General features: G+C 41.0%; 1 protein-coding gene across 2 annotated transcripts; it reads left to right on the plus strand.

Annotated features, from left to right (window-relative positions):
* The first annotated feature begins 17,712 nt into the window (after nucleotides 1-17,712).
* On the plus strand, nucleotides 17,713-98,201 carry MCOLN2 (mucolipin TRP cation channel 2). Of its 2 annotated transcripts, XM_003805288.7 has the most exons (14): nucleotides 17,713-18,030; nucleotides 50,667-50,826; nucleotides 60,234-60,407; nucleotides 62,360-62,513; nucleotides 69,774-69,858; nucleotides 69,965-70,061; nucleotides 75,174-75,273; nucleotides 81,301-81,413; nucleotides 82,590-82,739; nucleotides 84,211-84,312; nucleotides 84,416-84,538; nucleotides 90,722-90,928; nucleotides 92,615-92,736; nucleotides 95,576-98,201. In XM_003805288.7, exons 1-14 carry the CDS (start codon nucleotides 17,954-17,956, stop codon nucleotides 95,610-95,612), a joined length of 1,701 nt encoding a protein of 566 aa, XP_003805336.1. In that variant the 5' UTR covers nucleotides 17,713-17,953; the 3' UTR covers nucleotides 95,613-98,201. The 2 variants fall into 2 exon arrangements, with proteins under 2 accessions (XP_003805336.1, XP_054972637.1); XM_055116662.2 differs by lacking the exon at nucleotides 82,590-82,739 and having other exon boundaries at nucleotides 17,720-18,030.
* The last annotated feature ends 8,636 nt before the right edge of the window (nucleotides 98,202-106,837 follow it).

Raw genomic sequence — 106,837 nt, forward strand, 5'->3', positions numbered from 1 at the left:
ACTGGGCCCAGATGGTTTTACTGGTGAATTCTACTAAACATTTAAGGAACAAATACCAATTCTGTATAATTTATTCCAGAAGACAGAATTAGAATACATTCTAATCATTCTGTGAGACCAGCATTAACTTAATATCAAAACCAGAGAGAGATTATAAGAAAAGAAAATTAAAGACCAACATCTCTTATGAACATAGATGCAAAAATCCTCAACAAAAATATTAGCAAATCAAATTCAACAATGTATGAAAAAAATTATATACTACAAGCAAGTGGGATTTATTCTAGGTAGCAAGGCTGATTCAACATTCAAGCCTGAATTAATGTAATCCATCACATCAACAGGCTGAAGAAAAAATATCACATGATCATGTCAATACATACACAAAAAGCATTTTAAAAAAATCTAACATCCATTCATGAAAAAGCCCTCAGCAAACTAGGAAAAAGGGGGAACATCTTCAACTTCATAAAGAACATCTACAAAAAAAACCTAGAGTTAACATCACACTTGATGAGAAACTTAGAAGTTTTTATGCTAAGATCAGCGACAAGGCAAGGATGTCCCCTCTTAACACTCCTTTTCAACATCATTCTAGAAGTTCTAGCTAATGCAATAAAATACAAAAAGGAAATAAAAGGTATTCAGGTTGGGAAAGAAGAAATAAAACTGTCTTTGAGATGACATGATTGTCTATGTAGGAAATCTGAGAGAATTAAAAAAAAAAACTCCTGGAACTAATAAGTATAACAAGATTATAGGATACAAGGTTAATACACAAAAGTCAATCATTTTCTTGTATATCAGCAATGAACAATTATAATTTGAAATTAAAAACACAATACCATTTGTAGAAATATCCCCCAAAATGAAACACTTGGCTGTAAATCTAACATTATGTAGAAATTCTATATGAAGAAAACTGTAAAACTCTGACGAAAGAAATCAAAGAACTAAATAGGTGGAGAGATATTTCATGTTTATGAATAAGAAGGCTCAATATTGTCAAGATGTCAGTTCTTCCAAACTTGATCTATAAATCAACACGACCCCAATGAAGACCCAAGGGAGTTATTCTGTGGATATAAAAAAACTGATTTTAAAGTTTCTATGGAGAGTCAAAAGACCAGAATAGACAACACAATTTTGAAGGAGAGGAACAAAACAAAAAACAAACAAAAAACCAAAAAAACACTGCCTGATGTGAAGACTTACTATAAAACTACAGTAATCGGCTGGGCACAGTGGCTCACGCCTGTAATCCCAGGACTTTGGGAGGCTGAGGTGGGTGGATCACCTGAGGTCAGGAGTTCGAGACCAACCTGGCCAACATGGTGAAACCCATAACCCATTTTATCTCTACTAAAAATACAAAAAAATTAGCTGGGCATGGTGGCAGGTGCTTATAATCCCAGCTACTCGGGAGGCTGAGACAGGAGAATCACTTGAACCTGGGAGGCAGAGGTTGCAGTGAGCTGAGATCGTGCCATTGCTCTCCAGTCTAGGCGACAAGAGCGAAACTCCATCTCAAACAAACAAACAAACAAACAAAAAACTACACTGGTGAAAGAATAGATAAGAAGATCAGTGCAACAGAATAGAGAACCCAGGGGCCGGCGCAGTGGCCCATGCCTGTAATCCCAACACTTTGGGATGCCAAGGTGGGCGGATTGCTTTGAGCCCAGGAATTTGAGACCAGTCTGGGCAACATGGCAAAACCTCGTCTCTATAAAAAATACAAAAATTAGCCGGGTGTGGTGGTGTGTGCTTGTAGTCCCAGCTACTTGAGAGGTTGAGGTGGGAGGGTTGCTTGAGCCCAGGAGATCCAGGCTGCAGTGAGTTGAGGTCATGCCACTGCACTCCAGCCTCCAGCCTCCAGCCTGGGCATCAGAGTGAGATCCTGTTTTTAAAACAAGAATAGAGAGCCCAGAAATATACCCACAATATAGTCAACTGATCTTTGACAAAGGAGTAAAGAGAATACAATGGAGAAGAGAGTCTGTTTAACAAACAGTATGGTAATAACTGGACATCCACACGTAAAAACACGAACCTAGACACAGACCTTTCACTCTTTACAAATATTAAGTCAAAATAAATCATAGATGTAAATGAAAGTTGGAAAGTAAAAACTCCTAGATAATAACACAGGAGGAAATCCATATGACCTTGGGTTTGGCAATTACCTTTTTTTTCTTTTTCTTTTTTTTTGAGACGGAGTCTTGCTCTGTCACCCAGGCTGGAGTGCAGTGGCGCTATCTCGGCTCACTGCAAGCTCTGCCTCACGGATTCACGCCATTCTCCTGCCTCAGCCTCCCGAGTAGCTGGGACTACAGGTGCCTGTCACCACGCCCGGCTAATTTTTTTTGTATTTTTAGTAGAGACAGGGTTTCACCGTGTTAGCCAGGATGGTCTTGATCTCCTGACCTCGTGATCTGTCTGCCTTGGCCTCCCAAAGTGCTGGGATTACAGGCATGAGCCACCGCGCCCAGCCCTCGCCCCCCTTTTTTTTTCTTAAAAACAGTTTATTCAAGCCACTATTTGAATATTTCTTTTTTTTCACCTTGTAATATTTCAGTAGGCTTTTGGGGAACAGATAGTGTTTGGTTACATGGATAATTTCTTTAGTGGTGATTTCTGAGATTGGGTGCACCCACCACTCGAGCAGTGTACACTGTACCCAATGTGTAGTCTTTCATCCCTCACCACCTCCCACCCTTTCTCCTGAGTCCCCAAACCCATTGTATCATTCTTATGCCTTTGTGCCCTCATAGCTTAGCTCCCACTTATAAGAGAGAACATACAACGTTCTGTTTTCCATTCCTGAGTTACTTCACTTAGAATAATGGTCTCCAACTCCATCCAGGTTGCTGCAAATGCCATTATTTCTTTCCTTTTTATGGCTGAGTAGTATTCTATTGTATATATATCACATTTTTTTATCCACTCGTTGATTGATGGGCATTTGAGCTGGTTCCATATTTTTGCAATTGCGAATTGTTCTGCTATAAACATGCATGTACAAGTGCCTTTTTCGTATAATGACTTCTTTTCCTCTGGTTAGATACCCAGTAATGGGATTGCTGAATCAAATGGTAGATCTACTTTTAGTTCTTTAAGGAATTCAGACTGGGCGCAGTGACTCACACACTTTGGGAGGCTGAGGTGGGTGGATCACTTGAGGTCAGGAGTTCAAGACCAGCCTGGTCAAAATGGCAGAACCCCATCTCTACTAAAAATACAAAAAAAAAAAAAAAAAAAATAGCGGGGCATGGTGGCATGTGCTGTAATTCCAGCTACTTGGGAGGCTGAGGTGGAAGAATAGCTTGAAACCGGGAAGCAGAGGTTGCAGTGAGCTATCACACTACTGCATTGCAGCCTGGGTGGCAGAGCAAGACCCTGTCTCAGAAAAGAAAAAAAAAAAAAAAAAAAAGGAATCCCCATACTGTTTTTCCATAGTGGTTATACTAGTTTACATTCCCACCAGCAGTGTAAAAGTGTTCCCTTTTCACCAAATCCACGCCAACATCTATTATTTTTTTTATTATGGCCATTTTTGCAGGAGTAAGGTGGTATTGCATTGTGGTTTTGATTTGTATTTCCCTAATCATTCGTGATGTTCAGCATTTTTTCATATGTTTGTTGGCCATTTGTATATCTTCTTTTGAGAATTGTCTGTTCATGTCCTTAGCCCAATTTTTGATAGGATTATTTGTTTTCTTCTTGCTGATCTGTTTGAGTTTCTTGTAGAGTCTGGGTATTAGTCCTTTGTCAGATGCACAGACTGCAAAGATTTTCTCCCACTCTGTGGGTTGTCTGTTTGCTCTGCTGATTGTTTCTTTCACTGTGCAGAAACTTTTTAGTTTAATTAAGTCCCATCTATTTATCTTTGTTTTTGTTGCTTTTGTTTTGGGTTCTTGGTCATGAAGTCTTTGCCTAAGCCAATGTCTAGAAGCATTTTTCCAATGTTATCTTCTGTAATTTTTATGGTTTCAAGTCTTAGATTTAAGCCTTTCATCCACCTTGAGTTGATTTTTGTATAAGGTGAGAGATGAGAATCCAGTTTCATTCTTTTACATGTGGCTTGCCAATTATCCCAGCACTATTTGTTGAGTAGAGTATTCTTTCCTCACTTTATGGTTTTGTTTGCTTTGTTGAAGATCAGCTGGTTATAACTATTTGGATTTATTTCTGGGTTCTCTATTCTGTTCCATTAGTCTATGTACCTATTTTTATATCAGTACCATGTTGTTTTGGTGACTATAGCCCTATAGTATAGTTTGAAGTCGGGTAATAAGATGCTTCCAGATTTGTTCTTTTTGCTTAGTCTTGCTTTGGCTATGTAGGATCTTTTTTGGTTCCATATTAATTTTAGGAATTTTTTTCTAGTTCTGTGAAGAATGATGCTGGTATTTTGACGGGAATAACATTGAATCTGTAGATTGCTTTTGGCAGTATGGTCATTTTCACAATATTGATTCTACCCATCCATGAGCATGGGATGTGGTTCCATTTGTTTGTGTCATCTATGATTTCTTTCAGCAGTGTTTTGTAGTTTTCCTTGTAGAGGTCTCTCACCTCCTTGGTTAAGTATATTCCTAATTTTTAAAAATTTTTTGCAGCTATTGTAAAAGGGGTTGAGTTCTTGATTTGATTCTCAGCATGGTCACTGTTGTATAGCAGTGCTACTGATTTGTGTACATTGATTTTGTACCCTGAAACTTTACTGAATTCATTTATTAGATCTTGGAGCTTTTTGGATGAGTCTTTAGGGTTTTCTAAGTATATGATCATATCATCAGTGAACAGTGACAGTTTGACTTCCTCTTTACCGATTTGGATGCCCTTTATTTCTTTCTCTTGTCTGATTGCTCTGGCCAGGAATTCCAGAACTATGTTGAATAGAAGTGGTGAAAGTGGGCATCCTTGTATTGCTCCAGTTCTGTCAACTTTCCCCATTCAGTATAATGTTGGCTGTGGGTTTGTCATACATGGTTTTTATAACCTTAAGGTTTGTCCCTTCTATGCTGATTCTGCTGAGGGTTTTAATCCTAAAGGGATGCTGGATTTTGTCAAATGCTTTTTCTTTATCTATTGAGATGATCATTTGATTTTTGTTTTTAATTCTGTTTATGTGGTGTATCACATTTATTGACTTGCATATGTTAAACCATCCCTGCATCCCTGGTATGAAACCCACTTGATGATGGTGGATTATTTTTTGATATGCTATTTGATATGGTTTAACTGTGTCCCCAACCAAATCTCATCTTGAATTCCCACGTGTTGTGGGAGGGACCTGGTTGGGGGTAGTTGAATCATGGGGGCAGGTCTTTCCCATGCTGTTCTGGTGACAGTAAATAAGTCTCATGAGGTCGGATACATTTATAAGGGGAAGTTTCCCTGCACAAGCTGTCTCTGTGCCTGGTGCCATCCATGTAAGATGGGACTTGCTTCTCCTTGCCTTCTGCCATGATTGTAAGGCTTCCCCAGCCACGTGGAACTGTAAGTCCATTAAACCTCTTTTTTTTTTTTTTTTTTTTTTTTGAGACAGAGTTTCGCTCTTGTCACTCAGGCTGGAATGCAGTGATCTTGGCTCACCACAATCTCTGCCTCCTGGGTTCGAGTGATTCTCCTGCTTCAGCCTCCCAGGTAGCTGGGGTTACAGGCACCCACCACTATGCCTGGCTAATTTTTTGTATTTTTTCTTTATAGTAGAGATGGGGTTTCACCATGTTGGCCAGGCTGGTCTAAAACTCCTAACCTCAGGTGATCCACCTGCCTTGGCCTCCAAAAGTGTTGGAATTACAGGCGTGAGCCACTATGTCTGGCCCATTAAACCTCTTCCTTTTGTAAATTGCCCAGTCTCAGTAATGTCTTTGTCAGCAGCATGAAAACAGACTAATACAGTAAATTGGTACCAGTAGAGTGGGACACCAATGAACAGATACAAGAAAATGTGGAAGCAACTTTGGAACTGGATAACAGGCAGAGGCTAGAACAGTTTGGAGGGCTAAGAAGAAGACAAGAAAATATGAGAAAGTTTGGAACTCCCTAGAGACTTGTTGAATGGTTTTGACCAAAATGCTGATAATGATATGAACAATGAAATCCAGGCTGAGGTGATCTCAGAGGGAGATGAGGAACTTGTTGGGAACTGGAGCAAAGGTGACTCTTGTTATGTTTTAGCAAAGAGACTGGTGGCATTTTGCCCCGCACTAGAGGTTTGTGAAACTTTGAACTTGAGAGAGATGATTTAGGGTATCTAGTGGAAGGAATTTCTAAGCAGCAAAGCATTCAAGAGGTGACCTGGCTGCTGTTAAAGGCATTCAGTTTTTATAGGGAAACAGAGCATAAAAGTTTGGAAAATGTGCAGCCTGACAATGCGATAGAAAAGAAAATCCCATTTTCTGAGGAGAAATTCAATCTGGCTGCAGAAATTTGCGTAAGTAACAAGGAGCCAAATGTCAATCCCCAAGACAATGGGGAAAATGTCTCCAGGGCAAGTCAGAGGCCTTTGAGGCAGCCCCTCCCATCACAGGCCCGGAGACCTAGGAGGAAAAAGTGGTTTCGTGGGCTGGGCCCAGGGTTCCTCTGCTGTGTGCAGTCTAGGGACTTGGTGTCCTGCATCCCAGCTGCTCTAGCATGGTTTAAAGGGGCCAAGAAACAGCTCGGGCTGTTGCTTCACAGGGTGGAAGCCCCAAGTCTTGGCAGCTTCCACATGATATTCAGCCTGCGGGTGCACAGAAGTTAAGAATTGAGGCTTGGGAAACTCCGTCTAGATTTCAGAGGATGTATGGAAATGCCTGGATGCCAGGCAGAAGTTTGCTGCCAGGATGGGGCCCTCATGGAGAATCTCTGTGAGGGCAGTGTGGAAGGGAAGTGTGGTGTCGGAAATCCCACACAGAGTCCCTACTGGGGCACCTCCTAATGGAGCTGTGAGAAGAGGGCCATCATCCTCCAGACCCCAGAATGGTAGATCCACTGACAGCTTGCAGCGTGTACCTGGAAAAGCCACAGACACTCAACGCCAGCCTGTGAAAGCAGCTGGGAGGGAGGCTGTACCCTGCAAAGCCACAGGGGCAGAGCTGCCCAAGACCATGGGAACCCACCTCTTGCATCAGTGTGACCTGGATGTGAGACATGGAGTCAGAGGAGATCATTTTTGAGCTTTAAGATTTGACTGCCCACTGGACTTGAATGGGGCCTGTAGCCCCTTTGTTTTGGCCAATCTCTCCCATTTGGAATGGCTGTATTTACCCAATGCCTGTACCCCCACCATATCTAGGAAATATCTACTTTGTCTTTGATTTTACAGGCTCATAGACGAAAGGGACTTGCGTTGTCTCAGATGAGACTTTGGACTATGGACTTTTGAGTAAATGCTGAAATGAGTTAAGACTTTAGGGGACTGTTGGGAAGGCATGACTGGTTTTGAAATGTGAGGACATGAGATTTGTGAGGGACCAGGGGTGGAATGATATGGTTTGGCTGTGTCCCCACCCAAATCTCATCTTGAATTCCCAGGTGTTGTGGGAGGGTCCCAGTGGGGGACAGTTGAATCATGGGGCAGGTCTTTCCCATGTTCTTCTCATGATAGTGAATAAGTCTCACTAGATCTGATGGTTTTATAATGGAGAGTTTCCCTGCAGAAGCTCTCTCTTTTCCTGCTGCCATCCATGTAAGATATGACCTGTTCCTCCTTGCCTTCTGCCACGATTGTGAGGCTTCCCCAGCCACATGGAATTGTAAGCGCACTGAACCTTGTTCTTTTGTAAATTGCCCAGTCTCGGTTATGTCTTTATCAGCAGTGTGAAAATGGACTAATACACTGCTAGATTCAGTTAGTATTTTGAGGATTTTTACATCTATGTTCATCAGGGATGCTGGTCTGTAGTTTCCTTTTTTTGCTATGTCCTTTCTTGGTTTTGGTATTAGGATGATACTGGCTTCATAGAATAATTAGGGAGGATTTCCTCTCTCTATTTTTTGAAATAGTTTAAATAAGATTGATATAAATTCTTCGAATATCTGATAGAATTCAGCTGTGAATCCATTTGGTCCTTGACTTTTTTTTGTTGGCAATTTTAAAATTACCATTTCAATCTCGCTGTCTGTATTGATCTTTTCAGTTTCTATTTCTTCCTGGTTTAATCTAGGATGGTTTTGTATGTGTGTATATGTGTATATATGTGTGTGTGTGTATATATATGTATATGTACATATGCACACATATACGTACATATACATACACATACATATACATATATGTATGTATATGTACATATGCATATACACACACACATATATAAAATATATATATTATATATATATATCTATTTTTTTTTTTCTTTGAGGCAGAGTCTCACTCTGTTGCCCAGGCTGGAGTGCGGTGGCATGATCTTGGTTCACTGCAACCTCTGCCTCCCGGATTCAAGCGATTCTCCTGCCTCAGCCTCCTGAGTAGCTAGGATTACAGGTGCACACCAAGATGCCCAGCTAATTTTTGTATTTTTAGTAGAGATGAGATTTCACCATGTTGGTTATGCTGGTCTTGAACTCCTGACCTCAAGGGATCCACCCGCATTAGCCTCTCAAAGTGCAGGGATTACAGGCATAAGCCACTGTGCCTGGCCCTTCTAGGAGGGTTGTATACTTCCAGGAATTTATCCATCTCCTCTAGGTTTTCTAGTTTGTGCCTTGAATGTTCTTTTGTACTTCTGTGGTATCAGTTGTAATATCTTCCATTTCATTTCTAATTGAGCTTATTTGAATCTTCTCTCTTCTTTTCTTGGTTAATCTCACTAATGGTCTATCAATTTTATCTTTTGAAAGAATCAGCTTTTTGTTTCATTTACCTTTTGTATTTTTTGTTTCAGTTTCATTTAGTTCTGCTCTGATCTTTGTTATTTCCTTTCCTCTGCTGGGTTTGGGTTTGGTTTGTTCTTGTTTCTCTACTTCCTTGAGGTGAGACCTTAGATTGTCTGTGCTTTTTCAGACTTCTTGATTTAGACATTTAATGCTATGAACTTTCCTCTTAGCACTGCTTTTGCTGTATCCCAGAGGTTTTGATAGGTTGTGTCACCATTATTGCTCAGTTCAAATAATTTTTTAATTTCCACCTTGATTTCAACTCAACAATCATTTAGGCACAGATTATATAATTTCCATGTATTTGCATGGTTTTGTGAGTTCCTTTTGGAGTTGATTTCCAATTTTATTCCAATGTGGTCTGAGAGGTTACTTGATATAATTTTGATTTTCTTAAATTTATTGAGACTTGTTTTGTGGTCTATCATATGGTCTATCTTGGAGAATGTTCCATATGCTGATGAAAATGTATATTCTGCAATTGTTGGGTAGAATGTTTTGTAATATCTGTTAAGTCCATTTGTTCTAGGGTATAGTTTACATCCATTTTTTCTTTGTTGGCTTTCTGTCTTAATGATCTGTCTAGTGCTGTCAGTGGAGTATTGAAGTCCCCCACTATTATTGTGTTGCTGTCTATCTCATTTCTTAGGTCCAGTAGTAATTGTTTTATAAATTTGGGAGCTCCAGCATTAGGTGCATACATATTTAGGATTGTGACATTTTCCTGTTGGACTAGACCTTTTATCATTATATAATATCCCTCTTTTTTAAGTGTTGTTGCTTTAAAGTCTGTTTTGTCTGATATAAGAATAACTAGTCCTGCTTACTTTTGGTTTCCATTTGCATGATATATCTTTTTCTACCCCTGTACCTTAAGTTTATGTGAGTCCTTATGTGTTAGGTGAATCTCTTGAAGACAGCAGATACTTGGTTGGTGAATTCTTATCCATTCAGCCATTCTGTATCTTTTAAGTGGAGTGGTTAGGCCATTTACAGTCAACGTTATTGAAATGTGAGGTACTATTCTATTCATCGTGCTAGTTGTTGCCTAAATACCTTTTCTTTTCATTGTGTTATTGTTTTATAGGACTTTTGAGATTTATGCTTTAAGGAGATTCTATTTTGGTGTATTCTGAGGTTTTGTTTCAAGATTTAGAACTTCTTTTAGCAGTTCTTGTAGTGCTGACTTGGTAGTGGTTAATTCTCTCAGCGATTGTTTGTCTGACAAAGACTTTATGTTTCCTTCATTTATGAAGCTTAGTTTTGCTGGATACAAAATTCTTGGCTGATAATTGTTTTGTTTGAGGAGGCTAAAGATAGGACCCCAATCCCTTCTAACTTGTAGGGTTTCTGCTAAGAAATCTGGGGTTAATCTAATAGGTTTTCCTTTATATGTTACTTGATGCTTTTGCCTCATAGCTCTTAAGATTCCTTCATTCATCCTGACTTTCAATAACCTGATGACTATGTGCCTAGTTGATGATCTTTTTGCGATGAATTTCTCGGGTGTTCTTTGAGCTTCTTGTATTTGGATGTCTAGATCTCTAGCAAGGCCAGGAAAGTTTCCCTTAATTATTGCCTCGAATAAGTTTTCCAAACTTTTAGATTTCTCTTCTTTCTCAGAAACACCAATTATTCTTAGGTTTGGTTGTTTAACATAATCCCAAACTTCTTGGAGGCTTTGTTCATTTTTAAATTCTCTTTTCTTTGTCTTTGTCAGATTGGGTTAATTCAAAAGCCTTGTTTTCAAGCTCTGAAGTTCTTTCTTCTATGTATTTGATTCTATTTTTGAAACTTTCCAGGTAGCTTGCATTTCTCTAAGTCTGTCTTTCATTTCCAGAAGTTGATTGTATTTTATTTGTGTTATTTTTCTGGAGATTTTTTGTCCATATCCTGTATGATTGTTTAAATTTCTTTAGATTGGTTTTCACCTTTTTCTGGTGCCTCCTTGAGTAGCTTAACAATTGACCTTCTGAATTCTTTCTTTGGAAATTCAGAGATTTCTTCTTGGTTTGGATCCATTGCTGGTGAGCTAGTGTGATCTTTTGAGAGTGTTGAAGAACCTTGCTTTGTCATGTTACCAGAATTGTTTTTCTGGTTCCTTCTCATTTGGGTAGACTATGTCAGAAGAAAGATCTGGGGCTCAAGGGCTGCTCTTCAGATTATTTTGTGCCACGGGGTGATCCCTTGATGTGGTACTCTCACCCTTCCTCTAGGGATGGGGCTTCCTGAGAGCTGGACAGTGATTGTTATTGCTGTTGTGGGTCTAGCCACCTAATGGAGCTTGGGCTCCGGGCTGGTACTGGGGAGTGTCTGCAAAGAGTCCTGTGATGTGATCTGTCTTCAGGTCTCTCAGCCATGGATACCAGCACCTGCTCCAGTAGAGGTAGCATATGAGTGAAGTGGACTCTGTGAGGGTCCTTGGTTGTAGTTTTGTTTAGTACACTGGTTTTCTCAAATGCTTTCTCTTGTCTTTTCTTATATGGGTGCTAGGGCACTAATTGCCCCAGGCTACAAGCCTCCCCACTGAAAAAGCCAGCAGGGCTTTCAGGCCCTACCTCTCCCAGCTTGCCACTGCTTCTGTGGTCCTATCTGCACTTCCCGTCCATCTCCCACCCCTGGATTCTGCCTAGGAAAATTCACACTTGGTCAAAATTATTACAAAGCTCAACTGGAAGTTTCCTTCTCCCTATGGTCCTTCCCCAATTCCATTGGCAGCCCTCCCCAAGGACCCCAGTGAGATAAAGTCAGAAATGGCTTCCCTGGTGACTGGGAGCACCTAGAGGGCTCTTCCCAGTGCTGCTTCTACTTTTATATTTTTCTCAGCTCTCTAAATTCATTTCAGCTCTAGGTAAGGTTAAATCCTTCTCCCGTGATCTGGATTTTCAGGTTCCCCAGTGAGGATGTGTGTTCGGAGGTAGGCTTTCCCCCTTCACACTTTGGGCACTCACAATTTTTCAGCTGTCTCACAGAGTTTGCAGCCACAAGCCACTTTTTCAAAGAGTCTGATCCTTTCAGTGTTCCTGGTATGTTCCTGTGGTAGTTCTTGGAGCAAAAGCTCATGATGTCAGTCTCCACATGCTGTTCTATTCATCTGAGTGGGAGCTGCAAGTTAGTCCTGCCTCCTATCTGCCATTTTTTTTTTTCCTGGAGGCTGACTTTTTAAATACAACACTGAAAGCATGATCCATGAAATAAATAACTGATAAATTAGTCTTTATTATAATTAAAAACTTCTACTCTATGAAAGATATCATCAAGAGAAAGAGAAGACAAGCTGCAGACTAGGAGAAAAATACTTGCAAGAGACTTATCTGAAAAAAGTATTGTTATTCAAAGATATAAAAAATTCATATATTTTTCTTTTTGAGATGAGGTTTTGTTCTATTGCTCAGGCTGGACTGCAGCCTTGAACTCCTAGGTTCAAGCAATCCTCCTGCCTCAGCCTCCCGAGTAGCTAGGACCACAGGTGCATACCACCAAACCCAGCTAATTAAAAAAAAATTTCTTTCATAGAGACGGGATCTCTCTTTGTTGCCCAGGCTGGTGTTGAACTCCTGGCCTCAAGCAATCCTCCCACCTCAGCCTCCCAAACTGTTGAGATTACCGGCATGAGCCACTGTGCCCAGCCTAAAGAACTCTTAAAACTCAACAACAGGAAAATAAACAATCCCATTAAAAAATAAGCAAAAGACCTGAAGAGATACCTCAGTAAAGAAGACATACAGATGAAAAATAAGTATATGAAAACGTACTCAACATCATACGTCATTAGGGAATTGCAAATTAAAACAAGATACCACTATACACCTATTAGAATGGCCAAAACACTGAAAATTCCGAATACTGGCAAGTATGTGGAGCAATAGGAACTCTCATTCATTGCTGGTGCAAATGTAAAATAATACAGCCACTTTGGAAGATAGGCAGTTTCTTACAAAGCTATGCTTTTACCATACAATCCAGCTATTGTACTCCTTGGTATTTAAAAAAAGGAATTGAAAACTTGTGTTCATAAAAACCTGCACACAGATGTTGATAACAGCTTTATCTGTAATTGCCAAAACTTGGAAAAAAACAAAATGTCCTTTAGTAGGTGAATGAACCAATATACTGTGATGTATTAATTCAATGGAACATTATTCAGTGCTAAAAAGAATTGAGCTATCAAGCCATGTGAAGACAAAGAAGAAGCTTAAATGCAAAAATGCTAAATGCTTAAATGAAAAAAGCCAATCTGAAAAGGCTAATACCATATGATTCCAACTATCTGAAAAGGAAAAACTATTGTGAAAGTAAAAAGATGAGTGGTTGCCAGGGGTTGGAGGGAGGGATGAATAGAAGGAGCACAGAGGATTATTAGGGTAGTGTTTTCATCAGTTTGTGCTGCTATTACAGAATACTACAGACCGGGTGGCTTAAACAACAGAAATTGATTTCTCATAGTTCTAGAGGCCACAGAATCCAAGATCAAGGTGCTAGCACACCTGGTGTCTGCTGAGGGTGCTCTTCCTGGTTTGCAGACAGCCATCATCTTGTTATATCCTCCTATGGTGGAGAGAGAGATGTATCTCTCTCCTGTTTTTTCTTATATGGTTACTAGGGCACTAATTGCATTCACGAGGGTTCAACCCTCAAGACCTAATACCTCCCAAATGCCCCGTCTCCAAATGTCATCACATTGGGGATTTAGGTTGCAACATATAAATTTTGGTGGGGGAGGGGGATTGGTAAAGTGGGGACAAACATTCAGTCCACAGCAGGCAGTGAAACTATTCTGTATGATACTATAGTGGTAGATACATGTCATTATACATTTGTCAAAACTTACAGCCTGCACACAAGTGAACCCTAAAGTATGGACTTTGAGTGATAATTTGTCAATGTATATTCATTGATTATAACAAATGTACCACTCCGATGTAGGATGTTAATAGTGTGGGAGAGGCTATGCGTATGTGGGAGCAGGGAATATATAGGAACTTTGTACTTTCTGTTAAATTTTGCAATAAAGCTAAAACTGCTCTAAAAAGAGTCTATTTTTAAAAAATTAAAGAATAAATATTTTGTAATACATGGAACACAGCCACTCTCTCCTTTACATATTGTGTATGATTATCTTTACACTAGATAGTTAAATATTTGTAAAGGAGAAAGTACAATCCGCAAAGCCTACATATTTATATCTGACCTTTTACAGAAAAAAAATTAGCCAACCCTGAATTATAAGATAGCTTGCTGGAAACTGGCTTACTTGATGTCGAAAAATCGAGGTGCATTAATATCTCCCACCACATGCAAAGTTGAAGTACAATGGAATTTGATATGAAGGATAAAACTATTACAGAAAATACAGAAGAATGGTGAATTAAGGGTAGAGAACAACTTCTTTAAAAAGATCATAAAAGCACAAATTATAAGGATTAGTATCCTTAATTTTGATTTCCTATACCAAAATTAAAGACTTTCATCCAAGGAAGAACACCATGGACAAAAAGATAGATGATGACTGGAAGAAAATACTTACAATGTTTAGAACTGGCAAGGAATTAATATCTACAATATACAGAACACTACTTGCACATCAAAAAATTTTTGAAAGAATGTGAAAGTAAATAAAGAGCATCGTTTTTCTCTTATTTTATTCTATTCTCCCTCCCCATATTCTTCACAATAAATATTTTTTGTCTGCCCAACCTAGAAAATTTAAATTGTTGCATTTCTACTAGCCTGACTCACATTTTCTTTTCTTTTCTTTTTTTCTTTTCCTTTTCTTAGACTGGGTCTCTGTTGCCCAGGCTGGAGTGCAGTGGCGCAATCTTGGCTCACTGCAACCTCGACCTCCCAGGCTCAGGCAAGCCTTCCACCTCAGCCTCCCAAGCAGCTGGAACCACAGGCGTGGGCCACTATGTCCAGCTAATTTTTGTATTTTTGGTAGAGACAGGGTTTCGCTATGTTGCCCATGCTATTCTTGCACTCCTGGGCTCCAGCAATCCACCCTCCTTGGCCTCCCAAAGTGCTGGGATTACAGGTGCAAGCCACTGTGTCCGGCCTATCTCACGTTTTTTAGACTACTTTCTAAAATTTCCCTTTTAACACTAAATCAGTGAAACTTCCACATGAAGACAAACTGCTAGAGAAATTTAAGAACTTTAGGTTGTAAAATTAAAATGTCATATTATAAAACACTGTTGAGCAAAAGATTCTTGTGTTATTTGGTTATTGGTCATTACAAATTTGAGTCAGGACACAAAGCTTTTTGTGCTATGATATTCAGAACAGAACATAAATGCCTGAAAGGATTAACATAGCACAAAACAATGTCTATTACTACCCACTGAAAAATGAGCCATGATCTTTACCACAAACAAGTGACTTTTTGAAAGTTAAAAACTTAATGCCTACTGAGAATTAAATTTACTAATTGAGAATGATTAGATTCAATGGCTGAAAACTTTAGTATGTGTTATATTTATAATAAATCCTTCAGCCATCTGACTCCAGTAATTTTCCACTCTTACTCTTCTCCCCCCTCAATTCCCGCACACACTCAGATTAAATATTTCTTAGAACCTTGCTACTTACAGAGTGGGACCAGCAGCAGCAGCAGCAGCAGCAGCAGCAGCAGCAGCAGCAGCAGCAGCAGCAGCATCTTCTTGCTAGAAATGCAAAACCTCAGGTCCTACTGAATCAGTCTGCTTCAATAAAAACTCTGGTGACTCATGTGCACATTAATGTTTGAGATCCTCAGATCTCCCTTTTGAAACTATTTCTCCGTCTGCAGGGGTCCCCAAACCCCGGGCTCCAGACTGGTACAGGTCTGTGGCCTGTTAAGAACCAAGCCGCACTGCAGGAGGTGAACATTGAGCAAGAGAGCAGCGGTTCCATTCGATTCTCATAGGGGCAGAAGCCCTACTGTGAACAGCGCATGCGATGGATCTAAGTTGCAGGTTGTGTGCTCCTTATAAGACTCTAATGCCTACTGATCTGAGGTGCAACAGTTTCATCCCGAAAACATCCTCCCCTCATCCCCCCACCTGTCCGTGGAAAATATCATCTTCCATGGAACCAGTCCCTGGTGCCAAAAGGTTGGGGTCTTACTATGTTGCCCAGGCTGGAGTGCAGTTGCTATTCACAAAGCTGGATGATTGCGCACCTCCGATGAAAGGGGCTCAAAACCAAGGCATTTCTGCCTAATAACCCCTTGGAAGTGCCTTAAAAGAGGGTCAATTATGTGTGCTTTTATATACATCGTCTGTCCAACTGCTTCTGCCTGGACACGCATATTAAAATAATTACCTGGCAGAATATTCTTTGCCTGAGCTAAACCCGGAGATCTTTTAAACGCTTGCAGACTCACAGAGCCTGGCACTGCGGACTTTGCTGCTGCTACCTCGTGAAAAGGAGGGGTACGAGCTCTAGGAGGCTGTCGGCCACGTCCAAACTACCAAGCTAACATCACTAGGAGCCGAACACGGCTTTTGATCATGTACTGACGACTCTCATCTCTAAGATTCACGAACGGCGACCGATTGTCTGTTCGGTTTCCCACAGGCGTCTTCCTTTCGTGCACCAAGAGGGAAGAGCAACGGCGGCTGCAGCAGGGCGCTGGGGTTAGGAGTCCAGCCCTGGGGCCGTGCGCCCTCCCTCCGCGCCCGCCGGGCCACGCTGACGCTCCCTCCCAGCTCCCTCCCTTTCATCCCGACGCGGGCGCAGGGCAACTCGCTTTTCCTATTCCTTGCGCGCCGGTCGCACTTTCTAACATCTCAGAAATATGGCCCTTGTCACAGACTTTCATGATCGTGCACTTTAGAGAAAAGCCAGAATGAATGAACTTGTCAGTTTAATGTGACGTCCTCAAGGGAAAGGACCATGTCTTTGTTATCCCAGAGACCACAGTACCCAACGGTCGGCTTGGCTCTCAGTGAGTGTTTCCCTAAGCATCAAAACAGGAATGACCAAAGCAACGGACAAATGAATGCATGTGGAAACAAGAAATGAATGAATGCGAGAGTGAAGAAAAGAAGGGGCCAGGCACAGCGGCTTACACCTGTAATCCTAGCACTTTGGGAGGCGGAGGCAGGAGAATCGCTTGGGTCCAGGAGTTCAAGACTGCAGTAAGCAGTGATCGCAGCTCGGGCGACAGAGTGAGACCCGGTCTCACCACCACCCCCCCGAAAAAGGCAGGAACCCCAGAGGGCCGGGAGTGCCAGGTGCGGCCGCCCGGGAGCGGTGTGGAGGGTGCGTGGGCCACTTTGCCGCAGGGCCCACCGCCCGGGTCCCTCTGTAAGGCGCTTCTCCGGCAGACACCCCGAGCCAAAGCGGGCCGCACCGCAGCGTTGGGCACTTGGGTGGAGAGGGCAAGGGCGGCGGGCCTGCGCCCAGACAGGTGTAGCCGTCCCACGCTAGGTGTCCTCCTGCCGCTCCTGGGCCGCGCCATGCCTCGAGGCATGGAGGTGCTGGACCTGCCGGTGTGGAACCGCGCCTCGGGCCTGTCCTGGGGGCCGCACCACAGGTCAGTGCCCCCACGGCGCCCTTGGCGCGCCCCACGCCTCCCTGGGGGCCCCACCGCCGCCCCCTTTTGGGACTGCTTACTTCCTCGGCTCTTCTCGCGCGCGCCTCGGTTCCATCCCCTACGGCCCCCACCCCGCCTCCGCGTCGCCGACCCCCTTCTCCGGGAGCGCGGGGAGGCTGGTCCGCTGAAGCGTGGAATAAGTCCCCTAGGACCCCAAGTGGGGAAGCTCCGGTCCCGGGTAGGAGGCGGCGGGGCGGGGCGGGGCGGGGCAGCCCCTTGGGGGCGGGGCGGGAGCGCCTGGCCACGCGCCGCATCCTGCAGGGTGCACACAGAGCCGCCTTTCAGCCGCCCGAGAACGGCCCGCTGCACTCCGCGACTGCGGCGCCTGCTCTCGGGCCGGGGTCTGCGCGCACCACGCGGCCGTCAGGAAGGGTAAGAGAAGGGAACCCCGCTTTGCAGGGCTCCAACTTCGGCGGACGCGTTACGGCGAGGGCGAAATGAGTCGGCCGTGAATGGTGTTTCCTGTTCCGAATCCCGAGAGCCCTGGAAAGTTTTGAAGGAAGAGGCATGGCCCGGCAGCCTTATCGTTTTCCCCAGGCAAGGATTCCGGAGAGAGGATCAGGTGTTTTCGGGTTAACCGTCAGGTGAGGAGTCTGGGCTTCATCTTTCAGGATGCTGGACTGGAGAAATCTTCCTAAAGTCGATGGCTTTACTTTCGTAGACTAGAGCTTGCTTGCTGCCTTGGGAATGCTTATATTAACTGCTTGCAGTTAGTTAAATAAGGCTAGGCTGTGCCTTCCAGAACAAACAGGCCTTTCCCTCAGGTGGGAGGGTTGTAGTGTGGCTAACCCCAGTTCCTCGGCCTTTATGAAAAGGCGCACAGTTCAGCCGGTTGGCGCTGCCCGCGGGCCCCTCCTCCGTGGTCAAAGCTCCAGCCACCCAAGCACAGTTGAGCCAAAGTTGTGAGTACAAACAGACCTTGGCTCCCCCGTTTCCTGCTCTCCAAACATATATATATATATGAAATACATACGTATGTGTAAGTGTGTGTGTCTCTGGTTGTACGGTACTTGTGGGAAACAAAATTGTGTGTCATTGTAAACTGAGAATGGAAGAAAAGGTTAGTAAGAGAAAGGTGGAAGAGGTTTCTTATGGGTGTCAGGATGTAGACTCTGATATTTTATGTAGAGGGAACCAACTACGTAGTTCTCCCCAGAAATGGGATGTGGGTTTCACTCTCAGGAGCTGCTCATCACCTTTGTGATGTGCTAACCAAAATCGCACAACTTTTGGGAAATTTGATAGCTTTCCCCTATTGAGTCAGAAGTTTCTTGAGACTTTAGCCTGTCTTCCTCTTCATACCTTAAGAGGAGTCAAACTCCCGTTGCCGTGAACTTTCCACAGGCACACCCTTCTCCTTTAGAAAACCGTTCATAGGTCAGTTTCTGTGGCCGGAACTCTAAAAACGACACATTTTCCATACAGAGGCCATCATAATACCAATTTTATTTAACCTCCTGTAATAAAAAATGAGTGAATCCTAATAAAGTGTTTGAGGTAGCCACATTCTTTTCTGTGAAGGAGGAACATATCAAAAGTGTTTTTTTTTAAAAAAAAAAAGAGTAATAGATATAAAATATTTTAATGAAGCAAGTGAGAAGAACTGAGAGACATAGTTTGAGCAAAGGGGCACGAAATACAGAACTGAAAGTCAAGAATGATCATATTCACAAGCTGATCTCTTTGGCTATGTCTCTGTCAGTGAAGTGAAACCTAGAACAAGACAATTTTAAAACCGGCGGAAAAAGAGATGGCTTCTTGTGACTATAGCTTTCAAAGTAAAAATAGTGGCCAAAGAAAACTCTTCTGGCTGTAAGAGTAAAAGTGGACTTTCCTGAAGCTGGGCTGTTTTCCTTAAGGCCTAGGGTCTAAGTTCCGTGTGTCAGTTCTGAAGAATTAAATCACTCTTTAGTGAGCTCTTGTGTCACATGTTAAGGGGTTCATAGAAAAAAGTGCAGGCATAGCTTGTTTTATTGTTCTTTGCTTTATTGCACTTTGTAGATACTGCATTTTATTTAATTTTACAAATTGAAGGTTTGTGGCAACGCTGTGTCCAGCAAGTCTATTGGTGCCATTTTTCCAACAGCATGTGCTCACTTTGTGTCTCTGTGTCACATTTTGGCAATTCTCTCAATATTTCAAACTTTTTCATCATTATTATTATATCTGTTCTGGTGATCTGTGACCACTGATCTTTGATGTGACTACTGTGTTTTGGGGTGCCATGAACTGTGCCCATATAAGACAGGGAACTCAATTAATAAATGTTGTATGTGTTCTGACTACTCCACCGACCAGCCATTCTTCTATCTCTTTTCCTCTCCCCAACCCTCTCTATTCCCTGAGACACCACAGTATTGAAATTAGCCCAACTAATAACCCTACAGTGGTCTCTAAGTGTTTGAGTGCAAGGGACAATCACAGGTCTCTTACTTTAAAGGTAGGAGTGATTAAGCTTTGTGAGGAAGGTATGTTGAAAGCTGAGACAGACCAAAAGCTAGGCATTTTGTGCCATTTAGCCAAGTTTTGAATGCATATGAGATGTTCTTGAAGGAAATTATAAGTGCTACTCCAGTGAAAATACAAATGATAAGGAAGCAAAACAGCCTTATTGCTGTTATGGAGAAAGTTTTTGTGGTCTGGATAGAAGATCAAACCAGCACCAACATTCACTAAAGCTAAAGCATAATCTAGAGCAGGCCCAAACTCTCTTCAATTCTGTGAAGGCTGAGAGAGGTAATGAAGCTGCAGAAGAAAAGTTTCAAGCTAGCAGAGGTTGGTTCATGAGCTTTAAGAAAGGAAGCCATCTCTATAACATGTAAGTGCAAGGCGAAGCAGAAAGTGCTGATATAGAAGCTGCAGCAAGTTAGTTGGAAGATCTAGCTAAGATCATTGATGAAGGAGGCTACTCTAAACAACAGATTTTCAATGTAGACAAAACAGCCTTCTATTGGCAGGAGATGCCATCTAGGACTTTCCTAGTAGAGAGGACAAGCCAGCATCTGATTTCAAAGGTGTAAAGGACAGGATGACTCTCTAGTTAGGAACTAGTACAACTGGTGACTTTTAAGTTGAAGCCAGTGCTCATTTACCATTCCAAAAATCCTAGGGCACTTAAGAATTATGTTAATCTACTCTGCCTCTGCTTTGTAAATGGAACAACAAAGCCTAGATGACAGTACACTTGTTTACAGCATGATTTACTGAATATTTTAAGCTCATGGTTGAGACCTACTGCTCAGAAAAAAAGATTTCTTTCAAAATATTACTGCTCATTGATAATACCTCTGATCATCGAAAAGTTCTGATGGAGATGTACAAGGAGATGAATGTTGTTTTCATATATGTTAACACAACATCCATTCTGCAGCCCATGGATCAAGGAGTAATTTCAACTTTCAAGACTTATTATTTAAGAACTACATTTTGTAACATTATAGGTTGCCATCGAAAATTATTCCTCTGATGAATCTGGACAAAGTAAACCCTTCTGGAAAGGATTCATCATTATGGATTCCATTAAGAATATTCATGATTCATGGGAATAGGTCAAAATATTAACATTAACAGGAGTTTGGAAGAAGTTGATTTTATCCCTCATGGATGACTTTGAAGGGGTCCAGATTTCAGTAGAGGAAGTATTAGGTCAGTGAAAAAGTAATTGTGGGTTTTGTCCTTACTTTTAATGGCAAAAAAACACAATTACTTTTGCAGCGATCTGCTAACCACAGATGTGGTGGAAATACCCAGAGAACTAGAAGAGAAGCCTGAAGATGTGACTGAATTGCTGCAATCTCATGATCAAACTAGAATGGATGAGGAGTTGTTTGTTATGGATGAGCAAAGAAAGTGGTTTCTTGAGATGGAATCTACTCTTGGTGAAGATGCTATGAACATTGTTGAAATGACAACACATAATTTAGCATATTCCGTAAACATAGTTGATAAAACAGCAGCAAGGTTTGAGAGGACTGACTCCAATTTTGAAAGAAGTTCTACTGTGGGTAAAATGCAATCAAACAGCGTTGCATGCAACAGAGAAATATTTTGTGACAGGAAGAGTTAATTGATATATCAGACTTCATTGTTGTCTTCTTTTAAGAAATTGCCCTAACCACCCCAGCCTTCAGCAACCACCACCCTGATCAGTCAGCAGCCATCAACAAGGAGGCAAGACCCTCCACCAGCAAAAAGATTACAGCTTGCTGAAGGTTCAGATGATTGTTAGCATTTTTTAGTATGAAGTACTTTTAAATTAAGGTGGTTTTTTTAAGACATAATGCTATTGCAGACTTAATAGACTATGGTATAGTGTAAACATAACTTTTATATGCACTGGAAAACCAAAAAATTTGTGTGACTTGCTTTACTGCAGTATTTGCTTTATTGTGGTGATCTGGAACCAAACTTGCAATATCTCTGAGGTGTGCCTGTAATTTTATTTCCAGACTTCATCTTATCAAACTACAATGTTCTGTTCAGTATTAAATGTTTACAGCCATGTTTTTGGTTTGTTTATTTGTTTGCTTTGGCAATCATCTGAATTTTTTTTTCTTCCCACTCTTCTCAGCCTGCCTATAGCTGAGCTTTCTACTCTGTTTTGAGCTTGGGCCTCAGCCCCTTTTTTCCTGGTATGAGAGACTGTGTCCAGCGAATGTTGTCCATATTCCTTTTCCCTCAGCTGGGTGGGCTGTTTCCTTTCTTCTCTTTTGAAGGTTGTGTTATGTTTTCTCCCCTTGAATACATCTCTGTAATTTCAGCCTAAAACATCTGCCAGGCAATAATTGATAACTCATGAGGCAGAAGATTCTTGAAAATAGTCTTTGGTGTAATTCTAGAAGACCCACAATTTAAATGGTGGCCTTAAAAAATCGTACTACTTATGCCAACGACAGGGATTTTCTAGAGATAGCTAGAATATAGGGATTCACCAACATGACACTGAGTTGGGCTTGTCCAAAATTAAGGTAACCTCAATGCTTTGAGGAAAAAATGATTATTTCTTTATAATTTCTTTTCCTTAGGGAGAGTCATCAGCATGACTCTATTAAGTTGGGCTCTTACTGAAAATATTGGAGAAAGAAAAATGTTAGGAAATGTCATAATTCCAGTCATCTTCCTCAGTTTTAACTGCATGTGGAATCCTTTATTGCTGAGAAATGGAGTTTCCCTTTCTTTATCTCTTCCTCAGAGAACTGTTTCTTCTAGTTTCCAAAGGAGTGTGGCTTGTTTAGAAGAAGCACTTTAAAAGTATGCAGCCCTAGTTCTGCTTTCCTGGTGTTCAGAGGCAGCAAAGTGGTGATCAGAGGTGATTTTTAGGAACTTGGTGGCACGGTTGTCTGTAGGGAAACTCCTGAAGGGTTAGCATGTCCATCTTTCATGAGTGGCTCTAGTGGAAAATGAAAAGCCCCTATGGCCTTTCTTCAGGGGGCTTCTTAGGGTTAGAATGACCATGTCATTTATGTTCTGAGAGCTGTGCTGAGAAGGGAACCAAAGTTTTCTTCTTTGCCTTTTTTCCCCTCAACTTCACTTAATTGACATCTGCCTGCCCTACTCAGCTACCTCAAAACCTCAGTTGGCCAGATATTTTTCTTTCTTCCTCTCTTGTGAGACTAGCAGATCACAAGAAAATTTGTTCATTGTAGGAATTGGAGTGAAAAAATGACGTGCGAGTTGTTAGGAATGGTCTAAAGCATTTTATCTGTTGAACTGCCCCTGGTATTATCCTGGGGCCAACACAGTCATTACTGTAGAAACATTGAATTTTAGTCTCCGTATCTATCACTTCTTCCACCCTCTACCCCAAACCAGTCATGCACAAACTAAGGCAGGGAAATACCTGACTAGCTGATACATACCAGACTCTTTCTTTTTGAAATGGCCCATTTTAACTCATAATAATAACTCAAGAATTCACACGTTAACCACCAAAAATGAAAAAAATATGGAAAACTTAATGAAGAAAATTAAGATTACCTATAATACTACTTCACAGAGATTATAAAAATATGGAGGCTTTTTTGGCTGGCTCACATGCTTCTAGACTTTAAAATGTCTATATACACATATAAATGCTAGCTTTTTTTTTTCCAGCCTGGGTCGTGTTCTGTCACCCAGGCTGGAGTGCAGTGACACAATGACAGCTTACTGCAGCCTCAAACTTCAAGGCTCAAGCGATCCTCCTGCCTCAGCCCCCCAAGTAATTGGGACTACAGGTGCCTGCCACCACTCCTGGCTAGCTTATTATTATTAATTATTATTATTATTTCTAGAGATGGGGGTCTCCCTATGTTGCTCAGACTGGTCTCAAACTCCTGGGCCCAAGGGATCCTCCTGCCTCAGCTTCCCAAAGCTCTGGGATTACAGGCCTAAGCCACCATGCCCAGCTTATGCTGACATTTTTTGAAAAATGAGATCTCACTATATCTATTCTGTAACTTTAAAAAAATTACAATATGTTATAGACATCTTCAAGTCAGTGCAAAGGTACAAATAGGGCTGCAATTAACATTTCTATAACTAACTCATTATTTTAAAATTTGTATTATAAATCCATAGAAGTTTGATTCTTTTTTTAAATTATTATTATACTTTAAGTTTTAGGGTACATGTGCACAATGTGCAAGTTAGTTACATATGTATACATGTGCCATGCTGGTGTGCTGCACCCATTAACTCGTCATTTAGCATTAGGTTTTTTTTTTTTTTTTTTTTTTTTGAGATGGAGTCTCATTCTGTTGCCCAGGCTGGAGTGCAGTGGCGCAATCTCAGCTCACTGCAACCTCTGCCTCCCAGGTTCAAGCGATTCTCCTGCCTCAGCCTCCCAAGCAGCTGGGATTACAGGAGCACACCACCATGCCCGGCTAATTTTTTTTGTGTTTTTAGTAGAGATGGGGTTTCACTATGTTGGCCAGACTTGCCTCAAACTCCTGACCTCGTGATCCGCCTGCCTTGGCCTCCCAAAGTGCTGGGATTACAGGTGTGAGCCACCGTGCCCGGCCCAGAAGTTTGATTCTTAAGTCACTTTTATAGATACTGCCCAAGTGCCAATCCAAATTTACATTTCTTTTAATAGTTTGAAAATCATTCCTCATAAATAAAAATTAAGATAGGTTTTTACCAACCTGATTGTTAGTAAATTTTTATTGTTCAATGTTCACTGGCTTGTTCAGATTCATTGCCTATTATGTTGGATTGTCTTTTTCTTAATAGTCTGGAGCTCTTTACAGATCACAATAGATAGTTAACTTTTGCCTGTGTAAATATATTGCACATTTTTCTCCAAATCTCTTTGTCTTTTAACTTTTTGAAGTCTTAAATTTTTATGTTAAGATCTGTCAGTCATTTTTACATCTTCTAAATTTTTTTGTACTTAAAAAGGCATGTTAAATTATTTTAAAAATCCTATATCTTATACTACTATCAATTTTGTTTTAAAAATATGTCTAAATTTTATTTTTGTACTCAGTTTGAGAGAATACTCTTTCTCTTTCCCAAATGGATAGCAAATTATTTTAATAACAACTCATTGAATAATTTATTCTTTGGAAAGACTAGGAATAATGAGTAAAACAAAGTAGGGTTTCTATCATCAGCAAACCAGGCAACTAAATTACCTACAACTTGCTAATGTATCTTGACTAAGTAAGACTTATTTTAAATATATTTTTAATTCACTTTTTAATACTAATATTTTAGACTTTCTATTATTTTTATCATGTTATTAATATTGTTATTATTATTTGATCACAAAAGATATTAACCAAGGAAAAGTTCGTGTAGTCAAGATTGATGTCTCATTATTGATTCATTTCTTTTTTCCAACAGGTTTTCACTGAACACCTATTATGTGTTAGATACTATGCTGTATGCTGGGCTATATGGTTATAAACAAGACCCACCCTTCATGAAGTCCATTGTAGGGGAGACCAATAAAGATTGTGATTGCAATTACGAAGGAAATAAAGTGATGATAGAGGCAGTGGGGAAGGCCACATTAATAGAGTGGCCAGAGAGCCCTCTCTACCGAGGTGTCATTTGTGCTGAGAGATGAAGGGTGACAGGAAGAAACCAGACACACAAAGAGCTGGGGGAACAGCAGTAGGGTGGATGAAATGGTGAGTGAAATGTGCAGAGAGGGGACTGTCCACACCCAGGAAGGAAGTCATTGTGTAGTGAGGAAGGGGAAGAGGGTATGGGAGGAGTGGGCAGGAGTCTTTTAGCAGTTGTAGGAGGTTTGGATTTTACTCTGAGAGAAGGGGAAAGCCCCTAAAGGGTTTTAAACAAAGAAGTGATATCTGACTTATGCTTTTAAAATTACCCCTCTGGCCACTATGTGAAGAATTGGGAGGCTATTGCAGTTGGGTAAGAGATGACAGTGCTTGGACCAGGGAGGCTGCAGTGCATAGACAGAGATGGGGACCACTCCCCGTGGTTTTGAAGGAAAACTTGATAAATTGAATGTGAGAATTGAATACAAAGGGAACTCAAAGTATACTTTAGAGCAGTATACTTTAGAGCAAAGTATACTTTGCTACACATTAGAATCACCTGAGTAACTTATAAAAATCTTGATGCCCAGTTCACTCATTCTACTAATTAAATCAGAATGTCTTGGGGCTGAGAGGCAAGCGCTGAAATATTTTAAAAATCCTCAGGTGGGCTGGACACAGTGGCTCACACCTGTAATCACAGCACTTTGGGAGGCCGAGGTGGGAGGATTGCTTGAGTCCAAGAGTTCAAGACCAGCCTGTGCAACATAGCAAAACCTGTCTCCATTTTAAAAAGCAAAAATTAAAATAAAAAAAAATCCTCAGATGATTCTGCTGTGCACGCAAGATGGAGAATGGACTAAGGATTGCAGCTGGGCCACTGATTGCACTAAGGATTCCAACTGAAGCATTTTTTAAAAATACTAATAGCAATGCATTTCTTTTAAAAATATTATTTCAGTAGTTTTTAGGGAACAGGTGGCATTTGGTTACATGAATAAGTTCTTTAGTGGTGATTTCTGAGATTTTTGTGCACCCATCACCCAAGCAGTGTACACTGTACCCAATCTGTATTCTTTTATCTTTTACGCCATTCCAACCCTTTCCCGAGTCACCAAAGTCCATTGTATCATTCTTATGCCTTTGCATCCTCACAGCTTAGCTCACACCTATACGTGAGAATATATGATGTTGGTTTTTCCATTCCTGAGTTACTTCACTTAGAATAATGGTCTCCAGATCCATCCAGGTTGCTGCGAATGCCATTATTTTGTTCCTTTTTATAGCTGGGTAGCATTCAATGGTGTATATATACATCTCTCTCTATATATGGTATATATATACATCTATATATCTATATCTATATACATATATACATCTATATATCTATATATCTATATACATATATACATATGTATGTATATATTTCTATACACATATATACATATGTATGTATATATAGATATACATCTATATACATATGTATATACCTATATATACATATATATGTGTATATACACATATATATGTATATACCTATATATACATATATGTATATATACATACATATGTATATATATACATATATGTATATATCTATGTATGTATATCTATATACATATATACATATGTATATATCTATGTATGTATATCTATATACATATATACATATGTATATATCTATGTATGTATATCTATATACATATATACATATGTATATATCTATATATGTATATCTATATACATATATACATATGTATATATCTATATATGTATATCTATATACATATATACATATGTATATATCTATATATGTATATCTATATACATATATACATATGTATATATCTATATATGTATATCTATATACATATATACATATGTATATATCTATATATGTATATATATCTATATATGTATATAGATATCTACATATGTATATATGTATATAGATATCTACATATGTATATATGTATATAGATATCTACATATGTATATATGTATATAGATATCTACATATGTATATATGTATATAGATATCTACATATGTATATATGTATATAGATATCTACATATGTATATATGTATATAGATATCTACATATGTATATATGTATATAGATATCTACATATGTATATATGTATATAGATATCTACATATGTATATATGTATATATATCTATATATGTATATAGATATCTACATATGTATATATATCTACATATGTATATAGATATCTACATATGTATATATGTATATATATCTATATATGTATATAGATATCTACATATGTATATATGTATATATATCTATATATGTATATAGATATCTACATATGTATATATGTATATATATCTATATATGTATATAGATATCTACATATGTATATATGTATATATATCTATATATGTATATAGATATCTACATATGTATATATATCTATATATGTATATAGATATCTACATATGTATATATGTATATATATCTATATATGTATATAGATATCTACATATGTATATATGTATATATATCTATATATGTATATAGATATCTACATATGTATATATGTATATATATCTATATATGTATATAGATATCTACATATGTATATATGTATATATATCTATATATGTATATAGATATCTACATATCTATATATATAGATATATACATATCTATATATAGATATATACATATCTATATATATAGATATATACATATCTATATATATAGATATATACATATCTATATATATAGATATATACATATCTATATATATAGATATATACATATCTATATATATAGATATATACATATCTATATATATAGATATATACATATCTATATATATAGATATATACATATCTATATATATAGATATATACATATCTATATATATAGATATATACATATCTATATATAGATATATACATATCTATATATAGATATATACATATCTATATATAGATATATATATCTATATATATAGATATATACATATCTATATATATAGATATATACATATCTATATATATAGATATATACATATCTATATATATAGATATATACATATCTATATATATAGATATATACATATCTATATATAGATATATACATATATATATAGATATATCTATATATATAGATATATACATATCTATATATATAGATATGTACATATCTATATATAGATATATACATATCTATATATAGATATATACATATATAGATATATACATATCTATATATGTACATAGATATATACATATCTATATATGTACATAGATATATACATATCTATATATGTACATAGATATATACATATCTATATATGTACATATGTATATATCCATATCTGTATATGTACATACATGTATATATCCATATATCTATATGTACATACATGTATATATGTATATAGCTATATGTACATACATGTATGTATGTATAGACATGTATATATGTATATATCTATACATACATACATGTATATATGTATATATCTATACATACATACATGTATATATGTATATATCTATACATACATACATGTATATACATATGTAAATATATCTATATACATATATGGATATATATCTACATATATCTATATACATATATCTATATATCTATATACATATAGATGTATATATCTACATGGCATATGTATATAGATATATATAGATATATATACATCTATATGTATATCTATATACATATCTATATAGCTGTATATATATGCCATATATAGATAGATAGATATGCCTATATATATCACCTTTTCTTTATCCATTCATTGATTGATGAGCATCTGGGCTGGTTTTATATTTTTGCAGTTACAAATTGTGCTGCTATAAACATGCGTGTACAAGTATCTTTTTCATATAACGACTTCTTTTCTTCTGGGTAGATACCCAGTAGTGGGCTTGCTGGATCAAATAGTAGTTCTACTTTTAGTCCTTTAAGGAATCTCCACATTGTTTTCAGTGGTTGTATGAGTTTACATTCCCATCAGCAGTTTAAAAGTGTTGCCTTTTCACCCCATCCCCGCCAACATCTATTTTTTGATTTTTTGATTATGGTTATTCTTGCAGGAGTGAGGTGGTATCACATTGTGGTTTTGATTTGCATTTCCCTCATCATTAGTGATGTTGAGCATTTTTTCGTATGTCTGTTGGCTATTTGTATATCTTCTTTTGAGAATTGTCTATTCATGTCTTTAGCCCACGTTTTGATGGGATTATTTTTTTTTCTTGCTGATTTGAGTTCCTTGTAGATTCTGGATATTAGTCCTTTGTCAGATGTATAGATTGTGAGATTTTCTCTCACTCATTGGGTTGTCTATTTATTCTGCTGATTGTTTCTTTTGCTGTGCAGAAGCTTTTTTTTTTTTTTTTTTTTTGAGATGGAGTTTTGATCTTGTTACCCAGGCTGGAGCGCAATGGCACTATCTTGGCTCTTTGCAACCTCTGTCTCCTGGGTTCAAGTGATTCTCCTGCCTCAGCCTCCCTAGTAGCTGGGATTATAGGCATGCGCCACCACCATGCCTGGCTAATTTTGTATTTTTAGTAAAGACAGGGTTTCTCCATGTTGGTCAGGCTGGTCTCGAACTCCCAACCTTAGGTGATCTGCCCACCTCGGTCTCCCAAAATGATGGGATTATAGGCGTGAACTACCACGCCCGGCCCAGTTTTATTCTTCTACATGTGGCCTGCCAATTATTCCAGCACCATTTGTTGAATAGGGTATCCTTTCCCCACTTTATGGTTTTGTTTGCTTTGTCGAAGATTAGTTGGCTGTAAGTATTTGGCTTTATTTCTGGGTTCTCTATTCTGTTCCATTGGTTTGTATGCCTGTTTTTATATTAGTACCATGCTGTTTTGGTGACTGTGGCCTTAGAGTATAGTTTGAAGTCAGGTAATGTGATGCCTCCAGATTTGTTCTTTTTGCTTAGTCTTGCTTCAGCTATGCAGGCTCTTTTTTGGTTCCATATGAATTTTAGGATTTTTTTTCCTAGTTCTGTGAAGAACGGTGGTGGTATTTTGATGGGAATTGCATTGGACTTGTAGATTGCTTTTGGCAGTATGGTCATTTTCACAATATTGATTCTACCCATCCATGAGCGTGGGATGTGTTTCCATTTGTTTGTGTCATCTATGATTTCTTTTAGCAGTGTTTGGTAGGTTTCCTTGTAGAGGTCTTTCACCTCCTTGGTTAAGTGTATTCCTAATTTTAAATTTTGGGTTTTTTTGCAGCTGTTGTGAAAGGGGTTGAGTTCTTTATTTGATTCTCAGCTTGGTCAGCAGCTGAAGCATTTGAATGAGTGTGTACAGATCACTGCTTTGAGCAGATGGGTGGAGGAGCAGGTGGAGGGCAGGTTTGAGAGACCAATTAGACCTGTGGGTGGAGTTTCATAAAAAGGGTTGGATAAGGAAGTCTGCTCAAGAGAGAGATTTGCTGGAGATGCAAATATGGAAACCCACATCATGTAGAGAGTATTTAAAGTCATAGGATTGGACAAGCTGTTTTAGAACAGAGGATAGAGACTAGAAGAACCCATACTGTGCCCCAAGGCACTCTGACATCAAGAGGAGGGGGGTGTCCTGGAAACTGACAGAAGAGGTTGTCCCAAGGAAGTAGTGGTCAGCTGTATCAAATGCTGCTGAGCCAATAAGCCTGAAAAGTGTTTGTTAGAATCTATAGCAAGAGATGGTTTACCCTGAGCATTTTAATGGAGTAATAGAAATGGGAACCCAGTGTTTGTTCTAGAGAATCTGTACCACAAAGTCAGCTTGAGGAGGTAAATGCTGGGTTCGTTCCATCAGATGGCTTTACTTTTTTTTTTTTCCTCATTTTGATAATATGACCATGTAGAAGTTACTTGAATGTATGGACTAGGATGGCTGTTTGCCAAAATGTCACACATTTTTAATTTTATTTCAATTTTTCTTTGAGACAGGGTCTTGCTCTGTTGCAGACTGTAGTACACTGGTGTGATCACGGCTCACTGCAGCCTCAACCTCCCTGGACTTGAGCAATCCTCCCACCTCAGCCTCCCAAGTAGCTGGGACTACAGGCACGAGCCAGCATGCCCAGCAAACTTTTTGTATTTTTAGTACAGACGGGTTTTGCCATGTTGCCCAGGCTGTTTTCAAACTCCTGAGCTCAAGTGATCCACCGCCTTGGCCTCCCAAAGTGCTAGGATTACAGGCAAGAACCACCACATTTGGCCATATTGAGTTATTTTATCCTTTGGTATTAATATATTGCTTGCTTTCAACAAAACAGGAAGAGAGGAATGGATACTGGGCAGGCAACTAGTAGTGTCTGTCACAGGAAGTCTTAACAATTTACTTTTCAGGCTTCCTTTCCCAGGAAGGGATTGAAGAATATTCTCCACAAAATGAGAGAGTAAAGAAAGAAGCAGACATGGGATCCAAGAGATGGGGATTCCAATTTAGGAAGGTGGTGAAGGAGTTCCCAAAGTTATGGCCTTGAAAAGTGATTAGAAAGCAACCAGGTAGATTTGAGCAAAAGGATTGTGCAAAAGCATTGATGTCTCTCTGTGGAAGAAAGGAATTGACAGGGTACCTGGCTTGTGTGTATTTAAGGGTGCTGTCAGATTCAGCCAGAGTTTGGTGATAAAGTTATAGTTGGTATGCAGAAAACTAAACAAATGGGGAAAAGGGCAGTTAATTCTAGGAAAATAGTTCGAATGAAGAATATAACATTACAGTATGTTAATAGCTCAACTCTGAAGAATTTTTACATATTCACTTCATAAAATCTAATGTTAATTTATCCAAAATTTGCATTAAAACTTGGTTGGGATGAGTAGGGAAGTGAAATGTATGTTGGGGAGCAGATATAAGCGCTAAATCCATATTTTCCAAGGGAGGATTCAAATTGATAATACCTAAAATGAGAAAATAGTGGCATAAGTATTATTTAGAAATTTTAAAGTAGGGCTGGGCGCAGTGGCTCACGCCTGTAATCCCAGCACTTTGGGAGGCCGAGGTGGGTGGACATAAGGTCAGGAGATCGAGACCAGCTTGGCCAACATGGTGAAACCCTGTCTCTACTAAAAATACAAAAATTAGCTGAGCGTGGAGGCGTGCGCCTGTAATCCCAGCTACTCGGGAGGCTGAGGCAGGAGAACTGCTTGAACCCGGGAGGCGGAGGTTGCAGTGAGCCGAGATCGAACCATTGCACTCCAGCCTGGGTGACAGGGCAAGACTCTGTCTCAAAAAAAAAAAAAAAAGAAATTTTAAAGTAAATGACTTTTAAAAAGACAGATAAAAGTAGTTGCACCTAAGGAACAGAAATCGGAGGTGGGGTTTATTAATAATTCATTTAAAATTATGTACAGGCCAGGCGCAGTGTCTCACACCTGTAATCCCAGCACTTTGGGAGGCCAGGGGGAAGGATCATCTGCATCCAGGAGTTTGAGACCAGTCTGGGCAACGTGGCAAGACCCTATCTCTACAAAAAAATAAAAAATAAGCTGGGCATGGCAGCATACACCTATGGTCCCAGCTACTCTGGAAGTGAGGCAGAAGGATTGCTTGAGCTCAGGATGTTAAGGCTGCAATGAGCCATGATTGCATCACTGCACTCCCACCTGGGTGACAGAGTGAGATCCTATCTCAAAAAAAGAAAAAGAAAAGAAAAACAAAAATACAGTTATGTACATTATTAAATTTGGGGGAAATAAAGGTGTTGGGGAGTTAGGTGAGACCAGATTGTGCAGAGCCACACAGATTTGGGTTGCTGGTGTGGAGACCTGGGAGGCTGGCTTACCACTCACTGTGATGAGGATAAAAATGAAGGATAGATTTGGGAAGTGATTTGCCCTGCCTACCCTGCCCCATCCCCTAAGACTGGTAAGATATACTTGTGAATTAAAAAAAAAAAATTCTTCTGGACTCAGTGGCTCACCCCTGTAATCCCAACACTTTGGGAGGCCAGGGTGGGTGGATCACCTGAAGTCAGGAGTTCGAGACCAGCCTGGCCAACGCAGTGAAACCCTGTCACTACTAAAAATAAAAAAAAAATAATAATAAAAAATTAGCTGGGCATGGTAGCAGGTGCCTGTAGTCCCAGCTACTCTGGAGGCTGAGGCAGGATAATTGCTTGAACCTGCAAGGTAGAGGTTGCAGTGAGTCAAGATCGCACCACTGTACTCCATTTTCTGTATTTTCTGTTTGTTTGTTGGGGTCAGGGGAACAAACATAAATTTCTTTAAAGCTAACAAGTTTATAATAGCAGCTGGGACAACAAAGAACAACCACAGCTAAGGGGTGGTTGGAGCTCTGAAACAATAAGGAAGTAGTTCCAAATATTTTTTATAACTTGTTCCCAACAGTTGAAAGAACATTTACCCTCTCTAAATACGTATTCATTTACATATCATATGCTGAACCATATGTATATTATGAAACAGATAAAATAAACATTTTAAGGCATGGGATAGATGAGGATATTAAAAATGAATTGCCAGGCTGGACATGGTGGCTCATTGCCTGTAATCCTAGCATTTTGGGAGGCCAAGGCCAGAGGCTTGCTTGAGGCCAGGAGTTCAAGACCAACCTGGCCAACATAGTGAGACCCCATCTCTATTTTTTTATTTAAAAAAATTAAAATAAAAAAATGAATTGCCAAATGCAGCAACTTTATATTATGACCTCATAGTGTCATTAGCAAATATCTTATGGTACTATATATTTACAGCCATGCACCTCATTTAGCAGTAGTAGATTTAACCCATATTTTAAATAGTTGTCTTGATAAATCTGCTTCCCCCCACCCCAGCTTCTTTTCAAATCAGATACACTTTTCATCTTTTTTTTTTTTTTAAACCCATGGCTAACAACATTTAGAGTGTTAGCTCTCCTATTTTTTATATTAATTTAAGCTTACATTAGTTTTACAATAAACGTAATTTTTTGCAAGAATTTTTTATCTTTTATTTTTAATTTTGTGGGTACATTGTAGATGTAATATTTATGGGATACATCAGATGTTTTGATACAGGCATGTAATGCATTATAATCACATCATGGAAAATGGGGTATTCATTCCCTCAAGCATTTATCCTTTGTGTTACAGACAGTCCAATTATACTCTTTAATTATTTTTAAATGTACAATTATTATTCACTGTAGTCACCTTGGAGTGCTATCAAATACTAGGTCTTATTCATTCTTTCTCTTTGTACCCATTAACCCATCCCTACTGCCCCTTTATCCCCCACCTCTCTGCCACACTATTCTTCCCAGCCTCTGGTAACCATCCTTCTACTCTCTCTGTCCATGAATTTAATTGTTTTGATTTTTAGATCACACAAATAAGTGAGAACATACAGTATTTGCCTTTCTGTGCCTGGCTTATTTTACTTAACATAATGATCGCCAGTTCCATCCATGTTGTTGCAAATGACAGGATCTCATTTTTTATGGCTGAATAGTACTCCATTGTGTGTATGTACCACATTTTCTTTATCCATTCTTCTGCTGATGGACATATAGATTGCTTCCAAATCTTAGCTATTGTGATCTGGTCTGCAACAAACATGAGAGTGCAGATATCTCTTCGATATTACTGATTTCCTTTATTTTTGGCATATACCCAGCAGTGGTATTGCTAGATCATATGGTAGCTCTATTTTTAGTTTTTTGAGGAACCTCCAAACTGTTCTCCATAGTGGTTGTACTAATTTACAGTCCCACCAACAGTGTACGAGGGTTCCCTTTTCTCAACATCCTCACCAGTGTTTGTTATTGCCTGTCTTTTGGATAAAAGCCATTTTAACTGGGGTGAGATGATATCTCATTGTAGTTTTGATTTGCGTTTCTCTAGTGATCAGTGATGTTGAGCACCTTTTCATATCCCTGTTTGTGATTTGTATGTCTTCTTTTGAGACATAACGAGTCTATTCAAGTCTTTTGCCCATTTTGCCATAACCAGATTATTAGGTTATTTTTTATAGAATTGTTTGAACTCCTTATATGTTCTGGCTGTTAATCTCCAGTTTGCAAATATCTTCTCCCTTTCTATGGGTTGTCTTTTCACTTTGTTGATTGTTTCCTTTGCTGTGCAGAAGCTTTTAAACTTGATTTGGTCCCATTCGTTCATGTTTGCTTTGGATCTGTGCTTGTGGGGTATTGCTCAGTAAATTTTTGTCCTAGAGATTTTCCCCAGTGTTTTTTTGTAGTAGTTTCATAGTTTGAGGTCTTAAAGTCTTTAATCCATTTTGATTTGATTTTTGTATATGGTGATAGATAGGGGTTTAGTTTCATTCTTTTGCATATGGATATCCAGTTTCCCCAACACCATTTATTTAAGAGACTGTCTTTTCCCCAGTTTATGTTCTTGTCACCTTTGTCAAAAATGAGTTCACTGTAGGTGTGTGGATTTGTTTCTGGGTTCTCTATTCCATTCCATTGGTCTGTGTATCTGTTTTTGTGTTTTGTATCTGTGTAATACCATGCTGTTTTGGTTAGTAAAGCTATGTGGTATATTTTGAAGTCAGATAATGTGATTCCTCCAGTTGTGTTCCTTTTGCTGAGGATAGCTTTGACTATTCTGGGTTCTTTGTGGTTCCATATCAATTTTAGGATTTTTTTTTCTATTTCTATGAAGAATGTCGTGGATATTTTGATAGGGATTGCGTTGAGTCTGTAGATTGCTTTGGAGTGTGGACGTTTTAACAATATTGATTCTTCCAATTTGTGAACATGAAATATCTCCATTTTTGGTGTCCTCTTCAATTTCTTTCATCAGTGTTTTATAGTTTTCATTATAGAGATCTTTCACTTCTTTGGATGAGTTAATTTCTAGGTATTTTATTTGTGGCTATTGTAAATGGGATTACTTTTTAATTTTCTTTTTCAGATTGTTTACTCTTGCACATAGAAATGCTACTGATTTTTGTATGTTGATATTGTGTCCTGCAACTTTACTAAAATTGTTTATCAGTTCTAACTGTTTTTTAGTGGAGTCTTTAGTTTTTTTCCAAATATAAGATCATCTCATCTACAAACAAGGATAATATGACTTCTTCCTTTCCAATTTGGATACCCTTTATATCTTTCTCTTATCTGATTGCTCTAGCTAGAACTTCCAGTACTATGTTGAATAACAGTGGTGACAGTAGGCATCTTTGTTGTGTTCCAGATCTGAGAGGAAAGCCTTCAGTTTTTCCCCATTCAGTATGATACTAGCTGTGGGTATGTTGTATATGGTTCTTATTATGTTGAGGTATATTCCATCTATATCCAGTTTATTAAGGGTTTTTATCATGAAGCAATGTTGAATTTTATCAAATGCTTTTTCAGCATCAATTGAAATGATCATATTGTTTTTATTTTTCATTCTGTTAATATGATGCATCACATTGATTGATTTGCATATGTTGAACCATCCTTGTATCCCAGGGATAAATCCCACTTGGTCATGATGAATGATCTTTCTAATGTGTTGTTGAATTTGGTTTGCTAGTATTTTAGTTGAGGAGTTTTGCATTAATATTCATTCGAGATATTGGCCTGTAATTTTTTTTATGTGTCTTTGTCTGGTTTTGATATCAGGGTAATACTGGCCTCATAGGATGAGTTTGGAAGCATTGTTTCCTCTTCTATTTTTCAGAAAAGTTTGAGTAGGATTGGTATTAGTTCTTCTTTAAACATTTGGTAGAATTCAGCAGTGAAGCTGTGATGGTTAATTTGAGTGTCAACTTGATTGGATTGAAGGATACAAAGTATTGATCCTGGGTGTGTCTGTGAGGGTGTTAAGGAGATTAACATTTAAGTCAGTGGGCTGGGAAAGGCAGACCCACCCTTATTCTGGGTGGACACAATCTAATCAGCTGCCAGCTTGGCTAGAATAAGCAGGCAGGAAAATGTGAAAAGACAGACTGGCCTAGTCTTCCACCCTATGTCTTTCTCCCATGCTGGATGCTTCCAGCCCTCAAACATCAGACTCCAAGTTCTTCAGTTTTAGAACTCGGACTGGCTCTCCTTGCTCCTCAACCTGCAGATGGCTTATTGTGGGACCTTGCGATCATGTGAGTTAATACTTAATATATGTATTATATATGTATATATGTATATGTGTGTGTGTGTGTATATATATTTATACACATATACATTCCATTAGTTCTGTCCCTCTAGAGAACCTGACTAATACAGAAACCATCAGGTCCTGGGCTTTTCTTTGCTGGGAGACTTCCTGTTACAGCTTCAATCTCATTACTTGTTATTGGTCTATTCAGGTTTTGGATTTCATCCTGGTTCAATCTTGGTAGGTTGTGTGTGTCCATTTCTTCTATATTTTCCAATTTATTGGTATATAGTTGCTCATAGTATCCAATAATGATGTGAATTTCTGTAGTATCAGTTGTAATGTCTCCTTTTTCATTTCTGATTTTATTTATTGGATCTTCTCTCTGGCTAAAGTTTTGTCAATTTTTTTTAGCTTTTTGAAAAACCAACTTTTTCATTGATTTTTTGTATTATTTTCTTTATTTCAGTTTCATTTATTTCTGCTCTGATCTTTATTTATGTTTCTACTAATTTTGGGTTTCATTTGCTCTTGCTTTTCTAGTTCTATAAGATGTATCATTAGATTGTTTATTTGAAGTTTTCCCTTTTTTTGAAGTAGGCAGTTAAAGCTATAAAATTCTCTTTTAGTACTGCTTTTGCTGTATCTCATAGATTTTGGTAGGTTGTGTTTCCATTATCATTTGTTTCAAGAAATTTTTAAATTTCTTTCTTAATTTCTTTATTGACCCACTGGTCATTCAGGAGCATTTTATTTAATTTCCATTCATTTGTATAGTTTCCAAAATTCCTTTTGTTATTTGTAGTTTTATTCTGTTGTGGTTAGAAAAGATACTTGATATTATTTCAATTTTGTTAATGTTTTAAGACTTGTCTTGTGACTTAATATATGGTCTTTCCTTGAGAATGATCCATGTGCTGAGGAAAAGAATGTGTATTCTGTAGCCACTGGATGAAGTGTCCTGTAAATATGTATTAGATCCATGCGGTCTATAGTGCAGATTAAGTCCAATGTTTCTTTGTTGATTTTCTGTCTGGAAGATCTATCTAATGCTGAAAGTGGGGTGTTTAAGTCTCCAGCTGTTATTTTATTGGGGCCTATCTCTCTTATTAGCTCTAATAATATTTGCTTTATATATCTGGGTGCTCCAATGTTGGGTACATATATATTTAAAATTCTTATATCCTCTTGCTGAATTGACCCCTTTATCATTATATAGTGAACTTTTTTATCTCTTCTTATAGTTGTTGTCTTAAAATCTGCTTTGTCTGATAAAAGCATAGCTGCTCCTGCTCTTTTTTGGTTTCCATTGGCATGGAATTTCTTTCTCCATCCCTTTATTTTCAGTCTATGTGTGTCTTTATAGGTGAAGTGTATTTTTTGTAGGCAACAGATCAGTGGGTTTTTTTTTTCATCCATTTAGCCAGTCTATGTCTTTTGATTGGAGAGTTTAGTCCATTTACATCAATGTTATTATTGATAATTAAGGACCTACTCCTGCCACTTTGTTATTTATTTTCTGATTGTTTTGTGGTCTTCTTTCTCTCCTTCTTTCTTGTCTTCCTTTAATGAAGGTGATTTTCTCTGGTGATATGATTTAGTTTCTTGCTCTACTTTTTGTGTATCTGTTGTATATTTTTTGGTTTGAGGTTACCATGAGGCTTGCAAATACTATCTTATAAACCATTATTTTGAGCTGATAACAACCCTGTTTGCATAAACAAACAAGCAAAAAAAAAAAAAAATAACTAACAAAAACTCTATGCCTTAACATCGTCTCCCCAACTATTAAACTTTTTGTTGTTTATATCTTATTGTACTATGTCTTGAAAAGTTGTTGTAGTTATTATTTTTTATTGGTTTGCCATTTAATTTTTCTACTTAGGATAAGAGTAGTTTACACAAGCAGTTACAGGGTTATAATATTTTTTGTTTTTCTGTGTACTTTCTGATACCAGTGAGTTTTGTACCTTCGGGTGATTACTTATTGCTCATTAATGTCCTTTTCTTTCTGATTGAAGTACTCTCTTCAGCATTTTTTGTAGGACAGGTCTGGTGTTGATGAAATCCCTCAGCTTTTGTTTGTCTGGGAAAATCTTTTTTTTGAGATGGAGTCTTGGTCTGTCTCACCCAGGCTGGAGTGCAGTGGCACGATCTCTGCTCACTGCAACCTCCGCCTCCTGAGTTCAAGCAATTCTCCTGCCTCAGCCTCCCCAGTAGCTGGGATTACAGGCCTGTGCCACCATGCCTGGCTAATTTTTATATTTTTAGTTGAGACGGGGTTTCATCATGTTGGTCCGACTGGTCTCGAACTCCTGACATCGTGATCCACCCACCTCGGTCTCCCAAAATGCTGGGATTACAGGTGTGAGCCACTGCACCCGACCTTGTCTGGGAAAATCTTTATTTCTCTTTCATGTTTGAAGAATGTTTTCACCAGACATACTATTCTAGAATAAAAGTTTTTCTCCTTCAGCACTTTGAATATGTCATGCCCCTCACTCTTGGCCTTTAAGGTTTCCACTGAAAAGTCTACTGCCAGATGTATTGATGCTTCATTGTATGTTATTTTTTTTTTTTATCTTGCTGCTTTTAGGATCCATTCTTTAACCTTGATCTTTAGGAGTTTGATTATTAAATGCCTTGAGGTAGTCTTTGGATTAAATCTGCTTGGTGTCCTATATAACCTTCTTGTATTTGGATATTGATATCTTTCTCTAAGCTTGGGAAGTTCTTTGTTATTTCCCTTTGAATAACTTTCTACTCCTATCTCTTTTTCTTCCTCCTTCTTAAGGCAAATTACTCTTAAATTTGCCATTTTGAGGCTATTTCCTGGATCCTGTAGGCATGCTTCATTGTTTTTTATTCTTTATTCTTTTGTCTTCTCTGACTGTGTATTTTTAAATAGCCTGTCTTGGAGCTCACTAATTCTTTCTTCTGCTTGATCATTTCTGCCATTAAGAGACTCTGATACATTCTTCCTTATGCCAATTGCATTTTTCAGCTCCAGAATTTCTTTTTGATTCTTTTTAATTATGTCAATCTCTGTTAAATTTATCTGATAGAATTTTGAATTTTCTGTCTTATCTTGAATTTCTTTGAGTTTCCTTAAAAGAGCTATTTTGAATTATCTGTCTGAAAGGTCACCTGTCTCTGTTTCTCCAAGATTGGGTCCCTAGTGCCTTATTAATTCATTTGGTGAGGCCATGTTTTCCTGGATTATCTTGATACTTGTAGATGTTCATCTGTGTCTGGGCATTGAAAAGTTAGGAATTTATTGTAGTCTTCACTGTCTGGGCTTTTATTATCTGTCCTTCTTCAGAAGGCTTTCCAGATATTTGAAAGGACTTGGGCATTGTGATCTAAGTTCTATCTGCTTTGGAGGGCACCCCAAGCCTAGTAATGCTGTGGTTCTTATAGACTCATGGAGTTACCACCTTGAACAAGATCTAGGAGAATTCTTTGGATTACCAGGCAGAGACTCTTGTTCTCTACCCTTTTTATCTCCCTAACAAATGGAGTCTCTCTCTCAGTCCTGAGCCATCTAAAGCTAGGGTTGGAGTGACACAAGCACCCCTGTGGCTACTACCTCTGTGACTACACTGGGTCAGACCTGAAGTCAGCACAGCACTGGGTCTTGCCCAAGGCCAGCTGTAACTACTCCCTGGCTACTTCCTGTGTCCGCTTATGGCTCTGGGGCTCTATAGTTAGCAGGCGGCAAAGCCAACCAGGCCTGTGTTCTTCCCTCCAGGATGGTGAGTTCCCCCAGGACCCTCCTGGGTCCAGAGGTGCTGTCCAGGAGTCAGGGACTACAATAAAAAACCTTAGAAGTCTACCTAGTGTTCTATTGTATCGTGCCTGAGCTGGCACTCAAATTACAAGATGCAGTTCTTCCCACTCTTCCCTCCCCTCCTCCAAAAGCAGAGGAGACCTTCACCATGGTCATCACCACCAGAAGCCCATGGGCAGTACTGCCAGACTACCACTATGTTCTCTTAAGGCCCAAGGTCTCTTAAGTCAGCTTGTCATGAAGGTTGTCTGGCCTGAGACTCATCCTTCAGGGCAGTGGGCTCCCTTCTGGCCCACGGAAGGTCCAGAAATGCCATCCAAGAGTCAGCTCTTAGAACTGGGGACTCCAGGAGCCCACTTGTTGCTCTACCCCCCAATAGCTGAGATGAACCTGAAGCCAGCAAGTCTCAGAGGCTCACCCAAGGCCCTAGATGTAGTACCTGGGTATCGCTGCTGATTATTCAGTGCCCAAGGGCTCTTCAGTTAGCAGGTGATGAATGCTGCCAGGAATGGGTTCTTCCCTTCAAGGCAGTAGGTTCCCTTCTGGCCCAGGGTGTGCCTAGAAGTGTTGCCCAGGAGCTAGGGCCTGGAACAGAGGCATTATGACTCTGACCCTATCATGCTGTGGCTGAGCCGGTATCCAAGATGCAAGACAAAGTCCTCCCCACTCTTCTTTCTCCTCTCCTCAAGCAGAAGGAAGGGATCTTTTTTGGAGCCACTAGTTGTGCAGCCTGGGGTTAGGGGAGAGGTGATGTCATCACTCCTTTAGCCACTCTGGTAGTTTGGTAGATTGCATGCCCCTCTAGTCCACTGTTTCTGGGCCCAGTTCAGCACTAGGACTCTCCTAGAGTTGCAGTCCTTGTGGCCTAAATTGCCTTTCAAATTCACTTAGACACCCAGAGCACTTTAGCCTGCAGTGGTGAAGTTTGTGGGAACTCAAGTTGCAACCACAAGGACCTGTGATTCCCCTCTGGCTAGGGCTGGTTTAAATGTTCCCTCCGTGGGTGGGCATCAGCTGAATTTGGTCCAGTTTTCCTTTCTGCTCTAACCGGGCAGAACCGTTTACTGCCTCACAATTGCTGTGCTCTCCCTCCCTCAGCATGCAGAGGCACTCTGCGCACCAGGTGGCCACTGTTGGGGCTGGGGGAAGGGTGGTATCAGTGCTTCAGGACTGTTTTTTCTACCTCTTCAGTGCCTCTTTTAGCAATACAAAGTTAAAAGCAGGTAGTGCGAGTGCTCACCTGATTTTTGGTTCTTATGAAAGTGCTTTGCTTACATAGATAGTTGTTAAATTGATGTCCTCTTGTGAGGGGATGATCAGTGGAGGCTTCTCTTCTGCCATCTTGCTCCACCTTCTGGGCTTTTGCAAGAATCTTTATGTCCTTTGCCTATTTCGCAAGGGTTATTTCCACGGAAACTAGATGATACATTCTAGAAATGCTTAAGTGGGCCCACATAAACCATAACTGGTGGGAATATGCTGAAAATCAATGGGGGTACCACCATGAACCCCCTAATTTGGGAAACTTGACAATTTCCCCAGGATGTCTCACATACCTAAGTGAAACACAGGCACCTGATGTTTTGTTTTGTTTTATTTACTTGAGACAGGATCTCTTTCTGTTGTCCAGGCTGGAGTGCAGTGGCAAAATCATAGCTCACTGCAGCCTTGAACTCCTATGCTTAAGCGAATCTACTACCTCTGCCTCCCGAGTAGCTGGGACTATAGGCATCCACCACCACACTGGGCTGATTTTTAAAAGTTTTTGTGGAGACAGAGTCTCACTATATTGTCCAGGCTGGTCTTGAACTCTTGGCCTCAAGTGATCCTCCTGCCTCAGTCTCCCAAAGTGTTGAGATTACAGACATGAGCCACTGTGTCAGTCCCATCAGATGTTACTGACCAAGTGAGGGCACCTTAGGTGTGATAGGTAACAATTCATATATTAAATCTTGGGAATTCTTTACTTCTCTATTTTCTAAATTAACACAATTAGAAGCCCTAATAGTTTCTTCTCACATACCAGTGAATGGTCTTGCATACGTCCTTGTGCACAAGGACCCCACTTTGGAGACCAGTGCAGCAGGGGATAAAAACAACTTTCAGGCCCCTTGTCAAGTAGGGGGGATCACGTAAGCCAAAGGCAATAGCAGCCTGGGCTGGTTAGCTTATTTGCTGACAAAATACCATCACTGAAACTGGTGTATTCATTTTCCTGGGGCAAAGGTCAAGAGCCTTTTACTGTTCTCATAGGGGTTTATAACCCCAGTAAGGTTAAGAATCACTGATATCTTGTTTTGTTTTAAAACTTCAGGCTTCCGTTAGACTCTTAGTCATTGTTTTGATAAAGCTGAAATTGCCCTGATCACGTGATAGCCTTAAACTTAGCCAATGTCACACAGTCCTGATTATTTGTGGAGAGAGTAGGTTTTCTTAATGCCAACCTCATAGTCCTGATTATCTGTGGAGACAGTAGGTTTTCTTAATACCTGACAGTAGCTTTGTTGTGCCTTCCTCCTGTTTTCTTACCACAGTACCAGTCTCAGCCTTCTTGTCTTTCATTTTCTATTCCAGCATCTCTGGCTTTTATTTAACCCACTGTATGGGTGGCTTTCTATTCTATTTCAGATCTTATTTTTATGCCTTCAAACACTATGCTTTTTTTCTTTGATATTTTGTTCTTTAGTGTGCCATTATTAAACTTATAAAAATCCAGATCATGCATTTCCTATGGGTTAATGAAACATAAATAATTCATAAGAGCTGTGATTGCTCTTATTTATTTCATGTGATTTCAATTGCATGACAGCCCTGTAGCTGATGGGTCTGTGTAATTTACATCTTCATTGATTTCTGTTCCTTAAGTGGTTTTACGGTACAGTTACTTTCATTCTCCTGACTTATGTTACCACAAGTTAGCAGCTCTATGCTTTTCTTAAACTGTTGGTGATTTTCATTTGTGATGGAAGTTGCAGTATTTCTGCCGTCTGCTGACTTAATTTTTTTGTTTGTTTGTTTTTGTTGTTGTTTGTTTTTGTCCCCCAGGTTGGAGTCCAGTGGCACATTCTCAGCTCACTGCAACCTCTGCCTCCTGGGTTCCAAGTGATTCTTGTGCCTCAGCCTCCCGAGTAGCTGGGGTTACAGGTTTGTGCTACCATGCCCAGCTAATTTTGTATTTTTGGTAAAGACAGGGTTTCGCCATGTTGGCCAGGCTGGTCTTGAACTCCTGTCCTCAAGTGATCTGCCTGCCCTGGCCTCAGAAAGTGCTGGGATTACGGGCATGAGCCACCATGCCCAGCCTCTGCTGACCTAATTCTTGGTTATGAAGCCTGGTTGTAATTTAAGACTCCTGTAAAACACCCAGCCAGGTGTTCAGCATTGCAAGGTATATAGGGTAAATATGTGTTAAATAAAAGAGTGTTTTATTTCTATGATATTGTGTTGTCTCTCTCTTTCTCTGTTTTAAAATTTTTTTCTCTCTTTACTTTGCACCATTTTTATACCATTTTATTTTTGTTATAGCAATAAGATATCGTGTGTGTGTGTGTGTGTGTGTGTGTGTGTGTGTGTGTGTGTGTGTATGTCTGTTTAATACCCTTCATCTACCAGGACAAACCTACAAATGGGGAAGAGGGAGGCAATAAAGAGCCCTCAGAAAAGTAAAGTTTAGAAAGTTTATACATTTACATTTTCCTTGAAATATCAGAATTTTTAAATTTTTAAATTTTTAAATTTCATTATCTTTTCCTCCCAAATGTACATATTATTTTAAAACTTAGGTTTATTAAAAAACAGCTATCTCATCATGCACCTTTATTATTCATTATCAACTTTTTCCCCCTACATGTCTATCATTTTTTCATCAGTTGACTAGTACTAGCTTGTATTTCACTAGTTGGCTCATGTACTCTTGAGGGAAATGTTTTTCCTGCTAGTTTTTTCATTTTTCATCTTTCATATTGCTAAAAGTATTACAACTGCTCTGTAAATACCCAAATGAAACAATTATGGAAGGATAGATAGTATAAATAGTGTAACACAATGAGTGATCTCACAGTCATTATCTGCTACTTTGACCTTTTTCTTTTCTTTTTGCCTGAGACTTCTTAATAAAGTTTCTTAGGGCAATGCTAACATCAGTTATCATTTCTTGAACACTTAATGGCCACTCAGTCAAAGGAACCCAGCAGTCAGAAGAATTATTTGAAGCCTCTTGAAGCAATTGGGCTGCATCAAGCACTCTCTGTTTCCAGGGCACTCAGTGAATATTTCCAGTATAACTCTTAACTCATTGTATCATACTTTTATCTATTCACATTTGCTCCTGGAAGGCAGGAAAATGTCTCCAGCAGAGCATGGCTCACAAGGTATTCTTTTATTTATATTTATTTATTTATGAGACTGAGTCTTGCTCTGTTGCCCAGGCTGAAGTGCAGTGGTGCAATCTTGGCTCACTGCAACCTCTGCCTCCTGAGCTCAAGCTATTCTCGTGTCTCAGCTGCCTGAGTAGTTGGGATTGCAGGCATGTGCCACCACACATGCCTGTAATTTTTTTTTTTTTTGTATTTTTAGTAGAGATGGGGTTTCACCGTGTTGTCCAGGCTGATCTCAAACTCCTGGCCTCAAGTGATCCACCCACCTCGCCCTCCCAAAGTACTGGGATTACAGGCATGAGCCACCATGCCTGGCCAGTATTCTTTAAGTATTTGATTAAATGCCTTGTTTTGCACCACTGTTTCGAGAAAACAACTTCTTCGTCCTTCAGTTCAGTGTTTCTCACCCAGAGGCTGTGTGTGTGTGTGTGTTGGGGGGTGGTGGGAGTTGGGGGGTAGTTTCTATGGCTTTATTCTCAAGGGCCTGAGAATTCAGTGTACACCATTTCATATACTCTTTTTATTAAATGAAAAAGCATATTTTGAGTCATCAGGAGGGATGCTTTAGCAACACTGATCCACTACAGTGATAGCAGTTAACACTAAATTCAGTATTGCTGAAACATGCCCACAGGGGCTTCTTACAGGCATGTTCTCAGGAGATCTGAAAGTTCATGTTTGAGGATGTTGCTCTCAGGCACAGTTAAGATGCACCTTTTTCTTGGAAATGCCTCCCTCAATGCGCCCAGTCACATGCCCCCGTAGCACTTACCACATCGTCTATTATGACTCTTATGGGCTTTCCCACCAGCTCTCCCACCCCTCTCTCCAGAGTCAGAACTCTGCTTCCGCAATATTTACTTATTTTACAGCATTCACGGAACTCTTTAATAACTATGCATTGACAAGTCTTTCTCTCCTACTGGACACTAAGCATGTGCAGTTCAGGGTTATTCAGCCTTGTGTACCCAGCACAGTGCTTCCTCTGTGGACTAAGTGCTCATTAAGTTGGTCAAGTTGAGTCAAGAGGTGAGTGTGTCAGGCTCAGGACAAACACATGTTTAAGGCCTTCACATTCTTTTGAAATGAGACTCATTGTGGTGATTGCTTTTTCATTTCTTTTTTTTTTTCTTTTTTTTTTTTTTTTTTTGAGGCAGAGTCTTACTCTGTCGTCCAGGCTGGAGTGCAGTGGTGCCATATTGGCTTACTGCAACCTCTGTCTCCCAGGTTCAAACAATTCTCTTGCCTCAGCCTCCGAAGTAGCTGGGATTACAGGCATGTGCCACCACACCTAGCTAATTTTTGTATTTTTAATAGAAATGGGGTTTCACTGTGTTGGTCAGGCTGGTCTCAAACTCCTGACCTCAGGTGATCCACCCGCCTCTGCCTCCCAAAGTGCTGGGATTATAGGCGTGAGCCACCGTGTCCAGCCACCTCTGGAACTTCTGACTGTCCAACTTCAAGTTAGGGTTCCCATGACTCCCTCTTTGGGTTTGAATGATTTGCTAGGGAGGCTCACAGAACTCAGGGAAACACATTTACTGGTTTATTGTAAAGGATGTTACAAGGGATACAGTGAAGAATACATGAGGTAAGCTATGGGGAAGGAGTGTAGAGCTTCCGTGCCCTCCCCGGGTACAACACCCTCCAGGAACTGCCATGTGTTCCGGAAGCTCTCCCAACCCTGTCCTCTTGGGCCTTTTATGGAGACTTTATTGGATAGGTATGATTGACAACCATGTAGAAATGTGACTGGACAAAAAGGGTATGAACAAACACTAATAGACTGAGTGAGGGAAACCCAGCAAGGCCTGTCTGTTCAGATCCTTCTGGCCTCTCTGTGCAGCCTTCCTTCTTCCAGGGTTTGGGGCAGGACCCCTTCTGAAATGGGAGTCTTGTGACCTACAATCAGACAGGGTAGGTCAGAGAATTTTTTTATGGCTGGCTCCTACACAGCAAGGTGGGGAAGATGCCTGTCTTTGGGACAAGAAGGAGCAGGTTAAAGGAGATCAGGAGAAGGTCAGAGAGATTATGTTTTCTGAGGCCTGCTCATGAGGCCTTAAGGCACCTCAACATTATAACAAAAGCTATGGGAGTTATGAGCTAGGAGCTGCGGGCAAAAACCAACATGTATGTATGCCATAATATCACAGATGGTAAGCATGGTTATTTTCTAATGTGTCTAATTTCCAGTATACTTAGTCCTGTTTCTGTTTTTAGTCTGTTTTATGTCACTTGGTTTCCTCATGTGCTTAGTTATATTTAACTACCTGTTTGTCATTGTGTTTTATAAGTTATTTGTTAGAGTGCCAAGTCTTAGGATGAACCTAAGACACAGAGTTCTGTGGGTGTTTCCGGGGATATGAAGAACAGTTCCACTCTGGGTCCTCCAGAACCAAGCAGGCCCACAGTTTGAAGTTCCCTGGCTCACCCAGGTGTAAGGCTCAAAGGTTTATGAGCCTTATTTCATCATGGCCTGGTTTATGGGCATTCTTTATCAGGATGGGTCTATTTTTAAATTTCCTTTTTCTTTTCTTTGATTTGGAACCACTCTGGCCTTCTCTGTAGTCCTATAAATTTGAGGACAGGCAGTTTTGATGCCTTTGGGCCTAGAATCTTGGCTCTCTTGTTCCCCTTTCCTGAGGCCACAGAACGGAAGCTGAGTGTACTTGAATGGTGGCAACTGGCTGTTACTCGTGTAGGTATCCCCCAAGATTGACCCAGGAGTTCTTGCTCTCCTTAACTCTTCAATCTTTTAAAGGTACTTCTTCACCCTCCTCAAGAAGAATGTATTGTATCTAGGATTTTTCTTTTCCTTCCTTCCCTCCCTCCCTCTCTCCTTCTCTCCCTTCTTCCTTCCTTCCCTCCCTCTCTCCCTTCTTCCTTCCCTCCCTCCACTACTTTCTCTCTCCTCCCTCCCTCTCTCCTTTTTCTCCTTCCCTCCCTCCCTCTCTCCTTTTTCTCCTTCCCTCCCTCCTTCCCTCTCTCCTTCCCTCCTTCCTTCCCTTCTCTTCTTCTCTCCCTCTTTCCTTGCTTTCTCTCTTTCTTTCCTCTTTTCCTTCCTTTCCAGCAGGATAGTTCTGAATAACTTAGCCCACTAATCCTACAAACAGGAGATTTAAAAATCTATTTAGAAATAGTAAATTATTAACAACTGACAATAAGCCTTAAAATGGGCATCCCCTTTTAGGATTCTTTTAGATTTGTCAGTCAAGGCAGATAACATAGATCATCAGTCAGTATAAAAATACGTCACTTACATATTTCCAGTAAACAGATCCTTAAAAAATGACCCACAAGTATAAAACCTTTCCAAGAAATGAGTAACTTGAATGATTAGCCTAACTTACTAGAATTTATTCTTTACCCTTACCATCAAGATACTTCCTAAGGCAAGAAGTCAAACTCAAACTGGCTTAAGCCACGAAGGGTATTTGTTGACTCAAATGGAAAGACTTGGGATGGATTACTTCAGGAATAGCTGGATCCAGGAATTCAAATATTGTCATTAGGCATAGTGTCTGTCTACCTGATCTTCAGTCTCTGACAAGCTCTCCTTTGGTGGTGAGATGGATTTTAGGAACTCCGGTCTCACAGTCTATGCTTGAAGTCAATGATCTCCAAACTTTGTTGATTATGTACCCAACAGTAAAAGTTGAGCATAATAGTCCCAATGTGTATATATTTCTTTATATATGATATGCTAGTGGATACTACTTTTATGTGTTATATAATGTATATTCTTTGTTATGGTGTACATATGCTGTAAGTTATATTGCTGTGTTGTATGTATATTCTATGTTGTACTAATTATGGAGTTCAATTTTTAGTTTTTAATATAAATAATAAAATAGAAATACTAATATTTTTTATACTCCCAATGGATTGTTTTCTGCACCCCACTTTGGGGACTACAATAACAGTCCTGTGAACCATGTCTCATTGGTTCTTTTTGGCCTACCTTGAGTCATGTGCCCATTCCTGAGTCCAGAGTCCTTGAAATAGTAAAAGCAAAATTTTATTAATATAAAGTGACAGATATCTGAGTAGGCTTAAATAGAGAGATGCTATTTATCTTTTTGAAGCTATTTATATTCTGGAATCATATAATCACTGATATTTTATCCAAAAAAGGAGTCATAGTCCTTCTCTCAGTACAGAGTTACAGAACAAAGATTCTCTTCTTCCATAACAATCTAATTCCGTTTGTTTATACTAATTTTCTGTAATGTCGTACCTGGAGTATCATGAAAATGTCCTGTCTGGTTTTTGTTCATATACTCACTCACTTAACAATTCATACACACACACTCACACAAACATAAACATACATACTTTCTGTAGTGACAGATGAATGCTCTATGTTAAGATGTAGGAATTGATGAGTCTTGTAAGTAAAATCCAATTTTTATAATTCTTGAGATTGACCATTTTTTTTTGTTGTTTTTAAATTTTAATTTTTTTGAGAGGGAGTCTCGCTTTGTCACCCAGGCTGGAGTACAGTGGCGTGACCTTGGCTCACTGCAACCTCCACCTCCTGGGTTCAAGCGATTCTCCTGTCTCAGCCTCCCGAGTAACTGAGATTACAGGTGCCCGCCACCACACCCAGCTAATTTTTGTATTTTAGTAGAGATGGGGTTTCACCATGTTGGTCAGTCTGGTCTCGAACTCATGACCTCAAATGATCCGCCTGCCTCGGTCTCCCAAAGTGCTGGGATTACAGGTGTGAGCCACCATGTCTGGCCAAGATTGGCCATTTTGAACAAGATGGGTGGCTGTGTGGAAAGGTAGGAGGTAGAAGGTCTGGAATAATTTTTCATGTAGTTTTAGAAATGGGAGAACCTCCCTGCCATAACTAGAGTTGCTTTTTTATTTTGTGTTCATAAAGAGGCTTTTCAGTATATGACATGCCATATGTACCAACTCAAGTTTGGGGAAAGCAAGTTACTTCAAAAGGAACTGAGGGAGAGGCTTTCCTGGATATTTAAAATTAACCTTCTGTGGCAGAAATGCAATGGCACATCGTGATTCTGAGATGAAAGAAGAATGTCTAAGGGAAGACCTGAAGTTTTACTTCATGAGCCCTTGTGAAAAATACCGAGCCAGACGCCAGATTCCGTGGAAACTGGGTTTGCAGATTTTGAAGATAGTCATGGTCACCACACAGGTAACTTATCTTATTATTTCATTTGGTTTTTCCCTTACCACAAGACAAAACTCTTTTCATGTGTTCTGTACTTGACTTTTGTTCTGAAAAGCCCACACTCAAGTTCATAAAACTAAAATTATATTGACTCTGGAGAGCAGAGGGTAGGTTGAAGTTCTGTTTAGAAGACAACCTTGTCTTAGTAAGAGATCCTGAGGGCCTCTCTGTACAGATTCTATAAATGCTGAATAAATGTAGATCTGTGGGGAGGGGTTTCTATATCTGAGTGACACACATTTGTGTTCTGGAACTCTCTATTAAACACAGCTTATTCAAATATACTTCCAAAATCTGCATTTTTTGTCTTCAGACTTATAGAATCCTAAGTTTTCCTTTTATCATACCAGTGTGCTCTATCTAAGTAAATACTGATCCCAGGTGCTATCAGGATTATACAAAAGCTACATTTAGACCTTTTGTTCAAGTTCATATTATTGAGCTCTTTATTACCAGTATCAAAACAGCCATCAGAGTTTTCCTCTAGTTTTGGGGCCTGTATTGCTGAACCAGTATTGGGGAGGCTTCTCTGTAGGTCAGGGGTCCCTAATCCCCACCATGGACCTGTTAGGAACCAGGCTGCACAACAGGAGGTGAGTGGTAGACAAGGGAGCAAAGCTTTATCTGTTTTTTTAGCTGCTCCCCATGGCTTGCAGTACTGCCTGAGCTCTGCCTCCTGTCTGATCAGTGGTGGCATTAGATTCTCATAGGAACGCAAACCCAATTGTTAACTGCACATGCGAAGGATCTAGGTGCGGCTCCTTATGAGAATCTAATGCCTGATGATCTGTCACTGTCTCCCACCACCCCTAGATGGGACCTTCTAGTTGCAGGAAAACAAGCTCAGGGCCCCCACTAATTCTACATTATGGTGAGTTGTATAATTGTTTCATTATATATTATAATGTGGTAATAATAGAAATAAAATGCACAACTAGTGTAATGCACTTGAATCATCCTGAAACCATTACCCACCCCCCGCCACTCCTGCCCCACTCCAGTCCCTGGAAAAATTGTCTTCCACAAAACCAGTCCCTGGTGCCAACAAGGTTGGGGATCATTGCTGTAGTTAACCATATTTGAAACACACGCCCTTTTAAACTGATTGGGGATATTTGGCTCTATTGGCAAATAATCATTCTGTTATCAGTGTAGAGGTGTGTAAAGATGTTATTTCTGGAACATAAAAATAAATACTTAAAAATACCTTTAGTTTTAGAAATGGGAGAAGGTCCCTGCCATAACTAGAGTTGCTTCTTTATTCTGTGTTCATAAAGAGGCTTTTCAGTATATGACATGCCATATGTACCAGCTCAAGTTTAGGGAAAGCAAGTTACTTCAAAAGAAACAACAAGGTTGAGATGCAGAGACATTGTTAAATGTGTATGCTTATTGTTAGCTTATTTCATTCTTGGTTTTGAAGTTTTGGTCTTGGCAACCAATAAAATAGATACATTGATACACAATTAGTATTACTTGGAAGGAGAAGAAATAATGTCCCCTTTTTTCAGTTGGTTAATTTTAATTGTTTCCCAAAATCTTTTCTTGCTAAACCAACTTCCTTCAATTATTTGATCTATTAACATTACTAAAATTCTAATTTACCCAGGCATAAAATATCATTGCCATCTGTATTAGTGTGTTCTCCCATTGCTATAAAGAACTACTTGAGACTGGGTAATTTATGAAGAAAAGATATTTAATTGACTTAGTTCTGCAGGCTGTACAAGAAGCATGGCTGGTGAGGCCTCAGGAAACTTACAATCATGGGGGAAGGTGAGGAGGAAGCAGGCACATCTTTGTATGGCAGAGCATGAGAGAGAGCAAAGGGGAAGGTGATACACACTTTTAAACAACCAGATCTCATGAGAACTCACTCACTATCATGAGAACAGCAAGGGGGATGTCTACCCCAATGATCTAGTCACCTGTCACCAGGAGGCCCCTCCTGCAACATTGGGGATTACAATTCGACTTGAGATTTGGCCAGGGACACAAATATAAACCATATCACCATCTTGGATTTACCTTCTTTTTCCTGATACCTACTAAATCTTATTGATTCTTCCTTCAAAACTGCATCTATTTATGTTTTCCCATACTCACTATCTTCTCTCTAGCACAGACTCTTTAGTTAATGAAAAATAAATGTGAAGCATCTCATATTGTGGGCCTTCTGTTGGGAATACAACAGTGACTGTATTACCAGTGCTGCTGACAGCTAACAGTTAGCTTAGTGTTTGCCATGTCCTAGGCACAATAAATGTTTTACGTACTTCAACTCATTTCATCCTCATTGCAATCCTGTGAGGTAGGTTCAATTATAATCCCCTTTTTATGGATGAAGAAACTGGAGCAAAGGGAGTTAAGTAATTTGCTTACAATCCTTCAGTTAGTAAGTGACAGAACTGGGATTTGTGCCTGGGCAGTCTGGCTCTGGAGTCTGTACTCTTCTCAGACTGTTTCTATTCTAGATATAGGTCCTGTCCTCAGAGTTTGCAGTGTTGGAATATAGAAAAGTTAATTAGGCAGCTTCTAGCTTTGTCTTATGCCTACCTTTCTTATCCATATACATTCGATGCTAATATCAGCTTAATTTTTCGTAGAATAGACTTTATTGTGTCACTCTCCTGTTCAGAAACTCCTATAAAACCCTACTTCCCAAGAAGAAAATTTCACCTCTCTAGCCAGGAATTCAAAGAGTTCCAGTCTCCTTCAACTTGTCTTTCCAACAAGTTTTCATCTACTATTTCCTACCCAAATCCCAGCCAGACAGGCCAACCCAATGATTCTCTTCCACATCTTGTTTGTTCCTCCAAGTCTGGGGTGATTCTTTTTCTCCCTCACCTTTCAGGTAATATTTGAAGTCCCATCTCCCCCACTGGGCCTTGCCTGACCATCCAGCACATGGTTTTCTTTGGTACTTCTTCCTGTCTACATGACTAATTTTATTTTTTATTATTTTTTCAAGATGGGGTCTCTCTGTGTCACCCAGGCTGGAGTGCAGTGGCACAATCATAGCTTACTGCAACCTTGAACTCCTGGGCTCAAGAGATCTTCCCACCTCAGCCTCTTAAACAGCTGACTAAAGGCACATGCCACTGCACCTGGCTTTTTATTTTATTTTTGTAGAGATGGGGTCTTGCTTTGTTGCCCAGACTTGATTTGAACTTGTGGCTTCAAACAGTCCTCTCGCCTTGGCCTCCCAAAGGGCTGGGATTACAGGCATGAGCCACTGTGCCCAGCCTACTAATTTTACTTTAAATAACAAAATATTTCTGGGAACTGTAGTTTACTTTTCATGTGGGCATACCCTGTTTCCCCTAATAAAATTGGGAAGGATTAAACTTTTGTTTCCATATAGGATCATTCTAACAAATTTTGCTATTTGGGTGATATCTAATTGGAGCAGATTTCTTGATTACCTTTCCTTGCATAATATCTCACTTTTCCCTCCCTCTCTTTTTCTGTCTTTTTGTGTTCCATCCTCAAGTCTAATGGGATGGGTACGAGGACTGATGAGAAAGAAAATTTTTTAAAAATTCCTGCTCTGAATTCTGCAGTAATTTATAATCTTGAGGGAGGTGTCTACATTCTTTTGCTAGTTCTACTCTTTCTCTCCCATATCCTTTGTACATAATTAGAGCAGTATCTTGTTTTTACCTGGTACAGAATATTTTATCCTACATTGATTTCATAATGAGGTCTTAAATTCACAATCTTTGCCAGACTACACTTATAAGTAATTATTTTTCTGTCTTGTATCATACTCTCAGCAAATCTTAATGTCTAATTAGTGGGACTAGGATGCATTTTGCTGTCAATGCCTTTAAAAAAAACACAGTCATTTGGCCAATACCATCTTCCCTTACTCTTACTCTGCAGGGAGTGTTTGGTTCTGTCATAACAAGAAAGGGACTTCGCAGTTTCCTCCCAACCTTCCCCAATGCTGGGCCATACATTTTTATCTTGGCTTGTTCTATGAATAGAATGGAGGAAATTTCTTGCTCCTGATGCCAGATAGGGGAGGTTCCAAGCAGAGATTACAACAGAGTCCTCTCATCCCCAAAGCTGAGTTTTGATGAGCTTTGAGTTTAAGGTTGTGGCTTCAAATATCAGCAAACTATATACCACTTTCATGGTCAGTTTTTTCATTCCCTAGTTTACATTTTTTTGTATTTCTTTAGCTTCACTATTAATGTGGGAGGAATGGGTCTAATATCCCTGCCTCTAGAGTTAAATTGGCAGCATTTCAGTTTAAGAGGTTGTGGGGCCAAGAGGTTGAGAGAACAAACAGACTCTAGAATCAAACAGACCTGGCTCCAGATCCTTACTCTAACATTTTCTGGATATTCCAACCTGGATAAATTACTTGACTTCAGATTGCATATGTATCAAATGGGATTATATTCATCAGCTGATTCAGTGTTTGACATTGTGATGGGCATTATTTCATTTCCTGAGTATATAATAGCAGGGAAAAAGGAAAAACATTCCTGTCCTTGCAGAGCCCAGTGTAGTAATAGGGTGTTGAGAATTAAATGAGAAATAATAATTATAAATTTTAGCACAATGCCTGGTTCTCAACAGATAAGAGTTGTTATTCCGTACCATGCAGTGCTGTTCTTTTCCACGTTGTATCCCAGCTTGGCTTAGAGTAAGCACTCAGCAAACTTTGATTGAAGAACTTCATTCATGTGTGGTGTGTGTACCAGTTTTTTCATATGTGTCAGTAGTTTTAATAAAACTTTGAAGCAATCATGTATGTGTTGCTTCGCTGGTTTACATTTTAGCTTTCAAGAGCAACATGACCTTTTCTGGCTTCTCCTACAGGCACCATTGACAGACATCACATGCTTAGAAGAACTTATAACCTTCTGTTGCTTAATTTTCAGCACAAGCTGGATGATGTGGGACTTCTTATCTGATGTTTTCCTTAGAATAGCTGAGTTTTAGCAGTTGCACAATCCTTTGACATGGCATTTGAGGAATGTGACATGGTGAGACTCAAATGCTGAACAGTAGCATCTGTGTACATTCTCAAGCGATAGTTGCCTTTCCTAATTTTGAAAAGCTAGCACTTAAGTTCATTATAAGAAGCATCCCAAAGAACTTTTTCAGCAGAAGGAAGTTGTTTTTATAGCATAACACAGATGACTTTGGAATTAGACTTGGCTTCCATTCTGGTGACTTGGGCAATTTAATGAGGCTAAATCTCAGGTTGCACATATGTAAAATGGAATAACAGTAGTAACATTTTCATAGACCGCTTGGGGTAAATGAGGCACTGCATGTAAAGCAGTTAGCACAGTACCTGGCATATAATAATTGCTGAAAATGGTGATTATTTTTCCTAATTGTTTAGTATTTTTTAAAACAACAAAATATAAAAGCTAAAAAATGTAAACCATGAAAAAACCTTATGCCTGTATGTTGTTTGCATATGCAAATTAATATTAGCTATTTTACTTTAGTTTTTTAGAGACAGGTCTTGCTATATTGCCAAGGCTAGCCTTGAACTCCTGGGCTTAAGTGATCCTCCCACCTCGGCCTCCCAAGCAGCTGGGACTACAGCCACAGGCCACCTCACCCAGCTAAATTAACATTAGTTTTATCTGAATTGTTCAGAATTGTATCTTGTATATTATTGTTCAGATGTATCATATTGAACCATGGAATGACAACAAATAACAGAACTGTCAGGGTCATCTAGTTACACTTGCTAATTTTACATAGGAAGAAAACAGTCCCAAAATTTGGTGGCTTAGTTGAGTGAGGACTTGGAGCAAACTTTCTAGTCTCATTGTTTTACAAGGCAGCTGAAGAAATCACTTAGGGAGGTGGGGAAAGGTGTGTGGGACAGGGCTTACAGAGATTTGACTACCGTCACTGCTTGTGTATGTATGTGAGAGAGACAGAGAGGACGCACGTGAGAGAGTGTGAATGTGCGTGTGAGAGTGCGTGTGTGATGAGGTATGTGTGTAGCTGTCTGTGTAGTTTCCTAGGTTTTGTGTAAACTTTTGGTGCTGACTAATTTCCTCCATTTATTGGGTTCCAAGAAGAAAACTTTCACTTCTGGTGAAGAGAGCCCTTGGGAGCCTAAATTCTGCCAGAATACAGTGAAAGGGAGAATAAGTGGGCATTTTTTCAGTAGGTGGATGCTTGGTGACAATGAATGGGTTTGACATCATACAAGTAAAGCATGCTCTGTTATTCTTTCATGTGCTTTGATACTGTAGAATTTGGTGAGGGAAACTCTCAGGTGTAAATTTTATACAGAATTCTTGCAGAGCTGAATTAATTGAATTCTTTTTTTTTTTTTAAATTTATTTATTTTATTGATCATTCTTGGGTGTTTCTCACAGAGGGGGATTTGGCAGGGTCATAGGACAATAGTGGAGGGAGGGTCAGCAGATAAACAAGTGAACAAAGGTCTCTGGTTTTCCTATGCAGAGGACCCTGCGGCCTTCCGTAGTGTTTGTGTCCCTGGGTACTTGAGATTAGGGAGTGGTGATGACTCTTAACGAGCATGCTGCCTTCAAGCATCTGTTTAACAAAGCACAACTTGCACCACCCTTAATCCATTTAACCCTGAGTGGACACAGCACATGTTTCAGAGAACACAGAGTTGGGGGTAAGGTCACCGATCAACAGGATCACAAGGCAGAAGAATTTTTCCTAGTACAGAACAAAATGAAAAGTCTCCCGTGTCTACCTCCCTCTACACAGACATGGCAACCATCCGATCTCTCAATCCCTTCCCCGCCTTTCCCCCGCTTCTATTCCACAAAACCGCCATTGTCATCATGGCCCATTCCCAATGAGCTGCCGGGTACACCTCCCAGATGGGGCGGTGGCCGGGCAGAGGGGCTCCTCACTTCCCAGTAGGGGCCACCGGGCAGAGGCGCCCCTCATCTCCCGGACCAGGCGGCTGGCTGGGCGGGGGGCTGACCCCCCCACCTCCCTCCCAGACGGGGCGGCTGGCCAGGCAGAGGGGCTCCTCACTTCCCAGTAGGGGCGGCTGGGCAGAGGCGCCCCTCACCTCCCGGAACGGGCGGCTGGCTGGGCGGGGGGCTGACCCCCCCACCTCCCTCCCAGATGGGGCGGCTGGCCAGGCAGAGGGGCTCCTCACTTCCCAGTAGGGGCGGCCGGGCAGAGGCGCCCCTCACCTCCCGGAGGGGGCGGCTGGCCGGGCGGGGGGCTGACCCCCCCACCTCCCTCCCAGACAGGGCGGCTGGCCGGGCGGGGGGCTGACCCCCCCACCTCCCTCCCGGATGGGGCAGCTGGCCGGGCGGGGGGCTGACCCCCTCACCTCCTTCCCGGACTGGGCGGCTGGCCGGGCAGAGGGGCTCCTCACTTCCCAGTAGGGGCGGCCGGGCAGAGGCGCCCCTCACCTCCCGGACGGGGCGGCTGGCCGGGCGGGGGGCTGACCCCCCCACCTCCCTCCCGGTCGGGGCGGTTGGCCTGGTGGGGGGCTGACGCCCCCACCTCCCTCCCGGACGGGGCAGCTGGCCGGGCGGGGGGCTGACCCCCCCCCACCTCCTTCCCGGATGGGGCGGCTGGCCGGGCAGAGAGGCTCCTCACTTCCCAGTAGGGGCGGCCGGGCAGAGGCACCCCTCACCTCCCGGACGGGGCGGCTGGCCGGGCGGGGGGCTGACCCCCCCACCTCCCTCCCGGTCGGGGCGGCTGGCCTGGCGGGGGGCTGACCCCCCCACCTCCCTCCCGGACGGGGCGACTGGCCGGGCGGGGGGCTGACTCCCCCACCTCCCTCCCGGATGGGGCGGCTGGCCGGGCGGGGGGCTGACCCCCCCACCTCCCTCCCGGACGGGGTGGCTGGCCGGGCGGGGGGCTGACCCCCCCCCACCTCCTTCCCGGACGGGGCGGCTGGCTGGGCAGAGGGGCTCCTCACTTCCCAGTAGGGGCAGCCAGGCAGAGGCGCCCCTCACCTCCCAGACGGGGCGGCTGGCCGGGCAGGGGGCTGACCCCCCCCACCTCCCTCCTGGACGGGGTGGCTGGCCAGGCGGGGGGCTGACCCCCCCCACCTCCCTCCCGGACGGGGTGGCTGGCCAGGCGGGGGGCTGACCCCCCCACCTCCCTCCCGGACGGGGCGGCTGGCCGGGCGGGGGGCTGACCCCCCCACCTCCCTCCTGGACGGGGCGGCTGCCGGGCAGAGACTCTCCTCACTTCCCAGACGGGGTGGCTGCCGGGCGGAGGGGCTCCTCACTTCTCATATGGGGTGGTTGCCAGGCGGAGGGTCTCCTCACTTCTCAGACGGGGCGGCTGGGCAGAGACGCTCCTCACCTCCCAGACGGGGTCGCGGCCAGGTAGAGGCGCTCCTCACTTCCCAGACGGGGCGGCGGGGCAGAGGCGCTCCCCACATCTCAGACGATGGGCGGCTGGGCAGAGACGCTCCTCACTTCCTAGATGGGATGGTGGCCGGGAAGAGGCGCTCCTCACTTCCTAGATGGCATGGCGGCCGGGCAGAGACGCTCCTCACTTTCCAGACTGGGTAGCCAGGCAGAGGGGCTCCTCACGTCCCAGATGATGGGCGGCCAGGCAGAGACGCTCCTCACTTCCCAGACGGGGTGGCAGCCGGGCAGACGCTGCAATCTCGGCACTTTGGGAGGCCAAGGCAGGCGGCATGCTTCGCCGGGTGGTCAGAGCTATTCGCCCATAGTCCGTAGCCCAGAGCCGGGGCTGCTCGGCTCTCCGTCCCGGGGGGCCGGGGCCGGGCTGGAGGCGTGCGAGCCTCTCATCGCCGCCTCCCAGCGCAGCCACCCGAGCCGCCGCCGCCGCCTCCCTCCATGGCTGCGGCGCCGCCACCCGACAGCTCGTCTGTTTCCTGCTTCTTGTAATCTCAATTGAATTCTTTTGACAACTATTACCTCCTAGCTGGAGTAAGTTTTTATGTAGGCTACTTTTCAAAAAACACTTTTAAAAGCCATATGTAAAACATAGTTGTGATTTTAAAAAATACTACAATTTCTAAATCTTAAATCAATACAATGAGTTACTGCTTTACTAAGTAATTGATTTTGAAAACAATTAACTTGAAATCCAGATATAAGAAAAATGGATTGAGACTTAGCTGATTTGGATTCTTTCCTTCTTAATTAAAGGCCAGTAGAGTCAGTAGTCATTGGGAGCAGTAATCTCTTCTAATTTTATGCTACTTTGAATTGCTGGTGTAGCTTGATGAGGTTATTCTTCTGTGGGACTTGTATTTTGACATTGATGCTATTAGTATAAACCAAAAAAAACTGATATTATTTTCTGATGTTTATAGGTAATGGTTGATGATAGTGAGAAGACATTTGCCTCCCCTGATAAATGGTGTAATTCATGTATTTCTATTTTATTTTATTTTTTAGCTTGTTCGTTTTGGTTTAAGTAACCAGCTGGTGGTTGCTTTCAAAGAAGATAACACTGTTGCTTTTAAGCACTTGTTTTTGAAAGGATATTCTGGTACAGATGAAGATGACTACAGCTGCAGTGTATATACTCAAGAGGATGCCTATGAGAGCATCTTTTTTGCTATTAATCAGGCAAGTGTTTTGTTGTGAATGACCTATACTTTAACAATGTATTGATACTTGGCCTTGTCTTAGCAAACAAACAAAGATTATACACATGTTAAAATATTCTAATGTAAGTTTTGCAGTCTGCCGAAAAATGTTTATTGCTATTTTTGAAGCTACATTTCCACACAAAAGAGTTTGCCTATTTTGACTTTTTAAAAAATATTTATCGTTTTAATTTATCACTTCATACCTACTGCTTTTGGAAAATTACCCCAGATCAAATAGCAAGAGTAGATTTTTAATCTCAGAAGGCTTGATGAAAGCTTAATATAAAATCAAAGATTCCAGCCTGGCGTAGTGACTCATGCCTGTAATCCAAGCACTCTGGGAGGCTAAAGTGGGTTGATCCTTTGAGTCCAGTCTGGGCAGCATTGTGAAACCCCATCTCTACAAAATAAATAAATAAGTAAATAAATAAAAAAAATCAGGGATTCTGTGGCCTTAATTGTGATGTTTTAGCATTAATAACCCTAGCTGAATCTTAAGAATATGGAATATAAAATAGTTGTATCTAGACAGGTATGAGAAAGCAGATTAGTAGACTTGAAGAACTAATTTAGGAAAGAGAAACTGTTCCTGCTCTTTTTCATTCATTCAATAAATATTGAAGTATCTAATATGTAGCAGGTGTTATTCCAGACATTGAGGATGCATCAGTGAATAAAACAGACAAAGCGCCTTCCTTTATAGAGCTTAATTCTGGAACGAAGAGCTAGACAAAAAGAAGTGAAATGTGTAATATCAAATGCTGGCTCCCTGAGAATACCACACAAAAAACATGTTGATGAGCAAAGCTGAGCTTATTACTTAGAGTGGTAAGGGAGATGCTATATTGATCAGATGCCATCTTGCCTTGGGTGAGGAGGGAGTTCTTTAATGTGAGGGGAGCTTGATTAGAATTAGGTAAGGATGATGATATAATAATTTAGGACTGATGGACACGGCAAGGTGAGGATTGGGGAGGCAGTTTCAAAGAATCTTGGAGTTGTTTTCAGACAAAATCTTCCAATTGTTATCTATTTCAATGAAATTTTTGGATGTTCCTGAAATAATAGAGGGAATTTTATGGTCCAGGGCAAAAATTTTCAGGAATAGTAAAGTCGTATTAATGAAGACAGAGCTAGTAAAGCCCTATTAGTGCAGATAGCCAACAGTAAAGCCATGTTAATGTAAGCTCAGGTAAGCTAATGTTGGTTCATGTTAGTCATTGATGTAAGCTGTGGAGTGTGGATGGCTCATGTCCTCAGCAGATATTAGAAAGTAATAACTGCTAAGGAGTAAAGCAGGGAAGGAGATGGGAAGTACCTGGGTGCGATGATGAATGTTTGTGATTTTCTTTCTTTCTTTCTTTTTTACTGCATTTATTTTATTTTTATTTGACAGGGCATAATTGCACACAGTATATAGTTATGGGGTACAATGTGATGTTTTGATATATGTTTGCAATTTTCCTTGGCCTGGGGAGGGAAGGCCTTATTGAGGTGTGGAATTGAGAGCTGAAGGAGTGAGTAAACCAAGCGGGTATGTACGTGGGTCTCCAGGCAGAGGGAACAGCAAAGGCCAGAGGCAAAAATATGCGTGTGAGCTCCAGGAACTGCCTGGAGGGCAGTGCAGCTTTGCGGGTTGGAGCCAAGGGACTGGAGTAGGAGATGAGGTCCTAGAGATAAGGCAGGACCTTGGCTTTGGCTGAGTGAGGTGGGAGCCGTCCATCACCTTGTTTTGTTTCGAGTTCTGTGAGGCAGTGTCTTGCTGAACAAACTGAGAAGATTTCTTTGTAGTAGTTTAAATTGGGAACTTTTATTGAGGGCCATGATGTAAACAATACAAAGTAACTGAAAGTACATTCTATATGCTATAACCTCTGATCAAAGTTTTAAAATGTCATATGTGGTTTTTATTTGACTATTTTTTAATAGTATCATCAGCTAAAGGACATTACCCTGGGGACCCTTGGTTATGGAGAAAATGAAGACAATAGAATTGGCTTAAAAGTCTGTAAGCAGCATTACAAGAAAGGGACCATGTTTCCTTCTAATGAGACACTGAATATTGACAACGACGTTGAGCTCGGTAATGCAGTGATAATTTCATGATGTACCTTTATCGTCTTCTGGTAAGAGCAAAAATGCCCTCATGTGCTAGCAACCCAGATGGAAAAACTTTGCTTTGGTGAGAGCTAACCTGTTAGGGGCTGACACTCCAACACTGGCCTGCAGAGGGGCTTTGGCTCAGGAAACTGTGGGGTTGTGGCGATGGGACAGGGACAGCATTTGTGGATCTGTTTGGAGCAACTCAAGATTGTTGGTTTGGTGGTATATTCACAGGTCCTGTTTTTTGTTTTTTTTTTCCCTATGAAGGGGTGATTAGGCTTTCTGAAAAAATGGTCTGTATGTGTTAAATGAAATAATATACATAAAGATGCTTTGTACACTTGTTTTTATTATTTGTAAAATATAGAAATGCTCTTCAAAGGTGAATTGTGATTAATAACTCACTTTCTGTCTTAGGAGATCCCTTGGCAACAAGTTAATGGCTAATCAAGTCGAATTGCTTTGTGCTATTTTGTTAAGAATTTAAGAGCATACTGTATGTAAATACGAGGTGTTTGGCTTAAGACTTTTTGTTTTTTAAAATAATGTTTCATTATTTTATTGTTTTGTTGTTCACTCAACAAACCTCTGGTGTGTAGTCATCATGTCCAGTGCACTCAGTTTTATGTGCTGGGGTTGCAAAGATTAATCAGTTGTGGCTCCTCAAGTACTAACGGTTCAGGAGTAGGGATTCTAACAGGAGTTTAAATTTGGAATGCTTTTATTAAAATTAGAGCTTCACATTGATGAGTTCATTTGATCGTACTTCCTATAATCTGATCTTAAGGTGCCTCGATGACACAGCAGGAGAACACGCTGTAAGACAGAGGTTTTAATTGTTTCTATAGGCTGCCCGCTCAGAAGCTCTTCGTGAGTAAATGTGTCATGTGCTCTTGACTCTGAAAGAACCAGCCCATAAGCCGGCACCATCAAGGGCACATGTGGTATCTGGCTCCCATGGTGCTTTCAGAGACCATCTAGAGGAGAGTTACCTGGTTCTGTAGCCAGCAACATTGAAATGTCAGTTGTCACTTGTCTTATCTCCCTGGAAGCTTCTGCTAACCTGAAATCTATTTGGAGTCCACCTACAGGGGCTAATCCTGTTTTAATCTTTTACCTGGGTGGTCAGCTATGCTCCTCCCTGTAGGTGATTCCAGTAACTGTGGCAGGAGGACTTGTCCTGTTACCCTCTGTTTCAAGTAAGCCATCTGTCCCTTGCCCTGTTAAAAATATGTGACTCAAATTGGATGTACCATACGGTGGTTTCCCCGTGATTCATATACTGTTTTTCTCAATTGATTTTTCTTGGAAAATTGATTAAAGAAATGTGGCCAAAGTCATGTCAGTGGCTAGATAGCACTGGCAATGCTGGAAAGCAGGATTTATTTCCTGACCGTTGGACAGTCTTTCCCTTGTTCATTTCATTTCTCTCAGAATATGGACTATGTTTAACTAAATGGACAGAGGTTGGTTATTAATTTGAGTTTATTTTAAGAGAGATTGCTTAAATATGTTAATTGTATTCTTTGACTTATTAAATATAACTTGTCAAAGAGAATCTTCTGACATATCCAAAAGGTATAATGAATATTCTTCAAATATGTGATACTAGATTTTAGGCTCTCTTTCCTTGGATACATTGAAGGAAGCCTGCATATATAATAGGATTGAGTTTGACTTCATTCATTTGGCACTATAGTTGATGTAGGTGAATTAGCTGAAGCTGTTCCAGATTAACTACTCATGAATTTTGCACTATCTTTACTACTAAGGGAATCATCCTTCAGTATTCTAAACACAGGTATCTGCCTATATGCCCAGCTTTCCTGGTGGGCTTATATTTAGCTGCACAGCTGATTGTGTAGGTCAAGATTAGTGTTTCCCTTAATTTATGCTAATGGGTATATCCCTCCTGGTTCTGCCTCTAGAACTACAGCTTTCCAGGTCAGCCTCATTGGGAGGACTGTTATGAATCCTGTTAAAAAATGTTTGGCTGGGCGCAGTGGCTCATGCCCTTAATCCCAGCACTTTGGGAGGCCAAGGCGGGTGGATCACCTGAGGTTGGGAGTTCGAGACCAGCCTGACCAACATGGAGAAACCCCGTCTCTACTAAAATTACAAAATTAGCCGGGCGTGGTGGCACATGCCTGTAATCCCAGCTACTCGGGAGGCTGAGGCAGGAGAATTGCTTGAACCCAGGCGGCAGAGGCTGCAGTGAGCCGAGATTGCACCCTTGCACTCCAGCCTGGGCAACAAGAGTGAAACTCCGTCTTGAAAAAATAAATAAATAATTTTTTTTTTTACATTTGAGTAACATTTTAATATAGTGTTTCATTTTCTGTAATACAATTTTTGAGTGTCTTATATTCTTTTCCACATGTTCTTAGCATGAGACATTATGACCATTTCATCATTTTTCCTGCTGTTTTAAGAACAGCAGGAATATACCCTCCCCTTGAAAGGGTTATTTCTTTGGCTGGAGTATTCTGTGAGATTCATATTCATTTGAGTTATGAGGCTGTTACTGTAGATATCAGTTTATTCTGCTTGACGTTTGATGTTTTACTTAGGGCTTTTGCTATCTTGAAAAAAAAAAAACAAAACTGAGTTTTGTTGCCACCATGTGCTTGACGGCCTCAGTAGCAATGACTATAAGTGGAAAGTCAGCCAGACTTCAGAGAGTTCTGAATGAGTATTTAAACAAAGTGAAACCCTATAATTACAAAATAATACAAAATTTGAACCACCAAACAGACTTTTATAAGGCAAATCTTACAAATAGTGTAAAATTAACTAACAGAATTCTGTCCAATTTCTGTGAATCTAAGATACCATTTTTTTTAAAGACTCATCTGCTTTTGAGATGCTTAAAAGTGAAAAAAGTTACATCTTAGAATAAATGAAATACAGGAGAAAAAGACCTAGGACAGTGTGTGGCACAGAGAGCTCGAACATGTTTCTTCTTTCAGAATATAGTTGTTTACTCAGATCAGTTTAACTTTTTTTTTTTTTAACTTCACCTTAGAATAAGAATGTTAGAGGCAGGAGGACTTTAAATATCATCAATTTGACCTTTACAGTTGAGGAAACTGATGCTCAGTCAAGGTAGGCAACTAGGTCATGTAATGATTTAGTGACAGTAGGTCTTTGCTGCTGAAAGACCAGCAACATGGGCTTCAGCTGGGAGCTTATGAGAAATGCAGAATCTCAGGCCCCACCCTAGAGCCACTGAATCCAAAAGTGCTTCTTAGCAGCAATCTCCCCAAGTGGTTTACACACATTAAATGTTTGAAGCACTGGTTCAGTGATCTCCAACTAAAGATCTTTGACTTCACATAGACATCTTTTTTTACTGACTTCATCCAATTCTTCACTGTCCATCACCACCTCCTGCCTTCAGTGCCTTCTGGATCCTGCTTAGAAACCTTTGTACATCAATATCACTTTACAAAAGCTGTCAGAATGCTTGCCTCTCCTCTCTTCTCAACTGGATCCACTCAATCACCATTAGTCCCCAGCCTCTTCCATCCTTGTGCCCAGCTGATGCTTACTGGAGAAGTGTGCCAGATAGAAAGAACACCCTCATCTCTTGCCACCATGTCTTCAAAGCTTCTTGCATAACTTCCTTCCACTTCTTTTCACCCTTGTGTTACAAAGGAGCACAGAGGTGAGGCCACAGTTAAAACCCTCACCAGAGCAGCAGGACCCACTCCTTTCAGTTTCTGAGGAGTTGTGCCCTTTCTTTAGAAAGGTGTACCCAAATTTGCATCTCTAATCCAAAGTTCCCTGAGCTCCACGCTCCTCATATATCCAACTGACTACCTGACAACTCCACTGTGTTGCCTAATAGAAATTTCAAAACTGCTGTGTCTAAAACAGAACATTTTAAACCTGCCCCATCTCCCTACCTACTCCATGGCCCAAGCTGTTTCTTTCTTAGACTTCTGGATTTTGAAAAATGATACCAACATTTTCATATCATACTGTAATAATCCCAGTTATTCAAGCCCCGTACTTGAAGTTGCCAATTTCCCCATTTTCACTGCCACCACTGTCATCCAAGCTACTACTTGCTTAGATGGTCTCCCTGCTTCTGGTCTTGCCTCTATGAGCCCCTGCCCTGCCCTGCAGAAACCACAGTGGTAAATCAGGTCATATCTCTTCCAGGCTTAAAAATCATTAGTGGCTTCCCATCCCATGTAGAATAAAATCCACAAGTCCTTACAGAAACTAGCCCCCTGCCTGCCTCTCCAGACCCCTGTCCTCATTTCTCTGTTGTAACATCCTTTCTGTTTGTTGAGCAAGCCAGGCTCTTTCTTGCTTGGAGGTCTTAGTGCTTGATTTTTTTCCTGTTTGGATCTATGCATAGCTGGTTCTTTTTCCTTTCAGGAAAAAGATTTCAGTTCAAACATGTTTCGCACCGTGAAAACCATTCCCTAACTATCTTTCCTAAGGTGGACTCCCCCTCTGTATTAGTCCGTTCTCATGCTGCTAATAAAGACATATGCAATAATTTATAAAGGAAAGAGGTTTAATTGACTTATAGTTCTGCAGGGCTGTGGAGGCCTCAGGAAACTTACAATCATGGTGGAAGGGGAAGCAAACACATCCTTCTTTACATGGTGGCAGGAAGGAGAAGTGCAGAGCAAAGTGAGAAAAGCCTCCTATAAAACCATCAGATCTCATGAGAACTCACCCATTATCACAAGAACAGCAGCATGGGGGTAACTGCCCCCATGATTTAATTACCTCCTACTGGGTCCCTCTCACAACATGTGGGGATTATGGAAACTACAATTCAAGATGAGATTTGGTTGGGGACACAGACAAACCATATCACCCTCTTAGTTTTTCTTGTTCACTTTATCTTCATAGTACTTCTCACATTGTGAAATTATCTTGTATATATTTTTACTTATTGTTATCTCCCCCACTAGAATGTGAGCTCCATGAAGATGGTAACCATGTCTGTCTTGTTCATTGCTTTATCTTCAGTGCCTAGCACAGTGCCTGGCTTTCAGCAAATATTTACTGAATAAACGAATGAGTTGGGTATGGAGCCTGGGTCTTTGATGTTCTTCTAAAATATGTGCTCAGAGGTCAACCTCCTCAGTGCACTGGTAGAGCTCAGGCTCTAGAACCAAGCACAAGTCGAATTAACTTTTGGATACCTAGTAGCTACCTGTGTGACCTTGAGGAAGTTTCTTGGCCTCTCTGGGCCTTGGTTTGTTCATTTGTGAAATGGCACTAATAGTGCCTATCTCACAAGGTTGCTTTGAAGATTAAATGAGATGATGCATTAATTGAGAGAATATATAAAGTCCAGCACAGTGTCTGGTATGGAGTTAAGTGCCAATATGTTTTTGCTATTTCTATCATCAGTCTTTTCCTGCCAGAAACAAGTTTCTTTTGACCAACTGCCCTCACTGTACTAATTAAGGTCTAGTCAGGAAAACCAATATTGAGTTGTGTAATACTCCATCTGCCAAACACAGGGAGACACACTCTCTGCAACTATCTTTTAAAAATATTGTGTCTACTGAGTTGTCTGTTTAGCTCTGGGCCCTGTTTCTGGCTCAGGACATCTAATTTTCATTAAACGTAAGTGTATCCCGTGTATCAGGACATATTTTGAGTGCCAGCTAGATGCTAGGCAATGGGCGTTTAGCAAGGTGCAATAAAGTTGTGCTCTTGATCTCAAAGACCTTATACTCTAGTTGGAAGGATAAATAAGCAAATGAAGAGTTGCAGTTGTGGAATAACACTTTTGAAGAATCAGCCAGTGAGTTTTCCAAGATTCATGAACACCTACTAGGTGCCAGGCACTGCACAAGGCCCCAACTTTTCCATTTCAAAGTCAGCATGGAAGGGGCAGCAACAGCCTGGGCAAGGGTCACCCATGCTGGTTTCATACCAGTTCTGTCACTAGGTTTCTGTGACCTTGAAAGGTGCTTGTCTTTAGAGCTCCTTGTTTCCTGCCCTGTAAAACAAGGGTGTTAGCCTACACAATAATGAGACTAATTTTTATGTGAGGTTCTTGGAATCTTTCTTCTATCATTTACAGCTCATAATCTGTTTTTACTTGAATACAACCTGTGTTCTTTTTCTTTCTATTTTTTTACTTTGAAAAAGTGCCAGACTTACCAGAAAAGTTACAAAATAGCACAAATATTTCCTGTATACCCTTCATCCAGATTTCCCCAATACTAACATTTTTTTTTTTTGAGATAGAGTTTCGCTCTTGTCGCCCAGGCTGGAGTGCAGTGGCGCAATCTTGGCTCACTGAAACCTCTGCCTCCCGGGTTCAAGCAATTCTCCTGCCTCAGCTTCCTGAGTAGCTGAGATTACAGGTGCATGCCACCACGCCCGGGTAAATTTTGTATTTTTAGTAGAGACGGGGTTTCACCATGTTGGTCAGACTGGTTTTGAACTCCTAACCTCATGATCCGCCCACCTTGGCCTCCTAAAGAGCTGGGATTACAGGTGTGAGCCACCGCACCCGGCCAACACTAACATTTTATCACATTTGCTTGATCATTCTTTCTATGCATAAATATTTCTCCTGGAGGTGCAGACATGCTATTCCTTTGCCCCTAAATACTTCAGTGTGCATTTCCCCAAAACAAGAACATTCTCCTACACAACCACTATACAGTGCTCAAAATAATGAGTTAACATTGATACAATACTATATTCTACAAACCCTATTCACATTTCATAAATTTTCCTAATGTTCTTTATCATAAAATGAAAACTGCACCCAACTCCAAGATCCTATTCAGAATAACATCTGGCATTTAGTTGTCATGTTATGTCTTTTTAGTCTAAAGTTTCTTGGTTTTTGTTTGTTTAACTTTTATGATCTTGATACATTTAAAGAGTAGAATGTCTCTCACATTGGGTTTTTCTGTTTCTTCATGACTAGATTGAAGTTATACATTTTTTGGCAGGAATACCACACAAGTGATGTCATATGCTTCTCAGTTCATTGTATCAGGAGGTACATGTCTGTTTATCTCATTACTGTGATGTAACTGATCACTTGGTTAGTGTGGTGTCTGCCAGGTTCACTTCACAGGTGTCTGTGAGGTTACTATCATTTTTCCTGAATAACTGGTATTTTCTAGGGAGATACTTTGAAACTCCCTAAGTAACCTGCTGCTTGTCACACTTTCACCCATTAGTTTTAGCACCTAATTCTTGCCTGAAACAACCATTTCTTGTTCTTTCATTGCCCTAGATTGTGTTCAATTAGACCTTCAGGACCTCTCCAAGAAGCCTCCGGACTGGAAGAACTCATCATTCTTCAGACTGGAATTTTATCGGTAAATACATTTTAAAGTGTTATTCCCCAAGAGATGAGGGTGGGAGAAGGAGAATAGTATATAGTAAGATTATGACAATTTATACCTTTCAATATATTTTATTCAGGCTCTTACAGGTTGAAATCTCCTTTCATCTTAAAGGCATTGACCTACAAACAATTCATTCCCGTGAGTTACCAGACTGTTATGTCTTTCAGAATACGGCAAGTATCTTTGTTTTACTAGCTACTTCCTTTTATTTTTTTCCTACACTTTTTGTTGATGCAGAGTATAAAACACAGCAGCCTACAGATGTGTTAAATGCAGTCATGTTTAAAACAGATTTAGTGATACAATATGATACTCTTTTTTTTTTTTTCTAATACGTAGTCTCGCTCTGTCACCCAGGCTGGAGTGCAGTGGCGTGATCTCAGCTCACTGCAATCTCTGCCTCCCGGATTCAAACGATGCTCATGCCTCAGCCTCCCAAGTAGGTGGGATTACAGGCATGTGCCACCACACCCAGCTAACTTTTTTGTGTTTTTATTAATAGTAAAGACAAGACAGGGTTTTGCCATGTTGGCCAGGCTGGTCTCGAACTCCTGGCCTCCAGTGATCTGCCCGCCTCGGCCTCCCAAAATGCTGGGATTACAGGCATGAGCCACCATGCCCAGCCTCATTATGGTATTATTGTTGATCCAGAGACCATTACTTCTGAAGATGAAGCAAACCCTTTTCAACTTTTAAAAACCAAGTTTCTACATTGAAAAGAAGAGTTTAAAAAATTAGCTTTGACTTTCTACTCTCCTAATACATTTTTAAAAATGTTTATGAAGGTGTTTTAAATGTCTATAGTGTTCTTCCCAGCTTTAGAGGAAGGTCTTTGCAAATGTTATAGCAAATATTTTCAAACCTCGAGGCATAAACTGCTCCACTGATGTGAAGACCAGTCTGCAAAGGAGCAGTCGTTTCTCTTTTTATTTTGGGAGGGGGCATGTATAGTAGAAGAGACAGTTCACTTTTATGGGGAAGTAAGCTGCCTTCTCATTTTCATAGACTTTCTCTGTCCTTCTCGCCTTCCTTCTTTTTCTCCCTCCCTGCCTTCCCTGTTCATTAAGGGACTAAACTGAATGCCTAGCTGAAAGTTGTATATACTGTCCTTTAGCAATTCAGAAGAGTGTTTCATTCAACTATCAATAAATACTTAATGAGTCCATACTATGCACCAGGCATTTTGCTATGCCCTAGAGGCACAGTGGCCCTCAGGAAAGCTTACAGCCTAGTAGGGGAAACAGAAAAACAAGTAAATGAAATAAAAGTAACTACAGGTTGTGATATGTGGTAAGGAAGAATGTCTCCAGCTGCAAGCTCTCTGGGGTGGGTGGGCCAGAGGAGCACTGGGAGCATCTGCAGGGATGAGGAGAAAGGCAGGAGAGGAGCATGGAGTTTGGTCTGCAAGGATGAGGTCATTGATGACTTTGTCATGATATGGTCGGAGGTGTGGGTTTTAAAATATTGGCTTTTCATTTTTATTTTGTTCTTTGGACTTCTATCTGCTTTGAGAAAAGCATTTTAGGGGCTCTCCTGGAGGAAACAGAGATCTTGAGTGCCAGTGCTAATGGAGGTTTAATCATAACTTACAGGTATAGAAATGAGGATGGTATGGTTTAATTCTCAAACCTTTGGTTTGAGTGTGTGATCTTGGGCAAACTTGGCTTGTGTTCAGAGACAGGCAGGTGCATGTGGATTTGATCACCTACATATCCGGCTCTCCAAGCTCTGCCAGTGAACTTTTTGGTTTTCTTAATGTGTTCACCCTAATAAGTACTTGGCATATATCACTTATAAACTGTAAATGATTTAAATGATTGATTTAAATTTCATAAGGTAGAAGATTGAGGGCATTTGGACATCTTAAGTTCAGCCTGCAGTCTTGGAGCAATCTTTGTTCTTTCTGAAAGCATTATATGTAGCTCTTGAAACAAATAGAAAAATAATTTCTAGCCTAACAAAAACTAGAATTTCATACCCAAAGAACTAAATTGAAGGAAATGCTTTTAAATTCAATTCAGAATAATAAATGAGATCATTTGTGTTCTTTCAAAGGTTAGTTAATTTTGGTTTTTATTCCTAGGACTGGTTGTCTGTTTTTCTCTAGAATTTCTCTGAACCAGATATCTGATATCCTGTATTTAGTAAAACTTCACATATTAGCCCTTTCAATCATATTTGTTTCATTAATAACAGAAAGTTGTGAAGAAATCTTGTGATGTGAACATTTTCATTGGCATAATTCTCTTTGTTGCCTTAATTTATGTCTTTATTGTGAGTTCCTTAGCCTCTAATTGTACTTGTGTTTGTTTTTTACAATTTTGACTTAAAACCTTCATACTAGAGGACTAAGAGATTTATATAGCACCATTCCAATACTGGGGTATTCTGAATTTGATTATAAACTTACCTCTACTGTTGAGTTTTATGCTTTCACATGTTTTCATGATAATTATTGTTCATTTCCAGTTTTAGTGCTCCCTCAAGCATTTCTTGAAAGGCTGGTCTAGTGGTGGAAATTCCCTCAGCTTTTGCTTGTCTGGGGAGGTCTTTATTTCTTCTTCATTTCTGAAGGATGGCTTTGCTGGATATAGTATTCTTGACTGACAGTTTTGTTGTTTTTTTTTTTTCTTTAAACCCTTTGAATATATCATCTCATTCTCTCCTGGCCTGCCTGGTTTCTGCTGAGAAATGTTCTGATAGTCTAATGGAGATTCTGTTATGTGTGACTTGATGTTTTTCTCTTGCAGTATTTTTTTATTTTTATTTTTTGAGACGGAGTCTCGCTCTGTTGCCCAGGCTGGAGTGCATTCAGTGGCACAATCTCCGCTCACTGCAAGCTCTGCCTCCCAGGTTCATGCCATTCTCCTGCCTCAGTCTCCTGAGTAGCTGGGACTACAGGCACCCGCCACCACGCCCGGCTAATTTTTTTTTGTATTTTTAGTAGAGACGGGGTTTCACCGTGTTAGCTAGGATGGTCTCGATCTCCTGACCTCGTGATCTGTCTGCCTTAGCCCCCCAAAGTGTTGGGATTACAGGCGTGAGCCACCGCACCCAGCCTATTTGCAGCTTTTAGAATTGTCTCTGTCTTTGACTTTTGACAGATTGATTATAATGGGCCTTGGAGAGAATCTTTTTGGGGTGAATCTAATTGGGGATCTTTGAGCTTCCTAGATCTGGATGTCCATATCTCTCCCAAGACTTGAGAAGATTTCAACTGGGTTATTTGAAAAGACCTGTCTTCAAGTTCAGAAATTCTTTTCATTTTATTTTATTTTTTTTTTATCGAGGCAGAGTCTCAATCTATTGCCTAGGCTGGAGTGCAGTGGTGTGATCTCAGCTCAATGCATCCTCCGCCTCCTAGATTCAAGTGATTCTCATGCCTCAGCCTCCCCAGTAGCTGGGATTACAGGCACCTGCCACCGCACCCAGCTAGTTTTGTATTTTCTATTAGAGATGGGGTTTCACCATGTTGGCCAGGCTGGTCTCGACCTCCTGACCTAAAATGATCCACCTGCCTTGGCCTTCCAAAGTGCTGGGATTACAGGCAGGCCACTGCACCCGGCCAGAAATTCATTTTTCTTTGCTTGATGTAGTCTGTTGTTGAAGCTCTCAATTGTAATTTTTTAATTTCACTCATTGAATAATTCAGCTCCAAGATTTTTGTTTGGTTCTTTTTTATGCTATGTCTCTCTGTTGAATTTCTCAATCAAATCATAAATTATGTTCCTGGTTTCATTGAATTGTTTGTATTCTTTTATATCTCACTGAGCTTTCTTAAGATCATTATTTTGAATTTTTCAGGCATTTAATGAATATCCTTTTCTTTGGGGCCTGCTACTTGAGAATTATTATGTTCTTTTGGGTGCCATGTTTTCTTGCTTTTTCATGTTTCTTGTGTCCCTACATTGTTATCTATGCATCTAGTGAAATAGTTGCTTTTTCCAATTTTATGGAATAGCTTTCACAGGGATAGACTTTTTCCTGTAGATGGGCCCTAGGGTGTTGGTTGGGTATAGTGGCTTTGGTTCTGGGCAGACTCAGTAGTATGGTGTCCATGCAGTTTGTTCAGTTGTACTCCTTGTCAGTGATGTCTGTGATTGGCTCAGTGGCCTAAGCTGAGGGAGTTTTTAACAGCAATGACACAGTTTTGCTGGAGGCAGGGATGCCAGACTTGTTGTCGGGCTGGACATGTGCATACATGATAAGCAGCAGGCTGTGTGGCAGGCTCTTCAACTGGGTAGGGGCAATTGCTGCCCAGCTGGTTGTCAGGCCAGGTGTGCATGGTTGTGGTGGGGCCAGTAGGCTGTGAGGCAGGCTCTTTAGAGATGCGAGGTTACTGCTGAACTGGCTGTCAGGCCTGTGTGGGTGTGGAAAGACAGCCAACTGTGTGGCCCAAGTGTGCACAAGCACAGCACACCAGCCAGCTGTTTGGCAGCTTCCTGCTGTGCAGTTCTGCCTGTTCCCAGGGGCAGGAGCAGGAAGGGGTGCTGCATGGATTCAGATGTCAGGGTCTCAGATGTTCCATCAGGTCTAGGCTCTAGGCAGCCAGTGTCATGGTGTTGCAGGCACCTTTGTGAACATGGTAGAATAATGGCAGGACTTCAGGGATGGAGAGAGACAATGAGTACTGGCCCCCAGGGCAGAACACACTCTGTTAGCATCTGGTCTCTAAATGGTGTCATGCCATAGCAGCTTAGGTCACAGAGGTGAAGAGTGCGCAATGTGTGCTTCCACTCTGGGGCAGCGTGGCTGTATGAACTCCCGGCACCTCTCCAAACTGGATTCAAAGCCTGTGAGGACTGGAGGGCTCTCCTGTAGCAATGACTGCTGGCATTCTGTGGCCGTAATGAGGACCACTGGAGTCTCTAGTCTAACGTTTTCCTATCCAAAGAGATCCCCCTGGCTCTAAGCTGATCCTGGCTGGGGAGACAGTGTGGCAGAGGCAGGGTGCCTTGCTCCCCTTCCTATGTTGCTGTCCTGGGCTTTCATGCTCCACAGGATTTTCCTGCTACCCTGGTGCTCTCCAGTATACTTCTTTAGTGATTTCAGTCAAAATATAGTTGTTTATTCATTATTTTGGTCCCTTGTGTGTGTGTGTATGTGTGGTGGGGGGGTGCAGGAAATGAGTGTCTAGTAATTCTAGTCAGCCATTTTGCTGGCCTGTGTAAATCTCTTTGGATCAGTACACTGGATGCCAGTGATTTTTTTTTTTTAAGCAGATTTGATCTAACATGTTATACTTTCTTCTGTGTTGTAATCTCGCTATACATTTGTGTCTCCAGATTATCTTTGACAATAAAGCTCACAGTGGCAAAATCAAAATCTATTTTGACAGTGATGCCAAAATTGAAGAATGTAAAGACTTGAACATACTTGGATCTAGTAAGTATGCTATATACTTGCCCATGGGAATTATAGATGATTTTTAACACTTTATTTTGTGGCTTGGGGTATTTAAATGGTTTGTTTGCATGGTAATAGGAAGAAAACCGCCTCTTGAGCATTAGATCCTGTAAAGAATATCCCAAAGCCTTGTATTTTTGTTTAATTCAGCAAATGTTTATTATACGCCTCTTAGAAGAGGTAGCATGACTCAGTGGTTAGGAGCTTAGCTCTGGAGCCAGATTGCCTGGGTTTCGGTCCCAGTTCTGTTTACTGTGCCTGTGATCTTGTACAAGTTACTTAACCTGTCTGTCTCAGTATCTTTCTATGTAAAATGAGAGTAATAGTATAGGTTGAACATCCCAAATCGGAAAAATCTGAAATCAAAATGCTCTAAAATTTGAAACATTTGAGCACTGACATGACTGAAGCTCAAAGGAAATGCTTATTGGAGCATTTTGGATTCTGAATTTTTGGATTTCGGACGCTCAACCTGTAAGTATAATGCAAGTATTCCAAAATCAAAAGAAATCTGAAATACTTTTGGTCCCAAATCATTCTGGATAGGGCATACTCAGCCTAAACTTACCTTCCAGGATATTGAATATTAAATGAATTAGTATATAAAGCAAAGCACTGAACACAAGAGTTGGCACATATTAATTGCTAGGCATTATGGGATAAGGAAGAAAATGCCTTAGTGAGAGAGACTGACATGCTTATAAAATCTGTGATGTGTTATGGAGAGAAATAAGGGTATACATACAAAAAGTATGAGGAGAAAAAAAGCAAAGGTAATAAGTTTGAGTGGGGCAGAGTAGGAAAAGAAATGATTCTTGGAGAAGGTATGCTTTGACCTGAGCCTTGGACAGTGGGGAAGGATCAGGGCCTTCAGAGCCCAGACAGCAACTGCTGCAAATGCTGAGTCATTTACTCAGTCATTGCTCAAAAAACATCTCTTAATCCACATGTTTAAAATGGGCTACTGCTGAGCACGGTGGCTCACACCTGTAATCCCAGCACTTTGGGAGGCCTACGCGGGTGGATCACTTGATGTCAGGAGTTCAAGATCAGCCTGGTCAACGTGACAAAACCACGTCTCTACTAAAAACACAAAAATTAGCCGGGCATGGTGGCACATGCACCTGTAATCCCAGCTACTTGGGAGGCTGAGGCAGGAGAATTGCTTGAACCTGAGAGGCAGAGGCTGCAGTGAACCGAGATCATGCCACTGCACTCCAGCCTGGGCAACAGAGTGAGACTTTGTCTCAAAAATAAGTAAAATAAATTAAAAAATTAAATTAAAATAAAATATCATGGGCTACCTATGGAACCTGTTCTGTTTGCTCAGTAAAGAATTGGGATGATGTTAGTGATGGATGCTCAGTGTTTTTTATTTTGCAAATTTTTTTTAAATGACTTTCCTTTTGACCAGGTTATCAGAATGAAATAAAATGTAAAATACCTGTGGCTCCTGTTTTATATTTGTTTTAAAGTATATTTGATTTGTGGCCTGCTGCTTTTCAGATGTATAATATGTCCTGACGATTGAAGTTTTGGTTTCAATAATTTCACTGACTTAAGCCTCCGATTATAGTTTCAGTTTCTGTTAAAAAGTGGTTACTATTCCCCAGCATACACCACTCTTACAGATACGCAGAGATCTAAGTCCAAGTATAGGTTGCCAATTTTCTGTGAAAAGAAACTAACCTTTGTCAAATATGTGATTTGGAATATCATTATAAAGATCAAAATGATGGAAATTTCCAAGCTAGTCAGTCAAATGCATTTCCAGAACAGTGAGTTTTTCCTTCCGCCTGCTGCCCTCCTTGCAACGTTAGGGGTTTTCCTTGCTTCTGCTCAGAAGAGAGTATCTCTAGCCCCCTCCTGTGGCCAATGAGGAGAAACACAAGCCTCCTAGACCACTGGGTAAAAGCTCTTTAAGATTTACATATTCTCCTAGAGCTGTGTCTTAAGAAACCAGGTTCTATCACTAGGCGAATGTGAATTTAAAATAAGATGATGTGATGTGAAAGCCTTAAAAAACTTATGTTTGGAAACCATCTTAGGAAATGGACTTTTTCCCCTATATGATGCTGTCTGGTGGATTGAGATTGCCTTGGCTTTGGGGGAAGTGGACAAGGATAAGGGCGACATCTGGTGGGACACTTACACTATTTCTAACAGTTCAGAGGCTCATTCACGCCCACACGCTTACCCCCAGGCTCCTCTCTCCTTTGTCATTACTCATATTGAAGCAAATGCAGGTGAATGTCCATTTTCACATACAAACCTCATGCTGCCTTTTGTGACTCCGAAGTCCCCTCTCTAAATGTGCCATGTCTTCATTTAACTTGGTTTCATAGATATAGGAATTTGGAGATGAGGGGCTTGGGGAGGAATTAGGGGGACTCCTTCTTGGCGGGATTCCCCAGTGATGGGTGATATAGATGTTTTCTTTTTCTTTCTTTCTTTCTTTTTGAGACAGAGTCTCGCTCTGTCTCCCAGGATGGAGTGCAGTGGCACGATCTCGGCTCACTGCAACCTCCACCTCCTGGGTTCAAGCAATTCTTCTGCCTTAGCCTCTCAAGTAGCTGGGACTACAAGCACACACCACCATGCCCGACTATTTTTTGTATTTTTAGTAGAGACAGAGTTTCATCATATTGGCCAGGCTGGTCTTGAACTCCTGACCTCATGATCTGCCCGCCTCGGCCTCCCAAAGTGCTGGGATTACAGGTGTGAGCCACCGCGCCTGGCCAAGATGTTCATAAAATACATATTTTTAGCATACCATAGAACTAGTCTTCTCAGTCATTCAAAGAAAAACAGAATCCTATACTGGATTCTGTTAGGAGGACTGGTTTCTGTTTCTAAGCCTGCTTGTTTTCCCATCTGTAAACAAGGTCCAATGCAAACTGTCTTAGAGATTTGTGTTCTAGTTGTATGTCAGAAAGGAAGGTACTAGATGCTGTCCTTGCATTTCATAAGATTTTCAGTCTTATCTTCCCAAGAGCTGCCTCTGTTTCCTCTGCCCCATTCCATGGATCCAAGGGGAAAAAAAATCTTGCATTATGATAGAGCTAAGTTGTTTTCTTACCTACCCATTAGATGATACCTCAAGATAACTTTCTTGAGTGTAAATGGCTAAGGGTAAATGTAAGTGCTAGGCACTGGACACTACTCTAACAAGCACTTCACACAGACTCTTCCACCTGATTCTCATGGCAGCCTCAGGAACCAGTACGCTTGCCCTCCCCATTTTGTAGGTGGGACATCTGAAGCTTAGTAAGATGAAATCATTTGCTCAGAGAGTTGCATTTACCAGCTGGCTGTCTCTGCTCGCCACCCATTGTAGGAGCTGCTTTGCCCTCAGACACTCACGCCAGTGTCACCCACATCTTTGCATTACTAAGTCCATAGACACTCTGGCATTTCTCTTCAATGCTGTCTCTGCAGAGGTGTTGCTGTGGAAGACTCTGACCGCAGTCTGTTCTCTGAGGGTCGCCTGTCCCTGGTTCTGTTTGCTTCTCCTCTGGCCTTTCTGCTCCATCCCATTCCTGAGCTCATCTCCTTTTCTAATTCTCAAACATTGCTCCCCATCCCCGACGCTGTCCTTCCCAGTGGTCTCTCTGAGGGGCCGTCACTCCCATGGCTTTAACTGCCACTGAATAGTCTTCTCTTGTCATGAATATCCAGAGTAAACTCAGTTTGCCCAAGACAGGGAACCAGGAATCATTCTTGGTTGTCCTTCTTCCTTATTCCCCAAGTCCAGTTAGAGACCAGGCCATGACTCTCTCCATCTCTTACGATTCTGTGCCCTCTTTCACTCTGCCGCAACTTAGCTCAGACCAACATAAGTTCTAACTTAGATTATTCAGTGGTCTTATGTTCTGCTTGATTCTCTTCATTAATTTGAAAGTATACTGAAGCATTATACTAAGCACAGGTGCTGTATTCAACACTACTGTCTTAGTCCATTTTCTGTTACTTGTAACAGAATGCCTGAAACTAGCTAATTTATAAAGAAAAGAAATGCATTCTTTCAGTTCTGGAAACTGAGAAGTCCAAAGTCAGAGCACCACTTCTGGTGAGGACCTTCTTGCTGGTTGGGAGTCTCTGTGGAGTCCCAAGGCAGTGCAGGGCATCACATGGTAAGGGGGGTGAGCATACTAGCTCAAGTCTCTCTTCCTCTTCTTAAAAAGCCACTAGAGCCATTCCCTTGATAACCCATAAATCTATGAGTGGATTAATCCATTTATGAGGGCAGAGACCTCATGACCCAATCACCTTTTAAAGGCCCTCCCTCTCAATACTGTCACATTGGGGATTAAATTTCAAATGAGTTTTGGAGGAGACAAGTAACTCAAACCGTAGCAACTACCTATGGGCCCTGCTTCAGAGAGCCTGTCACTTGATGGGGAAGATGGACACTGAATGATAAAATAGTAACCACTGTAAGTGTTTGCTATTGTTATTTTCCTGGGGCTGTTTCATGGGCTCTTTGTATATGAACTTGCGTAATTTTCACAATAGCCCTATGATGTAGGTATTTTTTAATTCTACCCACTTTTCAGAGGAGGAAACTGAGGCACAGGGGTTAAGCAACTTCCTCAAGGCTCTACAGCTTCTGAGTACAGAGCTGAGATTCAGAGCCAGGCTGTCGGGCTCCAGAGACCATGTTCTTTCCCATTCTACACTGTCTCTGTGCTCCATGCTGTGCTGCCTTTGCAGATGTAATGAAAGGTCAGCGTCTGTTGTGCAGAGGAAAGTAAAGGAGCTCTGGGTGTGTGTAGTAACCAAGAACCATGAAAGTATATAGGAGAGGGCTAATAGAGATGAGAATTTAAGGAATTCTTTTCTGAGATGGGAGATTTTTCATTTGGAACTTGAGGCTGAAAATAAATAAGCTGAGCCATGCGTGTGGGAGAAGTGCTGTTCCAGGCAGACGGATCAGCATGCGCAAAGTCCCTGAGGTGAGAGCAGGAAAGAAGGAAGACCAGTGTGGCTGTAGGGTGAAGAAGGTGGGGGTCAGGCAGAAGAGAGCCGAGCTGGGATCGGAGACACTACCGTGAAGTCTGAGAGAAACTAAGGTTAGATTCATCTCCTTCCCATACATTCTTCTTGCTGCTGTGTGCTCCAAACCAAAAATCTGATTACCACTCCCCTCCTTGCTTCTGTTCCAAGAAGTAATTTTCTCTACGTACAGAGAAGGCTTATAAGATTGGCACTATGTCCTGGGAAAGTGCACAGTGAGGTTGAGAAGCAGAAGTGGGGATTCTGAGTGGTGGTGTTTTAATTTGTTTGTTCTCTTATTAATGGTGAACTTGATGTCTCTGCATAAAAGTTCACATAAAAGTGAAAGAACTCAGAGTAGGTCAGCAGTTTTGCCTTTTTTTGAATGGAGCCCAAATGGATCACTTTCTGTTGAATTCTATTCTACAGTAAATATTTATATATAAATTTGAGTGAATTTATTAGCAGCTCACATAGTTTTTGCTTTTGTTTTTGTTTTTTGTTTTGAGACAGAATCTCACTCTGTTGCACAGGCTGGAGCGCAGTGGCACGATCTCGGCTCACTGCAAACTCTGCCTCCCGGCTTCACGCCATTCTTCTGCCTCAGCCTCCCAAGTAGCTGGGACTACAGGCGCCCGCCACCACGCCTGGCTAATTTTTTTGTATTTTTAGTACAGACGGGGTTTCGCCGTGTTAGCCAGGATGGTCTTGATCTCCTGACCTCGTGATCCGCCCGCCTCAGCCTCCCAAAGTGCTGGGATTACAGGCGTGAGCCACCGTGCCTGGCCCAGCTCACATGTTTTTAAATGTATAGCTTTATATCAGGGAATGTTTTGCCTTATATATGTACTTCTGAATGAATGCGGTGTGATTTGTTTCTGATATTTACCATTTTGTTTTAACAATAGACAAAACATTTATTGTTTGAACTTCTTTTCACACTGCCATTTTGTTTGGAAATTATTCTCCGGTAAGGTGTGTTTAACATTTGAATTCTGTTTTATTCCTCAGCTCAGAAAAATGCTCAGTATGTCCTGGTGTTTGATGCATTTGTCATTGTGATTTGCTTGGCATCTCTTATTCTGTGTACAAGATCCATTGTTCTTGCTCTAAGGTTACGGAAGGTAAGAGTGTGTTCGCATTCTCTTCCTGCCCTCTTGGCCTGCGCCCTCAGTTTGCCCAAGCAGTGGACCACCGATATTGTGCACCTGCCTTTTTTGGAGACCTTTGACTAAATCAGATTCCTTTGAGTAGTTGCCCCCTATGAGGCATTCATCAGCCCGAGGTGTAGGAAGTGAGTAAATGCTCAGAGTATGTCAGGTGGGATCAGATAATTATCCTGCTTAAAACTGAGCTGATATGTACAGATGCACAGTGGTGAACTCTCAGGCTTTTGAATGCTTCCAGAATAACAAATCCCTCTTCAATTCAGGAGTGATCTGAAGAACAGAGTAATAGCATGTGTGGGTTTCATCTTTTGTCTTCAAATCAGAGTTCATTTTGACAGGGAGGCATGGTAAATGGATTATAATGAAGCATAAAATACTTTATTCTGTTTTTAAAATAGTTTTAAAATTCTCCCCTGAGTTTCATTTTGCCTTTTTACCCTCAGGGCTCTTATGAATATATACTTCTGCTCCCCACATATCTTATTCTGGCTGTGGCGTGTGTGCAAATGCACACTGGGGTCAGGGGAAATTGGAAGTCCACAGAGTACCATTTGTGGAGCAGGGACGTAGTCTGCATTTGATTTTGCCTAATCCTGACCTTTGTCAATGTCCTTTGTAAATATCCACCTCTCTTACATGCTCCCCAATCCCCTTGATATTCTGAATGCAAAGTTAAGGTCCTTTCCCTGCCAAGGTGAGGGGGCTCATATTTGGAGCACACACTCTGGAGCCGGCCTGCCTGGACACGGATCCTGGCTTAGCCTCTCGGTGCCTCAGTTCCCTTCTCTGGGTGATAGACCTGCTCGTACCTGCTTCATTGGGTTGTCATCGGAATGGATGTGTTGGTAATATGAAAAGTATTTGGAATGTACTGTGTGTTAGCTATGACAAGAACCTGCTGGAGTTACCGCGTACGTATTTCATATTTGAGGTAACTTCACAGACAATTGAATGCTTACTCAGATTATAGGGGAAAGTGTGTGCCGTAACCTCCACTTTCGAGGTGGATCTGGCAAGTTGGAAAGGCAATGCCATGTCCTTTTACAGGTGAGAGCACTGTTTTGCACTTGCCTTCTCCTTCCAGAGGGCAGTGTGGTTTGTAAGAAACGCTTCTTTAAATGTTTGCCATAGAGATTTCTAAATTTCTTCCTGGAGAAGTACAAGCGGCCTGTGTGTGACACCGACCAGTGGGAGTTCATCAACGGCTGGTATGTCCTGGTGATTATCAGCGACCTAATGACAATCATTGGCTCCATATTAAAAATGGAAATCAAAGCAAAGGTGAGGGAAGCCCATTTAAAGTCTCTGTTCTTCATCTTCTCCTGGATGGCCACAGGCATCTTAAGACGTACCATCCTTTGGAGACCACTTTGATTCTCGTGTCTTCCCTTTTCTCACACCAGCACAAGTGAGGCCTCCCCTGGCTTGGTTCCTCGTGAAGGGAAAGGAAGCCGATGTTCCATGGAACGAAACTTGGCAACAGCTCCAGAATAGTGACTAAGCTTGAAAAGATTGGTTATTTGGGCCTCATTTTTCTTTTTAAGTTGCCAAAGGAGCAGCTTATCCATCAACCAGTCCCTTCCCTGAACCTGCATGTCAAGAGCTTGTGGGGAGGATCTGTGGTCATTGGGTGCTCCGACGGATGGGGTGAGGGCAGGAATGTCAGACTGCCCGCTAAAGCCTGACCCTTTGTATAACTTAGTTGATTTGATCTCCTAACTAAGCCTCAACTCCTCCTTCACCGCACTATTCTCCCGTCCATTCTCTGCTGTTGGTCAGAGGTCCCTCCAGCCACACCTCCTAACCCTGACATGCCTAATTCTCTCCCATCCCGGCTCCCTCTGGCTTTCTTCAGGCTTCTTCCTTTCTGGCCAACTGTGACAGCAGCCTCCTCACCAGCTTTCCCATCTTCTACTTCATACCCCTGAGATCCATTCACACAGCTGTCAGAGGGACTTTTCTGGAAGTGTCTATCCAGCTGTTACCATCCTTTCTACCTCTTGGGGCCTACTTTGGGATGAAGCGGCCTCCCTCAGCAGCATGGCCCCTGGGGTCATCATCATCCAGCTCTGCCTCTTGCTCCTGCCCCTGCTCTGACCCTGCCCCTCTAGGACGTCTTGTCAGCATTGTGCCTTTGTTCAGCTTTTGTCCACTTACCTGTGGTGCTTCCTCCCAGCCTGTCCTGCAGGCCTGTCTTTGCTCTGGGGTCGTGTCTGTGGTGTCCCTCTGTGATGAGCTAGGCATTGTGTCTTTCACTGCATTTAGCGTATTATATGAGAATCATGTTTGTGTGTTTGTCTTTTCAACTAGCCCTAGAATTTCCTCAGAGCTGCAGCTATGTTAGGAAATCATGCTGGAGTTTTCTTTCAAAAGCAGCTGAATTGTATTGTTTGGTACTTAACAAACACCATTAACTTATATCCTCGAATGCCTAGGTCAGTGATAAATGCAATTTCTATTTGAGAGTATTATTTGGAAAAAAATTTAGTTCAACCTAAATACAATTTCTATTTCAGAGTATTATTTGGAAAAAAATTTCGTTCAACCAATTGAAATACTAAAAGAAAATGAGAAACACAAATATTTGGAATTATATCTGTTTTTCTTCTTTTTTTTCTTCAAAAAAAAAACTCTATCACCTATAGGGAGGCAGATAGTTCTTTTTTTATTAATTGGTTTAATGTAAGGTTAATAAGCTAAGTGGAGTCAAATATTTTACTCATTTCTCTCTTTCTCTTTTTTCATTCCTTAGAATCTCACAAACTATGATCTCTGCAGCATTTTTCTTGGAACCTCTACGCTCTTGGTTTGGGTTGGAGTCATCAGATACCTGGGTTATTTCCAGGCATATAATGTAAGGATGCGGCACTGGGTAGTGCCACTGCAGTTGAGACTCATTTATTCTTTGGGTTCTAATAGCTACTTTTTCATTTCACCCATTCTGTTCTTTTTTTCAGGTGCTGATTTTAACAATGCAGGCCTCACTGCCAAAAGTTCTTCGGTTTTGTGCTTGTGCTGGTATGATTTATCTGGGTTACACATTCTGTGGCTGGATTGTCTTAGGACCATACCATGACAAGGTGTGTAGCTCACATTCTTCCTTCTGCACATGGGGCACGTGGGACCCTTGAACGTGGGTTTCTAGCACTTACTTGCTTCCTGGTCTTCTCTAGCATGTACCCTTGACATCAGTAATCACATATCTTTGTATCAGTTTTCTTTTTCTTTTTTTCCTTTTCAGGATATAGAAGTGACTACAGGATATTGAAACAAGAACTGTACAATACTAGAAAGCATGTATTATAGTTGTCTGGGACTGGCTTAAGGGGTCACATGGTTACCCGGTGATCATCAAATGGGAAATGTTTGGACATGAGATCACTATATTAAAAATGAAAATTAAGTGAGGAAAATTATTATAAAAAATTTCCACTTTAAAGTATTATGTTTTTCATCCAAGTTAATTGAGAAGAATGAAGATGGGCAGAGACTGCCTAAAATGACCATAGTAGGTTTATGATAGAAATGGTGACACGTCTTGTCTCTGCAGACGGTTTTGATTACAGCATCATCTTTCTGCCTTATTAAAGATCAGTATCTGAATTCTAAACTATTACCAAACTTCAGTTAGCATTATAATCTCAGGGACATCAAAGTTGTGCTAAGATGTTCTTGTTATAAAATGATACATTTGATTGGTAGATGCATCAGGAAATGAAACTAGGTAAGCCTTGGTTTTAAGCCAAAAAAGTAAAAGGAGTTATTTTATCTTATGGCTTTTCCTCCATTTGGGCCTGTGGCAGTTGGAACAACAGAAACAACAAAAATAGCAGCAGCTAACACTTACTGCTTGTGTGTTAGACACTCTGCTGGGCATTTCGGTGTTCTTTCTTATTTACTCCCCACAACAACCCAGGGTACTGTTAGCCTCACTTAGGTGCTCTGCAAGGAGAAAAGAGGTTAAAAATGGTAAGTATTCCTTCCAAGTTTGTATACCAGTTCAGCCTTAAGTTTTGACCTTGTTAGTTGCATTAACCAAATCTGTGATCAAATCTGGTTTACAAACTGTTATACATGAATCTTAAACCTCCGTGCTGTCCTACCAGAATAATGTCGAGTAACCTGGCACACTCAGACTTTCTGCTTTTTAGGTGTCACATTTAATATGTCTAGAGAGAATTACTGTTTTTCCTATTTGAGATATTATATAATTAACAAAGTGACAACCTCTGGGTTGGTAGTAAATCTTGATAATACTGCTCTTCATACTCCATGTCACTGCTTTAAAGGTGACTCATGAGAAAAAAATTATTCTTTGATATGATCTCTCTGATTTGGAGAACTTACTGTCTTAGAGCCTGGAAAAATGTATTTTTCTTCCTTGCTTGCCTCATGCTCTGAAAGCTTTTCCACCTCTTTGTCACTAGAGGGCAGTGTTGCACTGTGTGGAATAAATACCGTTCCTGAGGATTCGGCTTTAATTCACTGACCCCAAGGTCTGTGGACAAGTGGTCCCATCTCCTTTGCACCCCATCCCCGTCTCCCCTACCTCATCATTATTCTGGAAGGTGCTCAGATAAGATTGCTAGAATTTTACTAGATGGCTACCATTCTCAAGTGCTGTCTGTTAGGCGTGGTGCCCAAGATTCTTCGTCTCCCTTGCTGTGTTAACCCTTCCCTCCCCTTCTCTGTGAAGAAATCTGATTGTCCTGTTACAGAGAATAGGCACCTTAATATATTAAATAATATTCCTGAGATTACCCAGCTAGAAAGTGGCAGAGATGGGATTCAAACCCAGGTCGGCCTGACTCCAGTACCTGTGCTTTGACCCATACCCTGTAGGGCTTTTCTTGGTATTATCTAAAACAGATCATTGCAAGAGAGCATTTAGCCTGACAAGAAACAGTCTTGTACTTGGAGATCAACTGTGAGAGGACAGCCATGTAATCGGCTTCATTCTTTCAATGGTGTCAAGGTCACCTCATGGAAAATGAGGTTATTTGTTTTGTGAGCCTGACTGCATTTCCATATGTTCAATTTGTCCTTTCAAAGGATCCAGGTGAAACTGGGATGCTCTGAGCCAGCACTGTCCAAGAAAAATACAGTTTGGGCTACAATTGAGAGCCTTGCCTATACTGTAAAATTTTCTAGTAGCTACATTAAGAAATAAAAAAACAGATGAAATTATTTTTAATTATATATTTTAAGCCTAATATACCCAAAATATTATTTCAGCATGTATTCAGTATAAAATATTGAAATATTTTACATTCCTCCATACTAGTCTTTTTGATCTGGTGGATATTTTATCCACATAGCACGTCTCAATTTGGACTAGCTAGCTATTGGATGCTGGCTATTCACACATTCCTGGTGACTACCACTATGGACATTGCAGCTCTAGACTTATGTCTTTCACTTAATGTTAGCTTTCCTTTATACCCCTGGAGGAGGGGAGGGATAAGGGATGTCTGTAGGGTTGCCTGCAGGTCTGTTTATGGCATCTCTCACCAGGCTGATATATTGGGGAAATACACAGCTGAGTTAATTCACTGAATGTACAACTCAGTTGGGGGAGAGAACATCAGTCTGGTTTTGGAATTTTGTGCTTTTCTTCACCATATTGCTGCCTCTTTGAATCTGAAGTTAGAATATTTTATTGCCCCTTGCATCCTTTCCCCAAATTAATCCAAGCTGTCAGCATGTTCAGGTTCTGCCAGTATCTGAATCAGAGGACTTTCAGATTACCCGAAGCCTTGAAAAGCTAGGCATTCCAAGTGGGCATTTTTGTAGGATTTTTAGAATCACAGCAACCTTGATTGTGAAAGCTAATTCTTTCTTTAAAACAAAACAACTAAAAGGGAGACATTAGGAAAACCGTTTGACTGATAGCTGGGGTCCCATAACACTTCAGCTTCCTGTCTTCCTGTTAGGCATCTGATTTCAGGGGCTCAATGGAAAGGGAGTCAAGATGCAAAAGGCTTCCTGCTGATGTGTACTCCCAGCACTAGTGGACTTTGGCACAGTGCCCTTTCAAAATGCCTGGGCACAGAGGGTGAGAGACTGTTGATGTTCTTCCAGACCTCATCTTGAATTATTAAACATTACTCTAATGTGGCTTTTACATTTCCAGAGGACTTTTTTTCCTGTGAGGAATAAATCATAGCCTTGCGTTGTCCCCATTTTACAAATGAGAAGACCAAGACTTGAAAAGTTGTTGTACTTCACTGATGCCATGGGTCAAAGTTCAGCAGACTCTGCATTACATTTTCCTCCTTCCAAGCCCTCTGGTTTTAGCCAAGTACCTCTCAGCTAAAACATTTTGTCTAAAGTTTGCATGAGATTCTTGGCACCAGCTCTTAAAGCAAATATTTATGTTGTTCTCTGACATAAGCCATTGCAGGTTATGGTTTCATTGAAATGAAAGGTTTTTGGCCCAACTACAAACTTATCATTTGTGAAATGAATGGTTGAGTTCTCACTGTGGGCCCAGAGAACCTATGGGGACTCTTTATGGAAATACCCATTTAATACGTATTAAATGTCTACTGTGCACCCAACATTGCTAGGTTCTTGTAGACCAAGTTCTTGGAGGGAAGGAACTATAGTTTGTTCCTCTTTACATTCCCAGTGTGGACACAGCACATAGACCATGGTAGGTGCCCAAAAAGTTTGTTTTGAACAAACAAGAAGCAGAGAGAGAGTAGTACCTGCTTTCCAGGGGCTTATGATCCCTCAAGATCCAAAGGAATGCCTTACAAATGTGGCCCTTCTAGACTGGAAGCACATTAGGACCTTGAGTATTTTTAAGCTCACTTCTACTATGGAATTTGGCCACTGAAATAGACTCTGGTTCACAGCCACTTCTTGTACAAAGTGGCAAGGTGTTACCAAACACCTAAAATTGACTGGGTCTCTGTTTTAACTCTTTGGTGTGTTAAAATAATTCTCATGTTCACAAGAGGAGGGGGAGGTAAAATGGTTATGAATAATGTTAATGTTGAGACAGATATTGTGTGTAGCCTGGTAAGTAACTAAACAGAAAATTAAAAAATGAATGTGACATGTACTGACAAACTAGCTATTTGCAGTTGAAACCTGAAGCACAGACAATTGTGCTTGGAGTTAGGGGTTCTTGAAACTAGAGAAAGGAGTTGACTGGATTCCAAAAGAAACTAAGAAATATGAATTATTAATGGTGCTGTCAGAGTTGTAGTTGACATCCATAGAAACCAACTTTAATGTCAATGTTTTCAGCTTTAACTTCAATGTTTTAAGGCTTGTGTAGGGTATGGAAAATATTTACTCTGGCAATCGCCTGTTTTACTGTTAAATAATCTACATATTGTTAAGTGATCTGTTCATTTGGATATTTCCTCTAGGTCTTTTTGGAGAAGGACTTTAGTTCATCAGAGTTTTTGCTGATGCAGCAAAGCCATGGGTGGGATCCTTGTTTGGGGTGCGTTTGTAGACCTTCTCCCTTGGCCACCAACTTTACCTTGCCTGGTCCAGCCACGTGGCTGGTAGTGTAAGGCACGGTGTTTGTATCTAGTCGGAGTACAGGGAAGTGTGTATAAAAACAATTAGAAGACCATAGTTCATTCTGTGATTCTTACCGATACGGAGTGCAGAGAAAGGACTAGAGCTACCAGGGCACTTGGTCTTGAAGTACACTCTGAAATAACCCTTGAACATTGGCTTAATTGGACACAGAGAAGAGAAAGAAGAATAGAGCAGGTGAGGAGAATAAATTCCATGAGGGAAAAATGTAGGGATGGGCCTGGTGTTGGAGGAGAAGATAAGCACAGCATATTAATACTGTCAAGGAGGAGATGTGATGAGGCTGCATGAAGGAGGTACTTATCACAACCTTCTTGGTTTAGATTTTTATTTTGCATCCAAACTTTGTATAATCTCACAATGGAGAAATGACCTGAAAGCCTTCTTCTTAAAGTACAGGTTTTACTGCAGCTTTGACTGGGGAGGGTAAAGAGATTGGAGTAAAAGAGACTTCCTTGGAAGTTTCTTTAATAATTCAGAAATTTGTGTTGACATCACAGTAGAGTAGTAAGGGTGGATTGGAGAAACATGTGATAGGAACAGACAGGCCTTAGAAGACTGAAAGCGGGGAAGAGTAATCAATTCAACACAGAGTTTTAAGGACTTAATTATTTCAGAGTAAATGTTTCTTTGGTAGGAGATTGGAATCACTGACAGAAATAGGGCAATTTAGAAAAAAAGTTCATTTTTCTGGTTAGGGTGGTGGAAAGTTTTGTTTTGTTGGCATTTTCAAGGAATGGTCTGTTATACAACAAATGCCAGCTGAGCACAGTGGCTCATGCCTGTAATCCAAGCACTTTGGGAGGCTGAGGTGGGCGGATCACCTGAGGCCAGGAGTTCGAGACCAGCCTGGCCAACATGGTGAAACCCCATCTCTACAAAAAAATACAAAAATTAGCCGGGCTTGGTGGCAGGCACCTGTAATCCCATCTATTTGGGAGGCTGACACATGAGAATCGCTTGAACACTGGAGGCAGAGGTTGCAGTGAGCTGGGATTGCACTGCACTCCAGCCTGGGTGGCAGAGTAAGACTCTGTCTCAAACAAACAAACAAAACCTACAAATGCTCTCTAAGTGTAGAAAACATAAGAAGATGCTTATGTTAATTAGGAGAAAAACCAGGATCTAAACTTGTTAGATCCTGGTTTTAGATATATAAAAAGTACCTAGGGAAAAACTGTGGGAATTGTTAAGAGATTAACTTTGAGAGTATGGAGGGGTGTGTGTGGTGTGTGTGTGTGTTTTAAAGAGACAGGGTCTCGCTGTGTCCCCCAGGCTGCAGTGCAGTGGCAGAAGCTTGGCTCACTGTACCCTGAACCTCCTGGATGCAAGAGATTCTCCCACCCCAGCCTCCTGAATAGCTGGGACTACAGGCATATCACCATGCCCAGATAATTTTTGTACTTTTTGTAGAGATAGGGTCTTGTAATCTTTCCCAGGCTGGTCTCAAACTCCTGGGCTCAAGTGATCCTCCAACCTTGGCCTCCCAAAGTGCTGGGATTGTAGGGATGAGCCACTGTGCCTGGCCCAGAGGGGGTTTTTGAATAATGTTTTCCTACTTCTTATGGTGTTCTAGCATCTTAAAATAAGTAAGTTACCACTACTACAATGACAAAAACAATGTTAACAAAACAAGCTAACTAGATATCCTCTGCTTTTTAGAATACTCTATTTCAGAAACTAATTTTTATTTCCCCCTACAGTTTGAAAATCTGAACACAGTTGCTGAGTGTCTGTTTTCTCTGGTCAACGGTGATGACATGTTTGCAACCTTTGCCCAAATCCAGCAGAAGAGCATCTTGGTGTGGCTGTTCAGTCGTCTGTATTTATATTCCTTCATCAGCCTTTTTATATATATGATTCTCAGTCTTTTTATTGCACTTATTACAGATTCTTATGACACCATTAAGGTAAGTAATTATCAAAATTTGCTGCCAAAAAAATCACTGCAAATTCTATATAGATTATAGGAAAATACCACATTTTAAAAACTTAAAATATTACAGTTCAGATTTTGAGGTTTTGTGGACAAACTTTTTAGACGCTGGAGATGAATTTTAGGGCATTGTCCCTGTTACCCACAGCAGGGTGGATTGGTTTGGAGGGGTGGTGGGAAAGAAAAGGGAAATGGGGTAACGATGGGTTGAATGGGGTAAGTCAGGTAGTCAGGCTGCTGGTCTTAGCCCTGACAGGTATACCTGCCAGTGTGGCTGCCTGGAACTTAGGATTGAGTCATAAGTTTCAGGGATGAGAGGTGACCGGCACCCTGACAACTCTCAGATATTGCTACAACTCACACTGGATAATACAGCTACTGGCATGGTGCAGGCTTCCTTTAAATTATGAAAACTAAGGCTTTTGTGATGTTTAGCTTCCTGCTTTCTTAAGCTACCTGATGGGTTCTGTATCATTTCAGACTAGGCCATTTAACTGATTTGTGGCTTGAAGGAATTTCACTTCCTTGGGTGCTGGTACCTTATTCACAGCAGATGGTCATGCTTAGAAAACCCTGCTTCAGGGTCAGTGACTGAAAAACCAGGGGTGCCATGCCAGTGCCTTTGTCAGGACTGTTTTCTGCTTAACCACTTTCTCAGAATAATGCAGAAGAAACCCAGTCCACTACCTTTTGAGTGTGTGGGGAGATAAGTAAGTGTTCAGGTGGGAATGGTAGTTGCCTCTCGCATCAGGGCTTGCATGGAGAAGGAAGAGGTGCACACTCCTGCCACAGAGATTCATGTCTTTGATGTGGCAGTGTCTCTGCGTGGTGGGGGCCAAGCCTCAGTGTTGAAGTAGGTTGTCTCATTAAGCATGAGGGGAGGGAGTCTTTGTGTCTGCTTGGAAAAAAATCTCTCTTCTGTTCCACTAAGCAACCAACTTCCATAAAAGTAGAGGAAATAATGATTACTTTCCAAGCAGAGTCTACATTGCCAATGTGTGTGTGGAGTGGGAGGTCTCATCTAGTCTTGCTGTTAGCATTAAAAGTTTAGACTTTTTTTTTTTTTTTTTTTTTTTTAAAGAGAGAGGGTCTTGCTCTGTTTCCCAGGCTGGAGGACAGTGGTATAATCCTACCTCATTATAGCCTCCAACTCCAGGGCTCAGTCGATCCTCCTGCCTCAGCCTCCAGAGTAGCTGGGACTACAGGTGCACACCACCATGGCCAGAAAATTTTTGTATTTTTTGTAGAGATGGGGTCTCACTATCTTGCCCAGGCCAGTCTCAAACTCCTGGGCTCAAGCGATCCTCCCTTCTTGGCCTCCCAAAGTGCTGGGATTACAGGCATGAGCCATCGTACCCAGACTAGACATTTGACTTTTGATTATTTCCTTCATTACCTTTTTTTTTTTAACAAACCTCTCCCTGGCTCTTCTGTGCTTTCTTTCTGAAGTTTTTCTTTGGATTGTTCTCTGTTCCCACAGTGGCCCTGCCTTGGTGTTCTGGGACTGACAGATTGATTCATCATTGTAAATATCAGTTCTTGGATCTGAGCTAGCAATGTGGGAGAGTTTTATTTTAGCAAAGGTGGGCTTGGTTTGTTGACAAAAGAGCAATTTCTCATGCCTTATAAATAAGGTAACAACATTGTGTACTTTCTAAAGAAATTCCAACAGAATGGGTTTCCTGAAACGGATTTGCAGGAATTCCTGAAGGAATGCAGTAGCAAAGAAGAGTATCAGAAAGAGTCCTCAGCCTTCCTGTCCTGCATCTGCTGTCGGAGGAGGTCAGTATCATGTTTATTCTCCATGCTCCTGAGATGAGCTGTTCTGTTGTCTTAAGAAAGAGCCCCTCCAAGATTACCATTACATTCAGAGACCAGCTTATCGTGGGAAATAATTCACCTTTCTTTTCTTTCCTCCCACTGAAATTGGCTTTATAAATGAATTATTTCTCCTAAAACAGGGTTATGTAGAAAGCTACACGACGTGATTGGAATCTCTTAGAAATACTATAAGACTCTTAAGAGAAGGCATAAATTATGTCCTTAAAGTCAAGATGCTGAACTCTTAAGTGGCCCAAGTAAGAGGTCAAAGCTCTTATTTTTAGAGGTGAAACTCTGGGAATGTCAGAGGTGTTTTCCCTTTTCACAGTATGTGGTACAAGCAATCTTTCTTGATGAGAGCAGGAAACTTCCTTGCGAAGAGGCTGTCCAAGTGCTTGCTTATCAGTGCACACCAGTAGCTCTTCCTTGCCTAGCTGTGCTTTGCCTGTTGTTCATCAGGACATGTAGAGAAATGGTCTAGACCTCAGTGGACAAAGCATATTACAATAGTGATTTGTGGACTAGAATGGGGTCAGGTGAAGACAATTTTTTTTTAATGTGCCTATGTTTGCTTTCATCTGAAGTCAGGGGTGCCAGTTTGTAACTAAAAGTATACCCTACATATGTTTTTTCTTTTTGGAAGGACTCTGTAACCCAAATTCCTGAAGGAAGCTATGAGAACCTAATTGCTATTTAAAACCACAGGATGCATTTTTCTGTTAATCAATTCATACAGCATCTTGGGACTTACAATGATATGACTGAGCAGATCCAGAGAATGTCTGGTAAATAGAAAATGAGATCTGAGAAGAGTTGTTTTCAGAATCACACCTTTTTTTCTCAGAGCATTAAATTGTTGCTGTGAAAGCTGGGATAAAGGAAATTAATTTTCTTAATAGGCAGCTGCCTCCTAAGAGGTACCTTGTATAAGGAAAGTCTCTCAAAATCTCTTTTTTACTATAAGGGGGATAAACTTCATTGAAAAATGTAGTCATGAATTCTAAAAAGTAAACGATAGGTCTTTGGTGTTTGGACCTTGGTTTGTGCCACACAAAGTCCTGGGAGGTTGTTAAATGTTTTGTCATGCAGCCCTATGGAACGAGTGAAAGATTTAAGGCGTGGACCCCAAGACGTTTGGGTAAGATTGGGTCTGAGTGGTGACAGCAAGGAGCAACAGCAGCAGACCATTTGCCCTAAAGTGTGCTGAGGGTTGTTGAGAAGATGCATGGTGAGACGGAGGGTCTGCCCCTCATGAAGAGTGAAAGAATTCGAGGGAACAAGAGAGCCCACCAAGGAGATCAACTGAAGAACTAGGATGATGAAAGTTTTGAAAAAGAGGATATCAAAAAACAAAGACAGGTAGCTGTAACTATGTTTGGCCAAACGATGGTCCCGAGTGAAGTCAGCTATAGCAATTTCAGTGGAATCATCAGACCAAAGCCTAGATCCCAGGGGGCTTGCATGGACCCTGCAGAGTGAATGAAGGGCCTAGGCCATGATGGAAGGAAATGGATTGTAATGGGGCCTTGAGAACAAGTGATGGCTTTGACTCCATCTAAAATTAAGTATAGCTTGATGTGTTTAAAAGCTAGGAATGGGGCTAGTTATGGTGGCTCATGCCTGTAATCCCAGCACTTTGGGAGGCCAGGGCAGAAGGATTGCTTGAGCCCAGGATTGTGAGATCAGCGTGGGCAATGTAGTGAGACCCCGACTCTTAAAAAATAAAATAAAAGCTAGGGACAGAAGAATGGACTAAAAGGCTGAGGAAGGCTGTGAATGGAGGCTAAAGATGAACATAAAGATTCAGCTCTGCAAAGATTGGTTTTTGTGCCCCCTGTCTGGTGACCATGACAGATGACACCTGCTATCCCAGTGCTGCTTCCTGCAGAGCATGGCTGTGGTCACTCTTCAACAAAGCAGTCCAACAACCAGCACACATTTGATTCTCCTTTGAGTTTTTGACAGAGCCTCTAGCCTGAGCATCAGAACACCTGGGTTTTCATTTTGGACACTGCCATTAACCAAGTGTGTCCTGTGACCTCTCCTAAACCTCTTAGATGGACCAGATGACCTCTGAAACCTCTTCCAGTTCTAAAGTGATGTGGTTCTTTGGAGAGAGATGCTTGGTTGAACAGATGCAGAGTTAACCTTTACCTTCCTCTATTGCAGTGAAGGAGGAAAATTGGCTGTTCTAGTAATTTATAAGACCTTGTTAGTGAAGGGACACAGAGATTCTTTTTTTTTTTTTTCCCAGAAACAAACCAATATAATTATTGAGTAAAACATAAATGTAATATATGTTTTTCTTTTTTTTTAATTTTACTTTAAATTCTGGGATACATGTGCTGAACGTGCAGGTTACATAGGTATACATGCGCCATGGTGGTTTGCTGCACCTATCAACCCATCATCTAGGTTGTCAGCTCTGCATGCATTAAGTATTTGTCCTAATGCTCTCCCTCCCCTTTCCCCCTACCCCCCAACATTTCCCGGTGTGTGATGTTCCCCTCCCTGGGGGCATGGAGGTTCTTAAGAGACAGGTGACTCCTCACAGTGTTCCCAAAAGCATCTGCTCAAACCTCAAACAGTGTACGTTGCCCTTCTTTATTTATTTACTTATTTATTCTGAATGTTGGTAAATAATCAGAATACCTTGCCTGTCTTAATTTTTCTTCCTCTTCTATGTTTCACTCAACATGTCTATAATCTACGGGCCTAGAATACAGAGTATTCCTATTGCTCCTCAAAGATGTTAAAGTATTGTATCTTTTCTCTTTTCTTCTTTCCCTTTCTGTTACAGGAAAAGAAGTGATGATCACTTGATACCTATTAGCTAAAGTTCTTCTGCTAAAGATGATTAAAGTTCAGGCATCTTTATCCAGCGGCTGAGCAGAGGATCCCCAAATGACTTGGACAAGCAGTTCCAAAATGACTCTCTTATTTAATTGTGGAGTGGGAAAGAGGACTCACAGTTAGCCAGCTGACCATGACTGAAGTTCCAACTTTACTTTTTATAAACTTGAATGATAAAGAATAGACCATGGGCTACTACTGGGCATTAGTGCAATATAACAGCGATAATAAAATTCTCTATTAGTCTGTTAATTTATGACATGATCTCAGAATTGAAAAAGATCATTTCAGAGTGTGCAAAATAATAGTCTTTAAAGCCATATAATTAAATATGTGTGTTTATTGTCAAATAAGGATTTGTTTTAAAGGTGATTCTTGGGTTTGAAGACATTTGTTAATTCATGGTCTGTACAGAAATGAAGCTGGTTGCAATACCAATCTAGAGATTCCAAGCTGGCGAACTATTAAGCTATTTAAAGATCACCCTTGGCCTGGCACAGTGGCTCACACCTGTAATCCCAGCACTTTGGGAGGCCTAGGCAGGCAGACTGAGCTCAGGAGCTTGAGACCAGCCTGGGCAACATGGCAAAAACCCATCTCTACAAAAAGTACAAAAATTAGTCGGGCGTGATGGCAGGCATCTGTAGTCCCAGCTACTTGGGAAGCTGAAGTGGGAGGATCACCTGAGCTCTGGAGGTGGAGGCTGCCATGAGCCGTGATCGTGCCACTACACTCCAGCCTGGGTGACAGAGTGAGATCCTGTCTCAAAAAAAAAAAAAAAAAAAGATCACCCTTAAATCAACAAAAAGACCTCATGCTCATGCAGTGGACATTTCTTGGCCTGTTTTCCTGTGGGTTTTCTTCAGCATGATATGAAGCAACTGTTGGCATAGCCAGTGGGATGAATAAGAAATGGAATCATTTGGCTGCCTCGTCACTTATGCTAATAGTCAGTTGTACACACATGACATGTGGAAGTGACCTGTAGCAGTGGTCGCTCATTTTAACAATTGAACTCCGCTGGGTTGGGTATTTACCTTTGTCTAGCAAAGAAATATGATATATTTTCTCTAAATAAATTTATTTTTATCATTCCATATGGCACTCAGTAATTACTATTTTATGCATTGTCTCTAAACAACTACCTAGTGAAACATTCAGATCACATCTCTCTTAACCACTTGGTCTCCAAAAGGGATTTCCCAATTTCTTAAAAGCAGTGAAGGACATATAGGGGCTAAGATATAGAAGTTATTCAATAAATATTTATGATGATAGCTTGAGAGATGAAGATCACTTCATGCATAGACTTATTTCATACCTGAGCTATCTCAGTGGCCAACTATCTTAAAGTTATTGGTGAAGAGGAGAATTTGAATTAAGCAGGACCCTCCTTCCAGGGCTCTTCCTCTTTCTCCTTGGCGTCAGTCGCCCTCCCCACAATCCCCTACCCAGTTTTCCTTCTCATGTCACCTTCCCCCTCCTTGCTCTGACTTCGTCTTCATATGCCTGCACCAACTATAGGCAGGGAAAATCATGCAGTTAATACCATTGAAGTATATAAGAGAGTAGATGACTCATGTCTACACACAGAATACTTTGCTAAAATTATTTTAAACTTTCTTTTTTACAAAATATGTGAAGAGTTATGTTTGATTTTTAAACTAAGACACCATTAAACTGGTAGTTCTGGGGTCATTTGCCTGACCCAAGAATCAGATACGTAATTGGACCACTTGTTAACTTCTGAGTATATTGTCATATACTTAGTTTTGTCTCTGAAAAGAACTGCTATTTTTTTTTCTTTTTCTTTCTTTCTTTTTTTTTTTTTTTTTTAGACAGAGTCTTGCCTTGTTGCCAGGCTAGAGTGCAGTGTCATGATCTTGGCTCACTGCATCCTTTGCCTCCCAGGTTCAAGCGATTCCCCTGCCTCAGCCTCCTGAGTAGCTGGGACTACAGACATGCACCGCCACACCTGGCTAATTTTTTGTATTTTTTTAGTAGAGATAGGGTTTCACCATATTGGCCAGGATGGCCTTGATCTCCTGACCTCGTGTCCGCCCGCCTTGGCCTGCCAAAGTGTTGGGATTATAGGCGTGAGCCACCACGCCCGGCCCAAGAATTGCTATTAACATGGTAAAACCCTGTATCTACTAAAAATACAAAAACTAGCTGGGCGTGGTGGCAGGAGCCTGTAGTCCCAGATACTCAGGAGGCTGAGGCAGGAGAATCGCTTGAATCCGGGAGGCGGAGGTTGCAGTGAGCCAAGATCCGGCCACTGCACTCTAGTCTGGGTGACAAAGTGAGACTCCATCTCAAAAAAAAAAAAAAAAAAAAGCTTTCATTTGTTCTACAGCTGTGACTGCCATTTGAATAGAAGATTAATGATGGGTTTTCATGCTCATATTATTCTTCTATTGGCTTTCATGTTTTCTTTTATTTATTTTCCCTCCAGCTGGACAAAACAGTTTTAGAAAGAAAAATGTTTTTCAGGGTTAGCTCACATCTATAGAAACATTGTTTTCTCCCTTTTTAATAATGTTAAACAATTGTCACTTTATCAACTGTATTGTCTATTTGGATTTTATTGAACAATGTTGTCTCATAATTCTGCTAATAGATGCATCTGGGATAAATCATTTTCTCTCTTATCATAGGCCTCCACTTAGAGGGTTCCCTGTGAAAGTTAGGAGACACATTCTTTCTGCCTGCTGGTTTCATTCTGGGATCTCCAACCCTTGAATTTAACTCCTTGGCTTGTGGTGACACAGTCAAAACCATATACAACATCTTAAAGCTTTTTCACTTGGGCTGGTAGGAGAGAGTGTGGGCATAAGAGCCATCTAGACAGACTTGAGTTAAAATTCCAGCTTAACTTAACTTTAAGGCCCTGAACAAGTTACTTTCTTCCTCTAAGTGATGATAAACCTCAACCAAGACTGGCACTTAAGTCACATAATTTATGCAGAGCCTGGTATTGAATCCATTCCTGAGCTGTTATTTCCCTTTGATTCTCTAACATGTTTGCAATAGTTTCCATGGGACCATGGAATAATGCAGACACGACTTTGCTTCTGCAGCCTGTCTGCCTCAGCTGTCCTCTTCCTACTGCTACCTGAGTCTCCTTGGACAGGTCATGCCATGCATAGATTTCCTCATCCATAAAATGGGGGTATTATGAGGATTGAATGAGTCAAACGTAAAGTGCATAGAATAGGGTGTGACTCCTAAGTGCTCAATGACTATTAGCTCTTCAAAAAACATGTCTTACTAACATGGTCTACAAATGTACAAATCTGTTCATCTGGGCCAGCCAGGAAGATTTTTATTTTATAATGTGCTCACCACACACTTCTGGTGGACTTTGTTCTAGTTAGAACTTTAAGTATGCAAAAGTCCCCCATCCAGTCCTGTCCTGGAGGCAATGATCAGTTCAGCCCTAAGAAGCTCACACCTAGCCATAGAGGAGCAGCAAGGAGAAGCAGCCTAAATGGCTGTGGCACAGCTGTCAGTCCTGATGGAAGAGAAAAGGTCCAGGAGGTGCACAAGCTGTCACAAAGCCTCAGTCCTTCACCCTGGGTGAGACCCTCAGTCCTCTGCTAGGACTACCCCCTTAACCAAACTTGTCAGAATGTATAAAATTCAGGCCCACTTCCTTCTCAACCCATTGCTGATTCAAAGTGGTGAATGCAAAAGAGTGAGAGAGGGTAGTTAGGAAAAGCTCTTCGTGCGATTCGAGGCACTGTCCCCCACTCCTGCTGAGGACCTACACTCCAACAATTGTAAAAAGGGTACACTGATCCAGTGGAAGACCACGCTTGGAATCATGGGTTTATGAAAAGCACAATAGCCCAGCCTTTTGATCTAGGGGTAGCCAGTCGCCCTCTTGTCCCTGTGGACCTTCATGTAAAAATGGCCCAGCACTGGCCGGGCGTGGTGGCTCACGCCTGTAATCCCAGCACTTTGGGAGGCCGAGGCGGGTGGATCACAAGGTCAGGAGATTGAGACTATCCTGGCTAACACAGTGAAACCCCGTCTCTACTAAAAATACAAAAAAATTAGACGGGCGTGGTGGTGGGCACCTGTAGTCCCAGCTACTTGGGAGGCTGAAGCAGGAGAATGGTGTGAACCCAGGAGGCGGAGCTTGCAGTGAGCCGAGATCGTGCCACTACACTCCAGCCTGGGTGACAAAGCAAGACTCCATCTCAAAAAAAAAAAAATATATATATATATATATATATACACACACACACACATATGTATATATAGCCCAGCACTGTATTGATGTTCAGGGGCCTTTCTAAAGTCATTGGAAAGGTATATTCAGTAAACTGCCACCATGGTCTTGGCCACAGAGTTGTTTCCTGACAATATCAAGAGCTGTGATGCTTACAGGTACGATTCCAGATACCTGAACAATTCACTTGTGACAGCCACATATTGCAGTAACATTAGACGAATAGACCTCATTTTACTGCTAATCAGCTCCATCTTTATTTTCTTGTAACTTGGGCAAATTTTATTTTTGCTTTGCTTCACTTGAAGTTTGAACATTTTAACCATGTAGTCCCTCCTTGTTCACAGAGAATATGTTTCAGGACCCCCAGTACAGGCCTGAAACCCTAAACAGTACTGAATCCCGTACAGGTTGAGCAACCCTAATTCGAAAATCCAAAAGCTGAAATGCTCCAAAATCTGAAACTTTTGCTGACATGACTCCACAAGTGGAAAGCTTCACAGCTGACCTCATGTGATGGGTCACAGTCAAAACTTTGTTTCATACACAAAATTATTTAAAATATTGTATGAAATTACCTTTAAGCTATGTATATAAGGTATATATGAAACATAAATGAATTTCATGTTTAGACTTGGATCCCACCCCCAAGATATCTCATTATGTATATGTTAATATTCCAAAAGCTGAAAAAATCCAAAAGCTGAAACACTTCTGTTCCCAAGCATTTTGGATAAGGGATACTCAACCTTTATATATTATGTTTTTTCCTATACATACATACCTATGATAAAGTGTAATTTATAAATTAGGCACAGTAAGAGATTAACAACAATAACAAAAAATAGAACAATTACAATAACAATATACTGTATTAACAATGATAATAAAATAGAACAATTATAATAACAATATACTATATTAATAAAATAGAACAATTATAACACTATACTGTAATAAAAGTTATAAGGATGTGGTCTCACAAAATATCTTACTATACTGTATTCACCCTTCTTATGATGTGAAATGATAAAATGTGTATGTGATGAAGTGAGGTGAGTGACACAGGCATTGTGACGTAACGATAGGCCACTACTGACCTTCCAATGATACGTCAGAAGGGGGTCCCAGATCATTGAGCCATGGTGATGTCAATGGTTAGATGTCAGGAGCAGACGATGTTGATGACTAATGGATGAGGAGCATCTCAGCATGGACACACTGGGCAAAGGGAGGATGCACGTGCCAGGATGGATGGGATGGGACAGCAGGAGATTTCATCACACCACTCCGAATGGCAAGCAATTTAAAGCTTATCAAGTATTTATTTCTGGAATTTTCCATGCAATATTTTCAGACCACGGTTGATCTCTAGTAACTGAAACCACAGAAAGTGCATAAGGGTAGCCTACTATATTGCAATGAGGTTGAGTCTTTCTCTACCAAATATCTAGAATTTCACACAGTTCGTAAAGCATGCATGAAGTAGCTCTTGCGAGGACCTTACAGGCTAAACCCTAAACACAGCATTCTGGTATCAGGCACTTGAGGAAGGACAATAGGCACAGGAACAAGAAACTGCTGGTCCTGTGTCTTGATGCAGGTGCTGACTGAGCACCTCTGCTTTTCCTTCCTACACTTGAGATGTTCCAGGCTCTGGATACTGCTGACATGCAGGGCCAGCTTTGTGGCTGCGTAATCCATGCATTCTCAAAGAACCTTGTGCTTGGCTTAATGGTCCTCCATCAGTTTTGAAATTCTTAATATTTCTTGAACAAGGGACCCCACATTTTCATTTTTCAGTGGGCCCTACAAGTTACGCAGTGAATCTTGATGATAGGATTATATAACTCAGTGATTAAAGCATGGTTTTTAAAGAAAAGGCTAGGAACCCAGGAATGTACTTTTAAATTTAATAAATTTAATAAAAGAAAAGCATGAATCTGAGTTGGCATTGCTTTTTTAAAAAACAGACTTTTTTTAGAGCAATTTTTGATTTACAGCAAAATTGAGAGGCAGGTACAGAGAGTTCTCATATCCCTCCTGCCCACACATGTGCACAGCCTCTGCCATTATCAACATCCCACACCAGAGTGGTATATTAGCTACAATCCAACCAATGAATGCTGCACTGGCACATCATTACCACCCAAAGTCCACAGTTTACATTGTGGTCATTCTTGGTGTTGCACACTCTGGATTTGGACAAATGTATAACATGTATCCACCATTATCGTGTCATACAAGTAGCTTCACTGCCCTAAAAATCCTCTCCTCTGCCTAGCCATTCCTCCCTCACCACCATCCCATACCTGAACTCTTGGCAACCACTGGTCTTTTTACTGTCCCCACAGTTTTTCCTTTTCCAGAATGTCATGAGGTTGAAATCCTATAGTATGTAGCCTCTCCAGAGTGGCTTCTTTTACTTAGTGATATACATTTAAGTTTCTGCCATGTCTTTTCATGGATTTGCTTTTTAACAGGCATTTGGGTACACCATTTTCCTCTGTCCTCACAAATAAGTGGCTGTGGAGCCACTTTTTGCCTTACAAAGATGGAGATCAGACTTCTGTGTTTGGTGATATTGATCAAGGTTCCCACATTGTGCCTGCAGGCTGGGTGCTGAGCTGCTTTCCTTTGTCCCATGCCCCACCCTCCATCAGTGAAAAGCCTCATTTTCTGTCTTTCCATTTAATGTTTTACCCTTAACTGAGACTTGGTTTAGAGTGATTCACATTCTGAACTCAAGCATGTTTGCCCAGTTGCCATATGACCTCCAGCCTTGTTAGGAAAAACAATACAACTCATGATTGTTTTGCTATGGGCTCATTTACAGCAAGTGCTACTGCAAACCAGTGCATGAAAAAGATGGCAAATGTTTCTCTTGCCATCTGTCTCTGCCAGAGAACCAGGGAGTGAATATGAAGCTAAACGAGTTACAGACAAGTATTTCCACACCACCTTACACAACAAGGACAACAAAACTTTGACTTCTTAAAGACATCCGGAGCTATTGGCTATGGTGAATGGGGGAGACAATTTATTAGGGTGATGTATGTTTCTTAGTTTCTAATGATACATAAATTATCCCATGAGCCATGATACATATGGCTTAAAGAGAATTTTAAATGAAAGTAATTTTTTTTTCTAGCACCACTAATTGCCTAGCAGCGGTAAATTACTCATCTCCCACTGCCTATGGGCTGTGGTCATTACTCTGTCCTCGAGGTTGAGTGGATGTACCCCAAGAGGAACGTTTGCTCTGAAAAAGTGAATTTACATCCTCACTTGTGAGCCCGCTATGCTAGGTCTACAGAGGGAGCAGGTATTAATCACGCCTTTTGGACATAGCACTGTGTTTGTGCCCTCCTACATGTGTTATTTATGATAGCAGGACAGTGGGTTGAGTCTTAGCTCTTGGTTTGCCTTTGGGGGAAAATCAGAGTGCTGCTATCAATAATTAATTTTGTCTGGCTGGTTGAGGGGCAGGGAGGCATGGTTTGAAAGATAGACTTAGCTAATAAGCATGGAAGTTTCCTAGGTGACAAGTTAAACAAGGGAAGTGATAAGCATCATTAGTTTTGGGAAACACTAGATAACTACATGATATGTAGAAGGAGAATGATGATGCTATCAAAGACCATTAATTCAGCATATTTTTGTTGATTTCCACTACTGTGATAAGTACTAAGGATGCAAGGAATGAATGAGAAGATTCCTGCCCTCACCAAGTTTGGTGTCCAGTGGGAGAGAGAATCACAGAAAAAAACAAAGATAATACAAGGTCAGCCCAAGGTACTACATGAGAGCAGAATGGAGATAGCTTCTGCCTGCCTGTTGAGGAGACTAGACAATGCTAGAGCTTAGATTTGAGGAATATGTTGTATTTGACCAGATGGCCATGGTGTGGGATGGCCATGGTGTGGGATGGATGAGGGTAACAATGGCAAAGGCCTGGACATCAGAGAGAGAACCTGGTCAGTTAGGAAAACGATGCTTTGGCGTGGTCAGTGTATAGGCTGTATACAGGGAAAATGATAGAAGACAGGACTGGAGAAGGGACAAGGCAAGGCCACAGGAGTATGTATGCCATGAGAGGGAGGGCTTTAGACCTGAGAACTGCATGACCAGAGAGGGCAGAACTGTGGAGGATGGGTTGAGGTGGAGGGAGGCAAGCAGGAAATCAGTCACAAAGCTGCTGCAGTCATCCAGATTAAAGAGAGAGAGAGAAATGCCATTACCCTGTAATTAAACACAATCACAAACATAACGAGAAATTTGCCTTAAAATTGTCTCTCAGAAATACACTAGATTGGCGTGTGTGCATGTATATATATATAAAAAATATGTATTATATATCATATGTGTATGTATTGTATATGTGTGTGTATATATACGTGTGTGTGTGTATATACATATATGTTTTATCTATCTGTATATACTGTTATCCCCTGATATCCATGCATGATTGATTCCAGGACCCCTGTGGAAACCAAAATCCATGAATATTTAAGTCCCTAATGTAAAATATTTGCACCTAACCTACACATATTTTCTCATATACTTTAAACCATCTCTAGATGACTTATAATACCTAATATAATGTAAATGCTAATAGTTGTTACACTGTATTCAGGGAATAATGACAAGGAAAAAAAGTCTGTACATATTTGGTAGAGATGCAACCATACATTTCTTCTGTTGGGTGAATCCACAGATAAGGAACCCATGGATCTGGAGGATCAACTGTATATTTTTGTTTCTCAACTGTATATTTTTGTTTCTCACAAGACTTTTCTGCTAATTACCCTGTCATTTTCTTAAGGGCTAATGCTTTTGAACTATGCATTTGGAGGGGAGGGTCTCCTTTCATAGCTTCTATTATTGAGAAATATACATTTGTTAGGATGAATGGGTTGAATGCATATTTCCATCACATGCATATTGCCTCTTCTCACAATTTTAAGAAAAGAAGCATATCCAAGACTTTCCGTTTCTGCATCATCCCTTCCCCATTACCCCTATACCCACACACTCTGAGATGCTCTGACCTTGGCCAGCAGCAGTTTTGTGTCTATTAAGGTGTCAAGACTTGGTGTAACCACTAACAAAATCTGTATTCTGTATTCTGATGCTTACAAACTGCATAGGGACTTTATAAGGACTCCATCCTACCCTCAGCCTCCCACCTGTGACCACAATCAAGATTTGGGAGTGGGATCACAAAGGTTCAGAGCCTAATGAGGCTGCCTGGGAAAGGAGGGTCTTGCAAGTAAATGCCAGGAGGTGCTTTGCCTCTGCTTCCCTTAGGCTAGGGCGGTGTGTGGGGGTGGGCGTGAGAAGACTGAAGGGGAGGGGAAGGGAGAGTGAACTGATGGGAGGGACGCTGAGACAGGATTGCTTTGTGCCCACTCCTACGACTGCCTTCATTTGGAAGGTGGTAGTAAATACAGTCATGTTGGAGGAATGTTTCTGGACCAAGGTAGCCTGAGACTGGGGGAACAGAGCAAGGAGAGTGGCATGGCCCCCATCTCACAAGAAGAAAAAATGAAGTTGTAAAAATGCCTGAGTGCATGTGGTACTGATCTGCCTTTTTCCATCCAGACCCTGCAGAGATGGTCAGCAGTTTGTGTTGAGACCAGTCCCAGTGATGCTCCTTCCGACTCTCCCAGCCCCAGCGACTGCACCCCATGAGGATTACAGGTGGTAAGCTCCTAACATTTCCTTAATTAAAACCCATGTATGCCGGAGGTTGCAACTTTTTGAATTTTTGCATGAGTGAAAAATCAGACCTTGGCAATGACCTTGAGCAGTAGGATATAAATAACTCCCACATACTTAGTGTTCCAATAATGGAACACTAGGCATAAGTAGGTTTAATGTACAGAACATATGGGGTGCAAGGACAGAAAAAACCCATCAGGAATTTCCTCATTTCTCCAAGCCAGGTCAGGGGAGCCAGGCTGGACGTTGGTGTTGAGGGAGAACTCTCGCCACCCTGCAGGCTTACTATGAAGCAGGACACCCATCTCCAGCCCTGAGGGGCACAAAAGGCAGACTGGCATAGACCCCGTAAGGTTCAGCTCTTGACAGTGTGCTCAGAGGGCTAAGCCACAGCCTTAAGGTGATCCACTCCAGCACAGTGACCCTGCACGACCAGTGAGGCACTATGAGGGGAAATCAACATTGTCCAAAGTCGTTTCTGAACAATGAGCCACAAAGTCCTGGTTTGATCTCTGGGGAAAATGCATTTCAACCTCAAGCCAGAATAACATAAAGACTGCTTCCTGTATCTTATCCCTTGACAGCCAAGTTTCTCGAACAGCTTTTAAGGAACCATAGTAACAGTTGGAGGAAGGGTTGAGTGGATCAGTGATGATCCTTCTACTAGACTTTTATCTCCCTTGCATAAATGGCCCCATGGTCCACCTGGAAAAGGTAAGCGTAAGGAGAAGAGATGGCAGGCAGATAGGGTTTTAACCTAGGTGATGGGCAGATAAGTTTGGGGGTGGGGAGTTAACAGGCAACGACATGACTCCACCCTCCTCCCACTTTTCTCCAGGATGAGGGAGGTTCTGACCTTTAGCCTTTATGCAAAATACTCTTGTCAAAGTTTCCACATTTATGTGATTGAGACAAGAGCCAACATTTATTATCCTACATTAAAACTGAAGCAACTAAATGGGATAAAACTCACAGATATATATTTCTTCCCCATTGGCCTTTTCAAAAATGGCAATCAATTTTCAAAGCAGGCAGCTTAGAAGGTCAAGTTATTGGGACAAAAATGGGTAAAAGCCAACTGAAACAGTAACATCAACCGGTGTCATCCACGTAACTATTCAGCACCTTATGACCATGTAGCCAAATAAATTCTGGATAGATTACAGATTTAAATGTGAAAAATTAAGCCTATAAAAGGACTAGAAAAAAATACAAATAAATATTGATGTGATATCAGAAGTCAAGAAG

The sequence above is a fragment of the Pan paniscus genome, chromosome 1 (assembly GCF_029289425.2).
Source record: "Pan paniscus chromosome 1, NHGRI_mPanPan1-v2.0_pri, whole genome shotgun sequence".
In the NCBI taxonomy this organism is placed as follows: domain Eukaryota; kingdom Metazoa; phylum Chordata; class Mammalia; order Primates; family Hominidae; genus Pan; species Pan paniscus.

What these genes read in the sequence shown, in the direction of transcription:
- MCOLN2 (XM_003805288.7), top strand. Translation starts at nt 17,954, where the DNA reads ATGGCCCGGCAGCCTTATCGTTTTCCCCAGGCAAGGATTCCGGAGAGA. An exon ending in GTTATGTCTTTCAGAATACG is followed by an intron (nt 70,062 to 75,173) that starts GCAAGTATCTTT and finishes TTGTGTCTCCAG; the next exon opens with ATTATCTTTGACAATAAAGC. An exon ending in TAGGACCATACCATGACAAG is followed by an intron (nt 84,539 to 90,721) that starts GTGTGTAGCTCA and finishes TTCCCCCTACAG; the next exon opens with TTTGAAAATCTGAACACAGT.